At 42.1% G+C, this 144,179-nt stretch overlaps 1 protein-coding gene across 5 annotated transcripts; it reads right to left on the reverse strand.

Annotated features, from left to right (window-relative positions):
* Positions 1 to 47,874: 47,874 nt before the first annotated feature.
* On the reverse strand, positions 47,875 to 119,738 carry FAM53A (family with sequence similarity 53 member A). Of its 5 annotated transcripts, none has more exons than XM_030492696.2 (5): positions 119,670 to 119,738; positions 97,674 to 97,920; positions 90,724 to 90,778; positions 86,405 to 87,207; positions 47,875 to 49,075 (listed from the first exon to the last, which is right to left on the reverse strand). In XM_030492696.2, exons 2-5 carry the CDS (start codon positions 97,749 to 97,751, stop codon positions 48,752 to 48,754), a joined length of 1,260 nt encoding a protein of 419 aa, XP_030348556.1. In that variant the 5' UTR covers positions 97,752 to 97,920; positions 119,670 to 119,738; the 3' UTR covers positions 47,875 to 48,751. The 5 variants fall into 5 exon arrangements, with proteins under 5 accessions (XP_030348556.1, XP_030348558.1, XP_030348560.1 ...); XM_030492698.1 differs by lacking the exon at positions 119,670 to 119,738 and adding an exon at positions 119,291 to 119,353; XM_030492700.1 differs by lacking the exon at positions 119,670 to 119,738 and adding an exon at positions 104,473 to 105,433.
* Between the last annotated feature and the right edge of the window lie 24,441 nt (positions 119,739 to 144,179).

A 144,179-nucleotide genomic window follows, 5' to 3' on the forward strand; every position in this document is an offset into this window, starting at 1 on the left:
CCAAGATCTGTGTAAAGCTTCATTGATTTTATTGTTTCTCCTCATGCTCTCACCACACTAAACCAGTTCTGCAGGACTATATCCTTAGATCCTATAGATTTGGCTCTTTTTCCATAAACTTCAAAGCAAAGACCTTGCTTACTTTCGCACGCCTTTTTGCTTTTGCACTTGAGTTGTATAATTGTTAATCCAAAACATCCTGCCTCAGCGATGCCAAGCACTTGAAAATTAAAATACATCAAAATTTGAAAAGTTATTCAAGTCACCCCAAAAATAGTTGGCCTGCCATTTTCCACCTGATATAGTTTAGTGTTGCAGTGAACATTTGGTGTGTCTCTGGATAATCCCTTGCTCTGGTAGGTGTGTGTGCTCTTGTCTTGGGCTCTACAGCTAACACCAGAGCTGACTGCAACATGAGCTAAAGCTTCCAGGAAATCAGCTTTCTGGAGTCACTGTTGAAACAAGATCAGCCAGGAAAGATGCCACAGAGGTACAGATTTCACAACATTTCTTCACTCACCTCAACTGAAGATCATGTTGGCTCTGAGTTAGCTCATTCATAGCCCACTTTGTTTCTCCTTGTCTTGTTGCTTTGGGTTTGAGGGTGTAAAGTTTCATGATGCGTGTGGGACCCACAGCCTTGCTGCTTCCTGCCGATCCATCTACCCTTCCTCCCTGCCTGCATCCTTCTGGGAATCATGCAGGTTGTTCTGGCCAGGTGACTATAGTTGTGTCATGAGGCACTGAGGAAGGATGTAGCCGCCTCCCCAGGAGATGTTCCCAAACAGGGAACACAACAATGTCCGTTGCCGGACACCTCACAGCTGCTGTAGAGTGGTGAAGATAATTCACATAACCAAAGGTTTGAAGTGTCAACTGTTTTCACATGACAAAAAGGATGGTCTACATTTGTCCTGGTACTTTTTATGTGCCCAGTCCCAGAGACTGTGGCGTGAATCCTAGGGGATACTTAGAACCACCTCGCTGTTCAGAATAATAGTTAAGAATTAATGGCTTCCAGCATCTGAAGGGGGCCTACAAGGATGCTGGAGAAGGACTCTTCATCAGGGACTGTAGCAATAGGACAAGGTGTAATGGGTTTAAACTGAAACAGGGGAAATTCAGGTTAGACATAAGGAAGAAGTTCTTTACTGTGAGGGTCGTGAGGCGCTGGAACAGGTTGCCCAAAGAAGTGGCAAAAGCTCCATCTCTGCCAGCGTTCAAGGCCAGGTTGGACAGAGCCTTGGGTGACATGGTCTAGTGTAAGGTGTCCCTGCTCATGGCAGGGGGTTGGAACTAGATGATTTTAAGGTCCTTTCCAACCCAAATCATTCTATGATTCTATGATTTACCAACATGTAGATTTGCCATGTCCAGCACACATGGCAACTGGCAACCTTCAATTCATGCAGGATTGGACCTGTTTAATCCATTAATCCTCACAACATGTTCAAGCAGCCAGGTTTTATTGTCCTTATTTTGTAGAAGAGAAGAGCTCAGGCAGCAAAGTTGGGTGACTTGTCTTTTGCCACAAAGGGGATTTCTCCCTTAGCTCCTATTACTGGTGCCAAAGATCCTACCTTTTCTAAAATAAAGGGCTTAATTGGAAGCCAGCTGAAAGAAGGGCTGCCTTTGGATCAGTCTGGGTTCAGGAAAGGGGGATTTAGACCACAGGCTGCCCTGGGATGCCTTTCCCTGCACCTCTCACATGACAATCAGTTCTCATGCTCACACCCTTGTTTCATGTCTTTCAGGCAGATTGAACTCTCCCTAAGTAATTCCTGGATTAAAAGTACAGGCTCATGCTCATCCAGTGCTAAACACCTCTTGTTTCTGCTGCAGGAGGAATGAAGCACGCTCAGCTCAATAAACTGCATAACAACTTAGAATTATCCAAAAATAGGCCAGGTGTTATGAGAACCAGCATTTCCTGAAGCCAAACTGCATGTGTTTGCTACAGAACACCTTTCTTTATAATACCCAGTGCTGCAGGGGCTTTCTTTCTTTAAGAAAAACTTCTCTTTCCAGAAAATTATAGATCAAGATCAATAACAAAGCATTAAACATGGATCACGGTAACAAGAAACCAATGGAAGTTTATGACCAATCAATCCACTTCACTCTGCCAGAGCAATAAACCACCACTGCAGTTAGAAATTGTTGAGCTGAGTTTGCAGTTTAAAATGTCATCCAAAATCAATTGCCCTCCCAATTAGACCATTAGTTGTCAACAACTTAGTTAAATAATAAGCCAGTGGTACACATTTGCTGGGGAGCAGAGTCAAGCTTGAGCTGTTTCCCTGGCTACTTGAGCTGAATTCGCGTCTGTTATCATTAACATGAAAGTGGGTAGGAAAGAAAAAGCCACGCTGGAAATGAAATCAAGTTCTCCTCCCACTGCCTGAAGCACATAAATCTTCTAAGTTAATGGTGCCATAGAATAGGTCTGATTGACTTCAGTGGGGGTCAGGGATGCACAAGGAATGTGGGGTCAAGCCCCATGTACCACTGACCTTTCAGAGGAGGTGTGTGTTATTGCAGCCTCCACCAAATCCACAGCTCAGTGCCCACCTAATGTCATTAGTATCTCTCTATACACACAGCACTGATGACCCCTGCAGACCCTCTGCTTTGTTTTGTCTGTGCGAGCAGCAGTGGGAGGAATTGTGCTGTTAAGTAAGGCCCAAAGATATGTGAAACTCAACTCCTGCCCTTGGCCTTTGGGGTCAGTGGTCACTAGGCATCACTGTGGAGATGGCTCCTTACCTGAGGTCAGCTCCATCCTTTCTCTCCATGGGACAGAGTTAGAGACACTGCACAGGAGGGGAAAGATGAGACTTGTGAAATAGGGCCCAGCAGTAGAGGAGGAGAGTATCTGGGATACACCAACCATGGGACAATAGGCCACTACTAAGCATGGCTCACACCAGAGAGTGTCCTGGGCACCTCCCTGATATGTTAATGCCAGTGCTACATCATTTTGGTACAGCTTGGCACGTGGTTGCCATCTCAGTGTAGTAGTGGTGGTGTATTACCCACTGCTAGTGACGATAGGCACTGCAATAGCCTGATGTAGTTGACATCACCTCATTTCTTCCAGCGGGATCAACCGGAGTCAGGATCTTAGCAGAAGGCAAACTTTAAAAATTAAAGCTAATAAATAAATACAACCAGCAAGCCTGACAGCATTTATTCTCTTCTCACACCAATTTTATACTGTTGACTCTCCAGAGATGTCAGTGACATATTTCCTGGGTTTGCAACAACATCAACAACTACATCAAGCATATTGCACTCACTATCTCTTGCATCTGACAGCACTGTTGCTCAAGACAGAGGACATGGGCCTGCTTCTTTCAGGATTGGCACCCCTATTGCTGAGCACAAGGCAATAGGTGATCAGGTTGCTGTATTCAGATACACAAAGCACTCACCTCTGCAATTCAAACAGCAGTGGTACACCTGGACAGCAAGAAATTAGGCTGGGAACAGAAACATAGGAATCAAGAAAATTTATCTAAAGCCACTCTTCCTAAGCTAGTTTATTTTGGCTCCTGGTAGCATTTTGCTGGTGTCTAAGCAGGTAATTCTGCCATGCTGGAGCTACCCTTTGGTTAACACGTTCAAGAGCATCATGAAGGCAGCCACTATTAAAGAAACAAAGGAAGACCTGAATGTGATGACTAGAACAGTAGTCATCACATTCAGATGTGATTCAGAACTAGAAAAATAGTGTCATGTCACTATTTTTATTATTTTTTAGCACCTTCGTCTATTTTTTCATGACAGGACAAAGTAAGTCAATGCCACAGCATAGCTACTTTCACCTAGAGATTTGAAAGCTGGGACCAGCAGATCTCTCAATAGCCTTGCTTTTGCCACCATGTTATATGCCTAAAAAACAAGTGGGCATAAAACCATCACATCAACATTATTGAAAGCTCAGCCCTACCCTTGCACTGTTCTTTCCTCTGAAGCACATCCTGTGTGCAGTTATTTATATTTCTTCATGCTGTCCTTTCTGGCAGGCTGTTCTACTTAACACCCCCAAGAGGAGAATTCCCAGCAGGACCTCTCCACAGAAACACTGCTTTTAACCTACCATTATAATGACCATAATTTAGTGCCATTGTATTTCTAGAGTGTCACGTCCCCCCCAAATGTTAAACATTAACCTTGGGCCCACTATTGACTGCTGAAGGCATCTGCTGCAATCATATGGGGAAATATTGGGCATTATTTGGCTCTTCAGGAGATGAAGGCATACAGAGGTCTATGATGTGCTGTTTTCAGGGAAGAGCAGAAAATACCTGTGCAGAGCCAGTTTTAAAATCAGTCTTTAAATTGGGCTTTCATAAATTCTGCTTCCAAAGGTTGGTCCAGTAAAGCACTAAATCTTTCCACAGCCCTAGCATTCAGAAGGCACAGAGGTTTCCTTGATGATCAACCTTGTTAGCTCCAAGGATCTATTCTTTTGGAGCCCTCATTGTGTGGCAAGAAGAAAGAAGAAATGAGTTCTTGGAAGTAAAGACCCTCCTTCTGTTCAGGTTTGAATAACGAAAGGGTCACCGCCCCTGAAGGCTTGCCTCTCTCTTTTCCTTCTCTTAGACCACATAAATAGAAGAGTAACACCAGCCCATAAACTGAATACATCAGGTTCTGATCAGTACCCCAAAGCTTTTGCAACACATGAAACTCATCGATGCTGTCACGTGCACAGGGTGTCACGTGCATGTTAATCCTACGCAGGATTGAATGTGCAGATTCTTGTCTGTCTGTGGCGTGTATCTCCTGTTGCATAACCCCTGAACAACACTCTGCCCTTGGAATGAAAATCTGAGAATGTTCTGAACTTCTCTTAACCTGCAAATGGAAGGCTGGTGGTAGGATTAGCAGGTACTGATGGAAGAAGTACTAGGAAGCAGGAATCCTAAACCCCATCTCCTTTTCCTTTGTCTTCAAAGGCCCTGACAGGTCTCCCTCTTCCCTGTTTCTTCTCATCCAAACTTAACCAGCAAAATCCTTCCCACCAAGTCATCCATTACTTTAAGCCTTATTTTACTTTTTCAGTGTTTTGAAACAGCAAGATAAATCTGATTGACCCATCCTCCTCTGCTCTCTCATACAGCTCACAGTAGCAGACTGGAAGCATCCCACGAGATGGTCTTTCATGTGAATGCATCCAGCAGCTTGTACACAGGGACAGCCATTCCTATTAATTGCACATGGGGGCATCTAAAAATCCAGTGATGTTCCTGTTTGCAGACACATAGCAGACCCAAATAGTTTACAGTCAAAGCAGATGAAATCGCATTGTTCCCTGATGTAATATGGGATGTTAATTATTCCACTTTTCCAACAAAGAGCAATGTGGTTGTTACATTTACCTAAAGCCATGTGGGAAGCTGTGACAGAGCCATTGGTTAAACTTAGGTGGCTTTGGTTCCTGTCCACACCTATTTACACAAGCATTTCTCAGGGATGGCATTGCATCAAAAGCCTTAAATACACCCAGACCTGTACACCTTAAGATGTGTGGCTGTGTTGCCTGCCTCTCTGAGCCTACCCTCTTACAGACAAATGCAAGATCAGTTGGGTAATATTTGCTTCTCAGCAAATCTAACTAGCTTGTTTCTTATCACTGCATTGATGTCTAGGTATGTACAGTTTGATTATTTTTCATCCCAGTGCCTTTCAGCTCAAAGCTCTATTCAACCTGGCCTTGAACACTGCCAGTGATGGGGCAGACACAGCTTCTCTGGGCAACTGTGCTGGGGCCTCACCATCCTCACAGTAAAGAATCACCTCCCTCAACCAGCTGGTCACGCTGCTTTTGATGCAGCCCAGGATATGGTTGGCTTTCTGGGCTGTGAGCACATACTGCTGGGTCATGTTGAGCTTCTTGTCAACCAACACCCTCAAGTCCTTCTCCTCAGGGCTATTTTCAATCCAGTCTCTGCCCAGCCTGTAGCTGTGCCTGGGATTGCCCTGACCCAGGTGTAGGATCTTGCACTTGGCTTGGTTGAACTTCACGAGTCAAGTGTGTCAAGGTCCCTCTGGATCCCATGCCTTTCCTCCAACATGTTGACTGCACCACAGAGCTTGGTGTCAGCAGCAGACTTGCTGGGGGTGCATCAATCCCACTGTCCATGTCATCCACAAAGATATTGAACAGTCCTGGTCCCAAAACCAACTCCTAATGAATGCCACTCATCACTGGTCTCTTTCTTTTGTACTCTCTGGTGAATAGATACAGTTTAACCATGTTCTCCCTTGTCTGTTCTTTTCCTCTTCTGCTTTGTGTCTTGCCGTCTTTATATCACAGTGAAGTGGTTTTTTTGTTGAAGAAAACTGAAGAGAAAGGCATTAAATATGTCAGCCTTCTCTAGGTCATCTGTACCTCTCCTGTTCCTCATTAGGTAATGCACTTCTGCCTGCTGCTGTCTTTCTCTTACTTTGCTGTATTTATAGCACCTTTCTCCTTGTTTCCTAACACTCCTCAGTGGTTGTAATTCATTTAGCACAGCAACCTTTCTGCCCTACATGCTTATTTTATTCCTTGATCTCATCCTCAGTAATGTGACCTCATTCTCCTTTTTAAAATGATTCTTCTGGGACTCTCCTATCCTTGCCCTACCCTCTGGATATCCGCAGTGGGTAAAGGTGGATCTTCCACTGTAAGCGATGCAGCCTGGCTCAGGTGTTTATTGCTCAAGAAGGGAGCTGCAGATCCTCACCTCTGGCCATGCTAAGCAAACCTGCCAAGATGTGGGACCTCTCTCAAACAGCAAGCCTTTATCAACCACACAGCATTTCAGTTACTCCCAATCCTTCCAACACCCACAGACAGGGGTACGGCCCATATCAGGGATATGCCAGATGAAATCCACTTATCTGCACCCCATGCCACTGACATGCTGTGACAGCAATGAGTGGGGAATGGTGATCCTCAACCTCATGCCCTATTTCCACCAGCATCCAGAGACAGGGCACTACAGAAATTTCTCTGCCCCAGTTAAGTGAGGGAAAGCCACAGTAATCTTCACCCAGTTCTCAAATCCTGCTGGAGAACTTAGTGTCAGCTAGAGACTTACTTGGTTTTCTTCTGCAGCAGGGATCAGCATTTGCTTGTGCAGATCCACTGTGGCAAAGTTAAAAGGATGCAGGTCTGCCTTGCTCTGCTCTTCCTCCCTGTTGCACACAGGAGCCAATACTTCCCAAAGCCATCTCTGTAAAGTCTGCAGGGAATTAACATGACACTGACAAAAGTAGAGCTGTAAAAAATGTTTGTATTTTTAAAACATATATCTCCTTTGTCAAAAACATCTGGCATAAAGAGCAAAAGCTAACACTGTCCCACAATAAGGGTAACTCAAACAGATATACTGTGACATTCATGTGGTGAGTCTGCCCTGCTGGTCTCTGTGCATGCTGCAGAAGGAGGATGTCTAAGCAAGAGAGGTTCACCCACGTTTGACTTCCCAAAGGCACAAGTGGGCTGCAACCTTACCTGTTCCCTCTGTGATGCTCAGCAACGCAGCTCCCACGCTCAAGTCACTGCAGTGCTTTGCTGTACCCAGCAGCAGGATGAAATGCCTCCTGAGCAATGGTGGGCTCTAGCCCCGCTTCATGTAACATCACCAGAGGCAGCCCTAGGAACCACTGGTAAGGGAACTATTAAAAACAGTCTAAAAATGCAAAGAGCTGATCACAGCCTCAGTCCAGGTAGGATACCAAAGAGAGCCGATTGCAAGCCTCCAAATAGGACACCAAGGACTTCCTCTGTCCAGTTTGGGCTTGGTGAAAACTAGAGTGATTCTGCTAAGACTAGACTTGGTCTCACCAGGTAGCTTTCCTCCTTAGCATAAGATGTCAAATAATATGCAAAATGCTTGCAATTGTATCAATACATGTTGGCTTTAATGGCTAAGCATGGTTTTGTGGCAAGTACCTTAATCCCAGCATGTGCCTCCTCAAAAATCTTCCCTCTTTGAGGCTGCAAGGACTTGGCACTCAGAAGCCGAGGGAAGGGAAAGTTGTTGGGATTTGTGAACCAGCAGCCCAGGGTGTTTTATTTCAGTGCACCTGGAGGCAAACAGCTCCAGAGAGCGTTGCCTCCATCATTAGAGACAACAGTTAACACAGGGCTGAGAACAGAAATTAACAATACTCATGAATTCCTCTTCCAAACTTCCTAGCTGAAAACCTGATTAAATGATGTTATAAAAATGCATTTTTAACATCTATAATACTCACATATATATCTGACTATTGTGGTGTCCCAGAGTATCATTTATAATATCACAGAAGCACTCTCCTGCTGAGATGGCCCCGAACGATCTCAAACCTCTCTTTATCCAGGAAAGGTGGTTTGGTTGGGGTATTTTTGCCTTAATTCTTTAAATTCAGGTAAACCCCGAGGAGTTTCCCAAAGCCAGCCTAGAGCCTGGGTAGGAGATCAGCAGGGCTGGTTTGTTTTTCCACCCACAGCTGATCCAGGCCTTCATTGCTGCCTATCTCATCCCATGCGACCTCAGGTGAACCATCATGGCCCCAGCCGTATCAGGTTGTGTGAATGCAATCTAAATTCAGCAAGCAGCCCTAATTAATGCTCCTTATGTTTGTTTGACTCACCGAAGATACGTGCCGACCTAAGTAGTAAATCTCATCGTTGCATAGGAACTACAGAGATCAGTTCATTTCCAAATGTGTCCTGGATAGAGCCCAAGATCTCTAATGCTGTGGGGAAAACACATATTGAGTGTCAAATGAAAGCAACAGCAGCTCTGCAACAAATGGCAACTTCCTCCTGGAAGAGTCAAAGATGGCTGTAGCTGCTGATGCTTTTAAATGTACTTTCAGAGTATTAATAGAGCTGATTTAAAATAGCTCCTCTCACTCCGGTTCCTGCTTTAACTCATACCCAACTGCTAAACATACTGTGGCTGCTCCTGCTAATACGCTCCCTGACAAATCACAGCCATGCGTAGGTTTCCTTTCAGTATTTCCAACTTACTCTTTAATGGGAGACAAATGTGTCTTATTTGCTGACTGCTTAATGAGTCTTAGGGAATTTCCAGGCATGCAATGAGATGGTGCTTATTAGAGCTGCTTGCAAATTGGTTTATTTGCTTAATTCTGTGCCCATAGGATATTCACTGGCACTTAGATGCTGCACTGGCTGGTGCAACACTAACATGTAGATCAGTTTATTAGATAAAAAAATAGAAACTTCAGTGGGAGTATTCCCATTTGCACTTGACAGGAGTCAGAAACCAGCCTATCAAACTGGCAAGATGTACACGTAAACAGTTGCTTTACTCATGTAGTTGTAGGATAGCTATTGCTGTCTGGCTTCCCACTGTAAACATCCTGTATAAACACATTAAGTACCTGATCCTGGCAACTTCAGGACTGTTTAATTTCATGCACCTAGGATTTACTATTGCTAATACAGAGGTACTCTTTGTTTTGGTGGCCATGCAAAGGAAAGATGTCTCTTTGTGCATCTGTACATGCATTTTGGAGTTGGATGGATGAATTGTCTTGTTTTCTTCTAGGGTAACAACTCCATCAGGAAACACTTCCAGGTGCAGGTTTCCTGACATAAACATTTATACTATCACTGCCTTTCCACCTGCTCTCAGCCTCTGGGCTGGATGTGAGAAGTATGGATTAAGGGCTAGGGACAAGGGAAAATGCAGCAGGGAAAAAATTTGAGAGTGGAGCCTGGGGCAAGCGTACTTGGGGAATGAGAATGGCTGGAGGAGATGAGGGAGGGCAAAGGATGGAGTCATGGGCAGGGGTGGGGGAATTGTAAAAATATAACGTATAAGATACAATTTTGGCTAGGATGCGTGCATTTTTTCACTGGCAAATCTATTAGTGTCCTTCACAAAGGGGTTTGTTGGGTGCTGGACTGATATGCGGGTACGTGGCTGCAAAGAACCTTCAGCAACAAAAAGCCAGATGCGGTGAGTTTGATCAGAGTCGGATGGAGTTTGGGGGAATAAAACATCCCAAAATAGGTGGTCATTGGAATAGAAACAAAAAGAGAAATTGTACATTGACCCTGAACTCATCTGACTGAAGAAAAAAGAATAAATCCCTCATTTTTCCAGCATAAAAACCTATGCAGTTTTCTAGGGACTAAGAGGCCTTAGATCTTACTGTTTTGTCTTTCTTATTGCTAGTAGGGCATTCAGCCTTAAGAAAACCATTAAGAATATGTTTTCTCAGGGTATCATAGGCTTTTTACTATTCAACAACAGGGGAAAAAAATGAATTAATATTCTGTTGGTTTCACAAACTGAGTGAGAAGGCTTCAGGATTTTCCTCTCTTAGAAAAGTTTTACTTTGCAGGTCTCAACTGCACCCAAATTAGCCACATTTACTGGGGAATAGCCCTGTTACTGTTTAGCATGTATGTGAAATATACAGGCATGCCAGATGAAAACCAGCGGTATGAAATCAGTGTAGCAAGAGAAAAAGGCAAGGATTGGATCTGACCCTCTGGGGCTGGCTGCCGGCAAGCCTGCAGCGTGTGTGCTCTCCACTTTACACCCAGTGCCCTTGATTTCTCCGGCTGTTTTGAAAGACAAAAAGAAAGTTGGTAATCATACACCGACAGATGGTTCCTTGGTTAGTTACTCTTTATTTAGAGGGAAGCAACTGCGGTTCATCAGCTTTTCCTTTTTTTTTTATAGCTACCTCATGGTGAACTTTCAACTCCAAATCTATTTCTAAGAAGAATTGTGTGGCAAATGCCTATTAATAACAAACCTTGCGCTCACTGGAAGCTTCCTTTTTCGATGTTCATATTCCATTCTTTGAAATGTTTTCACCCGATTTCATTTCATTTTTTTAATGACAGAGCTGTCTAGAAAGTTTTCCAGTGAATGCCATATTAAATATATTGCTTTCATGCCTATAATTAGAACTTAGATGTTTCTGTATTATTTTTGGACTTGCTTTCCTTACCTTAATTGCAAATTGATAGGTAATGAGCTGCTTGGTTTTTATTTTGAACCTAAACACTATTGATTGATCAATTTGGAGCAAACACTGTGCTTGTAGCACCTCTCTATGCATATTAGAGTTAAGCTGTATGTGTGAATAGTCCTTTTGCATGGTATTTTGCAGAATTCAATATACACTTAGAGTTAAGAATGTCTCTAAATAACTTTACTTGATGGAAGCCTGAACCAAAAATTTGGAACCATTGGCTTAAAGTTGAAGAGTGGGTCTCTACAATAAATAGAGAAATCTCATGGCTAGGGGTTCATTTTCCTTTTGACCCTGTTGGGCTGATGTAGGTATTTGTTGTACATCTTAGATCCAAGTGAACAGCAATTTCTCCAAGATTCCCTAATTGACGGAAAAATTTGTAAAATTCCAACCAAACGACGAGAGACTCTTTGGGAGCCTTTGTTTCATGTTTCCTGCCTGAGCAGACATCAGTACAGGCCTGCATCAGAATTAGTGAGTGCAAACAAACTTGCACATGAAGCAGTGGCCAAGTTTTCTTTTACAAACATGAGGGAGACTTAAATATTTTTTTAAGCAACACAAACTCAACATATCAGAACTACTTTTTTCAGCTATTTAAGTGGGTTGAAGAAAAAAAGTTGCTATCTTTTAAAAATATATTTAAAAGAATATTCTAGATTTGCAAAACAGAAGGGGGCCATGTCTATACTTAGTTACCATAGAGAACTTCAAGTAGCTGAGCTTATTCATTTTCGAAGAATTCCTCTGAATCTTGCAAGCAAAAATATCAGGGAACTCAAAGAGTCAATTTAATATCTTTAATTCTGAAAGAATCTGATCCAAGCCTGCTCCAAATTATTTTCTATTTGGAGCTTACGTTTTGGGTTACTCCATTACAAATCTGTCAAATACAAATTTACCTCAAAACCAGACCCTAGCTGGAGGGATCAGAGCAGAATTCAATACCATTTCCAGGTCACTCAGCGCTATGCAAGTTCAACTTTTTGGAATTCCTCACTTTTTCTCAGGTTATTACCACTACCAAATATCTGCCTCAAGGTTCATTCTGCAACAGGGAAAATGAGAGGAAGAGTCCTCTTTTCACAGGAGTCTTATGCATATACCACATTGATGGCCTTCTAGCCAAAAAATGTGTATAGTGATTTCCTGTGAAGAATGGCATAGTCTTAGTAGATGGGATCACTGACATGAACAACTCACACCTTTGCAAACCATTGTCTACCTTGACACCCCTTTGCAAAAAACTCTCTCCTTACCAATGATACTCAGTAGACAACTGGGCATTTCTTCTGTTGTTTTATCCTCAGTTACCTGCCTGGACTTGAGTTTGCCCAAGTGCTACTGAAAGACATTAGGATGATGTCACATTTTCACATTGAGAAAGAAGATGCCACAAGAAGATGCAATGGGAGATCCTTTAGCCAAATCTATCCAAGGGCCTGGACCAACTACTTCAAGGATTTGTGTGCATCTTCCTTGCAGGAGAGCTCAAGATAGCCAGGACTGTTGTGCTGACCTTCTCCAACTTCTTGTCATGAGAAACGGGCATGTCCCCAGTGCTCAGTCCACCCAACTTGCCCTGCAGGCACCTTCCTCCCTCTCCCTGAATCCATGGATCCTCTTCCTCCCCTCCTTCTCCTCCTCTTCCTCTCTTTGGCCCTGATCTGAAACCCCCACAGGTCACACAGTGGGCAATGAGATTAAGACCCAGATTTGTAAAGATGATGCCTTTTTAGACAGCTTAATAGGCCAGATGCTCAGCCGAGGATCAGGCCATCTGTCCACTCAAGCCCTACCTGTACCAAACAGGTTATTGCCAGCAGAACTGTTAAGAGAAAGAGGGAAACAGCTTTGGACTGCAAACCCAAAATCTAGCTGCACAGGGACTAGAAGGACCTCATGACACTAGCCATGGGGAAGAGAAAATAGGACATGATGTTCGTGACAGACATAGGCATTAGTAAGAGGGAGACAATCCCAAGTGCATGCACAGTGAAGGACTTCTTTGCCTTTTCAGCAGATATAAAGGAGCCCAAGAGTCAGCAAAAAACATAATTATACTAAGTTTAAAACTCTTTACACTGCCAAAGTAGTGTGAACTGAGCCCTCCTACAAACGAGAGCCAGGCCCGGTCTTCAAAGCCAGCTGCTCCTTTAGTGCAGTGATCTGTCTCCATACTCGCTGATAAGCAGTCTATGCCCCGTGACTTATAATAAAAGGGAACGATGGTCCCTGAACAAACCCAGAGAAGAGGTATTGATTTGCAAATAGTTTAAAAGAATATTCAAGGGTCATGAGCTGACCCTTTTTCAGCTCTGACATTTTATATCAGGGAGGATCCTATTGAGATGGGAATTCATATCCTAGACATTGTTTTGTCCTGTTTCATAAATAAATTGAATAGCTTAATTGATTGACACCCACTGCACTTTCCCAGCTTCCTCAGGCTCAAAAGTACACTGCTGTTTTCTGCCATAAGTAATATGAACTTTCAATCAGCTGCCAGGCACAAAAAGGGATGGAAAATTCTTCATACAATAGCTGCAATCTGGCATACGAGGCACTGCAGGTCTAAAGAGGAGAGCAGTATTTGATATCACCAGGTATTCATTTTTTTCCTGTGGCAGCAGTAGCATTTTCCTACCCAAATGACCTAAATTCTAAACAAGAAATACCCCAGGGCCCCTGCAAGGAGGAAGACCAGTTTGTTTCAGTATTTATGCGTCCAGGGTTTAGGAAACTGGTTTGCAATCCTGTGAACGCAACATGGGAAGGACATGCTGGACCACCAAATTCAGTCCCTTGGAGGTGCTAGTACAGCATCTCTTCATCCCTCCTGGACTCTGATCCAACTCCATCTCAACCCAAGAGACATTATTTGCCCCCAGTCTCCCCATTTGCCCCAAGATTTCTATCTGATGGTTACAAACCTTCTCCTAATTTTCAGTCCATGCTTATTTGTGATTAATTGAGATCAATCTCTTCTCATGGCAGGTTTATTCTTTTCTTAAATGGCTCTTTTCCTCCCTGGATATTTAGCCCCCTGATGGATTTAGTGTTCAGCTCTCCTCCTCAGCCTTGATTTCACGAAGGGAAATAAATAAATGAGCCATGCACTTTGAATCTCCACTTTTTAAGACAATTTAATGGCCTTGAAAGTAATTCTAGTAACTTTTGGTGAGCTTTTGGTAAGCTTATAGCCCACACTTTCAAAAAGTGAGTTTGAAAGTGCTGAGGACTTCCTCTTGGGGAAGAAAAGTGTGGGTGTAAGCACTTACCTTCAGTTGCCCAAGCTGGAAAACTTCAGCTTCTAACCTCTGCATGCTTTAATTTCCTCATCTGTAAAACAGAAAGGACAGTACAGACCTCAAAGGGGAGTAATTAATGTTTCTAAAGTGCTCTGAGATCTTCAGGTGAAAGGTTCAATTCTAAATGTGAAGCTCTTTCGTCTGTTATTCCTTACATGTTACTTCTTAAGGACTGCAAACCCTGGAGGGGGGGCACTGAGCCAGACTAAAGCCAAGGAAAGGCTTCTCCATTTATTACAGTGGGAAACTTATGCAAAAAGTTCCATAAAGAGTGACAGGCAGCAGTTGCTAAGACGGAGCAATAAACACTGGGAGAGAAAGAATACTGCCTGAAACTGTTGCAAAACCAATTGCTAAGATCAGTACTACTTTAGAAGAAGCAACAAACAGTTAAATCTATTTTTCTTGCTTTGCTGCAGAAGAAATCTCTCCAAGGATGACCACCATATGCATCCTCATCTGTAATTAATAAATATTTGGAAGGACACTTTCCCACTCAACATATGAAATTATAGATGATCCCTTAATTCCCCAGACATTTGCAAGCCTTGTCTTGTCAGAATTGAATTTACTACAGCTGATTACCCTGAGAATGCACTGACCTTCTTAGCTCCTGCTGTGGTCTTTATTTTTTCCATGGCAGATAATATGGGGACCAGAAACTGGGGACTTGGTAGTAGGGATTATGTGATACTAATGAGACAAAGCTTATTGTTGATGTTAACTGTTATTACCACTAAAAAAAGTGCACAACTCCAGACAGATGGACTTCACTTTGTTACATCAGGAGGGAGTGAATGCATTTTGACAGTAGCAGCATCTATTTAAAATCTGGATCACATCTGGTGCCTCTCTGAAGCAGACCATATCTGATCAATCAGAATTATGGCTCTTCAGTCTCCAGACGAGGTAGAAGAAATTCATTATCTGTTTTGAAGCCTGCTTCTCTTTCATCTATTAAAAAATGAAATAAGATTCGTTGTCACTGGATCCATTTAGCTACTGAAAGAATAAAAAAACCCAAGGACAGTAATTAAACTAGCAGGCTCCACATCTGAAGACATGATTAATTCTTTGAAACACTGCGCATGTAGGTGCTTGGCTCATGCTAGACTTCAGTCAAGAGTTTCATAGCTGATGAAATATATAGCCTAGTACTTATCTCCATTTCTGGTTAACTCATAAACTCCTGGAAACACCCACATGAATTTCTTCAAACTCTAGCAGAGGTCAATATTTGTCTTTCAGGCACATTTAGCCCCTGTGCTGGGCATGCTTCTTGGGACATACCACCTCGAGGACAGCAATGTCTCCATTGGGCCTCCTACTTCTATGATTCTATGTCCTTGCTCTCCTGTGCATCTCCAGTTTTGAATGCTGAAAATGGACACTGAAATGCTAGGATTTCTTCCATGTGAAGTCTGCTGAACCGAAAAAAGATGATGGTTTACAAATAACTAAAAGCAGAATGCAGAAAGATGTGCCCCGTTTGGACTACTTGAATTTCTTAATACATTTTTTCTGATTACAGAGAGAGCTTTTGCTTGCCTTTGCTGATGAGTACAGAAGTCACATCAACTATAACAGCCTATGAAATTCTTGTCATTGCTTCCCTCTTTACAATGTGTTTTGTTTGAGGTCTGCAAGAGTGCACTTCAGAAGGCAGCATTCTGAAAGCAACGGACTTTTATTTCCCTCATTCACAGCTTTTAAAACAAAACTTAAATTATAAGGAATTTTATAGGTGTTATAGCTAAAGCTGATCAAAATGGTATTTTGGGGATGAGGAAACACAGGGTTTAGGTTCAAAACTATAAACTTTGAAAAACAATTTAAAATGCTCATCAATGTTCATGAAATATTCCTCTAAGTTCATTGTCAAATTGCTATTTTTGATTTATGCTGATGAAATCCAGAGAAAACATCTACTTCCATGTGTGGGGTGGCGGCAGTGACCATAACCTTCTAGAGGAGCATCAGGTGTGCAAAGGAGACCAAGGCTGGCATTAATTTCTTCTGTAGCAGTGATGGCTCAGGAGCAAATGATTTTCACTGCTTATGGATCATGTCCAGATGTGTAAAGTACAAAATGAGGTTTTAATAGCTGCATGCCCCAAAATGCTAAACCACCCTTAAATTTAGGTGGGGTGACTCCAAAGCCATGTATCTACCATGGGCACAGGCACGTCATGGGAAACTTGACACTGGATGATATATATCAAAATCTCCTGCCAGCAGTAGTAACCTCTTTGGAATTCCTACAAATCATGGATGACAATTTCCTAACCAAGAAGTAAAAATTACAGTAACTAAGGTGGAAGTGATTATGTTTGATTCCTGTCTAACCCAGTTAAAAACACATGGTATTTCAAGACAGCCAGTTTCACAAAGCTGAATCAAGTACAAGCCAGCTGTAAGGAAGCTCTGAAGACTAAATGCGATGCTTGTAATGAATAGTTTAAAATTATTTAGCAAAATGTAAAAATAACAAATTAACAACAACAAAACCAAACTAAAACTGTAAGTAAAACCAATCTAGGATAGAAAAGGATGCAAAATGAGCAGTAATAAAGATGAATGGATGGATGTTGTAAACACTGGAAATACATCCTGGAGCTATATAAAATTAATAAGGAAGTAAGGGATGTAAGGAAATACATATGGCTGAAGAAAAAGACAGTAAGAAGCAGATGTTTGAGTCCACTGAGACCAAGAGTGACCCTACCAATACTATAAGCTCATGAACAGTAAGAACATCAGAATAGCCAGTAATACTGCAGAAAGTCAGAAGTGTTTAACAAATACATCCATTCCTTGCCCAGGAGATTATCAGACATTGTGTTTATATCATAAGGAAAGGATGAATATTTTCTACTCGTGCCATAATCGAAACAGAATTAAACCAGTCACTACTAAAGTAAATTTTTAATATCAGTACAAGCATATACCTCGCTCCAGAGCAGGTTAGAAAGCTCCTCTGGATGATGATTTTAGTTACTCAGGTCCAGAAGTGGCAGAAACTTGAGAGAAAGCAAATATGATGGCAATATTTGGGCATGGTGAAGGAAATGATCAAATAAGTACAAGTCTGTCAGTCTGACGCTGAGGGTAGTAATAACAGAAAATTTGATAAAAGATTTAACTGCTAAAAAATTCAAGCAGCTACTCTAAATAACAACATTTTGCAAGAACTTATGGAAGAGAGAGCTTCTGAAAGTTACTAACTTAATCACTGCACAAGACAGAGACAGATAGGACCTGTCTCTTTTACTTGTTCTCATATCCCAAAAAGATGCAAAATATTCACTTTATCCCTCAGGTAAAACTGTTTGGGGCTTGGGACAACCTTGAAAAAACATTTCTTATCAAACTTCGAAGGATAGAGGAGGTCATAATTAGGGCTGGTACAACTTGATATGCTTTTTCATTGAAAATTGCCAGCTGTAATCTGTAAATTTTTTAGTTAGTTGTGGAGATGCAGTAACAGTGTTTTGTTAGTATCATATTTTACCAATAGTATAAAGCTTGAAGCACCGTGATCCAGAACAGCTGCAGGAAGCCATGGCTGATATGAGATACTCTTCTCTGATTTATTTTTATGTACCCTTCAGTAATTAACCTCCAATAAAGAAATAAAGTATCTGTGAATGAAGTAGAAGAGAAACAGCCAACTTCATCTATATTCTACCCAAGCCAGCCACAGGCATGAAGCGTGGTCTCTGTAAATAACTGAAACACTTTCTTTTAGAACCCTGTCATTTCCTTGCTGAAATAAGGCACATCAAATCCCTTGGGGTGAAGAGACAAATTCCCTTTTCGTCCTGAACTTTCTGAAACAGTCCCAGCACATGCTCACCACTGCCAGATGGAGCACGCAACGACAGGTTATCGAGTTCAGGAAATGACTGGGGTTCATGTTGTTGATTGCTTTGTGCAGTTATTTCTGCATTTTCAAAGAACCCTTTTACCATACGGAGATGAAAATTACTTTCAATCTTCAAACCATCAGACCTGCTTCAACACTGTCTGTGACTTCAGGGGTGGGATTGAAATCCTAGATTGGTCCATAGGAACACAGCAAGGTGTCCAAATTACTGATGCGGTCAGTGGGAATGTAGTCAACTCAGTGAGATATGGACAGCTATTTGCCTGAAGAAGACATCCGCTTTGATCAGCAGGTTACATCCCACTAAAAGCCCTTTAACATCTAATTTTGCAGTGAAATGGATCCAATACTTTGCAGCAGGAAAACTAAGCTCTTTTCCAAGGAAATATTTCAGTAAGTTTCTCTCTGCAATAAAACACCTCCTCAGGACCATACAGAAGGCATTGCTTACTGCTTTAAAGCAAATATTCTTTCAAGGACCTGATTGTTCCTCAACTCTTTGGAAACTTCTCTGCTTCACAGCTCTGTCCTCTTAACGCATGGTGTCTAAAGGGTGCAGCTACCCCCAGATTTTTGCAAACACCATGCCTGTCTTTAAGAATAAGTGCAAACCAAAACTTTCAATTTACAAATTCAAAACTTTCTGCTTTTTGTTCTCTTTGAGAATTTATTCTTCCTCACTTCTGGATGTGCCTGTTGACCCTTTCTAAGGAGGGAAAATGACAGCGTTCTCCAAGTGCTGTGTGTGCTCTTCCAGCTCCAGCTGGGAAATAACACTACCTCCGAGCCAGGCTTGTAGAAGATGCAAATCCCTTGCACCAAGACCATCCTCCCTAAACAGCCAAGCTGGAGCCATCTCTGTCTTACAGCAGAGAGCTGAGAAATGACAAGCAATATTGCTCAGGCCACCCTAAGCCGTCACCTTCAATGCGAACTTCCCCACTTGCAGGAACAGGATGGGAGGTACATGGTGTGAGAATGCCTGAGGTATGAAGACACATTTGCATCACATCTCTGATAATAAAGATATGCTGCCAAGTGGCTGTTTATACGTACTCGGTTATTGCATCGTGATTTGCAACATTCCTGAACATAACATAAAGACCGACCCCAAACTAAGACAATACCCTGCAGCACCAACCCTGGTGATAGAAACACATTTTCCACACCTGCAGACTTCACACCCAAACCAACATCTCTTTAATAAACGCTGAGGGAGGGGCGGAAATACCAACTCTGGAGTTTCATCAACAGTTAGAGAAAACCTGTTAGCGTGTCAACAACCAGCTATTTCTACTCAATGGCTGTCACATCCAGATGAAGCATGTCTCTCAGTTGTTCCCATCTGGGACAAGGGCATGATGCAGGTGTATACTAATTTTAAAAAAGCAATCAGCCTGACTTATGGATTGCATTAAAGGAATCTCACAGTGGAACTCAGGCACAAGATTATCTTGTTTATACATATAGTGTAGGCACGTTTTCATCCCAGTTTGAGTTTGGATTTTAAAGCTAATTACATTTAGTTTAGACAAGATGAGATTTTTAAGTGCCTTGACAGTGGTTTTGCTTTGCAAGCCATGCCAAGTGCCAGTTATCAGAATGTTACAATCTTCTGATCTTCACCCCTGACATTTTTCTTCAAAGCCTTTTATTTCAGATTCTTTAGGTATTCTTCAGAGCACTACCTTATCTTCCCATTTGAATGTCATTCACTCACCTTTCACACACGCCAAACATTACATTGCTTGTTGACTTAGCAATACAGCCTTGCAAGATCCCAAGACACTTGTCATCAAAATGTTTGATAATGTAAATATTCCCTGAAAGAAAAAAGTACTTTTTTTCCCACTGAAATACTGCATTCTAAATTCCCACCCCCCAAAACAAAAAATTAACCAAATTTTAAGGTTTTATGGCATTTATAAGAAGGAAACAAAACCCAAATATATGAAAGAAAGACACTGAGCTGCTATACAAACCATTATAGTCTTAATTCCAAAAACCAAGTAAAAATTTAGGATCTTGGCAGGAGTCCAGGTTCCTCCAGCTGAGTTTCAGTAACCTGAGAACTTTAATAAACCTGGACCAAGCTCTTCAACAGTTAAATCAGTTGACAAAGGAGGAGCCCCTTCCCTGGGGTCCTCACTGTCTGCCATCAGCTGAGGACATGTCCTGCTCGGTCTCAGCAGTGCCGGGAGGTGCTCCCCCTTTCAACACCAGCCAAATCTATTTGTGTCACACACACTGCTTGCCCAGGACCATCCTTTTTTTGTGCCTGTGCCCATTTGGCAAGCGTCCGGGCTCTTCCCCCAGCCCCTGCTCCTATCACTGCACACACACAGACTGCAGCCTGAGCTCCGTGTTGGCACTTCAAATTCATAACACCTGTTTTGAAGGTTAACAGATAGTGACAAGTATAATCACAGCCTCTGCTGCAGTTTTAGCCTGCCAGCCAGCTGATTATGCTATTACTTTCCATAGCTTTTTCTCCCCACACACACACTCCATCACTTTACCAGGCAGTTGTGACATGCTCCACTTCGGAAAGATGGTCACCTTTTCTTTGTCTCCTTCCTGGTGGCCAACAGCTCTCAATGCTGTTCCTCACAGGCACTGCACTGTGGTGCTGCTCCTCAGCAGACGCATGGCGCAAGGATGCTCCAGTGGCTTTGTCCACCTTATGTTCATCAGGGCCACCACACAAGGAGAGGTTATCTCTGGAGCTCCATCCTCACATTTTGCATCTATGGGCTCTAAGGTCCATGGCCAAGAGGAGTCACGAGCTGCTCCTGTCATGGCTGCACGCTGCAGGACTGGGATTGGAGCTGCGGTCATGGCCAGGGCGGGAGGGAAGTCTAATCTCAGTGCAGGGGGCTTTCATTTGTCAATGAGTGTGCTTTGACAGAGGTATTTTCCCCAGGCAGCCTGGGCTAATCTTGTGCAGGGACGAATAGGAAAAAGGGTGAGTGTAGCAACATCTCCAACTCCCCCTAACCCCTATAATACACACTTTACTGGCGTTCGGTCCTACAGCCTCAGTGGGGACACAGTTCCTGGCCATTGCAGTGTGCAGAAAGATGCTGGCCGAAAATATTTTCAGCATTAGGCTTCTGAAAACTTCTGTCCAGAAACTCCTCTGCATTTTTTAGTGCACCATTTTGATTTCACCTTAGCACAGAAAGGAGAGATCAAGCTTCCTCCTTCCATTGCTCGAAGAGGGTCCAAAGATACCTGCAGCAGAAAGGACACTTGAAGTCCATCTCTATTACAAACCTTGCTGACCTGAGCTAAGCAGCATGGACACTGAGCGAGGGTTCTTTCTTCAGGGTGCTTAACACATTCCTCAATTGAATCCTGAGACTAGAAAAGAAATGTTGAGCCTGGTGGATGTAATCTGGAATGGCAGCGGGGAAAAGCCAGGTTGTTGCTTCACAAAACAGGGGCACACCACTTTTTGAAAAGACTTGTTTTTTAAATAAAGATGAAAAAAAGCTGCTGTAAATATTCATTTAAGGGGTGACTAACTCTGCACCCAAAATACAGCAGGTAGCAGCATTGAAAAGAGCCATGGGGAGCTGACAGGGTCTGCAGCACTCCTCCCCAGGGAAATCCATCACTTGCTTCCATTGGAGCCAGCAAGTGTTTTCTGCAAGGCTACGCAAAGTGGATATGCCCGTCCCGGTCCCAGTGATGGGGACACTAGCCATGTTCAGCAGGTTGACAGTAACAGAAGGTGGTGACAGGAACAGTGGTTGCATCTTCATGGTGGAAAGTCAGAGGCTCAAGACGCAACTAGAAAACATGACACTATTGGTGTTCATGATGCTCATGATATTACTGGTGTTTATGATGCTCAGAGCAGCCTTCCAGTATCTGAAGGGGGCCTACAAGGATGCTGGAGAGGTACTGACAGGGAGGTTCACACCAGTTCATGGTCTACCAGCTCCCGATGTGGGACTGAGACCCCTTGTTATGCTGGAGCGCTGGCACATAAAGGCTGTTGTGGACATTAAGAAACCAGAATGGCTCAGCAAAACAGTCCACAGAAGGGAACAGGCTATTTAAAGGATGCTTGCCCAGGCTAGGCACCAGCAGTGCTCTCTTTGGAAGCCAACAACCCTATGGGGGGGTTGAACAGTATGAAGTGAGGAGTTAGGTGCCAAGTTCTCATCAGCCTTTTCCAATCAGAACACTGCTGCTAAATTTAAACAAAATCTGTTCCTGTCCATTCTGCTTGCCCTGCTCTTCCCTGTCACACAAGGCAACCTAAACCTGATACACCCACCAGGCACTTATTTATTTATTTATTAGCAGCCTGTTCACCTTGTGACCACCCATCCATCCAGAACATCCCATGACCTCAGGGGCAGCCAAGGGAGCCCAGCCATCACTGTATGGGAAAAGATACATGCTATAAAATGCATGCAATATGAAGCACAATAAAGATGCCAGTATGATGCACTCAGAGTCCCCAGGAAGCATAAGGGTCTGCATGTTGTCCAGCTCTCATGTAACACAGGGCAATGTACCTTCTCCACTATTAGGGTTGAATTTGAACCAAAGCTGTTCCCAAAAGAGAGATTAACATCACAAACACAGGTTTTCTGAGAGCACATCACCTTGGCAAATGCTTTTCCTTTCTCTGAGAGAGGAGAGACGGAGGAAACGCCAGCTCAGAGCTCCTGTGTCCCCAGCTGCACAACAGGTCAGTAAAGAGCAATGAAACACGCCATCGGCCAAGCTCATGCTATTAAGTTCAAAGCAGCGATGCCACATGAGTTTTCCCCATATCATATAAACAAGTAAAACCGAAACTTCCATTCCTTTTCAACAGCACAAATGCCATTTGAATGACATGTAGGGTAACACCAGGAAAGTTACTGCTGTAAAGTAAGCACCTGGGGTTTAGTTTGCATACTGCATGGATTGGGGGCTATTATCCATTTAATGTATTTCTTTTGTCATGTATTAGAAGCAGAGCTTTTGAGAAAAATATATATTTGCATACCACCCAACACTGTCAGTTAAAGCATTCTGTGGTATATTGCTAATAGGATACCACAAAAGCCCAAAACAGGAACACCACCATTAGCAAAAAACCACAGGGCATGTCCTCAGCAGAAGGAAGAGACAAAACACACCTATGTTCCACACTGGCATCCAAAAGTTTCCTATTTGTCAAAGCCAAAATATTGTCATGATCACACCGTTTCTGAATGAAATCCAAGGTGGGTGGGTGGGAAAATGCAAGGCCTTTTTATTTTTCCTTCACACATTTCTGAAAGGAAATAATGTTTTACAAAACCTTTCCCACTGGGAAGAAAATATTAGAAAAGGAAAAAGAAAAGAAAAAATAAGAAGACAGCAACAACAATTCAAGCTACATTTGACCCTGCCAAAACAGCTTTTGTAATTACTGCCCCAGGAGAGACCTGGGCTGTGACTTGGGTTTCCTAGTGTTTAGTTAAAGTAATACACAATAACATTAAACAGTGTGTTGGTTTTCCCAGGGTCACTTATGGCCTGACCTGGAAGCTGTGGCCAAACTACCAGAACTTTTTAGTGTCTGGTCCTGTGATGCTGGGTTTGTTTAAGTAACCCCATACAGACTGTACATGCTCTCTAAACAAAGCCAAGGCTGTGAGCACCCAGTGCCACTGAGCACAATCCCCTTGATGTGCCAAACAGCTCCCAGACACACATCTGGCCCAGTCCTTTCCCCATTGGTGAATCCATCCCAGGACTCATCTGTTTCAGCTGGTTACATTGAAAATTAGATAGGAGATGAAATTGCCTATTTCATTTGTTTTTCTTCAGTGACAACAACAAGGGGAGGACTGGGGAGGAGGAGGGAAGGACTTTAAAAAAATATCCTCCTGCATGGTATTTAAGATTTGAACACTGGAAGGTGAGACTCTTTGGCACCACACAGGCAAGTGTGCAGAGTAATTGCTCTGATAGCTGGACCCAACTTCTGCATTTCTGCTTAGCAGGTTAATGCTGAACCACTCTTGTGAACCTGCAAATGATCTAGAGCAGCTACGTAAGGCACACAACTGAAGTCTTCACTCCAGAATAATCTGGAAGAAGGCTTGGATTTCAGATTCAATATGCGGTTTTGCCACAGGCGATGGATGATTTCTGTCATACAGACTTGGAAACAGCTCTGCTTATGATAACTTGTCAACAGGGTAGCAGAGGCAGGCAAACGCATTAGCTTTTCAGTCCCTGTATATGAAAATGTGGATGGATTTCTGGGCTGTTACTCAAGCCCAAATACCAACTTGACACCACATGTGTTTGGGGCACTGGATAAATAAAGCCACCTACATCACTTATGAATAACAGAAAACAAGGGACAACAGGAAGAACCTCCTCAGGCCTTCAGGAGACAGCCAGCTGAATTAAGAACAGACACCAGTTCCCTGACGTGGCTGAGAGCAATCCCACACCACTGAGTCAGTCATTCCCATCACCAGGAAAGCTGAATCCATCTCTGTTGACTTCTCAGCAGACAAGCTGACCACAGCATGGGAAGCAATGGAGGAAGAGCATCCACCTTCTTAACTCATCCCTACATAGCGCTTTGTGTCTGGAGCACCACAGAGCAGCAGTGTGGGAGACATTAGCCTTATACAATGAGATGGAGCATCTTCCTCAGTCCTCAGCCATGACTCTGCAGTTGGCCATGCCAGGCCTGGCCATAATCATCCACCACAAGCACATCACATATACTTTTATTTAAATATAGACAGGTGATCTAGTCCTCTGCCACTGTGCAGCTAACTGATGCTTAGCCAATTAGATTGATCTGAGTGTCCTAAATGGGACGTAGTCAGCATTTAAGTAGATCACTGACAGAAATAGAAAATCAGAAGGACCTGGGAGCTATTTTGGTCTAGCCTTTGACTGTAAATGGTGTGGTTGATAGCTGAGATGACTGGCTCCATTACAAGTAAGAGCCTCATCTAGAGTAAACAGATGAACTGGCTCAAATAGACCAGCTTCTGTTTTTACATCTTTATGAATCTTTTCCTATGAGAAATACTCTTAACAAGGTCTACACTGCCTTAGCCCAAGGTCCCTTACAAGTGAAAGTTATGTGTGTCCAATTATTGCTGTACACAAATGCTTTCAGATGATGTGTTTCGATTCAGAACACCAATATCCACATCTGAAAATGTGCCCATATCTTCTAACCATATAGAGGACTTGGCTTCCAGTAGAGAAGAATTCACTAAACCATATTTTGGAATGCAATATCCAGCTCCCGATCTTTGACTAAATATTTGCCTCCCACTACAGCATTTGAGAAATGTTAATGGTCTCTTCTTTTCTTCTAGCCAACACCTGTGAGAGGGAGGGAAGTAGGACTATCTCTGTTTTACAGAGGATCACTGTTAGCAGAAACAAGCTGAGGTCAAGGTTATCTGCAATGTCTACAACCCAGCCAGAAATAGTTCTTCTGGTTCTGACTGAAGGTATTGAAAAAGGCAAGAAATTTGGTCAAAATTGTTCTTGGAAGCTGAACTTCCCCTGACAGTAGAAGAATGTTTAATCCAGAAAAAAACTAACATCACAAATCCCACTGGGTGAAAACTGGAATAAAGCACTGAAATAGACAGTATTTTTCCCATCTGTGAGGATAACCTTACCACGATCTCCCCAAAACGGGGTCCTTCAGTGCTTCATTCAAGAGTGGATGCCTTTCTCAAGCTCATTTAGAAGCTACGAGCTTGACGCAAAATATTATCTTATGGTCTGAATCATGTGGGAGGTCAGACTGAGAGATCATCATAATTTCTTCCAGCCTTGAAGTCTGGCAGATTAGTGTCTTCCATACGATAGTTCTTGCTCTGAGTAGATGCTGAATTATTTCAGCATTTAAGTGTTTTGCTGCTGGCTCTGATAGGATTCACTGCTCCTACCATGCTGCCTTCCAGCTCTTTATCTTCAAGAGAATGCCCTGCTGGTAAGGGCTGACACGAGCTTTGTTTTCCAGTCACCATTTTGTTATAACAAGCACAGAACCCAAGAATGGACTGACAACCCAAGATAAGAGAGTGGCTGAATATCAATTCACAGCCTCTTTCTCAAGACAGGCTCATCCAAGAAACACCAACTGAACACATAGAGAAAATGCATTAAAAACTTCCTGTTCTGTTTTGAACACATAGAGAAAATGTGTTCTCTTCCTGTTCTGTTTTGTTCTCAGTGCTCCAAAATGCCAAGGATTCTCAGGAATACCCACCTGGAAAATGTCCAAACAAGACCTGGGATGCCAAAACTGTGCTTTAGTAGATGACACCTCCTAATAAATCACCTTGGTCTGATGTCTCTTTAGGAGAAACCTACTGTTAGAGTCCAGCCTAACTGCAAAATCATGGAATAATTTAGGTTGGAAGGGACCTCTGGAGACCCTTACTCCAACTCCTGCTCAAAATAGGGTCACCTTCACAGGTGTCTGCTCCAGTTTTGAGTATCTTCAAGAATGGAGAGTCCCCAGACTCAAACTACTGGAAGAAGAGCAATAAATAATGAACCAAACTCTTCTTGACAGTGGTAGAGCAAAGGACAGTAGTAAAGGGTAGCAGAAGAGGTTCCCAAGTTGCAGCTCAGGAGGCTCAGACTGGCAGCTTTGGGACCTGTACCTGGAGAGGGGGTAGAAACTCCACTCATAGGGGTTTTCCAGAGTTGGCCAGAATAAGGCTGAGCTGGCCTTGGCAACAGCCCTGCTTTGAATGGGAGGCTGGATTAGAGACTTCCAGAGCTCCCTTTCAACCAATGTGTCTATAATTCTGTAAATCAATGACCAATGGATCAATCACTGGAAGTCAACATAGCTTTTGTAAAGGTAAGTCATCCCTCAAAAATTTATTAGATAGTTTTGAAGGCTCACCAGACATGAGGGCCAGAGCAGTTTGGTTGGTTACTGCACTTGGATTTCAAAAAGCATTGACAGCTGATAAAGGGTCTAAAGAAATTATTGTAATGGATTATCATAAACTCATATCAGATTAAAACATAGAAAAAGTAGGTGTAAATAACGATACATATACACACATACGTGTGGGTACATATGTGTGTATATTTTTGTATATGTGCACATTCTGACATATGGAATAGAAGAAGAATTTCTGGAAAGACCCCCCCAACACCTCATAACTTGTGCTGGAATTTCACCTGTTTAGTGCAATCATAGTGATCTGGAAAGGGGATGAGCAATGAAATGACCAACACTCAAGTACTAAAAGTTACTCAGAATTTTCAAATTTAAACCTGAATGTAATTGTGAGATGATCTCATGACACTGAGTAATCAGGCACTGAAACCACAGTTAAAAGTCAGCGTCAATAAATCCATATAAACGTATGGGGGACAAACCATCCTAGCCACACATAGAATTCTAGCATGGTTTGGGTTAGAAGGGATCTTACAGATCATCTAGTTCCAACCCCCTGCCACGGGCAGGGACACGTAGGAAAAGGGCTGAAGTTAATTGTGACAATTGTCTGAAAATCTCAGTAGCTTTGACAAAGAGAGTGATACGATTTATCAAAAGAGGGAAGAGAGCAAAATGAAAAGTCTGTTCCATACCCCAAAATGTTGGAAATTTTAGATAGCCCTGGTCAATATTTCTCAATAGCAAAACTACAAAAGGTAATGTGAAGGGCAATGCTGATCAGAGACCTGGAGTGGCATCTGTGTGCCAAGTGACTGCATCAACTCTTCTGCTGATGGAGGGATGGGTCCTCAGATGCAATGACACTGGAAACAGGCTGCTCAATCTGCACTTGTAATTTCCCCCAGCCCTAGCTTAGGTTCCTTGCAAAAAACATAACTATGTTCAATTCACCAGCACACCCAGTTGCCACCCATAATGTGGGCAGCCCGATTAGTAGCCTGAGGCCATTCAGGAACTTCATTCTGCAATGGCCAAATTACATATATGTGACAAGGCCTACCAGAACCCCCCCATTTTAGCCTGCGGAGGTAGACTGAGGGAAGGACAGAAAGCAAGAGACATCTCTGATTCATGGGTGCTCAGGTGAGATAAGAATAAACAGAAAACGGTTCAAAAAAAGCTGCATCTTTCACACCTCAGGCCCCGTGATGGGACTGTAACAACCACATAGTCTTTGAGTGGCATCAGGAGCAGCAGGGATTCCAGTTTAGTGCCATTACTATTTACTTATAAATAGTATCAGTGGGTGGAAACTCCTATTTCCAGTATTGAAAGGGAACAAATCATTCTACAAGTCTCTGCTCTCTCCAGAAATATCAGCGTCAGTGGATTTGACATGTTCGACAGCTTGAAGGACCAGCTCTGGGCACCAAAAGCAGTGGACAGGACTTGGTAGCATGAGCCAAATTGGGGCTGGTGTACAAAATCCGAGGTGCCTGTTACACTTTACAGGTAATAAGTCCAGTGAGAGTCTGCATCTTGGACCAAAAAGAGCTTTCTTCAGGTCTGGGCCACACGTTGACATAAGAGGCAGGGACCTGAACTGCCAGATATTTTCTTGACAGTTGAACAAATTCATATTAGGTGGAAAGTCCTTTCTAGAAAGACTTTCATACAAAGAGCTAAACACACTGGCAAATTTATGATGTAGGACATGAAGAGCTAGGATGCCAAAATGGTCAAGTCAGCAGCTCCTACCCATACTCAAGCCCAGCTTTCCGGACGTTATGTACGGACCCTTGAGCTCTTGGTATGATGAACATCATCCAAATTGATTTGAGCTTCTCCTCCTGATATAATCAATGTGTAAGTCACAGCTTGGAGCTTCTTGGCAGTAGTTTTTTGACTTCAGCAACTTACAGAGTACTAAAGGACTCTTACAGAGTGCTGCAAAACCAGGCAATGCCACTTCTGAGTTTCAGTTGTGCCTGACAGGTTTCAGAAATCAAAACTCAACCTCCCAAAGCTTTGCAAACAGTGTGTGTGACAGGAAAGTTGGCCAGCACCCAAGCCCATCCTGACAGGGGAAACTGGCTCAGCTGTTTCTGAAAACACCTACTCTATTCACCCATACACCGAGCAGTTTTACAAGTTAGTCATTAACCACCTCACCCCCACTGAGGCTCACACAGTGTATAACAACCTCATGATGTGGCTTTCTACATCCAAGTGCCTTGCAGATGTGTCATGGATCCAAACCCTCACACATCCCTTTGGGGTCTTGGGAAGGAGTGAAAGGAAGGAGTCTTGAAAGAAAACTCCCATGATGGTTTCAATGGTACTCTCACTGCCAAAGAGGAGTCAGGATCCCCTGTGGGTATAGCCCCAAGTGATGAAGTGAGCTACAGGAAGTCAGCTGAGGCATTATAGAGCCTGAAAGCAGCTGCTAGAAGCTGCATTGTGGTAGTGCTCACTGTATCCATGAAAGCTCACCTGGGACATGAGAAACGAGTTCCTCCTCAACCTGGAAAAGAATCAAATCACTACCCTGCTCGGAAGGTGTTTTTAACACAGAGGTACTGGCTCTGCTGGATCAAGGCATGTCCTATTGAAGTTAGGCTAAGAAGTAGCCACACAGGAAAGACTCATGGGGCTAGAAAGATTCCAGGTGGAGAGAAATGAGACCTGGTAATTTAGGCATTTAGCAGAGACCCGGATCCTACTTCTTCCTCCAGCTGGATCTCCTTATCACTAGACCATGCCTTCTGTCTCCAGGACAAACTGCATCGCACCACTCATTTCCTCCTCCCTTCATATTTTCAGTGGCCCGTTAAACCTTGAAGGGGCAGAAATAGATCCTGCAGAAAAGGACCAACACTTTTTGCTTGGTTTTGAAGAGATGTGCTTTGAGAGAGCTGCCTTCTGCCATGGAGCCCCCAGCTTATTGCCCCCTCAGAGCAGGACAAGTCTTGTTAGCACAAGGTGGGATTTTCCAACTGCCTTCTGGCACTCGGGAGGCTGCCAGCACACATGGCACGGAGCTGCAGTGAAAACCTGGAGAGAACATTTGACAAACAAAAGGTTTCACTCCTCTTCACAGCAGTGACAGTATGGAAGGAAACAAAACAGAAAGTGACACAGGGCTGAGATAACACCCCGCGTGCTGTCCATCCCTCTGGTTGGGTTGCCTTTGGAAACCTTGGTAAAGAGAACATGCTCCAGCCTCAGAGTCCAAGGTCCTTGTCCCTTGCTAGCATCTTCCCTCCACCCCTAATTAGTATCTGCTAAGCACTGCTGTGCTAAGGTCTTGAGCATCGTGGTACCATCCCTGTACCCTGAAGCCCTCTTCCAAGCAGCAGCTGTGGTTGTACCTCCTTTCCTGTGTCACACACACTAATGCTGTGTGTCTGCTGCAGTCAGGGAGCGGGTCAGTAGGTGACATTTATCTCCTCAGCTGGAAGCAGGCTCTGGCCATGGCTGAGCGAGCCGCGTCCTCGCTGAGGGCCGCCACGCGCTCGGGAAGGAAGGAGCTTTCCTTCCATCTGGCAGCCCTCAGAGCAACAGATCAAGTGACGCCTTGTTAGTTTTAAGACAAAAGGGGAGGGGAAGAACAAAAGATCAGAGCAGGGCTGATTTCTGTCTTGTCGGCCTCCCCCGGGGCTCTTTCCTGTTTATGAAGAGTTTGCTGAGGGCTACACATGAGCCTCAAGTACAACCTCTGCTCCAGACAGCCCCAAGCACTCGGGAGGAGGAAATGACTCCAAACTTGGCAACGCAAAGCCCGTCTCTGCCTGCACGTCCTGCTGCTTGCTGCAGAGCAGAGAGCAGAACATCTCAGAGGAGGCGTGCGGCGCACTGCTCTTTGTCACAGCTCTCAAAGTGATGGCAAATGCACACCGAAAGTGTGGCACTTGGAAAGAGGCAGGCAACCCCCCAGTCCAGTGGAGTCATGGAGCCAACAGCACACCTAGAAATCATAGAATCACAGAATGGTTTGGGTTGGAAAGCACCTTAAGATCATCTAGTTCCAACCCCCTGCCAGGGGCAGGGACACCTCACACTAGACCATGACACACAAGGCTCTGTCCAATCTGGCCCTGAACACTGCCAGGGATGGAGCATTTACCACTTCTTTGGGCAACCTGTGCCAGTGCCTCAGCACCCTCACAGTAAAGAACTTCTTCCTTATATCTAACCTGAACTTCACCCGTTTCAGTTCAAACCCATTACCCCTTGTCCTATAGTTACAATCCCTGACAAGGAGTCCCTCTCCAGCATCCTTGTAGGCCCCCTTCAGATCACACAGAGTTTCTCATGAAAGTGACTCAAAGGGAACTAAGATCTCACATGCTGCCAAATATTTATGGGAAGACTTTCCCCTATCCAGATTGGAAGGAAACAGCATTTGCTGGGACACCTGCAAAGCCTTTGTTCCTGCAGTAAAGGTATGAGTGTAGGGTTCTGGGTTTAGATATATTTTTAATAGGAGCTAAACCTTGGTTTGCAAACACAAGAGCCACTCTGGCCTCAGAACAGACAAATCTGCTTGTGATGGCTTGGTTTATGAGCACAAATACAGACTTTGAAGCATGTGTAGGGTTATGGTGGCTCTGCAAGGAGAACCATATGTTAACCCAATCACTCACCAGTGGTGTCTCCCCACCCTCCCCTCCACAGTTTTAACAACTATCACCCATGAGAGAAGCAAAGGCTTTCCCCAGGTAAAGCTGAGGGACCCTTACCCTGCCCAGGACCCTTCTGTTCAAAATGACCAGCTAAAACATGCTCATTGCCATGCCTGGGAAAAGCCCTTTTGAGGCCCTTAGTATAAAAAGTGAACACACAAACCACTCCTATGATACAACAAGGTTGAGCAAGCTCAAGTTCAAAGGTGCTCTGTCAACCAACAAGACAATATCTTTCTCCTGCCTGCCAGCCCTGCAAATGCAGGTTGTGGTTTGAAGCCCCCTCTGAGGTCCAGAATCAGCACCTCAGTGCAGTGCCCCTTGGGCTGTAGCTGTGGCTCAGGGAGGCTGTAGTCCTCCAGCACCCCACTACATCTCCTGGCATGGGACACCCGGCTGCCGGGAAAGAAGGGAGATGGCTCAGCTTTCCAATTCCCAGAGGAGTCTACAAGGCAGGCAGTAAACAACCCACAGCAAACAGAGCAAATGGAACCAGAGACACAGTAAAGCAACAGAGCTGTTTTCAGATGGCTGGAGTACGTTGCAAGCCAGGGATGATTTAAGTGGAGTTGGCCCCAGGTTTGCATTTAAGCAGGGCAGAAATAGCCTTTGTTGGCCAAAACCCAGCATATCCTACAAAGCAAAGAGAAGGAATTGGAGTACATCCTGCAGGTGCAAGTGCTGTGTGTCCAAAGCATCTTGCAAAGGTAGGAGCCCATCCTCACTGGCACCACTGGTACACGAAGGTGCTGCTCAAAGTGGGACAGAGTTATAGTTGCACTGCATCAAAGAAGTCTTTACCCTAATCTGCTTTAAATCTCGTTGATTCATCATTTAATTTAACCTCTTCCCCAACCCTGGGAGTGCAGAAGCTGTTGTCTTGCAGGGCTCTGCCCTTCCACAGCCTCCCCATGATGAGGTCTCTCTCTGGCCAGATGTGTGCAGATGGCCAGAGCAGATGTGTGCAGGGGACCTCCATCACTGGACAGCAAGGCTCCCCTGGCACAGTTGGACTCATGCCACCCAGCCCTGGCGACGTAAGACTATCAGCCATGGAAGGGCAGTTGTTCTCCAAGGCAAAGCCCACTGGTGTCCCCCCTGAAGGCAGGTCAGTGCCAAAGGACACTCCGGAGCTGGGGTGACACGTCCCACATGGGCAGTGGCCTCCAACCCTGCCAATGCACTGCAGGTGGCCACAGCAACTGCAAGCTGTCCTGAAACTGGAGCCTTTACAACTAGTTAGATAACAGACATGGTCCATTAGTTTGGCAGGCCGACAAGCCCCCATGCCAAAAAGCCCATCTCTACTCAAAAGGGACACTGTTAACAGTAACTCAAGAGGATGCAACAGAAGAAAATAAACAACAGTTGAGGCAGTTGGTGTAATTGGCCAGCAGATGAAAATAAATTTATGCCAGCTTGTGAATACGGCTGCTGAGCGTGATTCAGTGAGTAAATCGTGTGGCACAGAACGCAGGGCAGGCAGGAATAACATTAAGTAACAGACAAAGGCCAGGCTGCCTTTTGGAGAATATCACCCCTCCAACCACGCAGCTTTCCCCATTTCTGCCCATTTCACCCACATGTGTCCCCTCGCATCATTAATGTACAGGTTTCCCAGCCAGCCCTAGTGTTTTTCAGGGAGCATATGTGCCTGAGCCTGCTAAAACAAATACCCAAACCCCCAAAACCCAAGAAGAATTATAAGGGAAAATGCTCAGCAGAAAATCCCAACCATTTCAAGTGCTCTTTGAGCACCATACATGAATAACAAAGAGGGAGCCTGCCATTTATTCCTTTGCGGATCACTTTTAAGATCAGCTTTTGTTCCGTGCTTTTTAGGGCAGCTCGAGTCCAATGGACAAAAATTCCATTCCCAGGAGCACACAAGAAAGAACCGGGAGCCCTGGGCTGCACATTTCACCTTTACTTTTATGTATTCTATACTATAAATGTTCAGCATGGTCTTAACACGCTGAGCCAGCGTCTTCCTTTATGCAGTGGGGCCAACAGCTTGGAAACTGGGATTCCGCAAGGAGGAAAAGAGGACAGAGGCTATAGATTATGTGAATCACCTAGAGAAAAAGCGACCTCAAGCAGGGTGGATAGGACCCTTTCAAATGTGAACATCGTCTCCACTTTGCAGATGCTGCTTCTCGATCTTAGTGGCAGCAGAGAAAATATCTCCCCTTTTTGCATCCTGACCTGGATACATATAAGGCAGTTTAGACACTTGCATATCTCCTGGTTTAGCTGCAAACCACTCCCTCTTATCAGCTCTCTCTGCGAAACACCAGCCTACCTTTTTTGCAGGGAAGCTCCAGTTCTTGCTCACATAAAGGCAGCGGAGCCCCAGTACTCATGTTCTCTCCCGTCTTCACAGAGACATCTCAGCATGTTGCCAGCTCAAGCCCATCCTTTGCAGAGAGCTGGGGGTCTCCTTCCTACAGAGAAAGCACTAAACAAGCTCCTAGCAAGAGTTTGTTTCCTTGCCTTTCCTCTCAAACTGGTGGCTGCTTGTCTCCCTCCTCAAATCCTGGTTTATTCACTCTATCTTTTTCATGACAGTCAACCAGATCACAGTGCAAAGCAATGAGGTCACTATCAACTCTGCAGAAGATGTTATCACTGCTATTCTATGATTGTCTCACTCTCTGCCTTGACTGCCTTGTTTTCCTGAGCCACATGGGAAGAAGCTGCCTCTCCACAAAATATAGACATAAGAAGTCTCAAGGGCTATGCCTCAGGTAAGAAAGACACTAGCGTTTCCTTGACAATTATAACTCTAAGAACTAGAATTTTTCCTTTTTTTAGTTGCAGGAGAAATATTTGGGCCAGATTTTCAAAGATTAGTTCAAATCCCATTTAGGCAAGGGAAATAATGGCCTGTTTTTTTCCCCCAGAAGTTAGAGGTTCTTTGGAAAAAATCAGGTCATAAAAGTGACATAGCAGGACCTGTCGAAGGCAGAGACTTTCTACCAAACCTTGCCCCAAACAGCTTTCCATGCCGCCAATGGTCACTCCCCTTTACAGCCTCCCATTGAGCTGGGGAAGCAACATCACACAGGTAACATCAGGCATCTGGGGGAGGTGGGGACCACCAAAGTTAGTATTATTAGATATAGCTGGAATATTGAAGCAGGTACTGATAGGATGAACAGATTCACTGAAACCAAGGCCAGAAGGATCCACAGCACGCATCTAGCCTGGCCTTGTATGTCCAGTACAGAAAGAATCTCCTTCTTTAAATATGAGAAATGCATCCACAGCGTGACCACAGCCTCGTAGGCATTAAGGCATTTTAGGGTAGGGTTAACTAACTAACAATGAATTGTTTCGTGCACATTTGAAACCACAGCGTTCCTTTAGGAGACCTGTTTGTGGGCACGTGTGGTTGCGCACAGACATGTGGAGGCACCCACTGCTGCACTGTCTGATAGTGAGGGGACCCTACCACGTATCTTTGCACCTGCAAAGCCACTCATCCAAAGTCCTCCAACTGCGTCGCAAACGTTAATTCACAACTCACATCCTGGGGACATCGGTAAATATCAACTCCCCTGTTTTACAGACAGGTCAAATGTTGCGTCATTTCAGTCAATAGCATTCAGAAACTAAAACCAAAAGGTCATTTTCTGGTTTAAGGACAGTATCCCTTTCCCTATGTTGTGTAATATTACTTCATGTTATGCAACCATTTTTTCCCAGTATTTTAAATATGTGTCTATCCTCAATTTTGTTGGCTGCCACGGTTTTCTGTTCTGCAACTACAGATAAGTGTTCTGCTTATTTGCTGGAGACCTCCCTTATCTGCAGGCTTTCATCATATCTGAGTCCCCAACAGCTCCCATCCCTACGGAGCACCACCAAGCCCCATCCAAAGGCACTGAAGGGGACTGTTTGGACCCAAACCTTGAACAGATATCACTGGGACAAGCTGTGAACCAGACACTCAGACATCTGATGACTGTCCAGACATGTCTGAAACCCAGAATTCCTTGGGTGGAAGGCATAGCTGTCCAAGTAGCAACTGGCAAATCTAAGCCATTACTTGAGGTTCATTTTCAACATTTAGAACACAACTTCCCCCTTTATTTGGAGAAATGCTATTAATCATAGAATAGTTAGGATTGGAAAGGACTTTAAGATCATCTAGTTCCAACCCCCTGCCATGGGCAGGGACGCCTCACACTAGACCATGTCACCCAAGACTCTGTCCAACCTGGCAGAGGACTTTTAACTCCCCGGACCTCCTTGTTAACTCCCCTGTGTTAAACCACACCTTGTAAAGAGGGAGAGGAAATTTGTGATCTCAGGACAGGCTGTTATTGGGGAGTGACACAACTGTAGGAGCTGTGGGGCAATTTCTGCTCTTATTGTTGTGACCCGCTGCTGCTGCATTATTAAAGCATGCAGTGCCACACAGCTTTAGAATAACCTTGTCTGCAGCAGGTGTAGCTCCAGATTTCGTATCTCCAAGTTCATCTTTTGTTTGCTCTTCTCTTGTTGGCGAGACCTCTGGTAGAACTCTGCTCAGGGTGACAACATCAAGTTACAAAGGCTGGGGAGATGATAAGGAGCGGGAAATGAGTTTCTGTAGTGGATACAAATTCAGCATCGAGATAGCAGGATCAAGCAGAAAATGAGATTTCTTTTCCCTCCTCCCTTTCTTTTTCTTTTGTATGAAACAGGGTGAAACAAGAGTGCTATTCTTGTCACAACTGCAACGTAGCTGGTGACAAGTGACGCTAGGGCCTATTACCTGATCCTCTTCTCCCCACTACTCCTCTTCTCCCCACTACTCCTGTGTTCTATGGTGGATGACCCAGGGAAAAGAACTGCCTTTGACCAGACTGTGACAAAATACACGGCCCAGGAACATCACCATGGGAGTAGCCATAAGCCAGTTTTGGCACCAGCCCAAGGACAGCCATGATCTGCCATAATCCAACCATCTGCCTCCTTCCTTCTCTTTCCTCTTGGACCTGGGACAGGGCAAGCCTCACATTGCCCCCACATTGCACAAGGTATCCTTTAAAGTAGCTAGGGAAGATACCATGCAGTCTTTACAAGCATAGCTTCTCAGTGTTCACTGTGGAAGTACAATGTTCATCCCACAATAGTGGTAGAGCAGACATTTTGACCTGTATCTACCAACCCAAAAGCTATGGTGGTGCTTAAGGCTAAAATACCATCTTCTGGGCAAGTTACCTTGATCTTCAAACTCATTCCTTTTCCATGAGGACAACACAATATGTATGTCCCAGATCTTCCTCCTAACCCAGTGATGGTGGAAGACTTGAGCTAGGAACAATCACAGTTCATCACAGGTTAGAAAGATTAAGATTTAATACCACTCACCAAAGGTGCCCTCCCTGCCCAGCAACAGTTGAAGTTATACAGCACCTTCTAGGTTCCCCAAAGGGCCACTTTACTGTTAGACAGGCTCTTAAACACTTTTTTTCCCCTCTTCTTGCAGCACAGAAGGGGAAACACTAGCCTAGCTGATTGAAAACTTTGTTTCATGGAGTAAAAGCTGGCAATACCGAGGAGAAACATAAGCTCAAGAAGGAATCATGCTCAAACGAGTGCCCTATTGTGAGATAAGTTTTTCTTTTAGCAACGAATCAGCATAATAATCCATCTGTAACACTAGCTGCGTCTGCCTGTACTACAGCAAAAGGCCATCTGCCCATCTGCATATACGTTCAAAATGGAACAACCACGATGGCCTCTTAATGAAAGGCACTCAGCAATTAGCACTTAAGTGTAATCATGCCCGGGTGGTTCTGAACCCTCATTTGTCCTCCCCACCCCAACGCAACAAGTGTCTGTAACTTTTTCCCTTTGTTTTTAACTCAGCGATTTCTTTTTCCAACGGGTGAACGTGTTCCTATTCCTGCAACAGCAGGAGCCGAGTTGTAATCGACATATGTCCGGTGTAAGCTGTACGGCCGCGAATTAGAGGGGCAAACTGCTCATCGCTTCCAAGATACCCACCTGCTCGGGGGCCGGGCTGCAGCAGAGCCATCCACTGCGTGGCTCCATCTGTCTGATGAACAGGCTGCACACTTGCTGAAAGCCGAATCGTTTTGCCTCTATTTACTTCCTTTCTTCCCCTCTCTTCTCTCCCCCTCCTTCACTTCTCCTAATTGGAGCTCGTATGAGACGTTCAGACACCCACCAAAACAATGCAGCACAATGAGGCCAGCGTTCGTTAAACTGCTTTAACCGAAATCAGTGCCTGGCTGAGGCTGAGCAGGCATAAAGGAGACAGACCTTGTCAGACCTCCCAGAGCGGGAGAGCTAAAGAACAACGAACCAGGCTACAAAACAGCACAGAAAATCCGTTTGGGATGCACTGTGTTACAGTTATAGAACGTAGCTGCAGCCAAGGGTGCTTTAGCACATGGGTCCTGCTGGGAAAACCAGGCAAGAGAACATGCCTGGGGTTAAAAACCCTGAGGACCAGCTCCCCAGAGAGCAGAGGGGCAATGCAGGAGGGAGACCAGAGCATCTCTGTGTTGGCCTCCACATCCGCTGCAGGTTCTTATCAGTTTTAAGGTGTAATCCCAACACAGGACTTGAGCACAGGCCCGAGGGTGTACAAGAAAGTAGTGGGAATTGTGTGTATTGGTATTGTAGAGTCTAAGCAGGTGTTATCAGTAAAGCACAGCTTCTTGGAGGAGGTCTTGCCTGTCCACAGCCCAGAAGCATGCTGGCATTCCCATAAAAATAAGGATATTTCTATCCCTGCTGCAAAAAAGTAATGTCCATGAAACTGAATTGCTCCCAGCCTGGAAAGTGCAGGCTTCTGCATGGAGTGTCTAGGCAAGGACATATTATGGTCATGAATTTCCTTCATTTAATCGCTTAACCTCATTAGGGAAATGCTGATTTCTCCACTAATCAGACCTTCCATTTCACCTTCAAAGGAGAGAAGGGAAAAAAAGAGAAGTAATTGTGATTCTAAGTACATCTTACTAAAAACATTCAACAATCTACCAGACAGTAAAGACTGGTACGTCTGGAAGTCATATTATTTTCCCAGTAGCCTGCACTATCTCCATGGGAATCAGTTACATTTTTAGATGGACTACTTGTAAAAGGCATTAAAATTAGACAGTAAAAGCTATTTGCAAGAATTAACATCAATAGAAGCACCAATGTTCTGGTGAAAGAGTGAGAGACAGAGAATGAGTCGCGTTTCAAACACCTGATAGGTCAAAAAGGGTCTTTCTGGGGAAAACACCACATCCTCGCAGATGACAATGAGATTTTTCTTCATGCTTTGTGCCACCTTGTTGAGTGCTCCCCAGCAGGGCATGTCTGAAAGATACATCAAGTTCCTCAAGCATTTAGTATAGAAAGACTATGGGAGAATAATGTTCGCCACGTACCTAGATGTGTTGCCACACACAGCCAATATTGGTTCCAAGTACAGCAAATTTTTCCATGGGTTGCACTACTCAAACCTGGCTCAACATCTTAGAGGATAGCTTTTTTCCATTCATTTTATCCATGATTTTCCTTTGGCTTTAGAAACCCATTTACCAACCTCCCCATCTAAGACAACCTTCCTCCCCCACAGACATCTCACCATGACAAGCAGCTTCCCCTCAGCCCCCCATGAACTCCCACAGCCTGTCAGTCCCTTCTGATTCCCCCCACTCTAAACATTCAAGAGCCCAACAGTTGACATGACTAATTGCAGTTCAAGGCTTGCAGAGGTGGATTTCAACACTGAAGTCCCTGAAACTGCTCATCAGCCTTCAGCCAGATGAATTGCTGATCATACTTTTCCAGCCCCACTCCCACCTCTGCCCAAAAGAAGGATGCAGGGATTCCATGTGAGTGGTGATCCAGCTGCACTGAGGGCAGAGCATCCCTGCATCCCCCCTTTGGGCCACCCATAGCACTGCACATTGGGGTTTTGATGGCAGTGGAGACACGTGGTGTGCTTTCTAGGAACAGCTTTTACAGGAGCCATATGTTTTGCAACCACAAAGCTGTGATGGCAAAGAGGTGCCATCTCACGTGCAGCACATCCATCCAGCATGCAGCTCAGGGGAGCTTTAGCTATTGGCTTCAAAGGGGAGCACTCCCGGGCACCAATGTGCGTTTGGCAAAGGATGAGAAACTCAACTGACATCTCTGCAATGACTGACAGGGAGGCAGCAGGCCCACAGCAGGGCACAGCAGATGGGGTGAAGTGAGACCAGCACCATCTCTGGGTTACTGCTGCTCTTGCAGGTGCCCCTGCTCTCGCATGGTCTCCTACTGCAGCACCCCATGCTCCTCCCTGCCCCCTTGTTTCATACTGCCTTTCAGCACTGTGTGGCTGAGGAAGCTCTGGGAACAGGTAAGGAAGAGGGAAGGGGCAGATGCCCTTCATAAAAGGTCTGTGGGCAATCCTGACCTTGTTTCAGCCCTGGCCAGGGCCCTCACTGCTACCATTCTGCACAGCTCTTACCATGCAAGACACACAAGTCTTCAGAAGTTCAAGGTCTAGATAGCTTTGTGCATGCATAAACAAGACTTGCACCCTCAGTCCTTTCCTGCTTATGGACTAAAATCACATTCTGTTCCTGAAGACCAATGGTTTTAGGGAACTTTTCTTGGCAAGAACTCAAAGAGGCTGGAGCCTAACTACTATCCCAGCCGTTCCCACCAGCCCTGACCAAGGTAAAGTAATAGAAATGCCTTCCTTTAGAAGGAATAGGACACCTTGCATTTGCTACCATTCTGACATTGTGCCACAAGCCTTATGGTTTAAATGATGATCTTCCATACTGCATTTTTTTCTATTTAAATTTCTCTATTTCTGTTGATTTCCATTTTTCCCCTCACTTTTGTTTCTATTGCAATTCTCTCATTTGCGCTAGATAGACTCCAATATAATGACACTTGAAAGCAGAACATTCACATTAGACAGACAAGTCAAACACACTCACCCTGCGCTACATGATGGAGAAGAGCTCCAAGATCAGGTCACCCAATATTTTCCCATACAAGACGTTAGACTTGTTTCCAATCACTTAAAGGTGTTCAGGCTGAAGTTCTTCCATGTCAGGTGATTGCTTTAGGTTGATTCCTTCCATTTGTTAAAAAGAAGATAAACCGGTTGAACACTCTTCCTACAAAGATAAGGGGGGAAAAACCCCAAACTATGGTTTGCTCATATCCAAACTATGCTTTGCTCATAAAAGAAATAAACCAAACCCCAACACTCCATCCAAAAATAAAACCAAAACCAAACCATCAATCATAGAATGGTGAGGGTTGGAAAGGACCTTAAGATCATCTAGTTCCAACCCCCCTGTCATCTAAAGCACACCAGTTTGTAAACTCTTACTTGAGATTTCAGCAACTCAATTCTCTAAATACCTCATGCTTGCTAGGCATGTGCCTGCCATTCCAGGTCCCTGCTGCTGCCTGGATAGCCCCCACGACACCCAAACCCTTCCAACAGACATGATTTCCCAATCTGAGAAAGGATGATGGGCGCAGCTGAGCAGCGTGGGGGACAGAACAGCTTGATGAGGATGGGGAGGCATTAGGGATGCTAATGAGTCACAGATGATCTACATCAAGTAGATCACGTTGTTAAAGCCAGACTTAAAAAATCCAGAGTAAACCCATGCTCCCTCGGCATGGACATTGCTTTCATATTAGTTAAAAAGCGATGAAGACATCCGCAAAACATGCATCTTACTTCCCATCTGGTAGATCCATGCTATCAGGCAATAAACAAAGCAGTAGGCTGTTAGCTCGCATAGTGGATAACTTTGGTGTGGTTCTTAAGATCATGGCAGTGCTGATGACCAAATCTGGAGAATTAGTAGATTATCCTGTCTTTTTTTCATGGGAGGAATTGTATCACATAATGGTTTTAAAGCTGTGTGTTATAGGTGAAAATTGCTAAGTTCCTTGGAATTAGATAATAGCAGATGCAAGGCTGCCTACAGACTTGTAATTCACCCCCATGCACCTTTCTGCACCATGTAGGGTTCTCCAATTGTGTAACAATGTGCTCCATCTTCCACAGAAATATGCCTCATTCAGTGCATGGGAAGGACCATTGGGAGGGTGAAGCAGGGTCACGCAGCAGAAGCAAGTCACTGCATGCTGCGCTGAAGCCTCATTAGCTGCAGACACTAAAGGCCCATCTTCTGCCTTTATTCCAAGATCTCTTTCTTCTACCCGTGAATTGCATGAGAATGGATTTTGAGGAATATCTGCTTCCCTGTGATGTGAGCAGCCCTGTATTTTAGTGAGCAATCCCATTGCTACTGCATATGGCACAAGGGCCACAGTACTGACCATAAGCCACAGCTCTGACACTTCCAGAAACCTATTCAGACTGTCTCAAACCCCAGCCTGACATAGAGTAGCTGCAAGATGGAGCAAGGAAAAGCAAAGCAAAGCAAAGAGCAGGCAGCTGGGGCAGTTGAACATCTGTCCATAGCTGAATGCTCTGGGAGTACAGTCTCACTCCACACTGCTGCAGGAGTCTGGTTTGGGCAGTGGAACACAAGTTTTGAGTACTCAACAGACTAACCTTCACTTTAAATTCACATCATCACTCGCATCAGACAAGCTTACCTGAACCAGGACACCACAGCTCTTTGTCCACACTGAGCCATCATAAAACATTTAATCTTATGGTTTGGCGTTTAAGGAGTTTAAGAAGCGAACTGCTGCTCTAAGGAAGTTTTAAACTTGTCTCTAGAGTTCACGCAACACGTCCCTGGCTCATATCACTCACAGCATAGATCTCTAAGCAAAAAAACCCATAAAAGCAATGCTGCCAGTGGGTCAAATAAGCTGCAGGTAATGAAAGCCCCCTCATTCTCCCCTAGTAACTACCAATCCTCAGCATACCGATGACTGTTGTACTGACCAGATGGTGGTGGGAGCAGTAACTTGGATGACGTTAGTTACACATAAACTCCAAAACAACTGATCTCAAAACTCACTTTGAAAACACATCAGAATGGGCTGCTAAGCATATGGCAGCAATGCTCCTCTAAAACTGTGTTTTGTGTGTGTTAAACAACCAACAAGCTCCACCAAGGGGTCCAAGCATAAGCAGCCACAGCAACAGGATCCCATATACCAACTGTTTCATGCTCATCCCTTTATAATGCTGAGGAAAAGGTACAGAGGTTTGGTGGAAGTGGCAGTCCACAGCTCCTGGACTGGATTGTTTGCAGGGCGAGCACACAGAACACATGCCACCAACCCAGCCAAATCACCTCTTTTAAGGACAAGGCCTTGAATGGAACATCACAGGCTGGTTTGTGTTGGAAGGGACCTTAAGGCTCATCCGGCTCCAACCGCCTGCCATGGGCAGGGACACCTTCCACTAGAGCAGGTTGCTCCAAGCCCCTGTGTCCAACCTGGCCTTGAACACTGCCAGGGATGGGGCAGCCACAGCTTCTCTGGGCACCCTGTGCCAGCGCCTCAGCACCCTCACAGGGAACAACTTCTGCCTAAGAGCTCATCTCAATCTCCCATCTGGCAGGTTAAAGCCATTCCCCTTGTCCTGTCCCTACAGGCCCTTGTCCAAAGCCCCTCTCCAGGTTTCCTGTAGCCCCTTTAGGCACTGGAGCTGCTCTAAGGTCTCCCCTTCAGGAGCCGCCTTTTCTCCAGGCTGCCCCAGCCCAGCTCTCTCAGCCTGGCTCCAGAGCAGAGCTGCTCCAGCCCTCCCAGCATCTCCGTGGCCTTCTCTGGACTTGCTCAAGCAGCTCCATGTCCCTCTTGTGTTGGGGGCCCCAGAGCTGGACACGGGACTGCAAGTGGGGGTCTCACAAGAGTGAAGTAGCAGGGAAGAATCACCTCCCTCAACCTGCTGCTCATGCTCCTTTTGATGCAGCCCAGCATACGGATGGCTTTCTGGGCTGCAATCTCACATTTCCAACCATGTTACGCTTCACCCACATCCCAGGTGATGTGCTGAGCAGCACTGGATGATTTCCAGTGAGAGGATGAGCCCTGCTGCAGGAGCCCACTGCGCACGCACACAGGTCTGTGTTCCAGTACTTGTAAAAACAAACAGTGAACAGTTTGCAAAATAAACACAGAGAGCAGATTGAGAGAAAATATTCCTGCATCTGCCAACCAACACTGAGGACTTCCCAACAAACCCACGTGCTTTCAGACGTTCTGTAGAGCTGGGCTGTACGCCAACAGATCATCAGCATCTTTACCTGCAATCTGAAAGTGAATATAACTTCACTGCGTACCACCCCACCAGAATGGACTTGGATGCTGACAAATAGATATTTATGTTATTCAGAAAGGTGATTTAGCCCAAGCTGATGACATAGATGGGTAGATTCCAGCAAATATAAACTCTGAATAGGATCTACAAATTACAGTTGAACCACGCTCCTACTGCTGCTCCAGAGCACTTTCCTTGCACATGATTCTCACCTCCTCTTCCTCCAGCAGTTATTTTACCTTGGAACTTTTAGGTTTGCCTGACATGCAAGTCACACAGATCCAAAGGAAAATGGGATGGGAAAGGGCTGTGGGCAGTCAGCCAGCCTTTTCTTTGCCTCAAAGCAAGCTGAAACACAGCTATTGCTCCTAATAGATGCTTGCTTTTAACAGATCTCCATTTGTGGAAGAGCTACCTACCACCATAGAATTATAGAATGGTTTGGGTTGGAGAGAACCTTTAGATCATCTAGTTCCAACCCCACTGCCACGGGCAGGGACACTACACACCAGACCATGTCGCCCAAGGCTCTGTCCAACCTGGCCTTGAACACTGCCAGGGATGGAGTATTTACCACTTTTCTGGGCAACCTGTTCCAGTGCCTCACCACCCTCACAGTAAAGAACTTCTTGCTTGTATCTAACCTGAACTTCCCCTGTTGAAGTTTGAACCCATCACCCCTTGTCCTATCACTATAGCCCCTGATGATGTGTCCCTCTCCAGCATCCTTGTAGGCCCCCTTCAGGCACTGGAAGCTGCTCTGCGGTCTCCACGCAGCTTCTCTTCTCCAGCTGAACAGCCCCAACTTTCTCAGCCTGTCTCCATACGGGAGGTGCTCCAGCCCCCGATCATCCTCACGGCCTCCTCTGAACTTGCTCCAACAGGTCCACGTCCTTCTAATGTTGAGGACACCAGAACTGCACACAGTGCTCCAAGTGAGGTCTCATGAGAGCAGTGTAGAGGGGCAGGACCATCTCCCCACACATCTGCTCAGCCATTCCCTATTCTTATATTTGGCCTCAGAGGAAACTCTCTCTCATCCGAGGTGCAATTAAGGCCAGTCTACCATATGATTCCAAGCTCAGTTCTTCCAGTGCATCCTCACAAGTGCACTTCCCCAGCCTGAAGTGCAGTGTCTCAAGTGGCATACTTAGTGGTGCTCCTGTAAAGCACAGGATTATCTTGAGTCTCACCAAATGTATCACCATTGGTGAACCTTAGCCTGAAGCTTGCTTTCCTACCACCAGCAGGACAAACTGCCAGGTCCCTTATCTGAAATACTGCTCGCTAGTTGGCAGGACTCTGAATTTGTGCAGCTGTTTCACCCTATCTAAATTTAGTGCCTTGCTGAAAAGGATCTTGTCTTCCCCCTCCATCTCCTCCCTGTAGCAACCATTTCTGCATGATGCCAAGACTATTTTGAATTCTAATGCTATCTTATCTTCCACATCTGTCCAGCTTCCTGTTGACTGCAAATTTAACATGTGTACTACTTTGTTACCAAAGTTGCTAGTAAAAATAAAAGATAAAGTGGCCTAGAACAACTCCCACAAGCCCATGCAGCACGTTCTTCCGTTCTGACACTGGGTGCAAGGCGGAAGGAAACCACTCCCGGAGCAGAGCTGCTTACAGCCTAGCTCAGCCTGTTTCCAAATACAATCCAATCTCCAAAACCACGCTTTCCCTTTCTCCAAAGCACCTTCTCTATCTGCCCAACAGCCACTACAGATTTTATCCTATGATCAAGTGCAACAAAAGTGCCAAATTCACCATCTGTGAATTTCTTTTGGAGCAGGACTCAGAGCTTGGGGAGGGGATGCAAAGCTAAAGCCTGCTGCATCTGAAGTAAATTTTAACCTGTAATTCCTTTCACTCCTGGTTCTCATGAGGGATTATGTTGGCATCTGTAGACAAAGTGCACAGATTCCTTTCAGCACATTTCTTCCTTTGCCAGTGTTACTGCACAGCTGCTCAACTACTTATTTTCCTGTCACCCACTAATAAGAGTCTAAACTAGATAATTACTACTTCCTACTTTCATGAAACTTGTTCTTCAGTATCTAAAACCACTCCCTTCTGTTCCCATGAAAGGGCCATTTAGAGTTTGAACAGCTGGCTCACCAGGAGACCCAGTCCTGTGTTACCATAAGCAAACATACCTCTGCCTTCACCTGGGAAAATCCCTTCCCACCCTAAGCATCTGGGTAGGAATGTGGCTTTGTGTTGACTGTAACCAGCACACCTACGAAAGGTAAGTGGAGAACCTTAACTCTGAGGCTAGAGCAGTCAACTCACTGAGATCACAGCCAGACTATTTCTGAGCTAGAATAAATGTTACCCGGTCTTCTACTCTTGTCTTTGCTCTATTGCTCTCTTAGTTTCAGGTCTTGTTAATTTGTTTGCCAAGACAAAGCACATCTTACCTCCTTTTATTCATGCCCTCTGAGGCATTTTCTTCTTCTACTTCTTCCAGGAACTTGTCTCCCTTGGAGAAGAAAGAGTCAAATGCATTGCCACATTAGCTTTCTCATTCCATGCCATTACACTTAACTAGAGTGCTTTCAAATAGGTGAATTAGCTTTTAAGTGATCCCAGTAGTACTATTGGCCTTTGCTACAATCCCTGCATTAAAGCTGATTCAATTTTACTTACCTCTATTGCTCAATTAAGAAGAATACACAAAGAGAAGCGTAGTTCTGCAACTAGTAATTGCAGTCCAGGGGGGAGCTGGGTTCTTCCATTACCCACAGTGACTGAGCACTGTACTATAGCATGTTTCCCCATCTATCCATGAGAGGAAAAAGCTGTACATCACTTGCTACTTCCTGAAGCAGCAGCAAGAATAGTGATCCTCAGTTGCATCAGATTATTTCAAAGAGCTTTATGGATGTGTATGCCACCATTGGCATGCTCTGGTGCTACACCAGAGCAAATACCTGTGGGGCAAGATGCACACTGTTAACAGGAGCTTCTGAAGGAACCCAAGTCTTTGCTCCAACAGCAACACCTTTATTCGCTCATCTAGAAAAAGGGGAATGATTTTTGTCAACAGTGAGCAGCTTCACTTTCTCCCACACTATATATATGAACATATCAAGAACCCAGCAAGTCTATGCAGTGTTCCTGCACCTTACTACACACATATACTGGTATCACTATCACAGACCGTTGCTACTTGTAGTTGTAAATGCAGTAGGAGTCATAAAAACAAGAAAAAAAGTTTGAAGTTTCTTACTGGCTACCCAAACTTTCAAATATTGGTATAAAGTACTGAGTGACATAAGCTGGGTCAGTAATTAAAAGTCCAATTCTCTTTATGATCAAAGGCTGACCTGAATCACAGGGTTGGAACTTGTGTCATACCTTGCTTAGTCTTTGTCATATGCCTCTTATTTTAATCACATTCCATTAGCTGACTTTAAATATGCTGCTGTATTTTGGTTTTATGGCACAAGTTACAGTAGAAGTTGGCTCCTTTAAGCAGGCTAACACGATGCACTGGAATGGCATAATCTAAGCTTCCCCATTCCTATCCAATTTAAAACCATTTCAAGATTAATTTCCCCCTTGTTTAGGAAAATCCTTATTGTGGCTGAACTAACAAAATAAGTATGTGTTGCAATAGGCTGCAATGAATGCAGTATTACATTTGAGATGACTGCAGTGCATGTAATCACTGAGACACTTTTGGGACCCAGCACGAGTTATTCCCCAGCTCCCCAGACTAACCTGATGTCACTTTCTTTTTAGATGACCAGAAATCTGCTCTCTCCCTCCACCTAAGTACCACATTACAGAATCTGCCCCAGATTACACATCTTCCACTAGTAAAATTCATAAGCAGACACAAGTGCAAAGCAAAATGTCATTTTATTTAATTCAAGGACTATTTTCCTTCTAGTATTGCTGAAGGGATCACCTCCTGGGGAATTGATCATTACAAAGTCCCTGTCTAAAAGTTCAAGTGCTCTTGTTGTACATTCTTTTGAACCACAGAAAACAAAGACCAAGTAGGTGGGCAGCTACTTGCAGTTTTATCCCACCTAAATTAGCATTGCTTCAGGCTAGAAAACAATTCAAGTAGTAAAATAATGGAAAATGTTAACCTTTAAGGTCACTACCATATTTTGATCAAAAAGTCCTGAACGTATGAAAAGAACATTTGTACATGTTATGAAGGTTTGTTTTTTTTTTAACCAGACACTGTTGAAAGATGGCAGTTAAGTATTTTGGACCAGTTGTCAACCAGGTATTTTAAGAGTTCTATCTGAAGGTTTATTACCAATTTCATTATGCAATTCACTGTTCACATTAAGCTCTTTAACAAAAGCAACATATACCCGCACCAGAATCACTGTAGACAGATTTAGTTTTATAGAATGCCCTTCTGAAAATTCATTTCAAAATAGAGATGCTTTTTCTCCAGAACTGTAAAAGCCATAAAAATGCAAAATATCTGTTAGGAAATTTTTAATCAAAATTATTCCTTAATGTTCAAAATAACATTTAACCTCCTACTTCTTTTTTCTTTGTTGTCATCCACATATTGATCAATAGACTAAACAGGTAACAATGGTTCACGTTTTTCCCCCACCTGAAACATTTCTTCTAACACAGGCCCAAGATAGGCAATACAGAGATTCAGGGACATGGATTATGCATGGCAAAGGTAATCCTCTATCATTTTAATTTAGAACAACTCTGATTCTAGCACACAACTTCCGAGTCTCAGTTGTTTTCAATCTGCTCTAGGTCCAAGTCTCCACAGTCTAGAGGAAAGATGCCTTCTTCGGTGCTGTCACAATCACTTGTGTCCTCATCGCTTTCACATACTACGGCTGCTTTCTTATAATCCCTTGTTTTGAAGCTACCTTGGCATGACCCGTGATGCCTTACTTCATCCAGCTGTTCTTTCATCGGGCTGGAACCAGGGGTGATGATGTTCATAAGATCATTTGAGTCACATGGGGATGACACAATTGTCTTCATTTGTGTGTCATCATCATCATCTTCATAGTCAAGGGAGCAAAGACTTTTGGAATTTTTTAAAGTCTGCAATTAAAAAAGACACATGAATATATTAACCATGAGGAGAATAAATTCCTTAAATTCTTGAGTGGATTGAGAGTATGTACTCAAAGCAGAGTGCCACATGTTTATAGTAATCTTGGAAACAGGAGGGCCATGACGTACTTACTACACAATCTGGTTTTGCACAGGTATTTTGCCTGTGGAGCTTCCCACTAGTGAGAAAAACTGCCAGTCCCCCTTTTTTATGCAGAAAGATCCAAAAGCCTAGCTTTAGTCAACTCAATGAGGAATTACAGATACAGAGTTTTGATGTTATTAGCTTTCCGGCAAACCCAGAGCACAGCATTTGGTAACATCAGCATTTAGGTCAGACAGCTGCACTGCAGCCCAATCAACAATTAGTTTCTCAAAGTTCCCAACCGTGCACACAATGAGCCCTAAGGCATCACCTCAACCAGAGTCCACAAGGCAACAGCACATTTGGGTAACCTCAAACAGGGGAAAACCAAGCTTCTTAGAAAGCATTGTGCTCCAGAATCAGCTTAGTTTGTCTTGCATTTGGATGCTGTTTGAACCAGAGCTCAGGAATTTGAGCAATTCTGTTTAAATGAAAAGTATATTAAAACCAGAGAAGTACTCACCTTTAGTTAGACAAAGGAAAAAGTAAACCTCAGTAAATGTGCTACCTCTGTCCTTCGGATAAAGGGATAAGATTTCTAAACTCCTCACATAACTCTAAGGGACTCTTGACTAGAATCCAAAAGCAGCATTTAAGAAGTAACAGAACTATACAGACAGAAGTTAGATTTTAACAAGTGAGAAACTTTTGAGTTCTGCCTTACACAGTGAGAAAAGGGTGAAATGGTCAGGGCTCCTCTCAGAGGTGGTAAGAGCCAGGAGAATAAAGATGTGCTAGCTTTCATCATCTTACTGGTTAAGTGACTCCAGTCTCTCATACACATGGCAATCATCTTATTACAAGTAGATCCACAGGGAACAAGACCAACTTTCACACCCATTTTCAGCTTCCTCTCCCAATTTGTCACTTCTTAAGTATTTTATATTTGTTGATATATTCAGATGAAATAGGAACATTGCAACACTCCCAGTGTGCTATATTCCAGATGCTCTTCCAAAGCACTGGGTAATCTTTCTATTTCACCAATGCACATCAGCAGCCACACCAGCTGCTTAACAGTATCTTTGGGTGCTTTTTAAACAAAACTTCACAGATTCAGAAGAAATCTGAATTAGTCAGCCTTGCCTGTATACAACTGGATGAAGAAGAGAATGAGGAAAACCCACTGAGGTGATCTGCCTGACCCTTGAGTATCAATGTTATACATGGAACATTTTGCAGACAAGCCCACTGCCACTCTGCAAGCTCATATAGTTCTTTGGGCATCCCTACATCAAATCTACATACAAAGTTTACTTGTGGAAAAGCTTGAGCAAAGGTAAAAAGCAAGAACAGTGGGGTTTTGGAGTTCAGTCACAGCACAAATAGACTGAGTGAACAGCAGTTCTGGTATGGGATGGTGCTTCAGCATCATTGGTATCTCTCCATAAGTAAGGCTGCAATATTCTCTCAGCCCACACCACAAACTGTTTACTACTGATCAGAAGTTTGTTATGCCTGTATTGAACACAGCACTTACCTTGCTCAAACAACTTTCATATCTTATAACAGATATCAGTCATAGGTTTCAGGCTAGAAGGATGTATAAGGGATAATCTACTTTGCTTGGACAGACACAAGACCTAATTTAGGAGTTGATTTATGCAACTCCAAGACCTGCAAAGATCAACTTTCAGAAAAAAACCCCCAAACTGTTGACCATAGTTCTGTCAGGAGGAATTCACCAAAGCCTTTGTTAGCACACCCAATTTTGCATGTGACTAGCAACAACAAAATTGATAACCCTGCATGATCAAAAAGCTTTATATTTCCAAATTTCACTTCCCTATGAAAACAGTATTGGTATAAAATACATTTGTTTTCAAAACATTTCTATGTAGCTCACAGCTTATTCACATACAAACATTTGAGCTCCTTTTTATGACTAAGAAGCGTGAATTTCTGTCATATTTCCTTAAGCAAAACAGTGTATTTTTAAAGTAGAAAGTGTTAAAGGATATTTTAATCCTAATTCTATCTCATTGCTTTGAGAAAGAACACATTTCCTGTTGTGTATCTCCATATAGGGGACAATATTTTCAGTTCTTTAAATCTTATAGTAGGTACCGGGAAGAAAAGGGGTCAAAGAAAGGAAAGCTTTGAAAGTTCTGCTTTCAACGTTTTAGAAAGGAATTCCCAAGTCCCCCTTCAAAATATCTTTTATTCGATTTACTGCTAGAAATTAATCCAACCACACAGCTGTCCTTCTAGAAGGTTTGTGTACATAAATGGAAAATTGCCTGTTAGCTGTACTGTGCTGAAACCACTTCAATGGGAACTTTTAGCCGGCTTCAACACAACAGCAAGTGCATTCAACTGGTTCTTTGTTCCCCTACTTGTCACAACCTCACCGACCTAAAAATAGGTGGATTTATTATCTCACAGCACAATCCCACTTCTTTCACAAAGCAAAAGGTAGAAATTGCAATGCATTCAAGCCCCCTGAACTGCAGCTTTACATGTTACACTGGTACAGTACCACACCTTTCAAGCACAATTGTGCTCAGTGGGGAGCCTGCGAGTACTTGCTCAATGGTCCTCATTTTATAAAGGATGCTGGACTAACAAGACAAAAGAGTCCACAGTTGGCAATGGATAGAACTCAATCAGCTAAAAGTATTCTTTTGTGTGATGGAAGAAAAAAAGAAACTCAGTTTTAAAAGAAGTGAGGCGATAAAATGTCTGAATATTAAGAAAAAAACCCCCAACTTTGTACCAAAAACAATGGCAGGGAAGGAAATAAAAGAAATCTCTCTAGACCCTTGCCATACAAAGCAAACAAGAAAGGCCCAGAGTAGCCTGAAAGGAAGCTAATGTCTGTACTCTGTACTAAACCTCCAGTTCAGAAACCCGCAATACATCACTTTCCAAATATAAAAAGCAATAAAAAGGTTGCTTTTGTTTTACTAACAAAAACTAGAGCATTTGCTACAGTAGTCAAGGGAAAAATAAGTCATTTATGTGCATGAAAACCTAGTGTATAATGGGAGCAGCAGTTCTCATGCTTCTTCCCCATGCCCCCATCATACACCAAGTCCACCCGTTTCCCCCCCAGTTTTGAATGGGGTGGAAGATACAGCTGCTCTGAAGAGGTGCAGCTGCAGCAGCTGGCACAGAGCAAGCAGCAGAGGAAGCCTGAAACCACCAGAAGCCCTAAGCCCATCCTACTGCTTCTCAGCACTAGTCATCACAACAGGATGGGCTGCTCCCTAAAGCCACAGGCTTAGGAAGAGAGGGAATTCAGCAGACTAATTAGACTAGTTATCTGGCTTGCTTTCCTTCCCATCCCGAGACTGTTGCCTGTGAGTGCACAACACAAGAGATACCAGCACACAGGGGTTCTTGACTACTAAGGTCTTTACCACAGATACACAAAAAAGATGCATGTGATACAGTGGTTCTCAAGATGATGGGACCCTGGAATATCAGCAACCAATCCAAGTGCAACACACTGAAGAGGCAGCACAAGCACGGAGTAACACGTGGCTTTTTCTGTTGCTTCCCTGCACCTAGCCAGTGGAGATGGAGCAAGTTTGATGGGTGGCACCTCTCCCTTTGAGGGTTTCACAGGTCCTTATTTCACTTCCTGGACTTACGCTTCCTATCGATTAGTCGAACTGACTCAAACCCAAATACCTTTACTGATAGTAACTCATACCACAGTTCAGTTGTAGATCAGAAGCACCATACACAGCATGATGCATTCATACCTCAGATACTAACCTATCCCCAAAGAGGTTACAGCTTAGCCTCAGCAATAATGAAGTCCAACAGCACTACAAATTCATTACATTGAAGAGATTTCATTTAATGAAGCTAAGAGGGAAACTTAAGGAAGGACTTTGAGTTATAAAAACAAACTGCTACAAAAGACCGGTCCTAACAGCTCACTGAATCATGTTGAAAAACTGCCTTCTGAACATAGCATCTATCTGACTGATATCACATCCTACCACAAACAGATGTCAACTGGACCCTCCCTGTAAACTGAATTTTCACTTCATGCATTTAATTACTTGCATTAATATCATTACCTGTGACAATTCAAGATGGAGACATGGCCAGTGTCCACTGTAAATCATTACAAGTGTCAGTTGTATAGATTAGAAGTACCCCATCACAATCCTAATCCCTGCATCTTCTACTATGGAGAAAGTGAAAAATAGTCAGAAAAAAGCTGCCTTTATGTAACAAACTATTAACCTTTCCGCAGAGTAAAGCTCTTGACATTTGACTTCTGTCTTGAATAGCACGGAGCATTTTGTGAGCACTTCAGTGCTCACAGATAACCTCAGCTTTAAGCAGCTTGCAGTTGAGAAGAAATACTGCTTCACTGGTATGAAGTCATGGTGACAGGAGGAAAACAATACAGTATTCTTCATAAATGTGCTATGCTTGAGGCTTGCTAATGCACAGTTTAAAACTTTTTGGTGAAAGAAGTTAACTGGAAAAGAATTTCTCCCTGCTCAAATGAGAAGAGGTATAGGAATACATGAAGTTTTTCAATTCAAGTGTCTAAAAAAACCCCACTTCAGTTCAAAAAACACTGCAGATTTTTAAGCTATGTATTTGAAATAAACCCAAAGAGAAGTCTCTTTTTGACTTGCACTGAGCTACAAAGCAAGTAGTTAACAAAAACATCTGTATTTTGTGGAAACAGAATCAAATCTCTAAAAAATTCCCACCTCCATGAGCAAAATCTAATCTCTGATCAAACTCACTCTGAGAAGCAAACATGCTGTTCGCTTTCTGTAGCTCTGCAATTATGCCTCATCTTCCTGGAAATTTAACATATATTTTTATATTCAAAAATGCAATGTTTATTTCATAATTTATAACTAGAGAGCAGAAAAAACATGGCATACTGGATATGAACGGGAAAGAGCAAACAACCTCTACCATTCTGCCATGTGATTTGGCACTTAAATAACCATTCCTTACATCAGAGATAAAGGTGCTGCTGCAGTTCTTGTAGTCAAATAAGGTAAATCCTATTTGCAAAGCCAAAGACCTAGTTAAAAATCAATACAAGCTGACATGCAGCAATATGGCTCTGACTTGAAATGAAAGTTGTTCAGTACTTTGTCTCTGCCATATCTTCAAAGCTTATTTTAATTTTTCAGATGTAGGTGCCCAGGAAGAGAAATAAACCGACATCAGCTCATTTCACATCAGCTGCTAAACAGCATCATGAAGTAAGAGGCTTTCATCTTCCACTAGCCAGACTGTTCTAGATTTAAGCATGCAGACCTCTGGTGTAGTCTACCATGAAAGTTGATCTATTTATTGGCCTAGATTTTTCTGCTTGTATTCTAAATTATGCCACAGTATCCTTACAAGTTTTGTTTGAGCTGTAAGAGTTTGTGATTTAATTTGGTTTTTATTTAGTGCTATTAGTTGAAAGAATACTATGGCTTAATGAAATAGAAATATTTAAGTGAAAGGCTGAATTTGTCTAATTATACTCAAGTATGCAGAATACAAGGCTGTTCATCATGTAAAAATAACTGACAGAAACCATTGGAATAGTTAAAGGCTACAAATGAGAAACAAAATGCACAAAGACTGGGTGGGGGGAATTGGGGGTCCAGCTCTTTGCCTGAGCACTGCTGCAGTCCATACACAGCCATCACCCACACTGGCTGGGAGGTTTTGGGAACTCTTGCACTGCAGTCTTCAGATCCGTACAGCAGCCTACTCGTTTAGCTAGGAAACTCTACAGGACTCCATTAAAACCATTGCTATTGTACCAAATTCCAAACAGCCACGTGTGAAGTCACAGGCATGGCAAATTCCACATACAGCAGGGATTACAACCACCATGGATTAAGCTCAACTTCCACACCTGCTTCCCCCTTGCCCCAAATTCAGACAAAATTATACATGACAGGCACTCCACATATGAAATTAAATTTCACACCCAAACCAAATATCCTCTTTTCCTTGTAGTGGTTTGCAAAGACCATCTGAACAACTGAGGAGAAAATTCACAGACCCCCTCATGTGCTCCTTGTGCACATGTGCTCAATTAAGTTCCAACATTAAGTAACATAAGAAACTAAGGAATTTAAGCAGATTAAAGAAAAGTTTGTCAGTCTAAAGGTGTTTAAACTGAATTTAAGCAGACAAAACACTGCTGCTATTTTTCATTCATTCCTTTCTAAATTAAATTTGGGTTGAATGGGGCAGTTTAGTGTAGAAAACTCAGGTGCTGGGGTTTAGCAGTTTGTTTAAGTCCAGGACCATTTATAATGGGGGTTAACTTGTTTGTTTGTTTTTAAAGACAAACTGGAAGCTAAGTGAGTTAATACAGTTCTTCATGTAATACAGTCAAGAATATGATTTAACACCAGTACTACCATGAGGAGTGTGAACATATATAGCAATTTTCCCCTTGTATAAAATCTAGGCCAACATTAAACTGCATTTTAAAAGTCTACTGTGTGGAATTTTAATTAAGATGCTGGCATCTTACATTTTCTAATTTAGTGCATTTGTGAACAGCAACCTTTTACCTTTCCTGCTGGAATAAGTATAAATCATGTAAGTTTTTATCATAAGAATGTGGAATTACATTCTACAAGCATCAGGCCTACCTGTTTCACCTGCATGTAATTAAGTAGAAAGCTGCAACTATTCTTAGTACCACTCCAGCAAGCATAAATACCTACAGATGCTATGACTTACTCCATTAACTAAAACAGAAGAGGCTCACACAGAAGATTTAACTGTTCTGAACCGGCTGATAATCAATACAGTGTCAAACTGGAACATAATGACATTTGCTTTGTTCAGCTGAATAGTACAGTACAAAACTTTGGCCAGGAAGAAAGAAGACTAAAGCCAAACAAGGCAGCTATTAGATACAGCAGCAGTGTTTGTCTGAAATGCACTGATGCTTTAGAAAATAGGCTTCCTCAAAGGGAAAGCAGCACCACAGAAAGACAGACTCAAAAGGGCACTGAAATAGCAGGAAGAGTGCCCTGGAAGATGGGTTCTAGCTCTGTTCTTGCTTAGGCAGCAGCTGCAGCCTGAAGTCTCTTGCAGGACCAAAGCAATTGCTCTGCCTTAAGAAGAACTGTATTTGTATAACATGTAGTTATTTTCCTATTTCCTGCTTGACCCTAAGCACATCTCTAATACCGACAGTGGATTTACCCAGCTTATGGATGAACTGGAGAGCTGGACAGTGTGGAATTGGGCCTCCAATTCCAAGCACAAGCTTGAGAGGCTTCAATCCAGCAAATTCACATCATCCAACTGCATTAATGAGTGATGGTGTGATGAACAAACAGCTGCACCATTTGTGTTCATGCAGGGATGATGAACACATCTGGTTTTGTAGTAGAAGGGCACAGAGGGAAACAGTGTAAGCACATGCTCTCTTCCAACAGAAATGATTCATGTTTTGCCAGCGTTGTTCCATCTTTTCCGATTCAAGAACTTTTACCTTTCCTTTCAGAAAAGAACCACAGTCTCTGGAAACAAGAAACAAAGTGCATATTACCATCTTCATTAATAATATGAATAATTTTATAGAGACTTAGTTTAAAGGATGTCTAATTCATACAGATTTTAGAAAGATGCATCTAGTTTTCTGCATTACTATACTGGGAAATAAAGGAAGCATGCTCACATCATTAACACGAGCTACACACACCTCCCTTCACATAGATATACACTGACATACTTCACAGTTGCTCATAATGAGCAGTAGAAGAAAACTGCTTAACAAGAATATGATTTCTTGCAGTATCATCTCTCGGCGTTCAGGATCCAAAACACAAAGACTATCCTGGGTAGCTGAAGCCCAGGGTATTAATCCTCTGACAGAAGCATTAACAGACTTGCATACTACAACCAGCTCTGAAATAACATACAACACAAGAGTTTTACTAGATTTCTAACCAGATGTATTCAAACAAGAAAAATAGCTGAAGCTTGTGCTTCTACAAAACTCCTAATAATCAGTCACATTCTGAAGCTGACTTTACCATGCCAAACTCTGTTCTCGAGTAACATGATTTAAGTTGACTGATTACGCACCAGAGTAACACAGGACAGGATCTGACCCTTATGGCTTCAAAACATGACCATATTGGCTTCATTTCCTGCCATTTATGTGTCATCTATTTTTATAGAGAACTTCTATTCCTGAGCAGTTTAGCCAAGGTCTTACTCCTTCATGACTTTGCTATGAGCTGCAAACAATTACTTTCACAACTGAACCGCATATGCACTGATTTTTGCAGAGTACACCCATGTACCAACTTCTCCTAAAATTCCAGCATGTTCTTTTTTATTCTCAGGTCAAATATTAAGTCGATATGATGGGTCAAATTTATAAGAAATTAGAGAAGTAAACTCCAAACCCCGATTCTAAAGCTACCCTCATTAGTTACTGACAGATGTCAGCCTCACCTATATTATTGGGTTATGCTGGCACTCCATCATAACTAGCATTTTAAGGGATTCTATAATTGGACCATAAAGTTCACTTCTGCCAGGGAAGGGGGATGGGAGAAAAAAGGAAACAAGACCTCAGTTTGGGAACAGTTCTCCCTTCTTTTGACCAGTCTGCCACTACAGAAATACTTGTCCAAAACAAAGCCTTAAGATCTTGTTCTACAAGTGCACCCAGGCCTGCATAGGTGTACATATGCATGTGGACAATGTGCAAGTGATGTCAGGAATCTTTCGTCCAACTTAATGCAAAAACCACAACAAATTCTTGTAGGAGCATTAATTCAAACTGTAGGTGGACTCTCACCTCTAATTATTTCCAGAGACAAGCTGAACACAAGGCATTTGTTTAGAAAGAACAGAATTAGCACTGTTCACTGTCAGTCTATGATACATATACTGTATTTTACTAGCTTAGTATCTGATTTTGGACCTTTCTGAACATTTCTGAAACAATGTGGCTCAGGAGGTGTTCTTGACATCAAGTGGCATTTTTAATATTTTTTATATATTTTTATATATGAGTATTTTTAATACTGTATTTTTAATACTGAGTCAACTTGCGCTAAAACTTGTTTGATAAATACAATTTGGACAGGTTTATTTGTTCAAATACCAAAGCTGACAGCACTTCAGCAGTTGATGCTCAGTATGCTTCTTAAAAGAAGTTAGGTCAGGAAACGATGGTCCTTTATCCTTCAGCTGCACTGAAAAACAATACATGTTCTAAAATACATCATATCAAGTCAGAAGAGAAGCAAAGTATATGAAACTTGTGTAAGGCAGAGCCAACATTCAGAATCTTAAAGCACTGCAGTAACACTAAAACTGAGCTCAACTTCTCACTATGGCCAAATTCAGTTTTCCTCTGTTTTGTAACAGAATCAGTTTGCATGAAAAAGCTGTAACATTCAGAAAGCCATCCATTCAAGTATTACACACACTTTGTTTTAAAGACTCAGATTTGTTTATACTACCACAACTTGCAAGCTTCCTAGCATACCATAAATGCCTTTTAAGTTTTAGTCACATGGTTACTACTACAATAAAAACAAATTGGGAAACTAGTCAGAATTCTCATTTACTTAACATTCAGTTTCTGGTAATACTTAAGTTTTAGTGCAGAAGCACGTGTCGTCATCAGCATATAAAGAACTGAATACTTTCAGGTATATGAACAGATCAGCTATTTGATTATCTGCAGCTAACCTTAACACTAAGCCATCACCTCCCAGATCATTTATGCAGAAAACATCTGCTTATAACTGTACTCCATTAAAAGTCACATCTAGCAGCAACTTTAAGAACCTCCACAAACTTCTCTACAGTTTGCAAATACTTGAAAAAGACCATGTAAACAAGTCAATATTTCCCATCATAATAGAAGGACAAATTGACATTACTAATTGATGTAGATAAATACAAATCAGCTCATTTTATGTGCTTCAGACATCTGTTTTGCTTTTATCTCACCTATGTACCAGTATACACATGCAGCAGGAACTGATCTACGCAATACAAGCCTAACAGAAGACAAAGTGACAGTTAAACGTAAGACTTTCCAAAGCCATTTTAATAAACTTCTCTGCAGAGAAAAAGACTCAGGTGAATCAGTTCAGTTCAGGTCTCTTTCAGAAGATTATGCATCAAGTCAAAAATTGACTGTCAAAAAGCAAGGGAAGTTTTATAACAGATAATATTCAGAGTATGGAAGACCAAAGCCTAGTTTCAGAATTGAGAGTCCTTCCATTCTGGTACCATGAAGAAACACTAATCTACTGATTTGATTTAACATGTTATTACAAGATAATACTGAATATTGAGACAATCCCCTCTCCCCAAATTACCCCAAGTTAAATGCAAAGAGGTATAGCTCAGTTTCTAACAAGTTCTTTAAAGTTACATTGGGATTTCATTTTTTTTGCCAAAAAATCTGGAAAAAGTTCCTGTATCAATGATGAAACACTCCTACCTCTTCTGCCAGCCACCATCTCACTCAGTTCAGAGCAAGCAAAAACACACCCTAAACCCCTGCCACCTGCCAAAACCCAAATGGTAAAACCTCAGTAAAGTGCTCTCACCTCTCTTTAAACCCTCTGGTGCAGCTTAGGAACATTAAGTACCTTATATATAACACTGAACCATGGCTCCTAACTCAATATTGTATTGTATTCCAAACAACATCACCAATAATTTTAGCATAATCCAATTTTATGACAGGCAAAGTAATAATTAAAAGAGAAAATATCCACAGCTGGCTGAAACCCAGCTTTGACTTAATAGATGGCCCCTTTTCTCATAATGTCAAATGCAGCTGGTCTGGTACTCATTAGCTCTTTCAACAGTGAATACTTACTTGTACATACAAGAACTTGCCAGAAAAGAAAAGCAAATCTGCAGCAGATATTAAGCTGCCTCCTCCTCCTCTTAGCACATTGCTAACAGAAAAGTGCCATACACGTACAAAGCTGGTTTCAGGTACGACAAAGCAACACAGCACTGAACAGCTCTGAGGAGCTCCAGCTATTTGCAAGGCATTAGTTACAGAATGCCATTTACAAAAGAGGGGGGGAAAACCTCTATCCCTAATGAGATTTCCTTTCCTTCACTATCCTCAAGGCTTTACTCCCTCGCTGTCAGAGCACAGGGAACCTCCAGCACAAGGGCTCACTTCATTAAATGCCATTTCGGGCCTAATTTCGCATTGTGACCCACTCTGCTGATGCATAGAAAGCAAAACGCCAGATGCTCTCTGTGCCTGCTGCCTCAGCAGCATTTCATTCACTACCCCAAAAAACTTCCAGGCATCCATTCAAAACCAAGTACCCCCAGCCTGGTCTGTCCTGTCACAGCACAAAGTGCTGGCTTGTCTTCAGCTCACTTTTGATGCTTGCCTATCATCTCCCAGCACAGCCTACTCCTATCCTCTTTCCTTCTTCCCAAGCCTGCTGGAATTTGAACTTTAAATGGACGCCCTCCATGGCAACAATTGATAAAAAAGGACCCTTTGATTGTTCATGCGTTGCAGAAAAGAAAAGAGGAGATTCATCCTGGCTGCGACCTAGCAGGAACTCATCAGGCACAGCTCCCCTTCCATTGCAATGGGATGCCTTAGCCTGTAGCTACTCATTCAAGCTCCCTGTGTCTACGTTGCCATTCAAAGAGGATGAATTCTTCAGGTTTCCCCTGTTAAGGAATTAAATGTTGATCCTATGAAGGGCAACACCAAGCTTGGAAAGCTGCCAGAAGGTTCTGTAACACTCAGCAGTTTGGAGTTAATTCAATACTTATTGATATGTAGCAGGATTTATAGCTGCATTATTTATAAGGGGGGAAAAAAATCAGAGCCATATTTAGACCTTGGTAATAAACTATTTTTAGCACCATCTGTTTTTCTAGTTTGCTCCCTTGCTTAGGCAAGAGCATACTTTTACCCAGTTCCCTCTTCCTTGCCCATTTAAAAGAATCCACAGAGCCTAAACCAAAGCACAAATAAGGATCACACTGAATATTTATCATGCAGCCACCTTCCTAATCATGTTTTGGAAATCCAAATTGCTGACTAAGGACAGTCTTGGGCTGATGCAACAGTATATCTTGTCTTCAAAACTGAGCAGATTGTTTTAATCCAAGGGGCAACATGTTTCACACGAGGTTACTATCTGGATACAAACAACCGATCATTAAACTGCATTAAGCCATCTGAAAAGTGTTCCTGCTCCTGGCAGTGCTTTTCTGGGCAATAGTTGCCAAGTTTCACCCTCACTAAGCCCACAGACACTTTGTCACAAGTGCGTTCTGCCAGGCCAGCCTGCTGTTAAGAAGGGGAGACACGAATCATAAGCAGTCGCTGCAGGCACCTTGCCTCTGTGAGATGAGGTGTTCAAAGCTGCAGCTGCCACCTAGTCAAAAGCACCCCCAAACCTCAAATTACCCTTCAAGCTTACATTTATGTTCTGCTTTTAGCATGGGACACAGCACTGGCGGTCTCTGCAGCACAAAAGGGACAGAGCGAAGGGGCCACCGGTTCCTTGAATCCCAAGGGAAGCAAGGCTTTGGGTACGTGCATATTGATTAAGTTCAGACACACTTGATAGCAGCAATATATCCATCTTATTCTGCTGACTGACAAAAGTCAGTCCTTTTTACCCAAAACAGCAGCACAAATTTTGGAACATTATTAATCATGTCAGATTAAGAAATTTTGCCTTAGAGCAAGGCAGAAAACTCATCTAAAATATGAGCCTGTGAAGTTCTTACTCTGCAAAGGGCAGCAGCAGTAAGGGTTGCAAGCTGGCTTACTAGGGCTTGAAGCACAAGTCAAGCATTCCTGGGAAGTAGAAGATACACAGCCAAAAAAACAAAGACCAAATCCCAGCATGTAGCACATGGGTCAAAATTCAATTCTACACACACACACACCAAGAACATACAGCCATTATAATGGGTTCTAACAGAGTCCTGAGGGCTTCGAAACATCCAACCAATCCATATTATTGATTAATATAACATTCATTTGACACTGGCATTATGTGACTATTTTAGAGCATGAAGGAAATAAAGCATAACAGGGCTGTCCAACCAGCAGCCTGTGGGATGCCTCCTCCTTCCACTTCACTCTTTTCAATAGAGAAAACAGGGCACAGCACTTCTAACAGCAAGTACAACAAACTGCCAGGTAGATAGATGGAAGGGCTCCTTGGCAGCGTGATACAGAGCCAGGCCGTTCCCAGGATCAGAGCCAGGATGCTGAAGCCTGCTCCTGGTGAGGAGCATCTCATATGTTCCAACAGCAACCACTGTGCCCCATCTGCCAAAGCTCAGTGGCTGCTACGAAGTGATGTGCCAAGTGGTCTGTCCCTCTCACAGGGGGAAAAAGCTCCAAATCTGTGCTACTTTGACAGGACACATTTCAAAGGACAGGCTGCCTCAGCTGAGGAGAGTTCAATAAAAACTGTTCAAAGGGGAGAATCAAAGTCTGCAGTATTTTCCGTGGCCATATAAAGCACATGGACAGAAGCCAACATATACAGTAACTGTCACAGTAAATTTAAGAGCTATTGCCAAGTATGTTTAAGAGTAAAAACTAAGCTTGCAACTTGTAGCTCAATTCCCTAAGGCTGTTGCATAACCTGCAAATACATTACAACATGAGAACAAATTAATACTGGTGATTAGCCAGGAATGTAATCGGCGGATCTGGAAGTCTTCAAAATGCAGCTTGTTGCAAGCATTGTACCAAAGCATCTAACTTTCAGGTGGGCAAGGATGCTCACTTGTTTGCACTCAGTATCAGTCTTACATATAACCATGCACTTTTACACAGATTCGGAAGGTGTAACCTACCTTATTCCTTTACAAAGTGCACACCTTATTAGCTAGCGTATATGCATATTTAGTATGGTTATGCATTAAGACAGGACTATAGGGACACATGAATTAGAGTCTCAGAAAATAACTGAAGATGATGATGGCAAAAAGAGCCAGCATAAGGCTTGATAGACCTGCCCATCCACCCTTCCCTTACACACCAGATGGCCATGCAAAGACAACAGTTATCTGTCCTTAAAAACCAATGATCACAAAGAAAGGACTTTGTGATTAACTCTCAAGCCCATACCCATTTGAGAGATGGCTGAATGCCAGTGAAGGGAACTGGGGTAAGTCAGAGGAGTCTGTACAAACTCTGTTTATATCCTAATCCTTAGTGATCTCTCCCCTACATCCCAGTGCCTGAAAGGGGTCTAAGCAATTGTGACCCGCAACTCCAACACCAAAACCCTTTCTCAGCTAATATTCTTACACAGGAAGCCTGTGTTGAAGTACTCTACATCTGGTTCTAGCTGTATCAAATCATGTATTGGCAAAACCCAGAAACCATTAGGACATCTGCAATTTATCCTACTTTAGTAGCTAATAACCTCTAGGTGAAGTCTAATGTTCAGCCCATTTTTTAAATAAAGTGCTGCAAAAGCACTTTCAAGGTAGTTTTAACAAAGAATGTGACTTTTTAAAAGGGTCATACAATAGAAGTATTTTAACCTCAACAAGCTTGCTGCCACTACTTAGCATTTTGAACAGAATTACTTCAGTCTTCATGATGATCACTGTTCAGCAACATGCTGCCACGTCAAGGCCTCCAAAAGCAGAGCATAGGGGAAAAGGTACAGAAAAGCCTTTTAGCATTTATTTATATATATTAACAGAAAAATGTTCTCCTTAAACAGCTACAAACAAATCAATCCCCTGAAGCTAGTCAGAATAAGCATATCTATACTAGCCTACAAGGTCACTTATATTAACTTGTTCAGTGTTAACTCTTCCTAAATTAGAGTGGTATCACCCTTGATAAAATGCTTCTGCTTGGAACATGACATGGACACAAACTTCTTAAAGTATTTCCAGTAGTTTACCATTTTCTACAATTGCTCTGTTTTCACAAGAACATGCTGGCTTATGTCCACTAGAAACATTTGGAGGCCATTTGAACATGTTTGTATTGTACTTTACTCAAGCTAAAGGTGGGATTCCAAGTCTTTAGTTGTTAAGATTTAAGAATTGAATGCATACTTCAGGTACTGCAAATATGCATTTACATAAAAGAATTCCTCCTACCCCCATTAAAGAGTCAAGAGAACTTGTGGCTTAACTGTCATGTCCTATTTTGTAGAGTTTCAAGGTTACTTGTAACTGCTGAGAGTCAAGAACAGTCATTCTTACTAGACCTCAATATACCCTGAAGTTTAACCAAATTGGTTTTGAATTAAACTGTACTACTACAAGACACAACAAAAACATTACACTTGACATCCAGGTACCCCATTGGCTTGTGGAGTTCATTTCTCTTAGAACAACTGAATTCTTTCTACTGTCCACCCTTCCAGGGAGAAGACACCACAACAGAGCTCAACCACCACAGTGAAAAGTCAAGCTAACCTGAACTTGAAACAGGTTTTTCCTCAGGGATAAGGTAGCAACCAAATAGCTTGGGTCTCAAAGAATTTAATAGCTTTCCAGAAGATAGGAATCAATTACATTCTTTTCAGTATATCCTAGCTGCTTAAGATCATTAATTGCTACTTAACTACCTAGAGTCTATGCTTTCTGCAGTTAAAGTAGCTTGGGCTCAGTAACAGAGGACAGCAAATTCTTGCTTCTTCCCATAGTTATTTGAACTCTCCAGGAGGTGTCCTCTCCCTAGGAGAGAGGACAGCAGAAGGAATTCAGTTATTTTAGAATACTAATAGCAGAAGATAGTATTTTTCAACATAGAGTGGGTATATTATTTAATTAGAAATTTAAGGTGAGACTAGAAGTTGAACACGCTCTGTATTATATTAAATCCCATTAATCCATTCCTATTCACCTGACTTAGTACACATGTACAAAGTACTTAAATTTAACAAGCTTAAGAGCCATTTGCCAACCTGACTGCACACTTGCATGCCCTGAAAACACGCCAACTACACCAGCTTTACAAAATTATAAAAGCAAGGGTTTTGCTCTGGGATATGCAAAGTTAAAAAGCCCTGGAAATCCAGCTTAAAATTATTTCTGGTTCTATAATAATACACATGTAAGTTACAAAGGCTACCCTACCCAAATAATGTTTTTAAGTGCTTAACACAATGACCACTATGCATTGAGAACTTACAGCAGTACACAATCATTTGAAATCTTGTCACGTAAGTAACCTTCAAACAAATAGGGTAAGTAACAGTCCCAAAAAACACTGCTTAGGCAAGTTATTATGCAAAAGTAAACTGTAATTAAAAGCTGGAAGGAGGGAAGGAAAAAGTGCCATATATTAAGTTTACATTTTAAAGATTAGACCATATCAGGAGCCTCTGGATCACTTTTATTATTGTACACTGTGAAGAATTTCCAGTGAGGCTCTATGTTGACTATGCTTCAAGCACATCCAATTTCTACCACACAGCACATACTGGAGCAGTTACAAGTAACCTTGAAACTCTACAAAATAGGACATGACAGTTAAGCCACAAGGCACCTGTCATATGCATCCTAAGATCTTAAGATCTTTGATACTACTTGTACATCATAGCACTACTTCACACCACTTAACTTCTAACTCACTATTTCAACCTAAATACCCTTATAAGATACATCTTTTGAAAAGGACAAGTTTTAATACTAGCTGAAATTGAGTTGCCCAACATTGACTGAAATACAGAAAAATTTACTCCTGGTAAACCAAATTTACACCATAGAATTCTTGTTTGAATTCTGCAAAGATCACAAAGTCCTCCTGCTTCTTACTGTTAACGTACATTAGCCTAGAAGACAGCCAAAGCACATACCTATCAATGTAAAACAGAACTGAAAGTCAAGATAGTTAAAATATAACTAGACAAGGAAAAAAAGAAGCAGCTTCATACAGTATCAAGAGCCAAGCCTGAAGAATACCTGGAATCTGCAAAACCCTTTCCAAGAAGGGCAGTACTTAGGGTTTACAGGGCTTAAATTGCTCAACCCCTGGTCTTAAAGGCTCTATTAAATTCTGTGTTCATAAAACATGGATTTGGTGGCCAAGCAATCACATATGGAATTTGAGTTGTGGAATTTCTCTTGTATGACAAAAGGGACCACATAGGCTACATGTCTTCTAGTTTTACTGTTCAAGCTAGGCTGAGGCAAGGCGGTTGCTTTAGCAGGTTGGAAGCTAGTAACAAGTATTACCAAGTGTGGTATTGGAGCCTCCTACTACATAGATCCTTCCTGGGTAAGGACAAGGTGGAAGAAGAGACTCACACCCACAACCTATAGCAGATACTGGTTACTCTGGTGAAGTGCTAGAGCATCCAGAGGAGGAAACAAACCAAGTCAGGCCCCAGGACTGATGCAGACCCGAGTATTCACCAAAGTGGGAGCCCTTACACTGACATGCGCAGCATGTTCTTTTCCTACTGCACTGAATCCTGTGCAAGAAGCATCCTGTCCTTTCAGAAATGAAATAAAAGATAATCCTTTGTATTGATACAGTTACACAAAAAAGCAGTTATACACAAAATTCTGCATGTAAAATTTCAACACTCTGATGTTCCTGATTGAGGCAAACTATGTAATGATACCAGGAATGCTGACGTATTACAAATAGTATAGCAAATACTGAAAGTTAGGAATTTAACAGGCCTCCAAAATGTAACTCAACATTTTATCCCATTGCATCATAGAAGCAAACAGACCCACATCTGTGCTAGAGAATTCACATTTTACCTTTCTCCTGATGTGATCAAGAGGCCCTTTTTGCACCCTCCTGAGATACTAAGACATGTTCCTTCTCCCTTTATACCAAAGGTTTGCACCCACAGAGGAAAAACTGGAAAAACGCACTAAGTGTCTGTATTCGGCTATTCTACAATAGGCACTGTCCTTCAAAACTTGCACCCTTCCTCACTTGGTAACTGTGCTACATAGGCAAGCCTCAACTCATTCCTATATATATGGGGCCTTGCTACAACTCATCCACTTAAAATAGTTGTCAGGCTTAGGGTATGATTAAGAGAAAAACACATTTTTAAAGATAAAGTTTGGTTGATAGTGCAGAATAATTCATGCGAAAGAATGTTCGTGCTGTTTTCAAATTAAAACCAGAGGGTGTTTCCCTACTACAGTGTAAAGATGTTTGACAGTCTAAAGATGTCCTGTATACCTTGCATTACTTAAGCACAATTCAATTAAACAAGATCAGATTAGTTCCCTGGCATTCAGGCAGCTGAAAGCAATGGTCCTAAGACAGAGGAAGACAAATTTGTTCAAGAAGCTGCAACAAAGTGAAATTGATCCTCTCTCCTTTCCCCAGTTTCTGAAGTATTCTGCATTTTTGCTTTCCCGTCATCCTTCTTTATAATGCCCAGAAGAAAGGATTTTGGATGCAAAACTAAAATGAACTGGCGAGAAGTTTAGCTCAAAAATGCATTAGCTACATTTAACAAAACGTTCATTGAAATTGGTTAGATCAGTTCATTAGGTTTTGTATGTAATTTGAGCACTTAAGACATTTGGTTGAAGTTTAGAAGCTTGCCACATTAATAATGAAGTTAACAGCACACAGAATCCCCATGTTGGCTGCTTAGTATGCAGTTGCAGCAAGCAAAAACAGTTCCATCTTAAGAACCAAGGATGTCTTTACTGTTTTCTCAAAGCTTTGTGAAGGCAGTTAAACTGGAAGTTCTATTAAGCAAACATCCAGATTGATGGAACAGTCATTTCAAAGAGCACTGAATAAGTTAATATTTTTAATTACTGCAAGTTCAAGATTCTTAAAACAAAGGCTGTGAGGTAGATGAAGTGTGTCCTACCAGGACTGCAACTTGAAGTATAAACAGAAAGCTAACAAGGCTTATGTTTCATACAGGATAATGTCGTTGTAATTGAGACTCCAAAAAGCTCAGGCTAAAACAAGCTCTTCACATCTTTGCAGTTCTACTGTTAAAAGTCAAAGTACCAGTTTAGTCATTACCATTATCAAAAACATACTGGCAGCAAGATACATCTTTCAACCTAGCAAAATAAAGCTTAATACGGAAACACCTATCTACTAATCCTGCTGATGACTTCTACTAGAAGTTATGCTTAATTTCACACTACCTTCTACTGCACTTCAGAGTTAAGAACTCCTGTTCAGGAGCTGCATTTTGTTCTCCATCACTTCATTATTACAACAGTCCTAATCTCCAAGGTGCCATCTTATTTGCTAGCTAATGCAAATATTTACTTGAACTATTTAATTGCATATTTAAACTAGACAGGTGATGCCTGATCAAAGTAATTTCCTGAAAGTCAGATACACAACATAGCAGATGTGTTCACGTGGCAAAGCAACCTCAAAAACCTATGGTGAGCTCCAATACTGGGAACAGTGCAGAGAAACTATAACCATGACAACAGCTACTCACCTAGAAAAAAAGCTGCAATGCCTCCTGGTACCAAAACAACACACCAGTCTTAATTTCATCTTATGTTGTCCAAATACAAGCAGTATTTTTCACCTTAAACTGACAATTTTTATGTTGATCTCCAAAAAGCAAATTTGAAATCAGCTCCTTCTGCTATACACACACATAAAAGGTGTGTAGAAGAGAGACTTACTTAAGAACTAAGAAACCCAAAGACTTCAGGACCTAAAGAAAAGCATGTTCGAGGAATTACTCTTTCGGTCTTTTGTTTGCACAGAAGAGCAGACAACTCCAAACATCTAGATAGGAAGAAACTAGATAGGATAGAAAACTGGAGCCTCATTTACTCCTCTTCATTTTCTTTTATATAGACTTGCCTGGAAAAATACTATATTGACTTCTACCTTAAAGTATTTCTTAATTTAATTTGTAGTTTAATAAAAATTATTCAATCCTTTGCTTCAAAATGCACAGTAAAAACCTCATTCATCTGACCATTTGATTACTAGGAAATCCCCACATGGATTCCAGAAACACTCAAAATCCTAACCCAAGGCACTGAGTATCCTTCCTGCCATGCTCTCCCTTCCACCACTCCAAAAAGCTCCCAAACTTTAGAGGCCTTCTTGATACTATCTACTCCCAAATAATTCTTCTACCGCAGACTCCCCTTTTTGCACTTCTCATTTTAAAATGGAAATTCCCTTCCATGCATACACACAAGTCTTCACCTTGCACTTTCAGCAACAAAACCTCATTTCACATCAGGACTGCAGCTGCATTTATTGTAAGCCAGTTTTAGTCTTTCATCCAAAAATCCACAGCAGTCAATTATACTAAGGTAGTCTTACAGATACAAGTTTGAAGAAAGTTATTTTCTCTAGTATGTTTATATACCACTGAATTCAAGAAGTCTTTCTGAACATCAAAACCCCCACAGAGATGAGTTTTCTGCACTAATCCAGCTAAAATCTAGGACCTCCTTATCTTCTCTCTGTTTCTACTGATCTCACAGGAAGTTTCTTGGGTGGAGACTTGAAGAAGTTTAAAAGCCTCTGAACCATATCTGAATTACTGGTACTGGTTTCGTTTTCTTGCATTTGCCTATTTCTGATGTCCAAAGACAGATCTAAACCAGAATACAGTTACACAGAAAAAACCTCAGCCCTTGCACATCTTCAGCCACTTAGAGCTGAAGAGATCACACACCCTGTGTGACCACACAGATCACACAGATCAGCACAGCAATTAATTCCAGCTCTTAACATATTCTACTTACCCTTGTTGACATAATCAAAGCAGCTCAAAACACTTGTCCATAAGCAAGATAGGCAAGGCAGCTAAATGACCTGACTTCAGTCCAAGGAGGCCTGTAACAGCATGACACAACTAGCCTTGGAAGTTACGCCTTATCCCAAAAGGAAAAGGGTTAGTTCTTCAAAACAACACTATGACACAGTGCTTGGCATAAAAATGCAAAAGATAGTCTGTATTAAAAAAACCTAACAGCAACAAACTTGAGCTGCCTATACAGCATAAATTAAGCTTTGCACCTCCATTGCATACTCTACAAAAGTAGAAAAACAAGTCCAAAAGAGAACAGTTGTGTTTTAAATATTCTCCTCAAGATCCATCCAGTGGTCATCATGATCAGATAGTTTTATAAGAACTATAAGTCTTCTGGTTTTATGTATTTAACAGCACTGGCATATTCACCTCAGTGCGGCACACAAACCAGCTCTCTTATGATATCTACCTCAGCTAAATTACCATATATTACTTTTTCCAGACATAGTGCAGCAATACCAAGAACTCCACACAGACATGAGACCTAATCAACTGCACAAATGTGAAGGTGGCCATCTATAGACAATGCATCTGAAGACTGGTTAAAAGGAGGGGAAAAATGCCCAAAAAAGTACATTATGCTAACGCACTTCACTAGTTAAAGTTGAGTGGCACCAGCCACATAAGGGAAGGCTGGAGTATAAGAACTTGATTGAAATGATATCATGGGCACATTTATAGAAAAGCACAAGATCACACTATCAAACTGCATCATGAGGAATTCATCACTTGGAAGGGTCATAGTAGGACAAGAATAACAAGTGACTGCAGTCACCCACACAATACAGCCGTAAGAGGAGACAGAATAAAGCAAAAGCAGACCCAAAGCAGAAAAAAGTTGTAGTGTTTTAAGAAAGGAGTCAGAGGTAGGAAAGGTTCACAGAAAGGTTACTTCAGAAGAACCTGGTTTAGAGTTGGGAAAAGGATAATCCACACAGGAACTGATCTCTAAATGTACATACTGTGGAGGGATCAACAAGAAAGAGCGAGCTAGAGAACCAGCTCCAGAGCACACACTCAAGTAAGTGATCAAGTGATACAATCAGCCATTAGCAAGTTATGCAATCACTCTCACAACCTTATTTGTCACCCCAGTTTCCTAATAAGCAAACCTAACATGCAAACCATGTTAGCAATGAACAATAAAATCCAGTTTCAGTTAAAACCTTTGGTAGCCATGCTCACATGCTAATCTTAAAGATAAACAAAACATATCAACTTCTGCTTTATTCACTTGCCGTTTACACTAAGTTGAAGCCTGGGAACCTATATAATCTCTTTCAACAAGAGACTTAAGCTTGGCTATACATCTGACAGCTATTACTTTTTGGGAGATTTTGACGTTTCTGCAGTATTTAAGACTAACCAAGAAGGTTGCGGAACAGAAACTAGTTGGGTGGGGAGTGTTACACAAGAACAAGCTTATCATAAATCTCCAAATATTTTTGAGTAAATCTCAAATTATTTTGAGCTCAAGTTGGTCAGTGAAGGGTGAAAGCAGCCTGGTACAAGTTAAAATACTCTGAGAGCTGTATCTTGAATACAAAAAAATAACAAGGAATCAACATTTAAACAGCCTATGTGACAGATTAGCACTCCTAGGCAAGACTTCTTTATACAAAGAGTGTTCCCATTCATATAAAAGGAACCTGTCGCAAGTTTTCTGCATGGAGTACAGCAAGAAGATAAAACCAAAATGAAACAACTAGGAACTAGTGGTTTTAGTTGATCAATGAGCTTCCTAAAGGAGATAAAAAGCACATTAAAACAAAAAATACAAGGGGAGAAAAAGCATCACTAACAGTCACTCATGCATACTCAACTCTGAGAAACAGTCCAGAATATCTTGCTTAGTGGTCTTCAGGTTTCTAACACCTAAAATTTAAATTGGAGAAGTAAACCAAAAACATTACAGTTGATTTTTTTTTTTCATAAAACAACACTTTTTAAGCAAACTGGTAATAATCAAGCCCTTTAGTTGTTAGAGAAAGGGCATTCTATGCCTTACTCTGTGTACAGAAAGCCTTTTCAGAGAGAGAATAAAAAAATCAAAGTAGGTATGAATTAAATTAAAGAATTTAAATACAACTGGTCTGGAATTTATGTATAGAAGGGGAGTGTTAACAACAGCGTTCATAGTTCACTAACAGTTCCACTGAGGTTTGTTCTTAGAGATTAGAGGTTATTACAAATATGACTGTTTGCTAAAAATGCATTTCAACATCCTGCCATTCCTCTTTGTTTCCTCATCTATAATCCTCAGTTTTACAGTCTCCAAGCACGAACTTCAAGGACCAAGTTAATCCTGCTACAACTTAAAGGTAAAACTACTAATATGCATTACAAACCATATTATCATCACAAAACTAGACCTGACCCCCACTCTGAATAAGTATAGATCAAATGATGCCCCATGGAAGGCACAATACAAGGTCTGTTTCGTAAGATGGGAAAGACTTTACCACAACAGAATAAAAAAATAATACCAAGTATGACAGCAGTTACAGCAGCCAAGCAGTACTGTTTGCAGTATTTCCTGTAAGATATCAAAGCAAAAAAAGGTCTTTTTTAAATAAACAGAGGAGAAATTCAAAGTGTCCCAAACCTGTCACTCATTATGCTCTGCAGACAACATGTTGTAGCAGTAGTTTGAGTCTCTTTCCTATTTAGGTCACAGTTCTCGCTACTCCCACAAGTTACTGTGGTACTCTGACTGGGACAGAGAAATGCCTCACATTGCCACTATTAGTCACAGTGAATATGGCAGCATATTGATTTTTACTTCGTATGACTGGTGACTACTTTCATCAAGACTGGAGAGAACAAGATTCTAAGCTGAAGTTACTTCACAGGTGCACAAGGAACTCACAAGGTAGAAGATCCTGCATGTATTAGTAGAGTCATACCTGAAGAAGAAATACCATTTATGCTTAAAAAGCCATTTGAAACCAAAGGCTGTCTGAAGAACATCAGTTTTACAAATCGTGCTGCTTGGGGAGGTAATAACTGGAAAAGACAGGCATTGAGAGCTATTCATAGACCTCAAGCATAAGCTAAAAAGGCAGCAGAGGACGTTCCTTCCTTCCCCCATCAAATGCCAGCACCCCCTCCTGAAGTACAAAGTATGCTTTTTTTTAAACTCATACATTTAAGGCACTAACTTTGAGATTGTCAAACTGCTGACAGGGGTAAAGAAGGAAGATATCCGCAAATTCTGTCTGGGAACAGAACTTTTGGCAAGTTTTCTCCCTTTTGCCACCATCATCTGGTTGCTGACTGTGCCATGCATCCTACTTGTGTCACAAACAGTAATATAAAAAGAATGACTCCTGCTTCCAACATTCAGTTCTGTTATCCTCCCTCCAAAAGAATGAGAGCTTACAGCAACAAGTAATAGTCCATAACATCCTTATAAAACATAAGCACATGCAGGCACACACATATCCAGCGATGGGGAAAGAAGCTGGCAACGCTTTGGAGGAAAAAGCTTTCAGGCCATGTGGAATTAGTCAGGAGACATCGTGCTGGCTTGCCAATTTCCAATAAACAGACATGTATTTTGTAATGATGCTTAACTGCCATTTGACAAAAATGTTGATTCCCAGTAGAACAGTTCCATACTTCAGGTTTGTACCATGGAAGATGCACCCTAGAAGAAGGGTGATGTGCCTACAGGAAGGTTTGTTTTCTCAAGGCCTGTTACTGAAGGAGCATTTCAAGTTCAAGTACCTACACTTTTTGTTTAGTTCTAGAACACAGCTGGGCAGAACAGCACCTAAACTGAATGGTGACAAAGGCAGAGACTAGAGGCTCTCCAAACCATGCATCAAACCATCAGACAAACTCCTTCAGGCAATGATGTTCAAGGTAAGAAAAACAGTTATCTGTCTTTGAAAAAATAACTAGGTCAAGAAAATACTCTTCAGTGTTTAGAAAAAAAGCCTACAAGGCTATATCTTAAACATTTTGACCTGCACAACTCTGGTTTAGAACATATTTATCAGTTATATTTCAGTACAGAACACCTAAATCTGTTCTCCACAGCAACATTATTTAAGGAGCAAGACTGGGAAAAAATGTTCCCCTCTAATACTGCTCAACCTAAAAAGCTATTTCTAACAAATTAAGGACTTCATTAATTAGCAATTAGAGCTATAAGGAAAGGACCTTTTTCCTCATAATGAAGAGGGGAATTATGCAAGACGTGGATTATCCAAGCTCCAATGCATCTGAAATGGAGCCCTAGATGGACAGCAATCTCCCCTTTTGGCTTTTGTTTTTAACTATCAAGGTAACTCATATTCTTCACATCAGGAAGAGGTAAAAACATCAGATATAAGACTTGCATTATCTCCAATAACTTGGCAAATTGAAAATTTGCAGATATCTGCACTGACACCACAATAAAACTCTCAGTTAAATGGGTTGGTTTATTACAACAGGATTAGAAAAATTGAGAGCAAGTTCAAATTCAAGCCTGGTAGAGGCTGAAGCCATTGGGATAGCACCTGCCGGTCCTGCCTGAGGGACCTGCCATCGATATCAACGCTTGCTGCAGATCATCTGAGACTACACAGCAAGCTTCAGATGTGCCCTAGAGAAAAGCTTTTCTGCTCTAAGACACCTAGACATATTTTGGAAAGGCTTTCTTTCCCAGAATGGCAGTTCCTGGGAAAAGTTACCAAAATCAACAGTTTTGGTGTCAAACAGCTTCATCAGTAACAGAAGACTACCAAGGAATTTTACTAGTTTTATACCAGCCACAGAGTTACACATGAGCAACATCAGATGCACTGGAACAGCATGGATTCAGAAGACCACTCGTGTTCAGTAGAGCCATTACGTGCTATGGACAAGGCTCTCCCACTCAATAGAAAGTAGGAGACTTGGTGATTAAGCACCCCAGGCTACTCAAAAGAAGCCTAATACTGCCAACTGGTAGCTTCCGGCTTGCTGAAGTAATTATTTATAGCACTTTTAAACTATGCTGAAGCTACGTAAAGTTGTTAATCTCAAAAATAATTAGGCAACCTAAAGTTTAAAGTAAAGCTTAAAGTACTTCTACTCATCTAAATCAAATATGAAGCTAGTGTTACATGAACACTAATGCAGGCAAAATATATCACTTCTCCTAAACTCTAACAATAGATTAAAGTTTAATCTCTGCTGCCCTAGAATAAAATCACAAGAACTAAGTGAACAAAAAAACCCCAATAGGTAACCCTGTGAGAGCAATTCACATTGCTTTTGTATCATGATGTAACAAGTTGGCATTTAAAGGCTTCATATATTAGATTAAATTATAAACTGGGTAGGAAATGTTTCTCTAAACTGTCCCACTAAAAGGCAAAATACCTGTCAAACACTAAAGCCTAGCAGAAGCAAGACGTTAAGGATCTACTAGTCATTTGCTGTCCCACAAATCCATTATTGCTTCCTCATATGGAAAGTTCTTAGGGACTGCCATATTCTGAAGCCTGGCAGTCAGAAGATGACTCACTTGCTTTGAGACAAAACATTATTACCAAAATAATGCCTGTTTCATACAGACATTGTAATCACCATTGTATTTGGAAGAGGAAAACAAGGAAAAGGAATTCAGCTTCCCTTCCTCTGAGTCCTCCTCATACAAAACTCAAACCACAAGGGTAGCAAGGGGAGGGGAGTGAGGAAGGAGAAAAACAAATACTAAAGTGGTTTCTATAACCAAAACCTCCATAATTTCAAAGCAGACTAAATGGCTGCACGACATTAACTTGCTACAGGATGATCACAGGAAAGCACAGCTTCAGAGAAGATAATGCATTATCACCAATGCCTTGCACACTGGTTATTTGCTTAAGAACATCATTAAAATACCAACATAAGAATTCAAGTATTTAGAGAACCCAAGCTTAAAATTACACAAGAGTGGATGTGAAAAGGATGAAGTGTTTTACAGTTAGCACATCATCCATGTAATAAGATAAACAGAGGAAAACGAAAGCGAGTGATGAAAGAGGACCTGTAATTCAGAACAAGGAAAGATGTCATTTCACCCACCCCCCTACCAGAGCTTTTTGGAAACAAATTCAAGTTCCCAATAAGCACTTTGTTGAACAGGGGGAGTCTCAGTCTCAATTATATCCTAGATTCAAAAATAATTTGAAGGAAGTTGACAAGAAGTAGTTTCAACATCTGGTTTTTTTGTTAAGGACGCCCTTTTTTCCAGCTGTATTCAACCGTATAACTGAACTGCAAAGTTCAAGAAATTACTATTGCAAACATTAATTGCTAACAGAGATGCTTCTGCTTTATGAAAAAACTCACTCTTCCTTTGAAAGGAAAAGAAGAAACAGTGAAAGCTTTGAGAATCAGGCATCCTTCCCAGTTTAATTTGTTGGACTTAACATGTATCATCAAGCCAAGAGGATCCAAACTCACCCACCCAGTCTGCCACTAAAGTCTCCTACATCTTGCTTTTGTAATAACTGCACTCTTTTGTTAGCATTGTTCTTCCAGGAAACCCCTACAGCTTACACAATCAACTACATGTATTGCAAGCATAAGGGCTCACAAGCTGTCCAAAACCAAAGTTAATTCCACAGGACAGTGTCTCTGAAATCCACAGCATTTTTTCCCCCCTCTCCATTTTGAGCTGAGTTACCCATTACTTATATGCACTTGGATAAAGCCCTCAAGATTTACATGAAAAGCTCAGACAAGTCAGTAGCTACACACCATAGCACCATGTGGTATCCTAAGCCTTATGAGATTCATTGTGAAATGAAGTTATAATCTGGCCTGCCTGCCTTCTAGCCAAATTCTGGAAAGGTTTACACAGTATTTACCTACCCCTGAAAGAATGATCTAATAATCTTACTTCATTCTAGGAACCTAGACTCTTCTCACTGCCACAAGATTTCATCACAGCACACTAAGGAACTTAAAAGCACACAAGTCTCTGATCCTCCCCATTAACAGTAAAAGCTCCCAACATTTGCTCCCCAACCTGCCCTTTAAAGTCAATCATGGCGCTAAGATTGTCTTTAGACACCACTACTACAAACATTTTGGTGAGAGACATGGCCCTCTGTAAAAGACTAATTCTTATTTCACCTGGTATAGTGTCTAAACTTATTAAAAGAAGTTAAAATTTAAGAGTTATGTTGTTTTGTTAGTTAAGCGTAACACCCAGATTTACAAAAACTCTCAAGATTTTCAATGATTTCACACGCAAAACCACCTGTAAAGAGATGGGGGGAACCTTACTTATAGAAAACAAACATCAGTTTTCAAACACCACAGTATTAATAAGAACTGTGTAATTATAGACAAGCCTTTGAACTGATGTTAACAAAGTCACTCCTGATATAGTAAGAATTAGAGACTTCCTACATTACTTTCATGCAACAGATGTGCAGTGCATCTATTTAGGTTTAGAAGAATGGAAGAGAGCCATACAGCTATGCCTGAAATGACAAAATCCAAACTCATAACTGATTGTCAGATAGTCACATAAAGCCCAGTGCAAAACACAGATTTCTAACAAGGCTAAAAAGCTGTCTTTAAACTGAACTACGTATGCCACAAATGCATACTCTATAAAAATAGTTTAATACCTCCCTGAAAATACTACTGCCATTTAAGCAAGTTCCTAGTGAAACAATGGACACTGCAAGAAACAAGCAGTAGATGCTACATATGATTAAAAAGTTAAGAATGCTAACAAGTACAGATATATTTAAGCTCCAGTAATTCAAATACAGGGACAAACTCCTAGTTCAACTGGTCCAAGAGGAAGCACAGAGCTCGCAGAGGGAATGACTTGCTTTCCTCGAGTCAGAAATCAGCATTGACTTTTCTGTGTCAGGTTACTGCCTATTCCCCCTGTTTGAGAAGGAAAACACCACTTGAACTAGACACCACCCTCCCGATTGATTTGTAACAGCATGTAATAAAGTTGTATTGGTTTGAGGGGGCAGGGAGAGTGGTGTTCAAGGCCAGGTTGGATGGGGCTTTAAGCAACCTGCTCTAGTGGAAGGTGTCCCTACCCACGCCAGGGGGTTGGAACTGTATGAGCTTTAAGGTCTCTTCCAACCCAACCCATTCTAGGAGATATATATATATCTCTATATATATCTATGTATTTTGGGAGTTTAACTCCACTTCTTAGTTATGCACATCTGCACTGCAGCCCACAGAGATATAAGGGTTTGTTCTGATGCAATTCAGGTTAATGATTTTCTTCCCCCCTTTTTTTTTTTTTTTTTTTACATTAAGTTTAGAAAACAGCAGTTGATTTTTATTTTTTTTTTTGAACGTAAGAACTTCAACATAGGAAGCAGCATCTGTATAATACTTCACAAGAGAGTAAAGAGATAAGAGGACTGAAAAGGTTCATCACTTTCTACAAGATATTAATTTTGATTAATTCTATTTCACTGGAGTACTCTGAAGAGCTTTAAGACATAGCTGTTAGTGAAAGCAATAGTCTAAGTGTTTGACTGCAAATGGAGATGGAGATCTAGCTGAACACTTTAGCTGGGCCTACTCAAGTCTTCAGAAAGCTCTGCAAGAAGTCCTTGACTATTATTTCTTACGGCAAAAACTACTGCTCATGTGTATCTCCTCTAACTCTCATGAAATATTCCAGGCCAAATGCATAATCATTCCTAACATCGTCACAAAACAGAAAGGAATAACTGGATTACAGACTCCTAGTCTCTAGACACCATGCTTAGTATCTGCTATCCCTCCTCCAACTCCTGCAGAAGTGGCTTTCAAATGGAGACTAAGAGCTCATATGTCTTCATTAACCAGAGGACCAGGAAGCTTAAAGTTTTATTTCCATAAAATATGGTCATGACAGTAGGAAAGAGATCCAAAAATACATGCCACTATCTTAAGTGAGTCTGAATGAATTTTACAGCTTAAGTAAATATTTCCCACAAAAGGGTCTTTATCTCTAAGAAAACCATGTTTCTGAAGGCATTTGAAAGGCTACAGTGGACCAAATACTAGAAAAACATATACTGTGGGAAATAATCATGCATCAACAGAGAATTAGACAGGATGATTTAAAACATCTTTCCTCACCCATGATTTCCACAATTGGTTTTTATAGATGATAGTAAGCCAGATGTAAATAGTCACTTACACAAACTTCAAATTCAACTGCTGTACGTCATTTTTCATTTAATTTGAGGATACAGGAGACTTAATCACACTACAGAGTAGATGAACACTGCTCAACTTCAAAGAAGCCAATTTAACCTAAAATGCAAGTAAAAATACTCGGAAGTTTACTAGACATCTTACCCAGAGACAGGTACAAAGAGTTCAAGAACATCTGTGCTATGTCACCAATGACAGTGGTTCTGGGACTGTCACTGGCCATCACTGATGTTTGCTCAAAAAGTGTCTGTGTCTAAATGCCACGGAAGAGTAGGCATTGTAAGAAATTGTTCCAACAAAGAACGGAAAAGATGAGGGGTGATGAGTATAAGCTACTCCTGGGCAGATTCCAACTGAACACAAGGAGAATTTTTCACAATGAGAACATTCAGCAGTTGGAATAATCTCCCCAGGGAAGTGGTGGATTCCCAGTGTTGGACACAAGATTCAGCTGGACAGGGTGCTAGAACATCTAGTCTAAGTCATGCTTTGCCAAGAAAGGTTGGACCAGCTGATCCTTGAGGTCCCTTCCACCTGGTATTCTAATGAACTTTACACATACCTGTTCCTCTCCAAAGAGGAGCTTCTCCCAATCTTAGCAATTCTCTAGCTCCTAAAACTAACTTGCAATGTATAAATACAATAGCTTGACCAAGCCCTAGCAGATTGAAGCTGACTTGCATTTCATTATTCAAAATCCTGCAGGCATAGCAGTAGTTTATTTTCACTCTGAACCTTACAAGAAAACCTTAGGAAAGTGTCTTACTCCATCTACTTTCTATCCAAATATTTGTCCTCCAAGTCATAAGGCTGCCTGCTGCCTTTAAAGAAAAGACACACTTTGGAAATGTCAAAGTCTTTGGCCTCTTGCATGTACGGGTACATTACATAGGCAAACAGTAAAGACATTTTCCTTGAGGTCCACTGCTGACTATTTCTTTTCAGCTATAAATTAAGCTTATGCCTAGAATTACACAAAGTAGATTTAAACCACTGATTTACTTAGCTGAACAATTTTGATACCCAGCTCCCTTCCTCTGAACAAGGCCATTGACCACTGAGCTTGAACTACTTCATGCCTTTTGAAATACAAATCATGTTATCTTTTGCTTTTTTGGTTTATGATCACTTACAGAAATTACTACCATGGGAAATAAAGAAAAAGAACAGAAAAAGGCCCCAGAACTGTTTCAAAGCAAAGGTAGGCCAGGATTAACTCTACTTTTCAAATGTGAAGTTAAAGGTTCCCAAAGGAATAGTATTAAGTTTTCAAACAAGAACCAAAATTCTTTCCCTGGCTCAACTGCTTCATTCATAGCTGTTCTTTTTGGTTCTTAACCTTATACAAAGGTAAACTACTAGCAAATTGACTAGTGTTGCATATTTATAGTTGCTACAATTTTAATGATCCCAATCAACCCCAGTCCAATCCTTCACTACATATACCTCATCTGTATTTTCTGCAAACCATATTCCAAAAGCCAAGGGCACCGAGGGTGCCCTGAAGCAGAAGATATCCCCATACAGTACATTTACCATCTATTTTATTTGAGAAGCAACGACACACACGAAAGCATCACTGAACTGCAAAGTGACATCCACAGATAGAAGAAAAAAAATCAGGCCTATATTCTGACCAAGAGATGCTGTAAGTACATCTTCTTACACTCTTGCAAGAGCCCTAGTGATTAATACTTGCAACTGTATTAAGTATCTTACCCCAATCACACTACACAAGCGTAGCGCGCCAGGTAGAGAACAGCCTTTGCCGACTTCACTGTATCCACAAGCAGAAAATACATCTACCCCAAATAACCTGTTTGATCCCATTTTAACAGGGGGCCGTAAGAGACAAGCTTCACATAAGCATCTCAAACTATTTAAAGCAACATGCTTACTATTTAGAGAACACAATCTAAATTAACTTCATGAGCCAGTACTTAAAGCTACCTCAGCCCATCCAGGCTTGACTCCCAGGTTACTCTGCTAGCATTGTGAGGGACTCTCGATACCGCTTCTTACACATGCTAAAGCAGCAGCCTGGGAGAAAGCCTAACACCAAGTGAGCAGCTACTTCACTACACTACTCATTTATTACAGCATCTTTTCTATGTCTATACTTAGTTTTTACTTGTAGCAATGACACTGCTAATACAGCTTGGGAACATTATTCCATTTTGTTGTACCATAATCAAAGTGAACCCATCTTTAACTATGCTTAACAGGGCGTCCTTGGAATTTTCTAGACAAGAATTCAAAGGATCAAGGAGAATGCTTTAAAGCTTACTTTGCTTAAGCTTAGTGAGGTCACAGTATGGCTAACTCTACTACCTGTCTGCATACTGACTATGCAGACATAGTAGTGACCTCAGTTACCTCAAAGAGGAATAAAACAAAACGAAGGCCTAATAGTTCACAGACAGCAACCACAAGTTGTTACCCTGGTTTAGATACTTAAATAATCAGTACCACATCTCACCCTTATATCTATTCACCTTGGCTTCTCCCAGCTGGCCTACAAAAGTAAAACTGAAGTAAGCAGATGCAAAGATTCCACAAGAGAGACCAGGAGTTACTAAGAAAGCCTCTGCAGGAACAGTAGCGATCATCTGATCCAAGTTCTGTTGCAGCACTCTGATGTGTTCTGTCCTTCATAAAACACTGCCTCCTCATCACACCCTTCAGGGAAATATATCCACCTCCACCATTCATCCATACTTTCTGTATATTTTTAAACTGCTGTGGAAATCACTATCAACTTGTCCCTCTGCTTATCCTCATACTTCAGTGATACTAGTCTTGCTGTTTTGGCCAGAGTTGGCAAGTCTTTACAACTCAGTTGCTATCTTCTGTGATAAGCCCTCCTTGCTATATAGATCCACAAAGCCACCGCATTACTGTGAGGCAAAACATAAAATCAATAATAATAGAGACAATTTAAGCTCAATTTACTTTAATGATCAAAGTTAAAGTGTCTTGCTGATTCAAGACCTTAAGCTCCAACAAAGAAAATAAATCAAGCATTCAGGTGTCTGGAGAAGATGAACAGCTTACAAACATTAAACTGCTGTAGAATATTGTGAATGTCCAAAATAAAGGGTTAAAAAAAACCCCCAGAAAATAGATCTGTCAGTAGTCGTCAAGAGTTTGAGCCACTGATGCACACTTTGAAGCCCCCAAAAAAGCCAGGCCATCATGCTTCAGGAAGTATCACATTGCATTCATTGTTCCTGAACCTCAAAGCAGCTGCTCTCTCAGGCAAGGTGCCAGGCTACACAGAGCTAGGCCTGGCATGGTGTGGCACTTAGGATGTCCCTCAGTACCAAGAAAACCCACCAGTACAAAACCCAGATGACTTAACAGCATTTTTAACAAGGCAGAAGCACCCTGTGGTAAGAAATCACAACTTCAGTTCCCAAGTTCCTTCACAGTTTAGACACCCTTAACACTTTTCAATGTGTTTGTCTTACCTAGTCTAACCTTAATGCACAAGATGCCATAGCACCAAATAGTTAGAGCTACTCCTTACTTGGATAAAGCCAGCTTTTTTTTTAGTATTAACTATTTGAACAGACCAAAGACCACTTTGAGAACACGATGAAGTTTGGCAAGTGGTGTTTAAACACTTCGAGTAGCACAAGAATGTTAAACACCAACAAGACTTCAAACTACAGCGTGTTGTTTTATCTGAAACAGAATTAAATCTCACTGTCACAATAAAACCTGCTTACACACTGCAAAACACGTGCAACCTCTTGCTGTTCTTTACTTGTTGCCCCTCAGGATGAACTAACATGATTCATGAAGCAGAACATCTGAAAAAGCTCACCAGTTTCCTCTTCAGTAAGGAAATGTTTCTATCCATCTACTGCAATTACCAGTTTAAATGCCACCTTATTCTCTGGCAGCCCCTGTGATAGAGTTTATTATCTGCAGAAGAGCACAAGTCCAAAGAGGCTCTTTGCCATGCACAGTCATCTTGAAATACCAGGGTGATCAGATGCTGCACTGAAGGAAGACAACACTCCTCACCAGAACCAGCTTCTTACTTGGGCTATTGAGAACAAATACGAAGTAGGCATAAATACTGTGTTCTGCATCTAATACAGCTATTCTTGCATATATAACTGAACAGAAATTTTGAGTCCTTCGGGGCTAAGAACAGCTATCATATTTTGTTATCTTTTCCTACTGTCTTTTCCACTTGTTTTTACAGCTGTCTTCATGTTCTAGAAGGTCTGAAGTTTCACAGTTTGTATTTTCAAGTCCAGAAAAAGATCCTTCCAGAATTTAGCACTATGCAAGAGCTAAAGTGATGTACAGCAATCTGCCTGATCATTTCAATCTATTTCTACGTATGTGAATTACTCATTTTACTGAATATTAATGTAGTGTTTTCCATGAGAATTGAAGCTATGGCATATTCTTTTCCAAGAGCACATAAAATCTAAAACAGAGGGGGAGTACAGTGAAGTAAAGTGTGAAGGTCTGTGGCAGAAGAACATAAAATCAAAGTATACAGAAAGAAACAGTTTGTGGTGTTAAGAGCTGCCCAATTTCTTTCTTCCTTTTAAATAAAGGCACAAATTAGAATATTAAAGAGGCAACAGTGGAAGGAGCAAGCCATGAACAAGAACAGAAACTAAGGACAGATTAATAATCTGAATTTACTGACCTATGAGCTCTAAACTTAGAAGGCAATGACAACGGGAACTTCTGGTAAACGCTGATTTAAGAGAATTCCTAGCTGAGAAACCCTGAGCAACTCTGGCAGGTGTTTCAATGCCAACCCTTCAAGACCTTAGAGTGTTGGCAGAAATGGCTGCAGACCCGAAACTCCCCTCTTCACAGTCATGGCTCCCATATACCACCACAGTATAATGCAAGAACTCTCCCTTCCCAGCACCTTCAGATCTAACCTAACATGGGTCAACTATGACTTAAGCTCTCCACAAGCATCTAATTACTGACCTGGTTTTGAGTAGCTATTTGCTAAGTTTAGCTTTTCAGGAAGATTTAAGGATATCAAAATATTTGCAGTAAAGCTCAGAACAACAACAACAAAAATCCTTAAAAGCATTTGTTTTCAACCCAGGTCTTTCATAAACTGACTTAGAAGAGAATTTGAAATCACAGAAAAAGTATTTTTGGAAGCAATAAGGGGCCATCAAGATACGTAAAAAGAGGTCTTACTGAACTTCCCCTTAGCGTAGTCCTGATCTTCACTGAGTTATATGCAGATATAGGACACATGCACATCTCCTTGTATGACACTTCAAAACAAGTCTTCCGTAGTATTAGCTTATAATATTTTACACAGCAGTAATTTTGTTTAAATTGGGAGAAATGTTTAAGACCACAGTATTTGTTTCAAAGCATATACATCTGCCAGGATTTGGGACATGGGGAGAAGGTAGGCTATGAAGAAACATAAGAGTTTTAGCAGTGTAATGGGTAAGCAAGCTGCCATTCTAAAGAAACCCCAATATTTCTTGACAACTTCATTCAATTTTTACTTCAAATGTTTTCAGTACTGGCCTAAACAGATGTTTTCACTGAAGTTTAGCATGTTTGGAAACTGATCTATTTCCAAACTATACTTTGTGCCTTTAATTAAATACTCAGTAATATCTCTGAAAGAAGATTCTCCAGAAACAGCTAGAAAAAACCCCATCAGGCCTTGACACTGCAGAGGGAACTTTGTTGCATAAACTACTCAGCTTATTCTAAAAACATGATTTCAAAATAGGTCTTATAGGAAAAAGTGATCAAGACTGGATGAATACTAGTTTGTGCAGCAGCAAATCTAAGTAGCCAAAAAACTTCCTATACACACAGGCTATATTAGGTTTTCTCCATATACACTGTTATGCCATCTAAATAATCCATACACCTGAGCAACTGGAACTACTCTGCCAGTCAAATACTGCATCTTACTTCTAGAGCTTGAAGAATGTAAGCAGCAAGTCCAGCCAGAAATGGAGCAGGTTTTAAATAAAGAAACCTGCGTTAAACCACACGGGCAGCTGAAAGGCAAATCCGCTACTATTTCTGGAGTAGATTAGCAAACTAATCTCAGTAGTGATTAACACAGTAACAGGTAAAATCTGATTAGCTAACAAGCAAACTTGCATCTTAACCAAAACTCAGAACAGTGTCTAGCCCTGTCTAGAACAGAACTGGTTACCAGCCTTGTGAATAAGCAAACAGATTATTCTTGTATGGCTTGCCAACGAGTGACCTACTCCACAGTTTCATCAAAAAAGCTGTATTTTTTAATTAAGAAAATCCTTTAAAGTTCTACTCAGCTTTTCTTTTGCACAGTGCAAAGGAGGAACACTGGTGCAGAACTATTTCCTTTCTTTATGCTTTTATAGCTATTTCTGCAAACTGCCTCTTCCTCACTACTCTTAACACATCTACTCACACAAACCTCCTGAGTCTGCTACCTACTAAAAGCAGTAGGGTTATATTCTCACAAGCACAAAATATTCTCTGACCATAAAGTAAAACTCAATTTTACATCTACAGAAACTAAATTAGCATCTTCAATTTTAAACTGCAGCAGCTGCCTCTGTGGACACAGAAGCTTTGAAAAGTGAGCCGTGCACATGCATTTGTATTACATGCAAAGCGTAGGCTTGAACTGGAGTTTACTAGTTTTTTTATATCAAAACTTTTATTCTTACATGAGGAAAGTAGAATTCTGAATAACTGGAATAAAACACCTCTCCATTGAGCCAGAGCATCTGCAGCTGCTGTATTAGAGCACTACTTCAACTTCAGACTGCTTATTAGCATTTTCTTTCGTTAGTTCATTTATATAGGGGTTTGCTTTCTCTCATTTAACATTATGGAACTACTTAAACTGCAAGGGGAGGCTAACCAAACAGATTTACACCAAGATGATTTAGAAATCATTGCACACTGTACTCTGGGAACAGAGTGGCACAACCTTTTCGCTAGCCTGTCCACCCCCCCTTCAAAATGAAAGGGAACCATGGAGAAGTCAAGCCATTTCTTTGGTCTCTGCTTCAAGCATCTTTTCATAGCTCTTTGTACTCTATATCAAGCAGATTGGACTTTAAGAACTGGGCTTTGGGAACAAAAAGTAAGTAGCTTTAGGTTATATAGCAAGTATAAGGAGCCTGCTATACTGCTGAAGGTGATGTGTATCAGTATAAGAACACACAAGCAAGTCTGTAAATAACCCCTTAGTTCAATTTATCTAGAAACAGCCTTTCTGCAAGGGTTTCCCTTCACACACTGAGGAAAGTAAAATCTCACCCGTGTCATTTTAAAAAAGTCTAACGATGGCCTGTTCCATCGTACATCCTCCTCCCGTCTGCGCTTTAGCCGGCTCTTCTTTTCATTCAGAACACAAGGCTGAGAGCGGCATCTCAACAAGCCCTGACGCCGGCTGAGCTCGGGTGTGGAGGTGGGAGTGCTGTTGGCTGAAGGCAAGAGATTTCCTGTCTCGGTGATGTGCTCCTGGGAGAGGGAGAGGCGGCGCCTTGGGTTAAAGTCACAAGGGCCTCCAGAATTCCAGCGGGTACTCGAGCTTGTGCTGCCCTCGCTACTGTCCACAAACCCGCTGCTGGCAGAGGAAGGTCTGGGTACTGGTGATGTGTTGAAGCTGGTGATAGTGAAGACATTATTGAGCGACAGTATGTTTTGTGGCAGACTGATACTTGTGCTTCTCTGTAAGGTAGCACTTCCATGACTGTTGCAGCGTTGCAAGGTAGCGCTACCGCCACTATTACACCGTCTCTTTGACACAGGAGTCCAAACTTTTGAGTTGCCAGGCTTCCACGGGGACCGACAGCGAGCCAGCTCATCTGGCTCAGACAGGGACCTGCAATGGCGTTTTGTCGGTGGTGCCAAGGGTTGACCCGAGTTTTCGTTAAGGTTTAATTCACTTATCCATCCGGACACCATAGATGTACTGGAAGATTCCTGCTGCCACTGCAGACTACCATTACTGGCAGTGCTGGTGCTAAATGGGCACACTGGGAAAGGGTAAGCTGAATTCCTTGTTGTGTCAGTCTGGATTGGGTAACCGCCATTTAAAGCTTTCCAAGGACTCTCTTCTGAAAAGAAAAGAAAGATGCGGGTGAAAGATGTGAAAAAGACAATTTGTTTTAAACCTAGTTTAATGTAAAACCATGACTCAAACTCAAGCTTAGAAGGATGAGCCATGAATATCCAGATCTTAAAATCACACTACAGTTACATATCCATTTTAAAAAGGGTAGAAAATTCAAAAACCAAGACTAAAGTATTTCAGAAGCCAATCCAGGATTGCAGTATGTATGTAACCTTGTTAATGCTGCTTGTTGTATACTGAAAGATTTCAGCACTGTGTTTCTCAGTGAGGAACAGGGACAGCTTCCTTACCTGCTTCCTAGTGCACAATACATACCACAAATTAAAACCTGTAACAGTGAACAACTTATGGTCCAACTAAAATGGATTATTAACAAGTAATGCAAGAACCCACCAGGGAATTTCTATTTTTTTAATAAAAGAGCAGGATAATCTCTCAGACTGGTGTCCTTCATTTGGCTGTTATGCTTTTCTATTAAGAATACTTTAACAAAGAAGAAGTTCGAAAGAGATGGGCGTTCGCATTCTGTGGTGTGAAAAGCTTTACTTTAAATTAGAAACAGTATAAAGTTAAAGCAGATTGCAGGTCGTTTCCTTTTCTTGCTCATACTCAAAGTGTAGGGGATAAAAATCTTAATTCAATGCATAAAATAAAGCAAGTATCCCTTAAGAACCTCCTGCAAGTTTCACTGTGAATACAGGCATAACCCACAGTGCACGACTTCTCATCTGAAGTGGCAACGCTGGGTTAAAAGCAGTCTGCCAGTGAAGCCTCTCGCTCTTTTGTAAAGCGTTTCTTTGAGAACATTCTGCACATTTTACAGCTGTTCCTCCACATTATACAATGAAGTGTAAGAAGAACTACAGCAGACTTTGGATTTGCAAATTGAAAAGCAGCAAAACTGTTGGCCAGTTAACAGTGCTTCATGCTTGGTTAGAAAATTTGCTAATTTAAACCAATTAGCCAAGTAAGTTTCACTTATCCCAGCTTTAAAGAAAGGGTATTTAAAATAACAAGTTTTTCCCCAATGCCTATTTTAAGAACCTAGATATAACTTTAAATACTGGTATATTCTTATAGCTGCCTAAGTTTTAGAGTAATCAACAGATAAAAGATTTGCTGAGTAGCTTTAAAAATTGCAAACGCAAATAGTTGTACATGTTCCATGCCCAAAGTATGTCATGGATTATCCTGTTTATTTCAATCTTATTTAAAGAACAGCCTATTGTCTCAAAATCATTTAACTGTGCAGACAGCTGGCCTATTCAAACAACATGTTTTATTAGAATTCCTCTGTCCTTCCTCCTCCATTCTTTCAGATGGGTACAACCACATACTGTGCTTTGCCTTAAGCATGTAAGCTCTTCAAGGCAGGGACCATCCATAATTCAATGCAAGTAAAATAGCCGACACAATGGGATCCAGATAATGTTTGAAACTCCTTGCATGTACTGTAGGACAATTTGCTAGCTTGGACTGCCCTGATTTTTAAAAAGCCTTAGGAAGCTTTCTCCCAGATTGGGAAGCGGGTTTAAAGTATACTGAGAAATAAAGTCACAAGCTGCACGTGTGTTTTAACTGTTTACATGGTAGAACCATAAAGGTCTTTTCCAACATAAACGATTCTAAGATCACCAATTCCAACCGAACACTGCCACGTCCACCACTAAACCATATCCTTCAACTGCCACATCTACACATCTTCTAAATACCCCCAGGGATGGTGTCTCCACCACATTTGCTAACTTCCATTCAACTGGGACCATCCTGGTTAGCCACACTGCTGATAACTGAAAGCAGTTTGGTGAGCCCTTCTGCCAGTTCCCTCAGTACCCTCCTGTGGATCCCATCCAGACCCACCCAGATTTGGGTGTGTCTAAGTGGTGTAGCAGGTCGCTCACCATTTCCCCTTGGATTATGGAGGCTTTATTCTGCTCCCTGACCTCATCTTTCAGCGCAGGGGGCTGGGTACCCAGAGAACAACTGGTCTTACTATTAAAGACTGAGGCAAAGGTGGCATTAAGTACCTCAGCCTTTTCCTCATCCTCTGTCACTATGATTCCTCTGGTGTCCAATAAAGGACAAATTCTCCTTAGCCCTCCTTTTGCTAATATATTCATAGAAACATTTTTAATTGTCTTTTATGGCAGTAGTCAGATTAAGTTCTAGTTGGGCTTCCGTCCTTCTAATTGTCCCCCTGAATAACCTCATGACATTCTTGCAGTCCCCTCCTGAGTTGCCTGTCTCTTCTTCCAAAGGTCATTAACTCTCTTCTATCACCTAAGTTCCAGGCAAACCTTTCTGCTCAGCCAGGCCAGTCATCTTCCTCACTGGCTTATCTTTCAGCACCTAGCAAAGGCCTGATCCTTCACCTTTAAGGTTTTCTTCTTGAAGAATGTCCAGCCTTCCTGGACTCCTCTGCCCTTCAGGATTGCCTCCCAAGGGACTCTGTCAATGAGGCTCCTAAACAGGCCAAAGTACCCCTGAAAGTCCAAAGCAACAGTTCTGCTAACTCCCCCTCTCCTTAGTGTCATTTCATGATCGCTATGACCAAGACCATCCAACCATCACATCACCCACAAGTACTTCTCGGTTCACAAATGACATCCAGTGGGCACCTTCCCTATTTGGCTCTCTCACCAGCTGTGTCAGGCAGTTCTCTTCCACACATTCCAGGACATAAACTGCTTCCTCTCCTGCTGTAGTGCACTTCCAGCAGACATCTGGTAATTTGAAGTCCCCCATGAGAACAAGGGCCAGCGATTGTGAGACTTCTCTCAGCTGCTTATAGACTATAGTTTACCTCTTCATCCTGTCTTGGTGGTCTATTATAGACTCCCACCATGGTATCTGCCTTGTTGGTAATGGTATTCAAGATGAAAATACCATTTCTCTCTGAAAACTCACACAAACCAAGATTCGCATTTTACAGGGAATCCCACTGAATAAAAATCCTCCGTCCTTAAAAACACAAAAGACCATGCAAAATTCCAAGTCTATCCCTTAATAAAGCAGTACAAAGTTTACATTTCAGTAAGTGGCATTTTAATTTTTGCTAGATACAACTTACTCTTATTCTAATAGGACCAAAGTGGGAAATGCAGATAACACTTGTATGAAGGCACTGGACTTCAACTTACGGCTTGCATCATGCTGGATATTCTACATGGTAAAGCATGTAAGAAGGTGTATAAAGATTTCTGCTGGTTGAGGAACCTGAAGGGATGTTTAGCATGAAAAACAGCACTGCTGTGCTTCTGTACAGCATAGCAGATATTGAACCAAAAAAAAAAACGTGTTACAAGGGCTTTTACTATGCAAAGCAGATCACAAGCACAAAACCAACAACCAGCTATTCCCAGTATTGTTCCAAGACCAGCTTAAACCAGCAGGCTCTACAATAGCATGCTCCATCCCCCTCACCTTATTTACAAAAGAAAGGCTGCTTGCTATACCAATTACCTCAGTAAAACACAGCTAAGGTTTCTGAAGAACTTACCATTGATTTCGAAAGGGAACAAGCTGCCACTTTTGTTCAGCTTCTCAGATGAGTACTGAAATCAATCAGAAGAAAAAAGTTTTAACTGTCTGAAACAGTCAGCATAGGATACTGCATGCAGTTTTCAGTTCCCCTATATGTGCATTTAACAATGTCTTTAAAAGGACTGGGTATCTTGAAGAAATTCCTGAACAGCTGATCTTCATAAATAAAACCTCTGGTATCTAGATATTTCTAATGTTTTCTGATATATTGTGAGGTATCAACCTGTTTCAAGAGTTGCAACATTAGCCCATGTGAATAAACTGCAAAATTCAGAGCAATAATTCATCCTTAAAGAAAAAGCTTCGATCCAATTCTCATTTCAGTGGAGAGGAAATTACAGGCTAACAATTGGGTTTCCATTTTCAATCTTCAAGCAAAACACTTCATCTTCAACTACGAGACAGGAATAGCTTTATCTAAATTCAATATACAAGCTCTTAAGGGTCACCACCATGAACATTATCTCAATCAGGCTTTACCAGTATTTTATGTTTTCTTAGAACCAGTGTAGCAAAACGTTTGCTTATTTCTTAGAGTACAAAAGTCAACAAAAAATCCTTACTATCCAAAAATCATCTTTTGCAGACTGACAGTCTTTGAAATCATGGTTTATTGGCAACGGCTCACTACTCAGAAACAATATAAAGCCCTGCTTAAAACCATGTTTGCGTGTAAAAGGCTTCAGAATTTATGATGAAGCCTCATCAGTAGCATCTGCACAGTAGGACAAATTTGTATGCAGGTTTTCCATTTTCTTAACTAACTTCACCTAGAAAATATTACTACAAAGGCATTCTTAAAGGGTTTAGATCTCTGAGAAAGAATAGAGCTTGATATCCAGCCTCCTATAAAGGAGTTATAAGCTTAAGACTCCATCAGAGTCCAAGGGTCATTATTTACTCGCCCATCACCACCTCAGGATGAAGAAGAAAACTGCTTTGAAAGAGAGCAACACACTTTATGTGAGCATTGTTTTATTGTGTATAGCCAAAGAAGATAGCATTGTACATACACTTCCTTTCCAGATACAAAGTCAATTTTTAAACAAACATCCTTGTGCTACAAAGCTTTTCTTGCTGTACAGCAGCACATGGAGTGCTAGTGACAACTTTATATCCTTGAGCCCCACACAAGACACAAACACCAAGCTATGGTAATATTCCCTTGGTGTTATTGTTTGAGGTAGGAAATAATGGAACAGATGAAAGGATAAGACAACAATCACATATTTAATCTTATTCTTTTTTTAGCAATGTCTGCATATGAAACAAGCCATTTGATTTTTACTCTACATTTGCAACTGTAGATGCATTCTTAACTTAAAGAAGGCTACTTTAAAGAGCAGAACCCCAAGTTTAACTGCAAATCTGATTGAGATTCAATTAGCCCCATTCAAACCATCTGAAGCCTGCAACTTGACAGCAGCAGCAGCAGTCACTTTTACTAGTTTGCTTTTCATAGCTGCAGTTGCCACTTATATATACACACATATATTTAAAAAGCCAGTATGAATTGTTTACTCTAAACAGCTAATAAGGTATCATACAGAACACAAGAGCACATTAAGATAACAGTAATAGTTACATTTCAGCTGTCCCTGAAGGGGAAGCAAACAAATTGGAGACTTAAAGATAAGGTTTTTCAGCAAATTCCTCCCTCTCCAGTTTTCCCCAAATGAAAGGCAATACCAACCTATTCAACTATCAGAAGCTAAGGAAAAGACTTTTGTAACAGAATTGTGTCAAGTGTCTTAGCTAACGTATCTCGACCCTCAGGGAAAATGGCAGTAAGAATGACTTAATCATAACATAAGGGATGTTTAAAAGACCATTCACACAGGCTAAGGTCTTCAATGCTTAGAAGGAACAGAACCTCAAGGACAATCCCATGTGGCGATTAGATCAATATTTAGTTTTCACAAGTAGTTTTCAGCCAAATACATCCTTAACAAGGTTCTCTCCACGAATGCCTGAGTTATTTCATTACCTGCACTTTAATCACCTTAAAAAGTCTTGTCCATCAGGTAGAGACTAAACTACTGTGTCTGACAGCTGCAAAGCACTAATAGCATTTTTTGAGGAGGGCATAGAAAAAGTGGGATCACATACACACAGACTATCCATACTACAGAGAACCGCAATGTTCTCTAACCCTGACAACCACCCCATCCTCTTAGCTATTTCTAATCAGCTCCTAGTGAAGTCAGAACCCAGTTCTATGACAGAGCAGACATTACCACTACAACTCTTCAGTGATCATTTATACAGAACCTTATTAAGTTACAAAAGGTGCTAATTCTCTGGAGACTCAGACCAAAACCCCTCACTAAATGTCACATGTGACATCATATGCAGGTAAGGGACAGTAAGCTGCACTTAGTAAAAGCTCAAGGCACTTCAGGGTGACGAAGGAGACAAGTAAAAGAATCTCCTTTATGATCTAGAAGCCAAGTTATATAAGTCACACTAAAAATACCCGGAAACGCTATCTGCTAGCGTATTTTAATGATGTCAGGAAGTGCAAATTTGAGTAGACTATCAGGCTGTAAATTGTTTATAGGAGGGAGGATCGTTTTTATCTATACAGCACATAGCACAATTCCCACTAGATATTACTGTAACAGGGCACTGAACCAGTTTATCAGGTCTCCTGGGTTGGCCACGCTCTACCCTCCCCCATTCACTCCCTTTGTGCTATGATCTACCTGAAGCTTTCTGAATGAAGAACTCTTTTATGATTACACTTCAGAAGAAATTGCAATTGCTGAAGAACCTTGACAGGGAAGCCTGCTACCTGCTGTGTGAAGGAAATCTTCCTTAGAATAAGGCTAGATTATTCAACAAGGTCATTTTCCTTAAGAGGAAACTCAAGAGGTCACGTACATACATCTTCCAACTATTGCTTTTTATGTGAAAACCCCACCAAAGTCTGATGACTCTTGAGAACTTCCTGGGAAAAGGCACATTTTAAGACAAACACAATGAAACTACAAGTTTCACCTAAGGCTGGAATTGTTAGCTTCATGCAAGAAAGTGGATCTGAACCTCTTTTGTGCATTTGGAAAGACTATTCTCAAAAGGAAAGGAATTGCACGGTATGGCATTTAAGACAGCACTGCAAATTTCAATTGGTTTACTGAGGCTCAACAGCTGTGCTTGAGTTAAAATACTCATGTCAAAAGACACCTAGTCTTGAACCAAGTAAATGGAAAAGGCACGCAAGTGAGACTGACAATGAATTACAATTTACACCACTAATTTAAAAAGGGCTCTTTGCTAGTGAAGACCCAGCTGTAAAAAATAAATCTGGCTGTTCTTCTGCATACACTCCAATGTACTACATGAAGAGCTTCACAGCCTGTGCTATCCTGCTCATTATTCTCAGAATGACTTCTTGATCTTCACAATTTTAAAATTAGTTCTTTTATTTCAAGGCATTTTCTCCCGTTTCCAAGTATATTCGAGTTCCTCCAATTTATCAGCATTCTTCCGAAACCACAGAAAAGCCAGCGTTTATTATTCAAGTACTAATTTAACCACCACCATGCAGATGGGACTGTCATTGTTTCACTAGGCCATGGTAGACTTCCATCTCCCTACCAAATAGCCTCCAAATATGACTAGAGAGGAAGTAGTGAGAAGCATTTGACCTTTTCTCAGAATATAAAGTACTAATTAAGTCAAGTCACATTTTAGACTCAGCCCTCGAGACTTTCAGCTAGTGGCTTTCCATCCAAGGAAGTCAGCCCAGTTTTAAGTCTTTCAACACAAGTCAGCTTCATGAAAATTAAAAACAATGAAAACCCAAATGTACAGAAGGGATTTATAGTAGAGCTTTTTCCTTCCACAAATACTTTTCTGGAGATGCTCACATTTCCTTCCTAATAACACACCTTGAAGTCTTGCATCTCACACACTGTTTCATCACTAAACAATACTAGCACCTACATGAATACCAAAAAGTACAGGCTTAGCCAGAACACATAGAAAAGCCCTCAAGACTCTTAAGGCTCTCAAGAGATCTATGTTAAATCAAACAGTTGGTCCTTGTTTCCTTGAATGATGCTGTCAATTCATGAAAGCCATAATATGCTTGCATAAGATCTCACTGTTGAGGAGTCAATCAACCAAGGGATACTGTTCTACTCACTTAAGAACTTGCGACAACCTTCCTGCTTTTACAGAAGGAAACTCAATAATTCGTGGTATTTTTCCTGAAGGCAGGTGCAGCACAAGAGTGTACAACATTACTGAGCATGCATGGCCAAATGACACGCTAGTTTTCCAAGCTGGTGTAATTCATTTAATAGAGGAGTAAAAGCAGCTACACCCAGTACTTTACAACATACTCAGGCAGCAGGTAAAGGTAGCTGGTCATCATACAGCTTACACAAATGAAGTGTACTATGTCCTATATATGTTGTCTTTATGCCCAGCTTGGCTAGCTGGAAGGTAACTAGTTTTGAAAGAGCTGTTCTTTCTTTTATAACCCTCATTTACAAGCTGTATTACAGAATAGCTTTTCCTCAGCTATTTTACCTGCTTATGCCAAGACAAACACTTGTGCAGATGCCCTATGAAAAGAATCATGAAATGATGAGGGTTAACATTAACCTGAGCAAGAAAGGTTAGACTTAAGCCTTGATCAGCTCACAATACAATTCACTGCATGATCCCACAGAACTTTGTGCCAGCACAAGTAATGAAAGGTGCAGGCACAACCATTTCAGAATGGCTCTAAATTCCTACTGCTATTAGAAGAAACTACAGCATTAACCTGAACTTCTTGCCAAGAAGTCTAAGTGTGCTAGAGCAGATTCAAGACACCCACTAGCATTCTTTTCCCCCTTATTAAAATTCAGCAGTTGTCTTTTTACTAGTAGAAAAAGGGTGCTTTATCTTAGGTTCATGTTTTAGTCAAGAAGCCATCATTTGCTCCCATGAAACCTTTTTCATAGGGAGCATCCTAGTTGCATGCTTTTATTTATACTTGCTTCTCCATTTATACACCTTCCTTTGTGATTTCCACACTTTTCCAAGCTGCCATTGTGTACAAACAGAATGTTTTCCTGGCCTCAGAACTCATTTTCTGCAAGAACTAAAGAGTTTACAAAACCAATTACTTGATGAAAGAGGAGAGGAGCAGAAGGGTGAGGACAAAGCCACTGATGAGACATCATCTGCTATTTTCCACTCCTTTGTGCTTTATTGTAAGTACAGATAAGGGCAAGACTAAAAACCAACGAACCTATAACACATTACAGCATGCTAATACACTCCTGTATAGACTCCATACAGTGTAAAAGCAGTAATACATCATTCACTACTCTTGCAAGTCTCTGGTCCAAAACCTACAGCGACTATTAGTAAAAGGACAGCTCAGTTTTCAAAACTTATGCAAACTTTAGTGCCTCAAAAATTAGGAATTACAAAATGCCACTATAAGCTTAGTTACAAGCACTGATATTGGTTACAGGTCATCACTGGCTCACACCTAGGCCCAGAGTTTAGTTACAAGCGATGAGTTTGCCAGTTCAAGAATACAGCAGATTCTCCTACAAACTGTATCTCAAGTGCTTCATCAAGCTAGCCAAAATAAATGTAAGCTGATTAAGCACTTCTAAGACAGTTAACATCATCCCAATACTTTTATACCTGCCTTTCAAGAATATTTAAAGTGAAGATAGTAAAGTCAAGTAAGTTATTAGAAGAATTCTAAATGGACCTGTCACAGTTTTAGAAATAAAGCCTTTGATTACGTCTACTATTAGACTACTGAACAAAGTACTGGACCAAGGGTCAAGCACTTCACATATGAAAATTGCAGGTGCTTTTGTACAACATTGAGGATTTGCTTCACCTGGTTTGGGCTTGTGAAATACATATGGAAGCAGCTCAGCTACTTAAGTACAAGTCACAACACAGGCAGAAATCTTACTGTTAAAGTAACTGAACGCACTTCAGGTTCAGTGCTTGGATTATTTACTATTTGAAAAGATAACTGGAGCTGAACAATACTTCAAGGTTTAGGCAAAATTTTTTTTGTTGTTTTTCATTGGCAAGTTTGACCTACAGAAGGGTGCCATTACAATTAAAGTCAATGAAATAAAGTTGGTGTATTACATGAAGAATATGGTCTTAGTGTTCCCAGGGGGGCATCCAAAATGAATAGAAGACTATTCTGCATTACTCACTCTAGAATAGGTAATATCCCATTTCACAAGTAAGACAGAATAGATTTCTTAGTGTCCGAATAGCATGCTTGAACCACACCACGGACCCACAGATTAAACTGGCTGAAAATAACCCAGTAAATATTACAGAGCTTTTCAGAGCACCAGGCATCTGACACTCTGGTAAAGCAAGGATCTACTAGCACCAACAACAGTCTGGTAGTTAGTAACCTGATTTTCAGTTCAGCCGTATTTACTGGGTGACCCATTCTCCTTCTACCCAGTGCTGACAGTTACCTACATAGCAGCCACTGATTTTGTAAGTAAATTCTGTTGTCAGATATCAAGCACTTGGCTATATGAAGAAAACTTCACCACATATCAGTACTTGTGGTTTTTGTTAGGGTAAAAGGAATCCTGAGTTTAAATACCTCTCTGAAGTCATTAAAACACTATTTTTTTTTAAGAGAACAGGCTTTTCACTATTTAAAATGAAACTACAGGGTTAAAAAGATAATTTAAATAAAGCAGCACTATTTCAAGAAGGACCATACACTGAAGTTTCACTTCCCCCCCTGCTCCTTATAACTCTCATCCACCTTGCAAACCAGTCCTAACTTAAATAACTGAATTCTGGCTGATCTACATTCTTGAATTTGTTACGTAGTTTTGAGTTATTCTTAACCTACTTTGCATTTCACATTTATTACATGTTATTTTGGTAGATCCTTACCAGATTAATACTGTACGTTTTACACGTCAGATCATCCAAGCTCTGGTTCTGCAGCTTTTCTGTTATTAGTGTTACCATGGTAGTTGCTCCTTTTCCACTGCTCACACAGAAGTGTTGGAGGCTTTTTGGTCTCTTCTTTCAATACTCATGAGCCATTTCTGGTTTGGTTTTAAGTCTTGAGATTTATGCTTCCATCTTATTGCCAAAGTTTATTTCCAGATGCTGTCAGTGTATCATGTCTGATTTTCTGTAAAATTGGGGCAGAAAAAGGAAGAAGTCAGAACAATTCTTGAGTACATCATAATTAATGTTGTAATTACAGGACTCATGTTTGGACCATTTGTTCATGCAAGTATACTACTCTGACCAATGCTGAAATGCCTGGCATTTCAGATTACACATCTATTCATGAAAGAATGCTCCTATTGAGATTCCATTGATGACAACTTCAGAAGGGGGATGAGAGTCATACATAGTAAAGAGCAGGATATTTGGCAGTTTCCTACTATTAGTCTGATTCTACCTAGGATTTTTATCCAAGGCAGAAGAAAAGGCTTAAGCTTTTCCTCATTTAAACTGCTATTGAAGTCTTAGCCAGGTATATGAGAACAGTGTATGAAAGATGCAGATACCTACCATACTGTTCTGTATCTTTAACACTATTTGCCTTTTTAAGACATTCTACCATGTTGTTTCATTGCTAATCCCTTCTTAAAAGGCGGCTGGAGCAGTGGGTAGCTCAAATGCTACATCCACTTTCCAAATCCTCAGCTACCTTTAATATATTCCCTGTGTTTTTTCTTTTTTAAAGGTTATGTAATTGCTACCTGTCAGCAAACACAAGATCTTAAACTTGTAAGCAGGACAGATTACCATACACATAAAAGCATCACTGACAAAAGCTTAGATACCTTTATTCTGTGAGCAGTCAGCTAAATCAAAAGCACCAGGTTCACTGGCTGCCTCTTTCTATCCTAAACATCCTCAACACAATTTCTCCCCTCTTCTTTTCCCTCAGTATCAGTAACCCTTAACTGCTGCAACATCGTTCCTCACTATCTTCTAAAAGTCTTTATTAGCTGGTGGTTTTCACCACAGCAAGTGGACATCCGTACTTTCCTCAACTCCACCTCATTCTTCCAACTCTCAAGAACCACCAGAACAAAACCACAGAACTTCAGCTTCCTCATTTTCCCCTCTTCTACCACAGTGTCTTCCAGGCTCACAGAGTTCTCAAATTCACTTTCAGTTTCCAAAAGCAAGTCTACATTAGTATTATTTGTAATTTCTTCACAATACCTTCAGGGAACGCTTATTCCACATGACTTCACACATAGGTATTTCCAAATTTAAACAAAGCAACACAAGCCTTGAAGAAGGAACACTGATGCTACTAGGACCAGAAGTTTACTTCTGTTTGCTAGGTTTTAAAGTCTACAGCAAAAAAACAGCAGAAGGTAATTCTAAATGAATGTTTCCATAAAATATTGTCTCTTCCACACTGCTTATCAGCTGTTTAGCAAGAAAAAAGCCATGAATCCATGACCCAAGTTAAACCCATTTAAAACTAAGATATTAATAGCATTAATGGCAACATTAGATTATCTTTTAAACCTGTTGCCTTTGAGAACATCCTCAAATATGATTTTCACATGCTAACCATGCACTATTTCACCTTCACGGATGTCTGATACGTAACAGCCTCCCTCTTAGCCTGAGAGCTTTTCCACAACTATAGATTCCGCCAATCTTTTGGCCTCATTCTCTTATCTACTTTTACGTGCTAAATAGAATGCTTACAAGTGCTCTTCAACCACAAATAATGCTACCCAGATGTCTGGATATTCCACTGGTCTGTTTTTACAGAACATGCCCTATCTTTCAGGAAAGCACCCAACAATCTGAAATATCTACCACATCTTGTTCTGAAATTACACCAAGTCAAGTATCAAAAGCACTCAAGTTCATACGCTCTCTGGCTGCATATACCCTTTTCAATGTAAGCATGTGCCAAAGCGAAGTGGGGGTCATGAAATATCATGCAAGTTTAAGGGCAAGTGTGTGAAGGGAGCAGTATTTAGAGTAGCAAAATCACACATTGTAATGTCCCTTTGAAACCTGGGGAAGTTTAAGCTAGACACAGAAACACAGAAGAGAAGTCAAAAGGAAGGCCGACTGTGTCAGAAATTGTCCATATACAGACTGGAAACATACTGCAGGTGAGGAGCTTAGTAACGGGCACAAAGACTTTCAGATTCATTTTAAGGATTAGTATTTCCACAACTAAGAGGCTACTACTAAGAACCAGCTGGGAAGTTCAGCAGGTGTTTAATTACTTTTCTGTTTGGAAGGGCCATGTATGAATTTGTTCCTTAAGGAAAAAAGCAAATCCAATAAAGCTACCAAAACCAAGGGAGGAACAAGGTTTTGATTTCTAATTAGTTAGCTATAATGCAGTTATGCTTTGCTTAGCTCTTCTAATTTCAGATGTTTCACTGAAATTTTAAGTCAGCATGATGCAAGCTAGAATATGGAGAGAAGAGACAGAAGGACATCAGTCTTTAGCTAATGAACCAATACATTCAGTTGCATGAAAGGATAAAGGGGAGGCAAACGAAATCACAGTGTCAGGGCACTTTCAGAATCAAGCCGAATAGTACAGTTATCCACATTCTTATATCCTGCCAGCTACTGAAAGTAAGACTTGAGTTGCAACCATTCGGGCCCTTTCTGACAGTGTGCAGCACAATCAGTTCTGAAACACAAACAAAGTGGAAATGCCAAAAACAGTTTCTCATTTTAGCAACCCACATTTACCAAAAATACTTAAAGTGAGACATGCTCTTTTAAGAAAAGTTCTTCTATTTATTTTTTAGTATGTATTTAAGGGCTCCATAGGACAGGGGTGAAAAAGTGCTGTTAGCCAGACAAGCCTCCACATATAAGCTCCCAGTTTCTACTGCTCCCCCCATCAGCAAATTCCACTTCTTAATACCAAGCACAAAACCCAAGTGTAGGAGTTTTAGTTCAGATCAAAAGCATGCTCCTCATCCTCCTTTAGTGTGCTTTAGCTCACATTATGGACCAGTCTCACGCAGATGTAATCCACTCTGAAACAAAGCCAGAAGGTACACGACAGCCACCTTTAGGTGTTCAGTGTGCTGCACTAGACTAATGCTGGCCTAAAGCAAGGCACCAGGCTGGGCATATGCTATGGCCATCAGTACTACTGTTTTACACTACACATTTGTTCCTAGTAGGCAGTCCTACTTGCTAATGATGACATAATGAATGTTTTAAGTGAACAAAATGTTACCATCATCACATTCCTACCAACGAAAACCATTCCAGGTTACAGTTTGATATACGACAGCTGCCGTCACAACTATCAGTGTATTTTTTCTCTGGCTATTTGCTGCCCACAGCAGTGTGCCAGCACAAGTGCCTTTCGGTACTACACAGAGAACCAGATCAGGAAATTCTTGTAGTTAGATACAAGTAAAACATTTATTTTTGTTTCTGGGAAAGGTTGTTTTCCAGCTGGATCAGTTCCCCAGTCTGGTTTGCCATGAACTGGACACGAATGAGTGCGTGGGCATACTGTGGGATGCTGATACTGCTTATCGAGGCACCTGTTCAACCACGGAGTCAGGGGAAAAGCAAAGCCCTCTAACATCAGCATTTCCCACACTGAGCAGGAAATTCTCCTATAATTGGGAATTAGATGTCCCCTTCCAAAACATGGTTTGAATACGTTTTGCTCCTCTTTCCCAATTCATGCTCCTTTGACTAGTCACAGTTACCAGCTCAAAGTGATCCAAAAATCATCTCTGAAGCCTCAGCACCTTAACTCAAAGTCCTGGTTCACTCTGGTTGAGCTATTTATATTCTACCAGGAATTGCTTCCCTCATCTTTGCTAATTAATATTGGCTGCTAGGAGACAAGAGATTCTTAAGAGCCACTCTAGCTTCACTATGCTGTTGTCATTTTAAAGCTTCATTAATACGTATCTGCAAGCCTTATAAGCTTTTGGCCCTCAATACCTCCTAGGAGGAAGTTCCTTATACTACAGAAAACTCCTCATGGTATTTTCACAATTTAGGGGATTTCTGTTTGTTTCAAGATCCTCTGCTGTGGCATGTATTTAATGTACCCACAGAGATAGTAAGCTGCTTATTTCATGTACTTTTTCCACCACGCTCTCTTTTCAGAGATGAATAAAGGCTCCTACCTCTCTTTTCCACTCGCTCCTTATCATGCCCCTTATGCTTATCAGGCTGAATCCCTCTGAAACTGCTCAGAACTTCAAACAAATTAGGTTTTCAGTAATGAGAACCATTTGACCATTCTTGTTACAGCAACATGGATCCTAGTGAATTCACGTTTCTTCAGCTGCCTCACGGCATAGATCTTAGCACAATCAAAAGTTCTGCCTACCATTGCAAGTACATGCCCTGCCTTCTATACAACCTGTAAGTATACCCCAAAGATACACACCTCTCTTGTCACCAAGTCTCTACAGGCAGCGGCTAAGCCAGGCATGCAAGTTCAAACACCAAGATCCTCCAAGCCTTAAAGTAATAATAATAGCCCTTGGAGCTCCAAGTTGGATGAAGTCCTACAAGATTATGGCCATCTTTCTCTTAGCACACCATCCTTTACAGATCCTGATTAGGGAGAAGAGTGAAAAAGCTGAGCCATCCAAGAGAAACACACCTAACAAAAGATGTTAGTCAGTCTCTGTCCTGGGAGAGACTTAATCTTACTAGGATCTCCTTAAGCTGTGGGTTGTAGAGGTGAGAGGAAGAGAAGCTATTTTATTGCTCAAAGGTAGACTAAAGAAAAGGAACAAAATAAATGGACTATAAAAAAGTCAAACTCCAAACCCAAGCCAAAACTAACATTCCTCACAGCTAGAGAATGAGCTGTGATGGAATCAGTATCCCTGATTTAAAGTTCTGTTCTATGACACATTCTGAAGTCTGAGAAAAGTAAAGATCTATTATTCTATCTCTATAGTTCTATTAAAGAGAGGTTTCATTTCTTTAAAAGTTAAGCCACAAGTAGTAATGACTTGTAAAATCTCTGCCAAATTTAAGGGTGGAGATAGAAGAAAAGAAGTGCTTGTATCACAAATTCTGTATCTTCTTAGTGACGCCACTGGGGTCTTTTTTGGGAAGACTACTAAAAATACGGATTACCCAACCTCCCAGTCAATTAAAGGATGTCAGAGGCTCATCCAATTTGACAACCTACTTTCAAAGAGCTGAAGAGTCCTGATGAAGAACATAAAACCAATTCAAAAAATCTGTTCTTGGCTCTAAGAAAGAAAGGCAGCCAGACTCATTTCCAACCCACTCCTCCTCCTCCTCTGCATGCTGCAGGACAAAATGTTCCAGCAACAGCTCATCTCACTGGGAAAATTTACATTTGTTTGAATCACTGCTAACAATTTCTCCTCTGCCTCTGGAAGTTCCATCTTGGATAAAGAAAAGATCACAAGATTTTAGATTATTTCCCCGTAACACAAATGTAGGTGTTTCTCGACGATCGCAATCCCATTTATTCTACCTATGGGATTAAAATGACCCAGTGAGAACACAGAAGGTTGTTCCCCCTTATCTGTTCTTTCACATCATCTCCTAGTCTTTGCTTAGAGAGCTACATGGAACCCTTATTACCAGCAATCCCATAAAGACATACTTAGTCAGCTCCCAGCAGAAGAAAAGGATTAGCTAGAGTCAAAATTCCAACTCGGATAAGTAGGTCCTTTAAAATATTATCTCTGCTTCAGCAAGCCAAAGAAGCTAATCACCCCAGCAGTACTAACTGCACATCTAGATGATTTTGCTACTAGAGTCTAGATGAAAGATGTTGTGATTTTTTTGCCTCCTGGCACTTTCAGCAGCATCCAAGCAGCATTTCAGAATTGAAGCATCACACAAAACTTATCAAGTTTTAACAGAGCATTATCTGTCCTTAGTTATGCTTGAAGCAAGACTAAGTTGGAAGACCAGCTTTTTAGAAACTGCTAAACTAATACTTCATGCCATCTAAAAAAAAAAAGCTACATAAAGTCTAGTTTCTTGCCATGCAAAATTCCAGCTTCCAAATGGAAAGAGAACATTCTACTCTTAAAACTACACATTATTTACCACAGTGCTAAGAAGTTCACAGGGAGGCTAAGCATTCCTTGTAACATAAGGCTATTATAAATAACTTTTAACCCAGAAAGGTTTTCGATAGCTGGCATTTGGAGAGAATTATTTGGACTCTATCCTTTTCAGCACTAATCTGCAGAGGGGTTATTCTGCAACCCTCCAAAATTCCACATCAACTCTTAAAAATAAGATATTTAATTAGAAAGTTTCCTGCAGCTAGAGAATTATCCATCAAAGTTTTGAGGTGTAGGTACTAGAGGGTGACAGCTGTGCTTCCAGCATGTTATACTTTAGGGATCTTCTCTTAATGCACCATTATCCACTTTATTTTCTCAGGTTCTCTACAAAAAGTTTAAAACCAGTGTATTAGAACATCGGTTTCTAACCAAAAGGGACAAACAGTTTATAACTCTAGTTTGTATTCTGTAGAAATTGTTTCACAACCATCTAGGAAACCCTATTTAAACAAGAGCTCCTCTCCCTGAAGAGTTCAGATGTGACAAAATAAGGTAAAGCTCAACATTACTCTCTACACATGCTAGAACTCAAAATGAAGCCAAAGTTAGTTCCAACATTCGCAATTCAGAGTTTCTTTCAAAGAGTAAAGAGATATTTCGTGAGCTACAGAATCTCTTACCTTTCTCCATGCAGTACTTTCACAAGCCAGTTTTTATTAGAAGAAGCCTCAATATTAGGAGGCATTCAAGCCTGGATTAAGGTTGCCACAACTCCAGCACAAAACTGCAGAAAAGGATAAGGAAAATACGCTAGAAGGCATCCTTTATATTAACTGACAGCCACTGGAGTCAAGTTTCTTCAGATACTCCACAGGCTCCGGGAGGACAAGCAACATCAAGAGCTCAGAACTCTCTTCTGAAGAACATACCCCACTTACCATGCAAGACAAGACTATATTTCACCCTTCTAAGGCTGAAAAACTACAATTAGGTTGTTATTGCCTCCAGAGATAGATGAGAAAAAATATTAGGTCCACTTGCCTCAAATGCGGGAAATAATTATGGAGCCCAGAATTTCACTGTTTTAAACCTAAAGTATTATCATTCTAACACCAACCGGTCACTGAGACAGCTGTGACAAAATATAAACCATTACTAAAATAAGGCTGCATCCTACACTCTTGTTTCTACTCCATCTCCCACACTTCAGATGCAAGAGCTCCTACGAGAGGGAAGCAAAACCTCAACCACCACATACAGCCTTTAAACTCCATTTTACTTAAGATTCAACACATTCTGGCAAATTCCTTCAACTCAAAGGGAACAAACAGTACTCAGATTTTTCTGATTGAAGAAACAGACCTTGTTCAAAGCCTCCCTTATGAGATGGACAAAAACCTGTGAGCAGAAGCACCGGAAGTCAACTAAAGAGAGTTTCCTGGCTTAAGATGGTGGTTTCCAGTTTGCAAAACTCACAGCTAGATGATGTGCTGGAAAGAGACTAAAGTTATTACTCTGGTGTATAGATTTCTCATTCCTCAGATGCAGAATTCATCCAGCTTGGCTGAGAAACACAGACTAAATAAAGAGCTAATATTGTTTAATAGAATTTTAATCAGAAAACGGAAGATTTTACTCTGTTACATGATGAACTGCTGTCTGAAATAAATATACTATGCTTTAGGTCTCAAAGTTACTATCAGGTGGTTTGGGTTTGTTTTTAAACCAAGAGGAAAGTCTCCCTCCAGAAAGGTGAAGGAACGGTTGAGATAGGGGATGTTAAACCTTTGTCACAATTTATAAAGTATATTTCTCAAAGCACAGAAGTGCTGGAGATATAAGCTTGAGAGTCTTTTTCCAGGCCACACCTAATTAAAGCAGGGAATGTATCACCACAGAAAACTAGGGCTAAGAACTCAACCCAGCCAGAGGTTAACACATTTATTACTGCTAGCTCGTATCAGTAAGAAGTCTCATCACTCTCCCAGGTTTAAACCTGTCTTTCATACTTGAGAAAGACCTAACATTCACATGGCAGACAAATCATCCTGCATGTTTTAAAGGATCCTTTTGTCAGACAGGACAATAGATGAGCTGTGCCTTGTAGGTTATCCTGTACAAAGATGCTTTTCTAAGATGCTTTTGTTACTTACGCTCTCTTTCCTAAAAGAATCTATCACTATTTAAATGACAGGCAATGATTTCATTCATTTTGCTGAATGACATTCCCACCTATGTTTGGAGTTCCATTTGAGTTAGCCATCAGCGTTGGCCTGTGACCAGTCATCTCCCTGCAATGTGCCAGTTGGACTCTTTTTACCTCTTCTCAGCATTCCTGCAGAAAGCACAGGACTACAACATAGTGTTGAGGAACAAGAAGTCTGGCCTACTGAGGCTTTTATATATGAACTCCAAAGCCTTTGCCTCTGCATAATTATGAACTAAGGGTGCTAACAACCATTACTTTGAGAATATGGTAGCTGAAACTAAAAATTATTACCTGTTTGAGTAGCTCAGAACAAAACCTAGTGGGCAACCACCAGTTAAGAGTATTACTATAATGTTCGGTCTACGATATTACTGAAAGCAGCTCAGGTCCTACACGAATTATTTCCACCTCCACATACTGTTTTTATAAATATTCTATTTAAAAAAAAAAAAAAAAAAATCAATGGAAGTATTTATTTAGTATAAAAAGCCTCCAGTAAGATACAAAACGGACTCATTATAAATAGTAATTTTTACAGAGAATATCAGCATTTGAAGAAATATACATACCACCAGCCTAAGCTTACCACACTCCCACTAAAGCAAGTGATACAGATTATACAAGATCCATAAGATTTTATTTTACTCTAAGGCTTGTGAAGAAAAGATACAGATGGAGATTAACAGGCCCTACAACAAAGATATTTGCTTCACTCCATCAGAGAAGAAAAGCCAATGGAAAAAACCAGCAGTATCACCTACTTTCTCTTAGTGTTTGCCTTTAAAAATGAGCAGTCAAACAAGCACATGTGTGTGCTTCAAAAGTACTCAGGCCTGAAAAAACATGTAGCTCTACCCCTTAACTTGTACAGCAGTGACAGTGATGACTACTCCACACACATCCTGCTCCCCCCTCCATGATAGATTGAAATAATATCAGTACTAAAGTACTGTTCTATTACCAAACCCTGTGTGCTTGGAGCTGAGGTATTACACAAATCTCTTCCATACATCCTGCTCCCAAAACACACACAGCTAATAAACCTCCCCCTATTTGCCTTCAGGTTCATTCTGAAGGGTTTCAGACATCTGGTTGGCTTGTTTAAAATAAAAAGCCCAAGTAGTAGGTTTGTTTTTATGATCCCAAGTGTGAAATGTTCTTGCTGGAGGCCTCAGGCCGGGTGAAAAACACTTGTGTTAAGATGCTACTTCATGGCATTTCAGGGATCTAATGAGCTATATAATCTGCACGCAGGGAAGTCTCCCTCACATTAGCTTGCGTGCAACTACGGAAATTAAAAACAAGAAACCTATAGTAGTCCAAATATTTCTCGGTAAATAGTACAGCTGGTGAACTGCAGAGCCTGCTAAATTTAGAACTCAAGTGCTTAGCAGTATTCTGTAAATATCTATACAGCTCAATGCTTACAGTAACGTGAAATATGCTTCTCTCCGAGCCTTCCTGTCCTAGTTAATACTACAAGTAGTATTTCCCTCTCATGACAAAGTCCTATGCCCAGTTTAGCAGCACAAGAGAAGTTTCAGTCTCTGAAAACTGTAACTCTCCAAAAGATCATAGTGCAACTGTACTGAATGAACACATGTATGTGCACATCCTTATTTTATCAGTTTATGACAAATAAACTGTTTACATATTTTCATATAAACCCTAAAAGTCTAAAAAAAAGAAAGCAAATTACAGGAAGAGCTACACAAGAGTAAAGTTCTATGCAGGCTTTTATCCAGTAGTTTAAGCTTTCTGCTACATTATCTATCTTGAAAGAACACTGAAATGCATTGAACAGATACGAGGTATGGTGTGTAACGGACAACCAAGTTCCCTCTCATGGCCCAAATTTGCTCCCAGTCATGGCTGACCATCTGTAATTTTTACTCAAGACACTCAATTTGATCTGGCAGGAGACACCACCTCAAGGAGACTGAAAGCCCAAGTTTCACAACACCCATCTAGTTACATGACCCATTAGAACACAGGGGGGAAAAAAAGAGCCTAAATATCACACTGCTTTCAAGTAGCAAGAATTTTCTTTAACATAGAGGTCTCAGATCACACTATAAATACCAAAACTGAGTGCTAGCTTGAAGAATGTGTTGCTGCTCCTTGCTTTGCTAAGCTACAGTTCATATCAACTTTATTTGTTGTTTTCCATCTTGTTTTGCACATCCCATGAGTTTCTGAAGTCCCTACAGATCCGCACTATGTATATACTGCTCTGCTACACGTGACCTCTCAGTACAGTCCGCAAGCACTCCAACTATGAGCAGACCACAAATTAAAGTCCATTAAAATAATGGAATGAAATGCAGTATGTGTCAATATTGTGTGTGCTTTCAGCATTCAATTCAGATATTACTTGAAGTGCCACCAGGGACATTCCTCTTGCCAGACTGATTAAGGTACTTCAATAAAAATTACTTCAGTTGAGCTATGCAGCTCTTACTAGTTCACTAGACCATTCCAAAAGCAAGCTAATGACTTTGTCTATGCATTCAGCCTTCCACAGCACACTGAATAGCTGGATTCAGGAAACACTGCTCTCGAGGTCAAGACAAATCAAGGGTACTACTGCAGTAGGTATTTAGTAAAAGCATTTATAACTACATGTACTAAAAGAAATCTCATGAGACAAAGTTACATTGTGTAAGAGCTGACTACATAAAGTAGAGAAAAAAACCAACAGTGAACTCAACTACATCAGTGTGATTGTTTGAATATTGAAAGACCACCCTCTGCCTGATGGAAAAGCTCAGTATTTTCACTGTGTACGACCTCAGCACTATCAGATATTTAATAAACAAGTCATTCTGCAAGCAAGTTCTATGGAAGGATTCATAGAAGTCGCTAGGAGTCCAAACTGTGAGGTTTACTCACGCAGAAGCCCTAAAGCAAAACCATGCTTCTGTATGGGAAGCAAATAGGCACAAGGTGCCTATCAGCACGCCAGTATTATGGACCACACTTCAGACAATATAGGGCAGAATAACTCACTTTTATCTGAGCACAAAAATGCCAGGAGAAAAATCAAAGCTGAGGAGAGGTAAGAGCTCCTCGTTTCGATCTTCACTGACTGGGTCAGAAATTTAGCAGCTTTAAATGGTGGCAGGTAAGTCACTTGACTAGTGAGTCAAGCACATAACATCTGCAGACAACAGTGCAAGAGAAGACAGGACCATGAGCATTAGGAGAGGAAATGTGTCCTCCCACTTGGGCAGTTACCTTTACAGATGACTGCATTCTGACAAGATCAACTTCTGGTAACCAAGCTGAAGGACAAAACAGTAAAGATTTACCTGATAAAGTCAACAATAACAGAGAGGCAATCATGTCCTTTCAGCTCTTCGCCTGAAAACTCTTAATCTTTCAAATGATCTTTCAATACAGTTAAAAAGTGTGCTTTTATCTAACACACTTGAAAATAAGCCTCTGCAATTACATCTGGGTTTCTGGCATCTTCACTCATGCAAAGGTTAAGCATACTACAGTCTGCGTAAAGCACTAACATCTTTTCTGCTGAATATCTGAAACATCAAACCACTGCGTTAGGGGAAGTCACTGGCTGAGCACCTGGACCCAAAGAGTTCTGAAGTAATAAACAAGCTTTTGATAGCTGCAGCCTTTTCTGCAGGTGCAAGAGGCTTCAGTTTGGCTCAGTTTTTGTAATTAGTTCAATAACTGGTTTAGAATTTTGAAATAACTTTGGTTTTATTTGATCCTTTCAGATCTTGTGCTCAGCTAAGAAAAAGAGTGAGGGGAAAGGAAGGTCCCCCCCAAACCAGTTACAAAGTTCAAGACTGTATATTTAACACGACTATAAAGTTGAGTCTAAAAATACATGTATTTTGGAATGGATTACTAAAATTTGAGCACACTTAACACAGACAAACCTCCCACAACCAAGTACGAACCCATTTTGAAAGAGCCCTTCTGAACACAGTTGCCCCATCACAGTTTCCACAGCCAAGCTTGCCTAGCAGCACCACTGACAGCAAGATGCATCCAACTAAAAAAGCCTGGAAAAAGCTTCCTAACAATAAAATCCCTGTTTCTGTTAATTATTATAAGCTTGGAACAGCCCAAATATCTAACCTGAGGGCAGGAACTGGGATATGCCTTGCTGTACAAGCAAGTACTCAAACACTGCACGCAACAAGCATGGCATTAATCCCCACTTTACCCACACCCTCAATCCTTGCCAGCCACCATCTCTTCAAGGGTATTGTAAGGGATACTTCTTAGTCATACTATTCCACAGCAAAAATCAAAGGTTTTGGATAGCATCGTGAAGCTACTTATATCTTATGCAAATATAAAAGCCCTTTTACTACTTCATAACATTAAAAATAAGCAACCATACTTCATCTTTTTTATCAAAATACAGAAAAGTATTAACATTCTAAAGAGCACTCAATACACATTTCACCATCCACATTGCCTTTAACTTCTCAGCACTAGGAGATGCTGCCTTACTTTTAACCCACCATATGTTGCCAAAAAGGATGATGACTGAAGTAACCTCAGCTAACAAACATTCAACATCTTTGGAGAAGGATTACTGAACTTTCTAAACCTCTGCTCAAAAGACCGCAGCGTGATTTCAAAGGATAGATGTCTGCGTCCTTAGAGCACACAGTGGAAAGAATGGTTAGAAGATTAATTATTCCAGCTTGTGGTCCACTGCATCAAAACTTTAACTACACTCAAATATATCTGTGTGATGAGAATAAACTGCTGCATATGCAGGGACTACAAACAGGGCAATGATTAGAGCAAGACTAAGGAAATTACTGGCAGGTGGAGATGCAAAGTGGTTTGAAAGTTTACAGAAAGAGATGCTGGAGAAGCAGTAACGAAGAGTATTTACAGAACTGCATCAAACAATGCCAACAGAGACAGGGCTCAGAGTAACCCATTTCTGTAAGTACAAGATTCATTATGTGAATCAAGTTCAGCAGGAGAGATACCACAAGAACAAAGATTCCAAAGGCAGAAAGTTGCACCCATAGAGATGTCAATACTTCAAATACAAACCCAAGAAAAGAACCCTGGAGAAAAGTTAGCTCCAAAAAGCTGGGTTTATTCTTCAATGCCTAGCGTGCCATGTAAGAGAAATTTCATCTCAAGAATGGTGAGCTTAAAACCACCCCAACTACAGATGACTTCAGAGTCATCCTAACACCTAAAATTATTTGCAAGGTACCAGGTTTAGGCTGTTATGAGATAGATTTGAGTACAGGAAGAGGCCATGCTTTCTTTTGGACATAAGTTCCTGAAGCTAGGCCTGCCTTCATTCCATGCCTGTCTTCAGAAAAAGGTCAAAATTCTTATGACCAGTATCCAACTCTCCACATTCCAGTAGAATCCCAGGGGAAGACAGGGGACCTTCTGTGAGCACTAAAAGGCAATAAGCAGGTGAGTAGCACCCATCAGGTTCACCTTTACATCAGCATAACAGGGTTTAGAGACAGGAAAGAACTACTGAGGTCATACACCTAGATTTAAAGACTTCTGCTGTGGGAAGGTAAGCAAAGGCTTTGTAGTGAATGCAATACTTGGTGGATAACCATACCCAGCGAGCAGTTACCAGTGGTGCATGGGAGAGCACACCAAACAGGAACCCAGCTCAGTTCATTGATGTATTTCCCATCATCTGCTGCTGGCAGAGCAGGCTTGTTACAAGCAGGAGAAAGGCAGGAAGAACTGCAAGAGAGCATTAAAGCTCTGCATAACTCTGACAAATTCGAGGACTGTCCTGCAAGAAATAAGATACAATTCAGTTCTGAAAGGTACATTCCAGCAGGATTTACCAAGGAAACAGGAAGGCGAGTTCTTTACAAGAAAGCTGTGGGCTAGGCTGGATCAAGCAGCTGACCTTGTGTTAAGTGTTAAGCTGTTGTAAGGAAGTCAAATGTATGGGGATGCATAAACAAGAATATCAGCTCCAGGGCACACAAAACAGTCTTTTTCACTCCACTCAGCACAGGAAAGCCTTAGCTGTAGTACAAAGTTGGGCTTTGAGCACCACACTCAAAGACCAATGTGAACTAACTTGAGAAGAACGATTAGAGCTGAAAAAACATGACCTCTTGGGAAGAACTGAATACACTAGTTTGATTTAGGCCAGAAGTGTCACAAGGCTGCAGGGTAGAGGGCAAGACACAAGGAAACAGGAACATGACAAAGACCAGTTCAAGTCTTTTTAAGAGATTACTAGAGGGGAAAGAACAGCTATACCTCATGTGCAGGGAATTAGGCAATAAGCTTGACCTGCAGTAAGGAAGATGTCCAGTTCCATATTCAGAGCAAGTCTGAATGCTGAGGACAGCAAAGCACTGGACTGAGAATGAAGTAGAGCTGCTCAAGCTTCTTTTACAAATCACATTAAATGTGCCGTACTGGTTTGGGGCAGAGGACTCTCACAACCAGCCTACATCTTTTCCAGCCTTATTTAATGACTACCTTTTCAAGCCAACGTAATGTCTTTGCTTACCCTCCTACAGTGTATGTTTAGTTTCAATGAGCTACAAGTTACTTTTCTGATCTTTCAAATTAAAACTTCAGGATTTGCACATGCAGGTTATTTGACTATACAACAAAAGAAAACTTGCACCTGCCTCATGCTTTCTTCACAGAAATAAACCAACTCCAACCATCTCCCATGGCAGCATGCAAATCTCAGCAATACTGCAGTAGCCTGTTGTATCTTCTTCCTGACCAACAGAAACCAGAAGCCAATTACTTCAGAAAGACATTCAAGCTTGGCCTTCTATCAACCTAGAACAATGATGTAGTAGCTTCCATTGATGTGGTGTCACTAAGCATCATCACACAAACATCTGCACCTCACCTTTTACAACTGTAGCCTTAGGCTTGGTTAGGACTTCCTGAAGATGGAAAATGTTGCATGCAAACCAAATACTCTAAAGTAAAAACTAAGATATGCGGGATTTTACAGATGGGCAGTTGAAGCCAGTTAGAGGAAGCCTGTATCTAAGTTACATGTTTACATTTAAACTGCAAAATCTAAAGTCACTAAACCAGAGAACTATCTCATTAGAGCTCAAGCACAAATAGGACACTTAAGAGGCATAAACCAAAGACAAAACACTATTCTTTTTCATCCTCTGTAATAGTTTGGTACTACAAGTATTTGTCTGCTTTGTTTAAATGCCATCCTTCCAATTTGAGAAACATGGAAGTGAGAGCAGCAACAGTCCATCTTAACCTCCAGGAGCTCAGCAATTCATTATCCAAATACTGGACAGGGCTGGTCAGAATGGAGTGCTAGTGGAAGGAGATGATGAGGTGAGCAAGCACACACGTAGCCAAGCTCAAGTGGACTGCCATACATACTGAGAACAGGCCAAGCTCCACACATGATCCAGTGCCAGCAGTATCTTCTTAACCAGCACCTCTGCTATTCTGCCTTAACTTTTGTTAGCCCCTTAAAGCAGGCAACAGCACTTCAGTGTAGCCTCTGAGTTACTCACACTTCTCAATTCAGCAAGTTTCAACTTTGTTGTTCCATTTCATCACTTGTAAAACATGAAAAGATGAGGTACTAGGTACCCACTCCTCTTTCTTTTCCCACTAGAATATATAGATACACTGTATTTTATTCAAGTAAGCAGTTATTGAATGCTGTTTTCATTACTCCTCCTCACTTACTAAATACTGCATCAGGAGCACAGCAGTAGTCTTGAGGCATGCTTACGCACCACCTACACTCCATTTCAAATAGGACATAATGACTAATTATTTGCCACTACTATCAGTATGGGATAATTGAGCAAAAAGGTTCCTTTTTTTAAAGCTAGGATTATAATTCTGTCAGTTCATCAAAAAAATTATGCGGCCATACAAATAGATCCTAGGCACCTAAATAGAGACCATCACTTATAAATCATGGTCCTTAGAAGAGAAGTATCTTATGTTATGAAAACAAAGCTGGTTCATATGACAACACAAAAACCACCCGCAACCTCAGTGGCTATCTCTGTGTTGACAAAGAAATGCTGTTCCACAAAAGACAGAACCCAGCAGATCCAGACCCATCCGGCCTCAAGCATGTTTCCACAACTCTGTTGATTCATAATCTACATCACACCTGAAGCTCTAAACTTCAACCTTCCATATTCCGCATGCTACTTTTGAAGCATGGAAGTTGATAAAGCAACAGGGCATGACAGATCCTAGTGACACATCCTTCCTTAAATATGATGAATTTCCACCCATCTAAAGCCAAAAGAGGTCAAATCACCAGAAACCTTGGAGGAAGACACACAAGTGCATTTTTCACTGGGAAAGCAGGGGGACTTACAGGAAGCAGTACCTTTAAAACAAGAATTTTCCCTTTAAACTTGGAAGGGTAGGATCAAGAACACATTACACAATATCCAGTAGTAACTGCATGAAATGGAGGAATACTTTACTAGGACAAAATCTAAAGCCACAATTAAGAAGGTGAAACATAATACATATGCGCAGCACTGAAGGAATGATTTAGTGCCACTGACATCAATACTAACTGCACAGAGCAAAAATTAAACATGCTGCAATAATAATTTGAAGTGCCCAATTAGGTTCAAAAACACATATACCCTACAAATTAAAAAACCTCCCAAACCCCTCAAAGGCATTAATGCTGTTCACAATGTTATTTGAGATGCAAATTAGAGACCTAAAGTTAATATAACACCAACAGAAGTTCCTATTATTCCCATTCATGGCTCAAGGGAAGGCGACAGTAGAAATGAAACCTCAGCCTTGTCGTATGAGGTCTTATTAGGACAGCAAAGGTTTTTCCTTCATTTTTAAAGTTAACCCATCTTAACTTCAGTGTAGAAATTGCCATATTATAAATGTGATCTTTCATAAACCCAGAAAACTTAAGTGCATTAACAAATATACAACAAGCCAGTGGCCAAAGCTGGTTGGATGAGGGGGGTGTTACGGAGAAAGAAGTATTCTTCGAAAAAAAGGAATTCAGATCCCATCTTTCAGCATCACAGATCTCAGTGTAAAGCACAAAAGTAAAGGTACAGTGGTGTAGCAGTTATTTCTTCAACTACTTCCTGTACCAGCTGGGTTCCAATTTTAAAGCTCAACAAATGCAGAAATGGCTTTCTTCCATCTCAAATGCCTTTCCCACGATGACATTTAGGTCTTAGTATACTGAGTCAGTTTTGCAAATGACACTTCTAATGACAGCTCCAGGCAAAATATTGTTTGATTTCACACTCTTAGCGCTATCTGTACAGACTTATACACACTGAAGAACAACTGCCATCACTGGCACTGTATGTCCAAAGCTCTAGGCCTGCAATTTGATGTATCATTGACAGTATTCTTCCCTGTACTTCACTAGAGTTTAATTTTCCCAGGAACTTAAATGTTGTCATACCAAATTCAGAGCAATGATGCTAACATTAGGTCATCAGAACCCTTGATCTTGCCGTTAACACCAAACAAGCAAAACAGAAGTGATGGTCTGCATGTCACTAAAATATAACCAAGTTCAAACAGTGGAAAGCCAATTAGTTTTGCTTTTATTACTAAGTTTCCTAATTGAAACATTGCATATTTTCTAAAGCATGATATTCAGCTGCCTGCTTAAAAAAACCCAGTGCTGTCAGTAAACCAAGAGCCATAACCCAGATAATGTGTTTAGTTAACAACCCTGCCTACTTCCTCCCTGCAACCTGAAAATCAGCAGAAACATGGCCTTCAGAAGTTACTTGTGCCCACTACAAAGCATTAGAAGTTAGCTGAGGAGTTTCTTGCCAGCTTGTTGATGTCATTACTTCCCAAACAGATCGAAGAGAAAAGCCAAAACAACATAAAATGTAGAAATGGTGATATTAAGGAGTTGACACAGGTTTTTCTATACTTAACAGAGCTGCAATATCCAGCTGGGTCATCACAGGAAAATTTGTATAACAGCTTAGAAAGGAGTTAAAAATATCCTTCCTCCCCCCGCCTTTTTTTTCAGGCCTCCTTTTGTTAGGGAAAGAAAATCCTTAAAGAAACCCATGTTCTGAAAACACAACTGTCTCTATGCCCCAAGCTGAGTGTTTATGGTTAAGAGAAACCAACAATGCACAACTCTTTTTTTTTTTATAGAGACTCTCATCACTGGATTGCAATACTTCATTGCTAAGATCTTGCTAACCACACAACCTTTGTGACATAACAAAAACCAGGTTGTCAACATAAGTGGCTACTTTTTAAGTATACAAAGTCAACAGATTAAAACTTACCTACCAAGAGAGCATGAGCCACTACACTGAGTTTGAATAGGTGTTTTCTTAACCATGATTTTCTTCCCTAGAATTAACGAACAGGGCTACCTTCTGCTCAGTAACCCTTCCTTCAGGAGTGCTCATAAAGCCCTTCACAGGTTGCTGTATGTAGTTTCACAACCACCACCACCCCCTGTAAGCTTATGTTATTTGGTATATGTAAGCATATCTAGATTAAAAGTTACAGCTACCTCTGCAACAGGCAAGAATCTTGCATGCTCTTCCATAATGTTTCCAAATTTAAGTTTCTATGTAGTTAAAGTCTAAAGACAAGGTGCTATGAATGTTTATCTGCAAGATCATTCTTGCATGAATATCGGATACCAAGAATGTAGTCATCTAAAAATAGCCCAAGAAGTTTATTTTATAAAAGTAAAAATTAAAGTTTAAAGCAAGCAAACTTTTATCTAAAAAGAAAGCACAATACTCATGAGCTTGCAGGGGAAAGGGAAATTCACTGTTGCCAAAAGGCAACGTTTCTGTTTATATTATGACCATCAAAATACACAAACAAGAAATGTAAAGCATAATATAAATACTAAAATTCTCCACTAAAGGATTAACAAGACTTTTCACTAGTATTTAAGAAAACTCAAAGCAGAACCAGAAAGGACAAATTCTCAGAACAAAACTCAAAACCAGCACCAAAAAAGTGTAGGAGCAAGGAAAGAAAGAATTGTGTTTGGAAAGTTTTAAGTACATGATGTTTCTAAAGGGAATAATCTATCAAACCACAGGAGGTGACTAGAACTGCCATCATCACTGCTAACACAAAGGAATGTAGATTGGGGGAGGCAACAGGGGAAGGGAGAGAAAGCACCAGGGAGGGAAAAGGAGAAGGAACTAAAAAAGGGAGCTACAGTAATGGCTACCAGACCCTCAAGGAATTCCTATAGGAAAGAATAAATCCTTCACGCTTGTTTTAAATAAAGCAATCCCTGCAATAAGTTGCAGTCATCTCTGTGAGGTTAAGCTTTCAGTTTATCTGCACACCATATTCTCCTAAATACGGTTTTATGCCTGTACTCAACTTCCAAAGCTTAACACAATGGTTGCAAATACAAGTAATATTTCTTCTTTCAGCTTCCTCACTCTTCCATATCATAGTACCCTGTAGAGAAAAAAAACACCTCAGCTTTTCAAGAGGAAGTCAAGCAATTTAACTACACCAAGTTTAAAATATACCCCTTTACAATTATTTAATCAACTTTAATTCTCAAGTTAAGGAGACAATAACTGTGGGTTACACACTGGCAGGTAAAGGCCGCTAGAGGACAGCCAGATTTCCACAGCATGGAACATCCTGAAAGGATATCATTAGTGGGATGATCCTGCAGATAAGTATTTTAAGTCTGTGTGTAACAGGCAGCATGTACTTCCATATGATAAAGAGTAGCATCTTATTACTGCCAAAAAAACCCCAAACCCACAGGATAATTAAAAATAACAGATATATTAATATGAATAGTAATTCCCAGAAATTCAAAGTGAGCGAACAGTAAACCCATTTTCTAGTTAGGAGCTCCACCAGCTTATGCAGAACTACTTCACATGTATGGTTTTAGCTCCCTACACATGGTAATCTCCTGTCTCTAAATGCAATTCTTCCAGGCATTTTTCAGAAGCATGATAATTGTAAAGATACCAGCTCTTTGGGCTTGATCATGTACCCTGCACCTCCAATAAAACCAGATCAAGTCACATGCTTTGTTAGGAAAGTTTCTGCAGTTCAAACATTGTACTCCAGATTCCATAAGCCCGACCTGAAGCAAACAGACTATTCACAATTAAAACACATCCAGAAGCATTTTTCAGCTTGCCACAAGACACACAAACTTACTGGTTCTCGCCAAAAATGGCTTTGACAAAAATATTTCCTAGCAGCCAGGCATATGAATGGGAGGCAATGTAACAGTAAAGGCTGTAATAACTGTTCTCGGGAGCTAATTTTAATGTAAGCACAGTGAACCAGAAAATAGATTTGACCAGCTGGCTCAACTCATCCCGAGGCCTAGAACTCGGCATGCACGTTAAAAGCCAGTGTCTTATCTGGTCTGAATCACCAAGCCACCCTCAACCTGAAAGTTACAAAGCACTATTTCTGTTACAGCTGCTTTCTGAAGGGTTCTAACTCGATATATCATCTACCTAAAGAGAAAAAGCCTTAACTTTCAGATCCCTGCCAGGAGAGTTCAGATAACTGATGTAACGCTAAAGCGGAGGATCATCTGCGACGGGCGGCCTCTGTCTCACAAGACCTAAAGCACCCTCCTTAAACAGCATCCAAATTTCAAGTACACATTTCTCTTCAGCCTTCACGCAGGCAAGGAGACATTTAATAAGCCAAATAATCAGAACAAAGCCATGTTACTGCCCTTAGAAAAGCCAGAATAACACAAAGAGCCTATTCACTCGCCGATCTCGGACTTTTGAGCCCAACTGGTCGTTACACTTACGAGCCATAAATTAGAAATCAACTTTCCTATTGCTGAAGGAGGGGAAAGGAAGAAAATAATAGCCGTTTTCACGCAGGAATCATTGTGGAAGGCAGCTATTGTGGAGAAACATGCACCTACTCTGAGGTAACTCTATCCTTGAGCAACAGGGGGGGTGGAAAATCGCCTCAAAACCCCCGGGGTACGTGCCTGCAGGCATGTGTCTCGCAAGGCAGCGGCACAAAGGAATGCCCGAGCCCGGCCGGGCCCGGGCTCCTTCCCTTCCCCTTCCCTCCCGCCGAGGCAGGCCGGGGCCCTCACCCCGAGCAGCCCCACCGCCCGTTGGGAGGCAGGCACGGCCGCCGAGCCGCCCTCATTCACCTCCCAAAAGCAATAATTAATACTAATAAGTTGAGGGTTTGGGGGGGGGGGGGGTTGGGTGTTTCTTTCTCCTGCTAGGGCTGCAGGCAGCCGCCGTTTCGCTTCCACACGAAGCGTTCGGCTAATGGCAGGGCGAAAGGCAGCCAGCCTTTACCTCCTGCTGCGATGGAGGAGCGCGGCCCCCGGCCTCAGCACCGAGCACAGCGATTACAAATAGAGCGCCGATGCCTCTCTATCTACCTATGCAATTACGGAGACGAGCAGCCCGCAGCTCTGCGGCAGCACCAGGCTGCCGCCGCTGGGAAAGGCACCGCCGGGGCCTCACCACCACCCCGCAGGGACCCCCCTGGAGCAGCCGTCACTCCGCCACCCGCCGAGAGCTGTCCGGTCCCCGCAGCCGCACGGGCTCTGGGCCTGGCTGGCCGCTGCCGCCGGCCACATCAACGGCGGTTGTGCTCGCCCTGCACCGGCGGGCGCTGCCGCCGCGGCCTCCCCTGTGTCCCCCTCCGCTCCGCAGCGCCGGCCGCCGGTACCTGCGCCCGCCCGGGCCGCCTCCCCTGCGCGTATGGACTGCGCTGCTCCACGGCAATTGAACAAAACACAGCCGGCTCCGCCCCCTCCCGCACACCGCCCGCTCCCATTGGCTGGGCCGCCCGCCCGCCGAACTTTAACCCGCTCTGCCATAGGGCTGCGGGGCGACTCGGCCTCGCCCATAAGGGGCGTGTCCGCCTCCCGGTAGGAACTCACAGCTGTGATGCCGGGTGGAGCGGGGGGGAGGAGGTCGTGCTGGACTACAGCTCCCAGGAGGCATTGCGGCAGCGCGGCGGGCCTGCTCTCATTGGCCAGCGAGGGCCAATGCGCTTCTTGCCTAGGGGGGCGATTACGTCATTGCGTCCCCGGATGGAGCCGCAAGAGAGACTCGGGTGGTGCAGTTAGAGGGGTCCGGTTGGATGCAGTGCGCATGCGCGCTGGGGAGCCACGGGGGTCACCTCAGGAGGGAGGGAAGATGGCAGCTCGCCTCCTCCATCCTCCTCAGGGTGCTGGGGCTGCCCTTAGGCTGGAGCGGTTGGGCCTTGTATGTGGGAGATCTCCATCAGGGCCTGGGCTGGCGCTGCTGGTTGCACCCAGCTTGGCAACACAGAGCCTCCGCAGGGGCTGAGGTGTGAGGCTGTGTCAGTCCCACAGGGAGCAGGAATGGCGCTCCGGGCTTCCTCATGAAGCCATGGCTTGTCCTAACCAACTCATGTTGCTTTCCCCATCGCTGGTTCTTGCCAGGTTCCTCCGCGGACGTGCGGTGTGTAACGGTGTGGTTACACTGCCCTCTGCTTGCCTGCTCCGCGCCTCCCTCAGCTGGCAGCTTCCAGAGCGGCTCGCTGAGGATAACCTCGGCCTTCTCTTCCCCCCCCACATGGACCCGAACCGGTGAGGTCTTGTCTCTGAAAATGGAGACAACAAAGCAAAACCAACATCTGCTTCTTTCTCTGCAAAAAATGTTCCTATGGGAGTTTTTCAGAAGCAGTTATGAGTCAGCCGTAGTGAGGAAGTGGGATGTGTTTGGACAACAATTACATTGTGCACTTGTCAGGGCAGAGGCTGCTTTATGCGGGTGCATAATCCTTAACATCATGAGAAACCAAACCCTGATTTACTGTTGCCTACGGGCCTGACATTACTGAGGTGCAGGTATTTTTTATTAATGGCAACTATTAGCAAGCTCTTCTCATCTCTTTAGCAAGCATCTGTTACTTCAGCTTTCTGCAACCTGTTCCTCAGTGTTTGCACATGGAGTTATATTTCACTCCCTCACCTTTCCTTTGACCCAGTTGTTTTTAAGCTGAATTTGCTTTATTATCCTGCAAGATCTTACTGAATTACAAGTCAATGCTGCAACAGATACTCCAGTTATCGTTGCAACGCAGAGCCCAAACCAAAACACTGTTCCTGGGAAATCTTTATTTTGGCTTGCTTTCTTTCTAGGCTGTTGAATTTTAACTTCAAGAGACCAATAACTTAAACCCAATTTTACTTCAGATGGCATTACGAGGTTTTGCTGCTTGTTCTTCATCCCTGTTCTCCCATCTTTTGCACTCTGCCTGACCCTACAGTACCCAGTTTCTTCAAAAAGTTTGTGTATTTTATTTTATTTTGATGAACTTCAGGCTGAAATCTTTTCCAATCTCTTTCCAAGATGCCTTTCCCAAATTATACAATGAATATTTAAATTAGTGTGCTAGTTCTCTGTGAGATCAACACCTACTTCTCTTTAGAAAGATCTTGCAAGCGATTAAAGGTATACAGAAGAAAGTACAGAGCTTTCTCCCATAGCTCAGCCCTGGCTCTTGAAATACTTTCTGGTTGTGCTCATTTTGCTCCTGGCCTTTACTGCGAATTCTAGCGCATGGGAAATTGTGGTTCATCTGCTTTCATGATCCTGCCCGTATCTTTGGCAGGGATTTGGCTCCATTCTTTAATCAGTTTTGTACACAGAATTCCCCACTGAAAACAAGTTATCCCTGAAGCATTTCATTGCTAAATCTCTCTCCAAACTTAGAGCTAACAATTTAGTTTTTTACAAAAAATGAAGTCATGATATAATTTCATCTTTCACAACCACTATGTGTAAGTATTCCCCTGGAGTTTAGCAGCTCAGGCATGAGAGTTTTGATGTAAAACTGGTGTCCCCTCACCTACGAGCTCAGCCATTTTCATAGTTTTGAAACATTAATGTTTCAGTTAAGCCACAGTACTTCCCCCAGCCTCCTGCACTATTTCGGCTGCAAGTAAAGGTAAAACCAGAGGGAACTTTGTGTTTCTGAAACCAAATATTTCCAACCAGGGCAAAAACCAGGCAGTATTTAAATTACCTGATGGATTAGATAACTCTTAAATCCTCTTTCTCTTCTATATGCTCCCTTGTAATTTCTCCCCTGATTTCTTGTACTGCTTTCCATTCTTTTCTCCAACTTTATGTGGTTGCCCAAAGAAGTGGTAAATGTGCCATCCCTGGCAGTGTTCAAGGCCAGGTTGGACAGAGCCTTGGGCAACATGGTTTAGTGTGAGGTGTCCCTGCCCATGGCAGGGGTTTGGAACTGGATGATCATAAGGTCCTTTCCAACCCAAACCATTCTGTAATTCTATGATTTATCAGCTTTCTTTTTCCCATTGTGGCAATGGCTGATACACTTGTCTTCTGGGGTGAGCTACTTTTACCTGTCCATAGCCCAAAACTGGGTGGGAAGCTGCGCCCTAAACTACTGATGTTCCAGAGGTGGTACCTCCTATGATCAGCTGGTTGTATCCCAAAACTTATTACGTGGGCAAATCCCATACAATGGTGAACAAAAACTAAGGGACTGGGGTGGGAGACAGGAGTGAGTGATCATATCAGAGACAGGACAGGTGGTGGCTTTAATCAATGTCATTCTGTATTCAACCATAGTCTTCTTTTATGCCCAAGAGTAAAGCTCTGGCAGGGATCCAGTTTATAATTCAGACCTTGGTAAACACAGACCTGAATTTCCCTCATGACAAGGTTCGATAGTAATTGTCTAGCACTTTAAATATCTAATTACAAACATGCTACCACATGTTGAAGTGGTTGGTGTCTGTTCACTCAACTGTGTGTCTCCAGGAAGGGCCATCTGTTTCCAACGGAACAGTGAGACGTAAATGTAGGCAGGTTTCTAAATTAAAAATAGAGAGAAAATAATAAAGAGAGACACAAAGCTGTCTGTGCAGTAAGGTACAGGCTGAAATAGGAACCATCAGAACGAACCTCAGGAGGTGGTTTTCACCTTGGGGAACTGATGCCTGGCATGGTTGCTCTAAGATACCCTTCTGGGGATTCTTCTATGCACTACTGGAGCAAGCATATAGAAGTCTCCACTACATATACAGGTTATGTATTCAGTTTGGTCCATTTTGACTCTTATTTTCTGCAAAGGAATTCCATAAGTTCCTCTTACATCCTATCTTGGCACCTAGATCTGATTATTCAAGAATGGGAATGTTTCCTCCTCCTTAGTCAGAACATGGTGGATAGGTTTGAGTGATGTCCTGGCTTTGCCTCTTGCACAAAAACAACAGATAGACCTTAATGCCACGTGTGTGATACTACAAAGCTGCCAATCTAGGCAAATCATCGCCTCAGATCAAGAAGGGAAACAGAGGAGACTATGCAACTCAGTTCTTTTTTTGTTATTATTTTCATACTGTTTACAGACAAGGAGCCCAGCACCTATTTGATATAGTTAAAGAAATGAAGTGCAGAAATAGTTCAGACACTCTGTAACATGCACAGCTGCTCATAAGGTTCAGAAGAGCATTTCCAACACTAATTGAAATTGGTTGAAGGGTACTTTGCTGTGTGCACTGATCACGTTTTACTGAGCACAGCATTAGTAAGATAAAAGTTAGTGTATTTATCGTATATAATGGTCCTCTTGCAATGAGTTAAAGCAGCACGACAAGCGAGTTGGATAGCAAGTCTCAGTTGGGATAGCAAGTCTCAGGCAGATTTACCCCAAATCATGGAATTTCTCTCCTTGTAGTAATCACTGTGAATCATTCATCTGTTTCTCCCCCTAAAATATGTATAATGGTAAAGGGGCCTCTGTTTTAAAAGACAAATTAATCAAGGTCTGTCAGAAAGATTCCAGAGCCAATAAAATCCTTCAATGATCCTGTTTCCCTCAGGGTCACTTTGTATTCACCCTCGGGAGCAAGGGGGCAATGTGGATTCCATCTCCCTGCCCAGGGAGTCCCCTCACAAGGGAGTGAAGAAAGAAACTGGACTGACTTTGGAGGCTGACATTGAGCAGATACAGGAGACGCTGCTGAGGTATTGAGGGGTCCTGTGATACCCTGCATGTTTTGGTGGGATAGCTGAGCATGGCTGAGCCTCATGAAAGATGCTTTTCACACTTCTCCATTCTCTGTGTTCAGCAGTTTCACTGCTGAGCATACAGGTTCTGGGCACAAGAGGAAGTTCTGCCACTAATTATATGTATCAGTTGATGGTTTTAATGTAAACCTTTTAACGTAAACCTCAGACTGCTCAAACAGATGATTTTTCTGTATAATGTACTTTTCCTTAATGTTCAAGGGCTTGTTATAAATGAGATAAAGCAGTAAGAATGCTAAATAAATAAGCTGGAATGGAGAAGCAAAGCAGTGTTCAGCATCAAAATCTGAAACAAGCAGAGGGCTGACATCCTGGGATATTAGAGTCAGGGGTCTCTTGTATACCACTACAAGTTAACTAGACATTATGTTCTTTGTGAACTCTTAAAAGGATTTTGAAAATGTTGAGTTAATCATGACCAGATCAGGTTTTATTGGATTTCATGGAAGGGTGACTCCATCCCGTGCCCCCTGTACGCAGCTGACTTTTCCTGCACCCAGCCTTTCACCTCCATTGACTGCTATTCCAGCTACACAGTTGCCTGCTTCTTCCTAAATTGAGCCATCTGGCCAGGATATACTTCATTTTTCAGGGTATGAATTAGCCACAGGATTTCGGAAAGGGCAAATCAAGCTCCAAGTGCTGAGCCAATACAGCATTGTTCTGTTTTTCCCTGCAGTCCCCTAGGAACAGCCCCACTCATGAGAACTCTAAATTGCTAAGAGTTCAGCCAAAGCATCTTCTCCCTGCTCAAGTTTCTAGTCCTTCCTACATACGTTTCCAAGTGCCTTGTTCTTTTTGCAGTATACAGCACTTCCTTCCTAGCTGTTCCCTGCTTGACCAAATGGCTTATTCACCTCCTGAGTGAGCCTTTTCTCAGCCCACAACTTTTCCCCAACTTGTCTCTCCTTGAAAAAAGCCAGGGACAGTGAAGGCATCTCAGTTACCTGCATCCTGCTGCAGCCAGAAGGACTGCCTGAGTTCTCGGCTTCGCATTCTTCTTCCCAGGGCTTAAGGAGCTCTTGCAAACTCCCCTAGTGATTTCCAATGCGAGACATAGGGAAGACAAACCACTAACAAATAGATTTTATTAACAAGCACTGTTACTTAAAGCATGCTCTGCACAATGTATCACACTTGTTACTTTTCACCATCCTTAATACAGAATTTCTGCATGAGCCATTTCATCTGCTTCTCATTTTTTATGAATTGTTTTTTGGGGGGAGGATTCGGTTTTGGCTGGTTTTGTTTTGAGTTTTTTGTTTTGCTTGTTTTAAGGAGATAGATAGTAGTTAGCACTGGTCTGGTACTTTTATTATCTATCCAAAAATCTGAGGGAGCAAGAAGCAAACTAATTTTCCTGTAGAAACACACTGGATAAGTACCTTTTTAGTGTAAGAATTGGTTATACTTGCATAGGTACTGTTTTCTTTTATTCTGCCTCAATATCTGCTCAGAAGTGGTGGAAGGTGTGCAGAGGGCAGTGGCGTTGTGTCAGGCCTTAATATCTTTTACCAGTTTCCAGAAAACAATGATCTTTCAAACATGAAACTTTACTCAAAAACAAAGTGGTTGCAAACCAGTAATATCTGTATTTCACTTCATCTCATTCCTGAATTGACTGTGGTTAGATAGACAAGGAACTATTTTAATCATAAAATCAAACCAGAGATTTAAGGATGAATTTCCATTTGCATTTCAGCCGAGCACAGTGATGTATGTACAAGATTTTAAACATGACTTCTTCCTAATTCACGTAGGTTTGTGCACACTAATGATCAGGTATATTCAAGTATTGAAGGCTTTACTTTTATATTTCTAGATAATTTCCCCTGCAGAAGGCAATTCAAATGCCATGTTTCTACTCATGCTCCCAGACCTGCCTCCTCTGCTCAAACTAAAATTGCAGCCTGTCTCTCAGAAATCCCATCCCAGGTACATAACTGATGGAGCCCATTGTGACTCAAATAGAACTTCTAATTTTCTCACACTTTCCTCCTCAGCTAATGCAATCTCATCTCATTCATATCCATTCAAACTGCTGCTGCAATGGTTGCCTAGCCATGTCCTTTAGCCACACTAGCTTTCTCATTTTAACTCTCCAGGGCTTTATTTTTGTTCTATCAACCACACACTCCACATCTTTCCATGCAAAGCCCTTCATAGCCTGTGTTGCTTCTGCCTTTCACTAAAGCAAAGGCAGCTTTTGCCTCTTGAGCCCACCAGACACTGTGAACTGCACCATGAGATCACCTAGTGTGACCTCTGCTTACCTCAGGCCTTTACATTTAGCAAAGATACTCATATGTTAAACCCAAAGGGTTCAATTAAACTAAAGGATTGTAATTCTCAGGAGACTAACCTGTGTTTCACAAGCAGAAAACAAGAGTGATGACCATCACCTCAGGCTTTTATGGTGGCCTGAATGATTCAGGAGGTCAACCAGGTTGTAGAGGAAGGGGATAAAAAAAGACAAATGAACCTTCATGTCCCTGCTCCCCTGACTGGGAGGGAGATGTCTTCTTGACCCCAAATCAACCCTGCGAAAAGGAGCAAGAGACATTCATCAGTCCTGTAGAAAGAAGGTTTCCTCATCACTTCAAAGCACCCACTTAAACTGTTCTATGTTTTGAGCTATGAGACATCTAGGATGTCTCTGAAGAAGGGAGGAGATAGTATTGGAGCTAATAAATTTTAAGAATCTGTTTTAACGAAAGCTGGTGTCTTTTGGATGTGTTTCAAGGTTGACTGACAAAGATGCAAGTCCTGACTGAATCTTTTCCTGCAGTTGGGGTGGGTGAAAGCCTCACAAGTTTCATTTTTTTTCTGTCTTCTCTGTTCTCTAAGAACTGTGTTCTCTCTGTGTTCTCTAAGACTGCAAGAACTGATTAAGTGGTTTTGTCTTTGCTGGGAACACTTGTAGGGTGTCTTCTATTCAGTTGGCTACTTCCATAAATTGTGTGCAAGCTCCAAAAGGCTTCTAAACTTTTACAAAATTCAGTTGAAGTTGTCCAACTGGTTTTGAACATGTTGCATCATATAGAGATATGCATGGATAGGCACAGATGACATGCACCGGTGGCTGTGTGTTGGGCAAAGGAAAGTGGGGGAGCATTAATTTCTCCCTCATATCATTCTCTGATACTGTTGGCTAAAGACAGGAGATTGGATTATAACCATTGCTTTAATACTGAACCGAGATTGTTAGAAGTATGTCGAAGGCTGTGCATAAAGCCTTATTCCCAGGAAGAAGGAACTGAGCAGGAAGACTGTGATACAGGTACTGGCTTCAGGAAGAACCAGTGAGACTGCCAGCCCCAAATCTAGCATCCACAGAAGCTCCATGGTTTCTTCTTGAACCTAATGAAGTATCTCATGGTTTAGTTTCAATGGCAAGTGCAGTGCATTTGAAATAAGCAGCAATTCATATTTACAGTCACAAACTGCAATGCATCTGACACAATAAGGGCCACCAGGATCTATAACAAAGATCAGCCATGCAACCTCTGTCTTGTTATTAAACTACCAATGGACACCTCTTGTCTTTGTCTTGTGCCAGTCTTTAGGCTTTGGAGAAATTCCCTCTTAGTATCTGCAAGGTTGTATTGATGTCTCTTCTCGTATCCCCTCACAAGCTGGGACTTTGCTCTCAGATCTACAGAACCTTGTCAAAGCCTACCAGTAGTGTGCTGAAAATGCTTCCAACCAGGCTGATCTCCATGCATGTACTCTTTACCCTTAACTTGGGTGGCTGCCTGCTTCTCCTCTCTTGCCTTAGCCTTACTTTGGCAATCCTTCAGGCAAGGACTATATACTGATTCTGTATTGGTGCACTGCCCAGCATAACAGGGACCTGGACCACCACCAGAGTTCATAGGTACTTTGGGAGGATAAATAATAATGGTAATCTGCAAGCAAGAAATTGCTTTGAGGGTTTGGGGCATGGGGGTGGAGTGTTTTCTGTGAACCAAAAGCTGCAGCTTACCCCTCCAAAAAATCAGGTAAAATATTCCACATACTGATCTGTAGATCTCAAGTGAAGAGACGCCACTGTAAACAGCTAAAAGAATTTCCCTCTCCCCCAGAGAGTTAGCATCAAAGATGTTTTTGTGAGGAAGAAGCACAATCTTTGAGTGTATGATTCCTGTTTCAGTTCTTCTTTAATGTTCTAAAGCCAGCGGGTACTTAGTTTATAATAAGCATCTCAAACATTGTCATTAAAATAGCTGTTCTAATTTTCTTACAAGTGGTGCATTTTTAAACTCATTATATCTATATGCCCTGTGTCCTGGTTCATATGCCAGGGCCTTATGTGAAAGAAATTAAAAGCAAACTTCACAAGAGCAATGTAAGGCTCTGCCTGTTTTTCTCCTGGTTACCAACCTTGTACAAATTAAAAGCACATTAGCCACTTTGAAAGTAAATCTGACTGCAGTTCAACCTCTTCTCTTTGGAGTTTCAGTTTGAAGATAGCAGTGGCATTCCACTGGCTAAGCCACTTGAGTGAATTTCCTGATTTTGCTTGGTTGCTTAATTTCCTGTTGGGCTCACATTTTGCCTAATTCAAGACAAAAAGACCCCTATAAATGGGATGAATGATTGAAATTGCAGAGCTGGACGTCGTAATTTGATTGCAGTTCAGCATGTGCCTCTCAATAGAGGTAGAATTTCTGAGACATGCATATAAGTAACTCTAAAAATGTCTTTGATTCAGCATTTTCTCCCCTTATTGAATTACCCATCTATGTATCCAAATATCTGTTATCAAAGGTCTTCTCCTTGTGTTTAGGTTTTAATGTGTGTCCATGACAAGTTTCCCCCTGTTATGACATCACTCTTCAGTCTCTAAACCAGGACAAAATGTAAAACAATAGGAAGTGCTTCGGTCTGTTATTCATAAAAGCTCTCCAGCTTTTTCCTCTAGTACTGAGGAGTACATTCAAAGCAGATCTCCTTCTCTGCATTGTTTTTCCAGTCGTGGGCTTTACATTCAACTTTTAAAAGCTCAGGATAGTGAATGGAACTAAATAATGCTTTAGCAAAAGCCTATAAACAACGCATACATAATACATACGCTTGAAGTCTCTAACCTGATTGTTCCACACATCTTTCCTCTATGTATTGCCTGTCATGCTGTACAAAATTACTAGGCTATAAAAAAGCTTAAAGGAAAACTGTTGGCTTTTTTCCTCATGTGCCTTCCTCAGTGAAGAATACAACCTCTGTGGACTTATTTATCAGTTAGATCAGCAGAAGACTTTATGAATTAAAAGATGTGCTTCATAGTTTTATCTGAACACCATCAGCCTAATCTTTTTTGGGAAGGATTTCCAGGGCAGCTCTGTCTGTGAATGCAGTCCTTCCACAGCACTAGCCGTGGTCTAGAAGCTACCCAGCATATCACAGAATCATAGAATCATAGAATGGTTTGGTTGGAAGGGACCTTAGAGCTCATCCCGTTCCAACCCCCTGCCACGGGCAGGGACACCTTCCACTAGAGCAGGTTGCTCCAAGCCCCTGTGTCCAACCTGGCCTTGAACACTGCCAGGGGTGGGGCAGCCACAGCTTCTCTGGGCACCCTGTGCCAGCACCTCAGCACCCTCACAGGGAACAACTTCTTCCTTTTATCTAATCTAAATCGCCCCTGTTTCAGTTTAAAGCCATTCCCCCTTGTCCTGTCCCTACATGCCCTTGTAAAGAGTCCTGCTCCAGCTTTCTTATTGGCCCCTTTAGGTACTGGAAGGCTGCTTTAAGGTCTCCCCAGAGCCTTCTCTTCTCCAGGCTGAACAAGCCCAGCTCTCTCAGCCTGTCTTCATAGGAGAGGTGCTCCAGCCCTCTGAGCATCTCCGTGGCCTCCTCTGGGGCTGGAAGCTTTAAGAGTTCAAACTCTGCATAGATCAAAGCTAAACTAAAATCATGACAACATGCTGAGGTTAATTTCTGTGATATCTGTTATCCGGGTATCTTTTTTGTCAAGAACTTGCTGGTGGAATGGGTACCAAATTATTAATATAGGTGAACTGAACCCCTGTGTTTGTTAAAGTTAAGTATTATCTTGGCTTTGGGTGCTGGGGCCTGATGACTCTGAAAGGGCTGTTGCAAGCCACATTTCCAGCAGCCTCATTTGCTTCAGACATGACAGGCAGATCCTGCAGGAAATGAAAATGCTGTGTCTTCTTTCCTGAAAAAATATTATTCTTAAGCATTACTCTTGCATATGTCTTTTTTTCAGATGGTCTGTTAGCAGCAGGGACCTTGCTATGTTGTACATCTGGTTAATGGCCTAGAACTTCATCACTGTTTACAGTTATTTCTAACAGGAACTGAGATCAAAGATCGAGTTAATGGAAGAAAGAACAATGACAGATGAGAGCCAGTCTTCTGTTAGGAGGGACTATATTCTGCCCTTGCAGAGCTTTATCCGAGAAGTATTTTTCCATCTTTGACTACTATAGGCCAGATCCTATGATCCTTGTATTGACCAGCTTTGTATTTAAAAGTACATCAATAAGACCACATTTAATTTGGGCACATTTTTAAGCCACTGTCCTTTCGCTTCTTGAAAAATCCATTTTATATAGCTAGAGCTATGTAATACTGCCTCTAAAAATACTGGGCCTGGGCATCCTTATGGCCATGAACCAAGTGTACCAGCTTTTTAATGATTATACACTTGATCTGGAGGTTGCATCATCTCCGTTCTTGCAGATAGAAGAATATAGGTTGAGACAGGGAAAATAACTTCAGAAGAGCCACATACACATGGACCCAACAGCTTCTCTCAACTTCCCAAACTGAGGTAGCTCTGACAGTGGGCTTCAGATTGCCATCTGCATAGCAGCAAATCTAAAACTGTGTATATAACATAAACATGGCCAAGGTATTATGACTGATTTGGGTGGTTCTATTTTTATGTTCTTTTATTTTTAAGCGAGCTAGGAGCAGCCACGGTTTAAATTAAACCCGTCACTTCCACATAATTGAAGAGGGATTTACAGACGCTTTTTCATGCCAAATGTTGTGCATGTACAGAATGAGAACCAATTACAATTAATTTCTGAGCCCATGTTCCATACCCAGGAAGCAGCAATGTGCCTCCTTATCACCACAAAAAAAAGGGATTTTATAGGGGGTTTATGCATTTTTTGCAGTGCTGGAAGGGGCTGGAAGTTGTGAAATGCTTCAGATTCCTTCTGCACACATTTAGTCCAGGCAGGCAGGAAGGTGCTCCTGTGTAGCAAGGTCTGCAGGCTGGGACAGCAAAGGGTCTGGCTGCATTTAAGAGCTTTAACTGGAAGTTACAGCAGACAAAAGCAGCGACGGTTGCATTCCACCTGTTATCTCTGGGAGTCAGCAGCTCTGCCTTCCCCCTCCAGCTTCCCTGCAAGTCCTGGCAGCGCCGAGATAACATTTCATTCAAGATCTGCTCACACCAGGTTATCGATGAAGCTGCAAATACCTGAGAGAGCAAGGCTGGATTTGCAGCTTGCTTCACTTAGGGTTCAAGTCTCGCCTAGTACAATGGAAGTCCAGCTGTCAGTGTTCTTTGTCACCCAGCTATTAGAGGATGTCATTTTGCTATGGCAGGACATGAAAGGGGGTTTGAAGAACACTTTGCAGCGATGGTGGCTGACTACTGTGTTTCTGGTTACACTTAACAGCACATTCTCACCAACTCTCTTCAATTCTGCTTGTTCACAGGCCTGGGGCAACCGGAATATCTTTCTTTTGTCCCACACTCCTTCATCACCATGGCAACAAATGGGCAAATATTATAATTTTTCTTTTTTTTTTTTTTTAGGTAGGCTGGTGAGTTTTCAAGACCACACACACAGGGTACAGGTATTCAGACTCGGGGATTAGCACATAAAAACCTTGTTTTTAACCAGTAACTTGGTCTGTGTCCCTGCTCCGTGCCAATGCCCACTGGGAAACAAAGTCACACAGTGCATTGGTGAGTACACATGTATGTGGGCAATGCCCAACGCCAGCCTGTGGCTGTTGTCACCACCACTTACAGGGAGGTTGACATCCTCTCCAGAACCACCCTGAGCTCGTCCTAATTGTGCCACTGGTGTAAATAAAGATCTTGTGCAGGGGGTTAAAAGTTGGATTTTCACTCCCAATAGGATGCTATAGCCCAAAGCCCTTAGGGACACTGCAGTCACTACTCACTATGGCCTGGGAGGCAAAGTCACCATCCACTTTAATAAACACTGGTCCTAAGTGGAGGGGCAAAAGGAGCAACATCAGTAGCTCATTGTGTGCTGGGAATTGAGGGGGGATTCACCTCTGCCTTTGTGGAAGTCAAACCCTTGCGTCAGCGAGAACCCCACCGGGCAATACTCTGCCATGCAGCAGCAGTTATAACATCGGGGCTATAGGCAAACATGGTTTAGAGTCTGGGAAGAGATCCTTGCCAGCTGCAGCTGCTGGGAGGCAGAGTGTCTTGGCATGGCCGTTAGACTGATGGATCGCCTGGCATCAGACCCAAGGAAGCATGAGGGCTCTCATCTGCAGCCTCTGGACCCAGCAGCTAGCCAGAGGTTTTGAGTCTTTCCCTAACTTGTGGTTCATTAAGCACCCTGCAATATCTGTATCACTAGGGTATTTCATGGGAAAGCTTTCTTTTTGCCTGTTACGTGTTGCTGCTTGCACATGTTTTTTTCCCCTGTATCTAGACCATCTATTCTTTTCAAGTGACAGATACTAAAAGTAGTAAGCTGTAAAAACATGTACCACCAGAGCTATAAAGAAAATCTCTCGGGAGATGGTAAAACAAACCCAGTCCCAAACACCCTCCCCTTGCCCACATTGCCAAACCACCTCCTTTTCTTCTGCCCTGCCAACAACTCAATTCTTCCACAATACCTACAGGGAAGGAGGGGGTAGCAGATTAAAAAGCCAGGTTCCTCCCTCCCTGAGGTTTCCCAGCACGTAGTGCCGGCCTGGGGAATACAAGGGAAGGAGAGAGGAAAGGCTCTGCCCTGCGAAGGGCCAAGCAAGTTTTCAGCCGTATAAAATAGATGCAGTTCCAATCTCGCTGGAGCCGGTGTTGAAAGATTTCAGCAAGGCCAACACTTGACCTTTAGCAGACAATAGCCCCGGCCCTAATTGGCAACTGCTCATTGTGCGTTTCCATGTGTTTTGAACAGGCGGGTTTCATGCTCGTTCCTCTGTAGGCTCAGGTCTGGGGCTGCGAGCGGGAAGCGGCAGAGGTTGGCTGATTTCTGATTGTTCTATAATGCCACCTGCTGACTCAAGGGCGACGGTAGCCAGTGTATCAAAAGTCCTTTCACGGAGCCCTGCTTTTAACTTTAGTGCTATTTATATTAATGGGATCATTCAATGCATCTCACTCATGTTCTGATTTAGAGGCCAAGGACAGACCCCAGTTACAAATCCTGAGTGAACACCGTAAGATATATTGGACACTAACTACACTCGCTTATTGTGCTTCAGTTGGGTTGCAACTACTAAATATAATGAGGGGGTGATTGAAAAGGTCTTGATACTCAAAATGTTAAAATGTGGTGTTTGTAACGCACTATGCTTGTCCATGACTGATGCAAGCTGCAAGCATTTGTGTTACAGCACTACAATGCGTCTCCACTAAGTGACCAAGATGATGGGAGGGGGGGGAAACATAAGTGGCTGCTTTACTTCCAAGGGAGGCCCAGATCTTAACTCGCTCTACAAGCAAGGATGCTTTCTTCATCCATAGCAATTCATACAAAGATGGAAAGAATATAGTAAGGAGGCACCCATCCGGAAAAAAGGCTCCAAATCATTGACTTTGCAAAGCCTGGGAAAGTTCAAACACAGCTCTGGAGTGTGATGCTGTATCACTAATTTAATCTTTTAACAAACTGAAAAATCATCACACTTTTCTCTAACAAAATTCTCACTTCCCGAACTCATCCCATTACACCAGTGAGTCCTTGTTCTTCACCACTTCCCTGTCTTCACCAACACCCTGTTTTCACCCCCATCTCTGGCTGAACCCTTTTACTGAAGTATCATCTCCCTTGCAGGGCATACAGGCTCCCAACACGCCTTAGCTATTCCTGATGCTCTGCCTGTGCTCCTCTGGTCCTCTCACATCCTCTCAGGTTCTCTTTCCTTTAGCTCCAGTTCTGCTTTTGCTCCTGGCACTGACCTTGTGTGTCAGCTCCATAAATAACTATTCACTCCGGTCTCTACCAGTGCTTGCAGCAAATCTTTGTGTCTCACTTATGAGTTCCAGGTTGATACTTAGGGTCCATTTTTCAGAGGGCTTCTGATATGGGCAGCTTGACACTCTCCAGCGTGGTAGAGACAGGCCCTGCAGAGCCTTTGCACCACTTTCCTCCTTCTGGCACCTTAATGGGGTCTAATTTTTGTGCTGGCCTCCCACACCCTTAATAAAAGATGCACATTCAAGCAGGCTTTGTGCCCGGAACGCAATTAAGCATCCAACTGTCCAATCTGTGTGGCCAAATCCTCGGCATTCCTGGGGGTTCTCAGGTGCAGGTTCACACTGGTTCATCAGGTTTCCATAGTGGGGAGGAAATGTAATTTAGCTCTTTCAGTCTTAGTCATTGAAAATAAAAGGGGAGTAAAGTGAAGCTTGTCTTTAGCTGTAGGAATGGCAAACCAACCAGGCATGATTCTTTATCTTAAAGTGAAATTTGCAAGTGAACAAGGCATTATAATTGATGCAGATTTAAAGATATAAGGTGAGGCTATTCTGCGTTTGGGTTTAAATGACAAACCTTATCTCGCTTTTCCCATCCCCTCCCTTTTTCTTCCCTTGCACAGCAGAATGCTTAACAATAATTTCTCCAGCCCCAGTCCTCAGGACTGTCATTCCCCACAACTCCAGCAATTTCTTCAAGCAGCTGGTGATATGTAGCAACCCTGGAAAAATCCACCCTGCTTTGTATCAGCTCAACAGCCTATTTCAGCTCATGGGGCTCTTGAAAAGACAAATCGTGTTTCCTCTGCTCTTGAGGTCTGAGCAGTCCCACTGCTCAGTTCTGTCACTTCAGGTGCAAGAGTGGTCCAGCCTTTGTTAGTCTAAGAGGACTACCTCAATAACTGAGTGGGTCACACTTACTAGGTTACGTACCCTAAAAGCAAGAAGAACCCAAGTCAGATTGGGATAACAATGTTTAAAACAAGGTATCGAAGAAAAGTGATTGTTTTTCGTCAGTGCCTTCAGTGAAAAACCAGTTCCTGTTGCACAAAAGCAGGAGGAGATGGGAATGAAAGGTGGTCAAACAATGAGGAAGGAGTGTTTCAGTACCGCACAGATGTGCTCGCTAGATCAGCATTTCTCTGTAGCCGCCTCTGGCTCCATCCTTAATATTGCTAGATTTGTGCAGGAAAACAAGGATGTTGCCCTCATTGAGGTCTGATAGTGACAGAGGGAAGGGATGTTTGGAAGGCACTATGTGCTGCTGAGATACGATGGCATGGTTACTCTGCTGATGACAGCAGTGGCACGGGAGGCTCCTAGGTCTTTTTCTGGACACTTACAAATCACAGTTCTCTTCCCAGAGAAGATGAAGTGTTTGGTCAAAGGGGAACCACCACTATTTCCCCATGTTTTTAAAGGCTGGCAGCCTCTGCGAGGACATGCAGGAGCTGCATCCAGCACCACACTGATTCTCCAGCTTGCAGTTTTCCAGATGTCAACTTCCTACTTGCCCTGCTCTCCATGGCTGCTGGAAGCCCGCTCAGTCTCATTTTTCTACCCTCACAAATATCCCTGCTGCCCTGCCCTGTCATTTGAGCCTGAAATATCAGTAACAGATCTTTTTTGTCTGGGTTGGAAAGGACCTTAAGATCATCCAGTTCCAATCTCCTGCCATGGGCAGGGACACCTCACACTAGACCATGTCACCCAAAGCTCTGTCCAGCCTGGCCTTGAACACTGCCAGGGATGGAGCATTTACCATTTCTTTGTGCAGCCTGTTCCAGGGCCTTGCCACTCTCACAGTAAAGAACTTCTTCCTTGTATCCAACCCGAACTTCTCCTGTTTAAGTTTGAATCTATCACCCCTTGTCCTACCACTACAGTCCCTGATGAAGAGCCCCTCTCCAGCATCCTTGTAGCCCCCTTCAGATACTGGAAGGCTGCTCTGAGGTCTCCACGCAGCTTCTCTTCTCCAGGCTGAACAGCCCCAACTTTCTCAGCCTGTCTTCATACGGGAGGTGCTCCAGCCCTCTTATCATCCTCGTGGCCTCCTCTGGACTCGCTCCAACAGCTCCATGTCCTTTTTATGTTGAGGACACCAGAGCTGTACACAATACTCCAAGTGAGGCCTCACGAGAGCAGAGTAGAGGGGCAGGATCACCTCCTTCGACCTGCTGGTCACGCTTCTTTTGATGCAGCCCAGGATACGGTTGGCTTTCTGGGCTGCAAGCACACACTGAAGCCGGCTCATGTTAAGCTTCTCATCAACCAAAACCCCCAAGTCCTTCTCCTCAGGGCTGCTCTGAATCTCTTCTCTGCCCAACCTGTAGCAGTGCCTGGGATTGCCCCAACCCAGGTGTAGGACCTTGCACTTGGCTTGGTTAAACTTCATAAGGTTGGCATCGGCCCACCTCACAGGCGTGTCAAGGTCCCTCTGGATGGCATCCCTTCCCTCCAGCGTATCAACCGAACCACACAGCTTGGTGTCGTCGGCAAACTTGCTGAAGGTGCACTCAATCCCACTGTTGATGTCAACAAAGATGTTCAACAAGATCAGTCCCAACACTGACTCCTGAGGGACACCACTCAATGCTGGTCTTACTTATTAGCTAACTTATTAGTTATACAATAATTATGTTTTCAATGCTTGAACTTGTTCATTGTTCATGTTCATATTCTCATGAGAGAGAACATGAGAAAAAATTGTTCTGGATGTTTACTCTGAAGAACCAGAAGTGTGAAAGTACACTTTGAACTAACAATTGCAGAAGTTCTGCCCAGTCTTTTTGCTGCTAAGATCATTGGCACAAATTAAAGCAATGCTTTAATTTGGTATTTTCGTTCCAATTTGGAAGTAAAGGCTGAACGAGGAATGACATTAGAGACCAAAACTAGCTCCTTATTATTTGCAGCAAACACTAGATGGGCTATTTTTCAGAGAAAAGGGGAAGCACCAGTAAGGGATGGCCTGCTTATTTGTCTGGTTTAGAGCAATCTTAAGCCTTTGCATGTTGGTAATCTTCCCAACCCAAGTCCATATGTTAAGTCTGGCTGGCTGGAGGGAGGAAGGGAAGATATGCAGAAGAAAATGCACCAGATATCCAAGATGAGAAGTTATGCAGTCGCAGGCATTTGTAAAAGATGGGAGCTCGCCAGATCTTCTGCATGTGGGGGGGGGGGGGTTGAAAGTGGAAACCAGCTGCTGTTGTCCTGTGCTACCTCCCAAGCCATGGAGATTGGCCCACCACAGCTAGAGATGGAGAAGGGTCTTCATCAGGGAAGCCCAGCTCTCTAGTGGAGTTAGAGATGACATGAGACAATCTCATCATCTCATCACTGACTACCAGACTACAGCTGACCCATGATAATGACAGCTGGGCTTCATCCTTCACCTGGGGCAAAGAGCAAGTAATGTCATTAGAAACTATGGGAAATATCCTTGAAAACACAGTCACAGTGATGGACAAGGCATTATTGTGACTTGGGCAAGCCTTGCCCAAGATATTGAAAGGAGAGCAGCTCATAAGGCTGGAGGAGGTGTGTGAGATAGGACCTTCTGTCTGTGAACCCACCAGATAGTCGGTTCAGTTGCCACGGCCATCACTGTGCCTTGGCATGGATGTTGGCTTGCAGACTGAAAAGCCATGCTGAATTTGTCTCATGGATCATCCCTTAATAGCTGCAAGCATTAGGTGGTTCAGAACAAGAGGAGAGAAACCAGGGAGGACCAGCGTAACCCAACCACAGGAGATGTTCATTCATTTACAAACATGAGATTTATATCTCCTTTAAATTAAGGACTATGAGGCACTGAGAGCAACAAAATGAGGCAGGATTAATCTCTCCAGAGAGTCCATAACTAGCCTTGCTTGATTTCCTTTTTTAATAGCAGTTTCATTGCAGTACTGGCTAGAGCTCAAGAGAACTCTAACAAAAAACCCCTTTTCTATCCTGATGTTACTTAACAGGGCTATGGACGACTGATGCTTCATCTTCAGTTTCTTTAACTGTCTTTAACAGAAATGTTACCTGAAATGCTTCCCAGATGATTGGATTCATGAAAACATGTATTAGGAAGAGTCATTAGAAATGCCTCATTGCATCATGAACAGCAAGGAAACAAGCAGTGCTCCAGCCACCCCAGAACCACGCTGTTTATACCCAGCAGAGAAAACCCCATTGGTCTGTGGTGCAAGTTAAAATTATTTCTTTATATTGCAGTATATCTGCGTATCTATATATCTCTCTATATATGTATATATTAGATATTTACTGCCTAAAGCAGAAGGTCATTTTTGTCTTCTAGATGAAGTACAAGGCAGAGGTGCAGCAGGGGAAGTAGCCCCTGCCATGCCTCTAACCTCCTAAGTGACATCGGGCAAGTCATTTCTTGTCTGTGCCTCAGCTTCTCTGATGTTAACCACCTCCCTGGGGAAGCACTGCTATGTAAAGCCCATGTATGACTGTCACTTGCATTTTCTCTGTACAGGAAGGGTTTCCTGGATCACTCCATATAACTGAATAGATTTTATGTCTCTCCAAACATCTTCCAAAGGACCATGAGCCTTTGTCCGGCTGCAGTCCCATATCCCAGCTCATCTCGCAGGCAGCTCGGGCTGTTGCTGTCTGCTACCCTGGGATGCTGAAATCTCGCACCACACACTGCACTTTGATGTGGCATTGGCACAAGGAGGATGCTCCCCTGCAGCAATGCACAGGGTGAATCCGTGCAGTGAAACGCCGAGTCCAGGCAGGAGCAGGACGGATTCCATGGTTCTTGTGCTGTTGTCGCTGCCTCCTCTTCACTTTTCCCTTCCTGTAGCAATTATTGCTCATCAGCACGGATTAACAATTGCAAAGCAAACCCTCAGAACAAATAAATCCAGGGAGAAGGGCCAACCTTAGTCAGTGGAGCTTTGCCACTGACTTTAAATGGGATTGGGATTTAGCCCTGCAGCCTTCCCCTGTATTTCCTCTTTTCATCCATTCATGTGCTACACATGTGAGCTTTCTGGCAGTTCCCCCAGCTTTGGGATGAGGCACTCCCAGGTCTGAGCTCCAGAAGTTGCACTCGTAACCTCCTGTAGTTCTTCTCCACCCACTGCCTGGCGCTGTCTTTCTGCTAAGAGTCGTTCCAGCCATTTAATGGTTTCTTTTAAAAGGTAGGAGAATAAAGACAAAATTAAATCTCAATTCATTTGTACAGGCCTCTGTTGGGCTGTGAAGAATTTAAAGGTCTTCTCACTTCATCTCTTGTTTATCTTGTAGCCTCAGGCCTCATCTATATGAAAGAGTTGCACCCATCCAACTAGATGTTAATTTAAACCAATTCATTAAACTAATAGCAACCCTGGAGCAAGTGGAGGGATGGACGCTTCTGCACCATATTAAAACCAGACTCCTATCAGCTTGCTTTAATCTGGTGAGAAACTAAACCAAGCTAAGGAGCACCCATGGACAGGTTTGCTCTGGTTTTGCGGAACATGTGGAAAAGAGCAATGCAAATCACACCAGGGAGTTCTCACTCAGCAGAGCTCTGCTGCTCATTCACCTGCAGAGACCAAGTCATGAGTTGAAATGCATGCCTTTCACTCCAACCTAGCTGTGTCTGGTGCAAGACTTGAGCTTCCTTTCTCGCAGAAGGGAAGCAATCTGTCTCCATCTTAATGCTTTACAGAGGATTCTTGGAGGCATTCGGATAAACCCTCTTCAGCAGACAAGCTCCAGCAGATCTAGATGCACTGCTGGAAGTGCTGTTGCTTCCCACAGCTGCCAGAGACCAGGGAGGGAGAACACATCTCGGGTTGCTCAAGTCATGGCCCAGCACCTTCACCCAAACTGCTGAGGACAGGGTGGGAATAGAGGCAGCAGGTTTTGCAGGTTGGTTGGGAAGTCGGCACACAACCATTGCTGGACGTGCCATGAGCTTCCACACAACATGGAGACAAGCAGGGAGCAGAAGCTTCTTGTCCCACCCCAGCAAAGTTCACCAGAGCTGATCTGTTCATGCCTTGGATCCTGGGCGCAAGCTCAGCCATTCAACAGAGATCTGGAATAATGGCCAGGAGCCCTCAACACACCCCTCTCTTGCACTGGAGTGTGATCTGGAGGTCTCATACCTCTTACCCAACCCAGGGGCTCTGTTTCAGGGCTCTGTTTCAGGTTCCTACTTCACGGCCAAGTGAAGTCCCTGCAAGTGGTACTAAAGGCATAGCAGTGTTGGGGGCTTCCATACCAACTAAAGGCATAGCAGTGTTTCCATACCACAGTGGTGGGGGCTAAATAAGAAGCCAGGTAGAGCATAGCTCCCCTGAAAAGACTGTGATGTGATGAAGGAAGGAAGTGCAAGGACCACCCCAAAGTCCCAAGCTATTCAATGAAAATAATCCCAAAAAGGAAAGAGGGGAGGGATGGGACTGGAGCATTTCTGCTTCGCAGCTCTTCCCTCTTTCCAGTAACTGGACTAAGTCGTTTGTCAATATCTAATGAGGCTTATGGAGAACATGAAGCCAGACTCTTCTCAGAGGTGCCTAGTGAGAGCATGAGAGGCAGTAGATCCAAGCTGCATAAGTGAAATTCCAATGGATATTAGGAAAAAATACTTCATAATGAGAGTGGTTAAACATGGGGCCAGAGAGATGATGGTATCTCCGTCCAAGGAGATGGTCAGAACTAAACCAGACAAGACCCTGAGCAACCTGATCTAGTATTGAAGCTGCTTTTGAATGGGGAGAAGGTTCGACCTGATGCTTTTCTTAGCTCTTTGCCAACTTAAATTACTCTGTTTTATTCAAAGGAAATAAGGCAGAAACTTCTTATCTGAAGCCAGCTCCCATCATGTTCCAAAGACCAGAGGTGCCTCACAGCTAGTAAATTCACCTGGCTGTTACCCTGAAGACAGAAGGCAGAAAGAAGATTAGGAGACCTGTGTGTCAGGTCACTGCAGTGCAGTTCCACGGAGTAGCACACAAGATTTCCCATCAGTAAGGTGCAAGTGGGAAAGTGGAAGCCTACAGTGAAAGCTTCTTGGCAGGCACCTACCTGCTGTGTGGGCCACACAGAGATGTCTTGGCTCCAGGGGCCCCATCCAGGATGGGGAAGTTGCTAAGATGCTTGCTGGTGTTGATAACATCAGTTGGCTTTGCCCTGTGTTGGTAAGCACTGGGAGTCTGGGTGTAGGTGGCTGCCGCTGGTTCTGGCACTTCAAAGCTACGTCAGTGAGATGTGCTTTGAACAGCACTACTACGGTGTGTAGACCTCTAGCAGCAGCCACGACTCCTACTCACTGCAAGTACTCAAGGCAGGAGGAGAAACAGTCACTGTTAGTATGGGTAAAACTCCTTAGGCCATGTAGGGGCAGTGTAAATCCTAGAATCCTAGAATGGTTTGGGTTGGAAAGAACCTTAAGATCACCCAGTTCCAACTCCCTGCCATGGGCAGGGACACCTCACACAAGACCATGTCACCCAAAGCTCTGTCCAACCTGGCCTTGAACACTGCCAGGGATGGAGCATTTACCACTTCTTTGGGCGACCTGTTCCAGTGTCTCACCATCCTCACAGTAAAGAACTTCCTCCTTATATCTAACCTGAACTTCCCCTGTTGAAGTCTGAACCCATCACCCCTTGTCCTATCACTAAATAAAAGATCTAACAACATTTTTGTTATTTAAAGGAAAGAAGAGGAAACTAGAGGAATGGTTTTGCAAAAGCTACACAGATTTTATCAATATTTGAATATTTTGGGGGGTTGCTTTGATTTATATATATAAATATTCCAGGAAAAACATCTGAAACTGTTGTTTACATAAATTTTTCATCATACGGGAGATATCCTGGTGTTTTCTGCTAGGTCTGGTTTTATATTACGATGATTCTTTTCATCCAAGATTTAAACTTATGATGCCAAAGTTTTCATGGATTCAAAGGCACAATTAAATAAAGTTTCAGGAGGGAGGTATGCCGAGGGCTATGAAACACAAAAGCGTGATCTCTAACTCTGGAAGCCTTTAAGCCACAGATAGCTGGAAGCTAGGAAAGCGTTCCAGAGAAATCTCATAATGTACGTCCATCCTTACCTTCCTTTCCAGCATCCAACAGAGACAGGATACTGGCTACGTGCTGTCTTCATGTACTCAGCTCCTTATGGCCAGAGGAAAGCGATGATGGATGCTCCCTTGATTTCACTCACCTACTCTCACTAGGGATAGACTCCTGTGGTTTGTCCATACTGCAGCACCTTCAGCCTGCGCACACTGAGGGTACAACCTCCCCTTTTCTCCCTCACACTGACCCTTCACTGCGTTGATTCAGATCCCTTCAAGATGCAGACTCCGGGGTTTTATTCCCCATGTGGTTTTCTACCTGCTTAACAAGTTGATTCAACATGTGCCAGAGTTGGCTCAAGGGAGAGGAAGGGAAGCAGAAGGAAGAAGAGCAAGATTTCCCCTCACCATGGCAAGCTGTTAGATTTGCTTTTGCCATAACAGAACTTCTGCCTTTGGGCACAGCTCCACCCGACCTGAAGATCTTCAGTGCATCCCCTGAGCACTCTCTCGGCCTCCTTTTCCTTCCCCATTTTTGCATGGCTCTGGCTCTTTTTGCAGCCTTCACTGAGCTAAATCAACTGGCTGATCTACCAGTTGTTTGGCTTACAAAGGAGTCTGACAGCTACAAGAGATGGTACAAAATAAGTAGCAGGAGCATGTGGTTGGCTGGAGATGAAAGGAGAGGGGTAAGAGCAGGAGAAAATAAGTTCCTTCCTTACAGCAGCTGTGAATTGTTAAACTGCTCATACATAACTTCATCTCCACCCACCTTTTGAGTATTTTCCTTTTTGCAAGGGCCAGGATCTTAGCATAACATCCCCCAAATCACTTGCTATTAACAATGCAGCATCAATCTTCACGCAAAACTGCATGAGGCTTGAAAAGTTCTTACACAAGCTGGAGGAGAAAGGCCACATGTGGTTCCCCCGAGCACACGGCCGGTTTAAATACCATTTAACACTTTCTCTGTTGGTCAGGATGAGAAGGCTGTCCCATAGAAGAGATCAGATGCAACAGGGAAGGCCTGGTGCATCACAAATGGACATTAAATCATACCAGCATTGCCAACCTTAAATACTCTTGAGCTGCTACACTTGCAAGAACCTAAACCATGGCTCTGGCAAGGAAAAGAAGAAAAACAGTTCCTTATATAATATTTATTGCACAGAGATTCCAAAGGGCAAAGCACCACAAGTAGGTTAACAAATAGGTTGCAGACTTAAAGTGCGAAGTCTGGTGCATCTGTTAGATGAGTTGGTGGTCTCGGTACAACTCTCACATGAAAGGTGTTTTCCAATGTTCCATGTCCATGGTGGATTGAAGGAGAAGTAATTGAAGTACCACAAGAAAGAAAAGCGTTTTTAGGGAATGTTTCTTAATAGTAAAGATACTGAAGCACTGGAAATGATTCCTGGGAGAGGTTTCAGAACCCCAGTGAGGCATCTGGGGTTAGGAAGAGGTCTGGCATTGTGATGGGTGAAGCTGATCCTGCCTTGGGCAAGGTTGGATTGTCTTGATGTTGGGCATTACCTAGACCTCGTTTCAGCTGCTGAATTTGACTCATCTCTTCCACCTCATCCCACAAATCAGATGTGGTTATAAATTATACCCAGATTAGAAGGATCAATAAGGAGTGTAAGAGCAACTAACAGATTCTAAATCATATTGGGTTGTGACTTATGTGGACAGTTTCCCAGTAGTTGTGACCTTCAGCACAACACAATCCTCAGTGGTTGTGCAACGTGAACAGAAAATGAGTTCATGCATTTATCTATCTGACAGCACAATGTAACTGTGAAGGATGGAGGAGCAAGTTGCCAGAGATCTCACAGAGCTTTCCAGAAGTCTTTTGCTACTTGCTGTGAGCTGCCTCAGAGACACAATCCCTCACTTTGCCCCTGGCTGTTCATGGA

Source organism: Strigops habroptila, chromosome 7 (assembly GCF_004027225.2).
Source record: "Strigops habroptila isolate Jane chromosome 7, bStrHab1.2.pri, whole genome shotgun sequence".
Classification (NCBI taxonomy): domain Eukaryota; kingdom Metazoa; phylum Chordata; class Aves; order Psittaciformes; family Psittacidae; genus Strigops; species Strigops habroptila.

What these genes read in the sequence shown, in the direction of transcription:
- FAM53A (XM_030492696.2), bottom strand. Translation starts at nt 97,751, where the DNA reads ATGGTAACACTAATAACAGAAAAGCTGCAGAACCAGAGCTTGGATGAT. An exon ending in GTTCCCTTTCGAAATCAATG is followed by an intron (nt 87,208 to 90,723) that starts GTAAGTTCTTCA and finishes TTTTCTTTTCAG; the next exon opens with AAGAGAGTCCTTGGAAAGCT. An exon ending in ACTTTTTTAAAATGACACGG is followed by an intron (nt 49,076 to 86,404) that starts GTGAGATTTTAC and finishes TTTTAATTGCAG; the next exon opens with ACTTTAAAAAATTCCAAAAG.